The sequence below is a fragment of the Martes martes genome (assembly GCF_963455335.1).
Source record: "Martes martes genome assembly, chromosome: 2".
NCBI classification, from domain to species: Eukaryota; Metazoa; Chordata; class Mammalia; order Carnivora; family Mustelidae; genus Martes; species Martes martes.
In genome coordinates, this window is record NC_137889.1 from 194,229,637 (window position 1) to 194,373,815 (window position 144,179).

Sequence of the window (144,179 nt, forward strand, 5' to 3'; positions counted from 1 at the left end):
GCCGGCAGAATGTTGAAAAAGAATGTAAAAGTTGGTGGCATAACAGTTCCAGACTTCAAGCTCTATTACAAAGCTGTCATCATCAAGACAATATAGTACTGGCACAAAAACAGACACATAGATCAATGGAACAGAATAAAGAACCCAGAAATAGACCCTCGCCTCTATGGTCAACGAATCTTTAACAAAGCAGAAAAGAATGTCCAATGGAAAAAAGACAGTCTCTTCAACAAATGGTGTTGGGAAAATTGGACGGAAAATTGCAGAAGAATGAAAATGGGTCATTTCCCTACACCACACACAAAAATAGACTCCAAATGGATGAAAGACCTTAATGTGAGAAAGGAATCCATCAAAATCCTTGAGGAGAACACAGGCAGCAACCTCTTTGACCTCAGCCGCAGCAACTTCTTCCTAGAAACATCACCAGAGGCAAGGGAAACAAGGGGAAAATGAGCTATTGGGAATTTATCAAGATCAAAAGCTTTTGCAGAGAGTTGAATGGATAAAGAAGATGTGATATATATATATATATTATTATATTATAATATAATAATAATTATATATAATATATATAAATATATATATATTTATATATATAAAGAAGATATTATATATATATATATATATATATATATATATATATATATAATGGAATACTATCCAGCCATCAAAAGAAATGAAATCTTGCCATTTGCAATGGCTTGCATGGAACTAGAGGATAGTATACTAAGCAAAATAAGTCAATCAGAGAAAGACAATAATCATGTGACCTCTCTGATATGAGGAATTTGAGAGAAGAGGTGAGGGTTTGGGGGGGCTTAGTGATGGAAGAAATGAAACAAGATGGAATCAGGAGGGAGAAAAACCAGAAGAGACTCTTAATCTCATGAAACAAACTGAGGGATGCTGGTGGGTGGAGAGGTAGGGATAGGGTGGCTGGGTTATGGACATTGGGGAGGGTATATGCTATGTTGAGTGCTGTGAAGTGTGTAAGACTGACGATTCAGACCTGTACCCCTCTGGCAAATAATACATTATATGTTAAAAAATATTAAAACTTGGTAGAAAAATAAGAGTAAATAAATAAATAAGTTAAAAAACCCTACAACAAGCAACAGGTAGAGGAAATGAGAGTAATGTATTGTGAATATACTAGGGTATTTTCTGAAAGGAGTTTGGAATAATTTATTGAAAAATGTTTAAAAGTATTTGTAGTTTGATAATAGAACACATATATGATACAAATATGTATAATGATGCAAATATATATTTACAAACTTATATATGTTGTTCATATGTATATATGAAAGACAATGGTAAGTCTCATTTTTAACATCACAGTAGTATATTCACAATCATAAACAATTATTAAACCTAAGCCACTATCAAATTAAATGTACATTTATTTCCTTTGAAATGCTGCAAAAGTAACAGATGCAAATGTAAACAATTATTTGAGCTCCCCAATCAATTAAGCAATGGAAACTCCTTCCTTAGAGTACTCAGTCTCATTTCTATAATATAGCAAGTTATTCCCTTGATCCTAGATTTTCCAAGAAAACTGTGAAGTTTTGAAGTATGACTTGACTCCTTGTACTTATCATTGCCCTTAGTTCACATTAGGAGCATAATAATAGTATGATACATATATATATATTGTATTATTATATTATAATATATATTATAATATATATTATATATTATAATATATTATTATATTATTATTATTAAATAATATTTGCAAATAACATCAAATAACAGCTGGAATATTTTCATCAAGTATGGAAATAGATATGTGCACTATTAATTTTCACTCATTCTTTCTTTAGTGGAGTAACATAGTTTTCAAAAAAGTGAATTATTAATGTGTATGTGGAACCTTCAACAAGATTTTAGGCCTTTAAATCATGATTTATAAGCCCTGATGAAAGAATTTGTGATCCTTAGAAAATTCTTATTATAGGTTCCTGAGTCTGGGATAGAGCCAATATTTCTTCCAGTTGTGATGGAATCTTTCAGGTAATATGAAAAAACATTTTTATTTTTAAATTAAAAAAGGGAAACAAGTGGAAATAATATCCTCAATACTCTATTATAGTTGTACTAGAAATATGTGACTCCTCAATTAACATCTCTGCTTTCATCAAGATAGTGAAATTTCTAATGTCCTTTTTTAAAAAATGATTTTATTTTACAGAGAGAGAGAGCAGAAGCAGGGGAAGAGGCAGGCAGAGCAAGAGGGAGGCAGAGGCTCCCTGCTGAGAGAGAGCCCAGTTCAGGGCTCAATCCAAGGACCCTGGGATCATGACCTGAGCTGAAGGCAGACGCTTAAACAACTGAGCACCCAGGAACCCCTCTAATGCCTTTTTTTTTTTTTCAAATGGGAAAAGTAACGTAAAATGTATATGTAGGAAATAGGCACCACAGAGAGGATTTTTAAGGCAGTGTAACTACTCTGATATAATAGTGGTGTATACATATCATTATAAACTTGCTAAAACCTACAGAATATACACCACCAAAAGTGAACTCCACTATAAATTATAGACTTTGGATGGATAATAATGTGTCAATGTAGGTTCATCAGTTGTAACAAATGTACCACTCTGGTGGGGGATGCTGATAATGCGGGACCTTATGCATGTGTGGGGGCAAGGGTTATCTGGGAAATCTTGACTCCATATGCTGTCATTTAAAATTATTCTAAAAAGTAAAGCATATCAAAAGTAATATTGTCAACCTGTATTTAATAAATAACAAAGGAAATTTAAAACACTTTATCCAGAAAAAAGTAAAAAAAAAAATTAAGTATTACAAACATACAATGAATAGATATGTAATTGCTTCAAGAAATCCTTAGTGCTTTAATTTGTGGTTATTGAATTCCTGGCGTGTAATGTACTCACTAATGGATGACACAGTTGGAACTGGTCCTGTCATATAAGTCTTTCCATTATATTTATGAGATTGGAAGATCATTTTATATTATCCTTTCATCATTTCATTTATAAAAGACAAATTCCTCTGACTTAATACAAACTCACCTTCCTAGGCACTGGGAATTAAGACTTTGTGTCACCAACTAGAAATATGACTTACCTAGTACTTCACTGTAAAACTGATCCCAACTCTTCTCATTAAATGTTTGGAACCAAAAGTCGAAATAAAGCACATATATCATATTTTTTACTCTCTCCATGAATGTCATTTGATCACTTAATTCTGACAAAATAATAGGTACATAGGATGGAGGGAAAGAAAGTCCTCCACTTTTTTTTTCAAATTCATAGCCAGGAGAGAAGCGAAGACTGTACACTAAAGGTATTTTAAGTAGCTCGGCCAGCAGCTCACCACAGGGTCCAACAGTATCTGCAAGAATGACATCAAACCTCGATTCTTGTAGTTTTGTCATGAGCTTCCTGTTCAAAACCGCATCTTCACAGAGCTTTTGAATAGAGTCAGAAAATATCCAGAACATTTCTTGCATTTGTGAAAAATATGTCCAAAATGTATGTCTTGACAAGTTATATATCCATCTATCGAGGATTTTTCTGAATAAATTCTTAAAATCATCTTTAAGTATGGATGCAGGGAAAATCTCATATTTGATAGCAGATGATTTGCTCGGATCAACAAGAATGGAAGCTGAAGATGTCAGAACAGTCACTTCGTGACCTCTCTGGACAAGTTCATCGAGGATTGTCTTTATGTTGATCCAGTGGCTATATTCTGTGGGCCACACCAGCACCTTTCCACAACTCCCAGAGCTGAAGTAACAACTCAGCTGTAGCAGCAGAAGAACGGAAATCCACTTCGTAGACATCCTGGCGGAATGCAATGCTTCTTTGCAAATTCTTGTTTCCTTGTCCCATTGCTTGTATTTATAGTCAAGGAGAAATCACTCAGTAAGTTAAAGTATAACTCTCACATTTCAAAGTAAACAGATTATGTGAACAGTCAGATTATTTGGATGGCAAACGGAAAGGGGTACAGGCAGATGATTTCATCTGTACACAAATGTTTAATATTTGTTTGATGCTTATAAGTTCTATCATCTAGCTAAGAGCCAATGACCTAACATGTGCAATTCACCTGTCTTATGTAATATATTTTGGAAGAATGTCAGTGACAGTGGTGAGAGGTCACTGTCTGCAGTCCCAGTGACAGAAGAATTAAAGTTATTTTACAGGTGAATATTATTTCTTGGATATGATGGTTCAAGAGATTTTTGTTTTGTTTTGTTCATAAAAATTTGGTTGACATGTAATTCATATGCTATACAATTGTCAGATTTTAAGTGTACAATTCAGTGGTTCATAGTATTTTCACAGAATTGTGCAACCACCATGATGATCAATTTTAGAGCCCTTTTGTCACCCCAAATGGGAACTTTTACCCTCTAATGAAACTGCATTTTCTTCATCTCCCAGCCATAATCAACATTTTACTACTTTTTGTCATATTTACCATCTGTTCTGTGCATTTCATATAAATGAAATTATACAACATGTTGTCTTTTGTGACTGGCTCCCTTAATTAGCATAATGTTTTATGTTAGGAATTTGTTTTCTGGCTTTATTGAGATATCATTATTATTACATTGTGCATATTTAAGGTGTACAACATGCTGACTTGCTTCCCTTATATACTGTGAAATGTTTGTACCACAGGATTATTTAACACATCCATCACCTCATGAATTTGTGTGTGTGTGTGGGGGGGTGAGGGCTTTTTAAAAATCTTTTTTTATTACTTTTTTTTAAAAGCATAGTTAACACACAATGTTACATTAGTTTCAGGTTACAACATAGTGACTCAGCGAGTCTCTGCTATGTCATTCTCACAAGTGTAGATTCCATTTGTCAGTACACAACTATTACAATAACTTTGACTATATTCCTTATGTTGTACCTTTTATCCTCCTGACATTCATTTAATAACTGGAACCCTGTATCTCCCACTCTCCTTACCCATTTTGCTTTCCCTCTCTTGGTTTTTTGTTTTGTTTTGTTTTGGCTTGGTTTGTTTGTTTGTTTGTTTTTTAGCAACCGTCAGTTCTCTGTATTGATGAGTCTTTCTGCTTTTGTTCTTCTTTTTTTTGGGTTCCATATGTAAGTGGTATCATATGATCTTTGTCTTTCTCCCTCTGACTTACTTCTCTTAGCGTAATACTCTCTCAGTCTGTCCATGTTATCGCAAATGGTAAGTCAACATTATTTTTTTTTTTTACAGTGGAATAATATTGGAGTGTCTACATATACTCCATCTTCTTTATCCATTGATTCATTAATGGACACTTGGGTTGCTTCCATATGCTGGCTATGGCAAATAATGCTACAGTAAACATAGGGTGCATATATCTTTTTGAATTAGTGTTTTTGTTTTCTTTAAGTAAATGCCCAGTAGTGGAATTACTGGATCATATGATATTTTTTTTTCTTTTTCTCTAGCTTTATTGTAATAATACAGTATATAATACATAGCACATTCAAAGTATGTGGAGTTTTTTAATGTGCTCCCTTTATTTCTCCTCCTCCTTCTCTTCTGCTTCTTCTTCTTTCCTCCTCCTCCTCCTCCTTCTCTTCCTTCTTCTTCTCATTCCTCCTCTGAAGAAGGTTCCATGCCCAATGTGGGGCTTGAACTCATCACCCTGAGATCAAGAGCTGCATGCTTTACTGACTGAGCCAGCCAGGCATCCCTTCGTCTATTTGTCTTCTTTGGGAAATGTCCATTCTGCTCCTTTGCCCATGGTTTAATGGGTTTATTTCATTTCTTGGTGTTGCATTGTATAAGTTCTTTACATATTTTGGATATTAACCTCTTATTGGATATGTCATTTGTGGATATCGTCTCTCATTCTGTTGCTTGCTTTTTTGGTTTGCTGATGCTTTTCTACCCTGTGCAAAAACTTATTTTGGTATAGTCCCAATAGTTTATTTTTGCTTTTGTTTCCCTTGCTTGAGGAGACATTGTAGAAGAATGTCGATGCAAACAATGTCAGAGAAATTGCTGCCTTTATTTTCTTTTAGCAGCTTTATGATTTCATGTCACACATTTAAGTCTTCAATCCACTTTGAGCTTATTTTTGTGTATGGTATAAGAGAGTGGTTCAGTTTTATTCTTTTACATGTATCTGTACAGTTTTTTCAGCACCATTAATTGAAAGGACTGTCTTTCCCCCATCATATAGTCTTCATTCCTTTTAGATTAATTGACCATATAAGTGTGGGTTTCTATCTGAGCTTTCTATTCTGTTCCACTTATTTTTGTGTCTGTTTTTGTGCCAGTACCATGCTGTTTTGATTAGTATAATTTGTAGTATATCTTAAAATCTTAAAATGTGGGATTGTGATACATCCAGCTTTCTTCTTCCTTCTCAGAATTGCTTTGGTGATTTGGGGTCTTTTGTGGTTCCATACAAATTTTAGTATTCTTTTGTTTCTATAAAATATGCTATTGGTGGTATGGTAGAGATTGCTTTGACTCTGTAGATTGCTTTGAGTAGTATGGACACTTTAAAACTATTACCTCTTCTAGTCTGTGATATTGAATGTTTTTCCCTTTGGTTGTGCAATTTCTAATTTCTTTTATACATTTTTTATTAACATATAATATATTATTTCCGGCAGGGATATGGGTCTGTGAATCATGAGGCTTGCACATTTCACAGCATTCATGGTAGCACATACCCTCCCCAATGTCCATAACCCAACCACCCTATCCCTACCTCTCCACCCACCAACATCCCTCAGTTTGCTTCATGAGATTAACAGGCTCCTGTGGTTTTCCTCCCTCCTGATCCCATCTTGTTTCATTTTGTCCTTCACTGCCCGCCACAAACCATGCCCTTTTCTCTCAAATTCCTCTTATCAGAGATTTCACATGGTTATTGTCTTTCTCTGGTTGGCTTATTTTGCTTAGTATACTACCTCCTAGTTCTATACACATCATTGCAAATGGCAAGATTTCATTTCTTTTGGTGGCTGCGTAGTATTCCATTGTCTATATATACAACAACTTCTTTATCCATTCATCTGTTGATGGACATCTACGTTCTTTCCATAATTTGGCTATTGTGGACATTGCTGCTATAAACATTTGGGTGCATGTGCCCTTTTGGATCACTACATTTGTATCTTTAGGGTAAATATCCAGTAGTGCAATTGCTGGGTCATAAGGTAGCTCTCTTTTCAACTTTTTGAGGAACCTCCATGCTGTTTTCCAGAGTGGTTGCACCAGCTTGCATTCCCACCAACAGTGTAGGAGGGTTCCCCTTTCTCCGCATCCTCGCCAGCATCTGTCATTTCCTGATTTGTTAATTTTAGCCATTCTGACTGGTGTGCAGTGGTATCTCATTGTGGATTTCATTTGTATTTCCCTGATGCTGAGTGATGTGGACCATTTTCTCATGTGTCTGTTGGCCATCTGGATGTCTTCTTTGCAGAAGTATCTGCTCATATCCTCTGCCCATTTCTTGATTGGATTATTTGTTCTTTGACTGTTGAGATTGCTATGCTCTTTATAGATTTTGGATACTAGCCCTTTATCTGATATGTCATTTGCAAAGATCTTCTCCCACTCTGTCAGTTGTTTTTTGGTTTTGTTGACTGTTTATTTTGTGCAAAAGCTTATGATCTTGATGAAATCTCAACAGCTAATTTTTGCACTTGCTTCCCTTGCCTTTGGCGATGTTCCTAGTAAGAAGTTGCTGTGACTGAGGTCAAAGAGGTTGTTGCCCATGTTCTCCTCAAGGATTTTGATGGATTCCTTTCTCACATTGAGGTCCTTCATCCATTTTGAGTCTATTTTTGTGTGTGGTGTAAGGAAATGGTCCAGTTTCATTTTTCTGCATGTGGCTGTCCAATTTTCCCAACACCATTTGTTGAAGAGGCTGTCTTTTTTCCATTGGACATTCTTTCCTGCTTTGTTAAAGATTTTTTGACCATAGAGGTGAAGGTCTATTTCTGAGCTTTCTATTCCGTTCCATTGATCTATGTGTCTGTTTTTGTGCCAGTACCATACTGTCTTGATGATGACAGCTTTGTAATAGAGCTTGAAGTCCGGCATTGTCATGCCACAAACTTTGACTTTCTTTCTGATTATTCCTTTGGCTAATCAAGGTATTTTCTGGTTCCATACAAATTTTAGGATTATTTGTTACATTTCTTCGAAAAAAAATGGATGAGATTTTGATAGGGATAGCATTAATTGTGTAGATTGCTTTATGTAGTGTAAACAATTTCACAATATTTTTTCTTCCAATCCAGGAGCATGGAACATTTTTCTATTTCTTTGTGTCTTCCTCAATTTCTTTCATGAGTACTTTATAGTTTTCTGAGTATAGATTCTTTACCTCTTTGGTTAGGTTTCTTCCTAGGTATCTTATAGTTTTGGGTGCAATTGTAAATAGGATTGACTCCTTAATTTCTCTTTCTTCTGTCTTGTTGTTGGTGTAAAGAAATGCAACTGATTTCTGTGCATTGATTTTATATCCTGACACTTGACTGAATTCCTGTAGAAGTTCTAGCAGTTTTGGAGTGGAGTCTTTTGGGTTTTCTACATATAGCATCATATCATCTGCAAAGAGTGATAGTTGGCTTCTTCTTTGCCGATTTGGATGCCTTTAATTTCTTTTTGTTGTCTGATTGCTGAGGCTAGGACTTCTAGTACTATGTTGAATAGCAGTGGTGATAATGGATATCCCTGCCACGTTCCTGACCTTAGTAGAAAAGGGCTCAGTTTTTCTCCATTGAGAGTAATATTTGCAGTGGGTTTTTCATAGATAGCTTTGATAATATTTAAGTATGTGCCCTCTATCCCTACACATTGAAGAGTTTTGATCAAGAAAGGATGCTGTACTTTGTCAAATGCTTTTTCAGCATCTATTGAGAGTATCACATAGTTCTTGTTCTTTCTTTTATTAATGTATTATATCACATTGATTTGTGGATGTCAAACCAAACTTGCAGCCCTGGAATAAACCCCACTTGGTCGTGGTGAATTATCCTTTTAATGTACTGTTGAATCCTATTGGCTAGTATTTTGGTGAGAATTTTTGCATCTTTGTTCATCAAGGACATTGGTCTGTAATTCTCTTTTTTGATGGGATCCTTGTCTGGCTTGGGGATCAAGGTGATGCTGGCCTCATAAAATGAGTTTGGAAGTTTTCCTTCCATTTTTTTTTTTTTTTTTGGAACAGTTTCAGGAGAATAAGAATGAATTCTTTTTTAAATGTTTGGTAGAATTCCCCTGGGAAGCCGTCCAGCCCTGGGCTTTTGTTTGTTTGGAGATTTTTGATGACTGATTCAATGTCCTTACTGGTTATCGGTCTGTTGAGGTTTTCTATATCTTCTTGGTTCAGTTGTGGTAGTTTATATGTTTCTAGGAATGCATCCATTTCTTCCAGATAGTCAAATTTGTTGGCATAGAGTTGCTCATAGTATGTTGTGATAATTATTTGTATTTCTTTGGTCTTGGTTGTGATCTCTTCTCTTTCATTCATGATTTTATTTATTTGGGTCCTTTCTCTTTTCTTTTTATAAGTCTGTCCAGGGGTTTATCAATCTTATTAATTCATTCAAAGAACCAGCTCCTAGTTTCATTGATTTGTTCTATTGTTTTTATTGTTCATTGATTTGTTCTATTTTTTTTCATTGATTTCTTCTCTGATCTTTATTATTTCTCTTCTCCTGCTGGGTTTAGGCTTTCTTTCTTGTTCTTTCTCCAGCTCCTTTAGGTGTATTGTTCAGTTGTGTATTTGAGACCTTTCTTGTTTCTTGAGAAAGGCTTGTATCGCTATATATTTTCCTTTTAGGACTGTCTTTGCTGTGTCCCACAGATTTTGAACCGTTGTGTCTTCATTATCATTTGTTTCCATGATTTCTTTCAATTCTGCTTCAATTTCCTGGTTGACCCATTCATTCTTTAAAAGGATGCTGTTTTGTCTCCATGTACTTGGGTTCTTTCCAAATTTCCTCTTGTGATTGAGTTCTAGCTTCAGAGCATTGTGATCTGAAAATATGCAGGGAAGGATCCCAATCTTTTGATACTGCTTGAGACCTGATTTGTGACCCAGCATGTGATCTATACTGGAGAATGTTCCATGTGCACTAAGTAAGGATGTGTATTCTGTTGCTTTGGAATGGAATGTTCTGAATATATCTGTGATGTCCATCTAATCCAGAGTGTCATTTAAGACCTTTATTTCCTTGTTGATCTTTTGTTTGGATGATCTGTCCATTTCAGTGAGGGGAATGTTAACGCCCCCTACTATTATGGTATTATTGTTGATGTGTTTCATTCATTTTGTTATTAATTGATTTATATAGTTGGTTGCTCCCACCTTAGGGGCATGGATATTTAAAATTGTTAGATCTTCTTGTTGGACAGACCCTTTGAGTATGAGATAGTGTCCTTCGTCATCTCTCATTATAGTCTTTGGCTTAAAATCTAATTGATTTGATATAAGGATGGCCACCCCAGCTTTCTTTTGATGTCGGTTAGCATGGTAAATTGTCTTCCACCCCCTTACTTTAAATCTGGAGGTGTCCTTCGGTCTAAAATGAGTTTCTTGTAGGCAGCATATTGATGGGTTTTGTTTTTTTATCCATTCTGATACCCTGTGTCTTTTGATTGGGGCATTTAGCCCATTTACATTCAGGGTAACTATTGAGAGATATGAATTTAGTGCCATTGTATTGCCTTTAAGGGGACTGTTACTGTATATTGTCTCTGTTCCTTCTTGTCTACTACTTTTAGGGTGTCTCTTTGCTTAGAGGACTCCTTTCAATATTTCCTGTAGAGCTGGTTTGGTGTGTGCAAATTCTTTCAGTTTTTGTTTGTCCTGGAAGCTTTTTATCTCTCCTTCTATTTTCAATGATAGCCTAGCTGGATATAGTATTCTTGGCTGCATGTTTTTCTCATTTAGTGCTCTGAATATATCATGCCTGTTCTTTTTGGCCTGCCAGGTCTCTGTGTATAGGTCTGCTGCCAATCTAATATTTTTACCCTTGTATGTTACAGACTTCTTTTCCCGGGCTGCTTTCAGGATTTTCTTTGTCACTAAGACTTGTAAATTTTACTGTTAGATGACTGGGTGTGGACCTCTTTTTTTTGATTTTTGAGGAGTGTTCTCTGCATCTCCTGGATTTTGATGCTTGTTCCTTTTGCCATATCAGGGAAATTCTCTACAATAATCCTCACCAATATACCTTCTGCTCCCCTCTCTCTTTCTTCTTCTCCTGGAATCCCAATTATTCTAATATTGTTTCATCTTATGTCTTGAATTCTCCCCCCCGGCCCAGTAGTTTCCTTTTTTTTTTTTAACTTCTTTTCAGCACAACAGTATTTATTCTATTTGCACCACAACCAGTGCTCCATGCAATACGTGCCCACCTTAACACCCACCACCTTGTTCCCCCAACCTCCCACCCCCCGCCCCTTCAAAACCCTCAGGTTGTTTTTCAGAGTCCATAGTCTCTCATGGTTCACCTCCCCTTCCAATTTCCCTCAACTCCCTTCTCTCCATCTCCCCATGTCCTCCATGTTATTTGTTATTCTCCACAAATAAGTGAAACCATATGATAATTGACTCTCTCTGCTTGACTTATTTCACTCAGCATAATCTCTTCCAGTCCCATCCATGTTGCTACAAAAGTTGGGTATTCATCCTTTCTGATGGAGGCATCATACTCCATAGTGTAGATGGACCACATCTTCCTTAGCCATTCGTCCGCTGAAGGGCATCTTGGTTCTTTCCACAGTTTGGTGACCGTGGCCATTGCTGCTATAAACATTAGGGTACAGATGGCCCTTCTTTTCACTACATCCATATCGTTGGGGTAAATACCCAGTAGTGCAATTGCAGGGTCAAAGGGAAGCTCTATTTTTAATTTCTTGAGGAATCTCCACACTGTTCTCCAAAGTGGCTGCACCAACTTGTGTTCTCACCAACAGTGTAAGAGGGTTCCCCTTTCTCCACATCCTCTCCAACACACGTTATTTCCTGTCTTGCTAGTTTTGGCCATTCTAACTGGTGTAAGGTGGTATCTCACTGTGGTTTTAATTTGAATCTCCCTGATGGCTAGTGATGATGAGCATTTTTTCATGTGTCTGATAGCCATTTGTATGTCTTCATTGGAGAAGTGTCTGTTCATATCTTCTGCCTATTTTTTGGTATGATTATCAGTTTTGTGTGTGTTGAGTTTGAGAGGTTATTTATAGATCCTGGATATCAACCTTTTGTCTGTACTGCCATTTGCAAATATCTTCTCCCATTCCGTAGGTTGCCTCTTTGTTTTGTTGACTGTTTCCTTTGCTGTGAAGAAGCTTTTGATCTTGATGAAGTCCCAAAAGTTCATTTTTGCTTTTGTTTCCTTTGCCTTTGGAGACATATCTTTAAAGAAGTTGCTGTGCTGATATCAAAGAGGTTACTGCCTATGTTCTCCTCGAGGATTCTGATGGATTCCTGTCTCACGTTGAGGTCTTTTATCCATTTCAAGTTTATCTTTGAGTACGGTGTAAGAGAATGGTCGAGTTTCATTCTTCTACATATAGCTGTCCAATTTTCCCAGCACCGTTTATTGAAGAGACTGTCTTTTTTCCACTGGATATTTTTTCCTGCTTTGTCGAAGTTTATTTGACCATTGAGTTGAGGGTCCATATCTGGGCTCTCTACTCTGTTCCACTGGTCTATGTGTCTGTTTTTATGCCAGTACCATGCTGTCTTGGTGATCACAGCTTTGTAGTAAAGCTTGAAATCAGGTAACGTGATGCCGCCAGTTTAATTTTTGTTTTTCAACATTTCCTTAGCGATTCGGGGTCTCTTCTGATTCCATACAAATTTTAGGATTATTTGCTCCAGCTCTTTGAAAAATACTGGTGGAATTTTGATTGGAATGAAATTAAAAGTATAGATTGCTCTAGGCAGTATAGACATTTTCACAATGTTTATTCTTCTGATCCAAGAGCATGGAATGGTCTTTCATCTTTTTGTGTCTTCTTCAATTTCTTTCATGAGTATTCTGTAGTTTCTCAAGTACAGATCCTTTACCTCTTTGGTTAGGTTTATTCCCAGGTATCTTATGGTTCTTGGTGCTATAGTAAATGGAATCGATTCTCTAATTTCCCTTTCTGTGTTTTCATTTTTAGTGTATAAGAAAGCAACTGATTTCTGTACATTGATTTTGTATCCTGCCACGTTACTGAATTGCTGTATGAGTTCTAGTAGTTTGGGAGTGGAGTCTATTGGGTTTTCTATATAAAGAATCATTTCATCTGTGAAGAGAGAGAGTTTGACTTCTTCATTGCCAATTTGGATACCTTTTATTTCTCTTTGTTGTCTGATTGCTGTTGCGAGGACATCTAATACTATGTTGAACAAGAGTGGTGAGAGTGGACATCATTGTCGTATTTCTGATCTCAATGGGAAGGCTGTGAGCTTTTTCCCATTGAGGATGATATTTGCTGTGGGTCTTTCATAGATAGATTTTATGAAGTTCAGGAATGTTCCCTCTATCCCTATACTTTGTAGCGTTTTAATCAGGAATGGATGCTGGATTTTGTCAAATGCTTTTTCTGCATCAATTGAGAGGACCATGTGGTTCTTCTCTCTTTTCTTATTGATTTGTTCTATCACAGTGATTGATTTGCGAATGCTGAACCATCCTTGTAACCCAGGGATGAATCACACTTGGTCATGTTGGATAATCTTTTTAATGTGCTGTTGGATCCTGTTTGCTAGGATCTTGTTGAGAATCGTAGCATCCATATTCATCCATTATATTGGTCTGAAATTCTCCTTTTTGGTGTGGTCTTTGCCTGGTTTGGAAATGAGGGTAATGCTGGCTTCATAAAAAGAGTCTGGAAGTTTTCCTTCTGCTTCAATTTTTTGAAACAGCTTCAGGAGAATAGGTGTTATTTCTTCTTTGAAAGTTTGGTAGAATTCCCCAGGGAATCTGTCAGGTCCTGGGTTCTTGTTTTTTGGGAGGTTTTTGATCACTGCTTCAATCTCATTACTAGATATCGGTCTATTCCGGTTGCCAATTTCTTCCTGGTTCAATTTTGGGAGTTTATAGTTTTCCAGGAATGCATCCATTTCATCTAGGTTGCTTAACTTATTGGCATATAACTGTTGATAATAATTCCTCATGATTGTTTCTACTTCCTTGGTGTTAGTTGTGATATCTCCCTTTTCATTCATAATTTTATTAATTTGGGCTTTCTCTCTTTTCTTTTGTATTAGTATGGCAAATGGTTTATCGATCTTATTGATTCTTTCAAAAAAACAGCTTCTAGTTTCATTGATACATTCTACAATATCTCTGGATTCTTGATTATTTCCCTTCTTCAAGGTGTAGAGACAGCTAGTGTATTCTGGATTTTTCAATTTTTTTGAGGGAGGCTTTTATGGCTATGTATTTTCCCCTTAGGAATGCCTCTGCCCTAGCCCATAGGCTTTGGACTGAAGTGTCTTCATTCTCATTGGTTTCCATGAATTGTTTAAATTCTTCTTTGATCTCCTGGTGGATCCAAGCATTCTTAGGCAAGGTGGTCTTTAGATTCCAGGTGTTTGAGTTCCTTCTGAACTTTTCCTTGTGATTGAGCTCCAGTTTCAAAGCATTGTGATCTGAGAATATGCAGGGAATAATCTCAGTCTTTTGGTATCAGTTGAGTCCTGATTTGTGACCCAGTATGTGATCTATTCTGGAGAAGGTTCTATGTGCACTTGAGAAGAATGAGTATTCTGTTGTTTTAGGGTGGAATGTTCTGTATATATCTATGAATTCCATCTGGTCCAATGTGTCATTCAATGCTCTTGTTTCTTTATTGATTTTCTGCTTCGATGATCTGTCTATTACTGAGAGAGGAATGTTAAGATCTCCTACTATTAATGTATTCATATCAATATGACTCTTTATCTTGATTAATAGTTTTCTTATGTAATTGCCTACTCCCATATTGGGAGCGAAGATATTTACAATTGTTAGATCATCTTGGTGGATAGTCCCTTTAAGAATGATGTAGTGTCCTTCTGTATCTCTGACTCCAGTCTTTGGTTTAAAATATAACTTATCTGATATGAGAATCACTACCCCGCCCTTCTTTTGAGGCCCATTGGCATGAAAGATGCTTCTCCATCCCTTCATTTTCAGTCTGGGTGTATCCTTAGGTTCAAAATGGGTCTCTTGTAGACAACATATGGATGGATCCTGTCGTTTTATCCAATCTGCAACCCTGTGTCATTTTATGGGCACATTTAGGCCATTCACATTGAGAGTGATTACTGAAAGATAAGCTTTTATTGACATCGTGTTACCTTTGAAGTCTTTCTTTCTGTAGATTGTCTCTATATTTCTGTTCAATGATATTCTTAAGATTTTTCCTTTTTTATACAACCCCCCTTAATATATCCTGCAGTGTCGGCTTGGTGGTTGCATACTCTTTAAAGACTTGCCGGTCTTGGAAACTCTTCATCACTCCATCCATTTTGAATGTGAGTCTTGCTGGGTAAAGTATTCTTGGCTGCATGTTCTTCTCATTTAGCTCCCTGAATATACCTTGCCAGCCCTTTCTGGCTTGCCAGTTTTCTGTGGACAGGTCTGACATTATTCTGATGGCCTTTCCTCTGTACATAAGGAGCTTCTTTGCCTTGCTGCCTTCAAGAGGACCTGCCTACAATAATAATTCTTCATTCTTGCTATTAGGTGTCTCGAGGAATTTCGAGAATCTATAATCTTGGGGGGAGACCCTTCTGCCTCTAGTACATGAACGCTCGTTCCATTTGTGATATTGGGAAAATTTTCTTGGAGAACTTGTTCCACTATATCTTCTAGACTTCTTTCTTTCTCTTCTCCTTCAGGGATTCCAATAATTCTGACATTGGAACGTTTCATAGCATCATTTATTCTCCTGATTCTGTTTTCATGGCTTCTAAGCTGTTTGTTCCAGGCTTCCTCCTGATCCTTTCTCTCTGTTTGTCCTCTAGATCACTAATTCTATCTTCTGTCTCAGTTACCCTAGCTTTTAGAGAATTGAGAATAGATTGGAACTCATTGAGAACATAGTGAACATCATCCCTGGTGGCTTTCAGTTCTGCTCTAACATTGTGAACATCATCCCTGGTGGCTTTCAGTTCTGTCCTAATCAATTCCGTTTGGTCATCCATGGCTTTCTCCAACATAGCTATTGCCTGGATAATTGTTAGCCTGAATTCCCTTTCCAACATATTGTCTATGTCAATAGCCACTAGCTCTGTTGCAGAAGGCCCATCCTCTGAATTTTTCTTCTGTTGGGCATTCCTCATCCTAGTCATTTTGGTGAGAGATGGCTGAATGGATGTAGCTGGATGTATCGACCATGGTGTTGTCAAGGTGCATCCTGGAACGCTTCTCAGCAATCAGGAGTCCCCACCCAAATGAAAGAAAAAAGAAAGAGAGAAAAAAGAAGAAAAAGAAAAAGAAAAGGAGAGAGAGAGACAGGGAAAAAAAGAAAGATAAAAGAGAAGGCTCAGCCCAAATAGGTCCCAAGGTAAGATTTATGACGTATACAAACAAAAGCAGACAAACAAAAAGACTGATAAAAGTATATGACAAGAGAGAAAAAAAAAATATATATATATATGAAAAAAAAAAAACCTCGTCAAAAAGTACCCCAAGTCTAAGATTTATATACTATCAGGACAAACACAAATACACAGAAACACTGGCAGAAGAAAAAGATGGGAGAGTGGTTATAATTTCTCAGTGTGTGCAAGGAAGTTTATTTTGATTCTTCCTGGATGTATCTTGTTATCTTTGTTAAAGGACTCTACTTTCCTAAGATAAAGGCGGATTAAAAATTGGTTTACCTATAGGGGTAGCATTGATTGGGGAAAGGGGATTGATTACCTTGTAGTCTAACTCTATATGAATATTAAAAAATAAAAATAAAAAAAGAATAAACTAAACTAAAATTAAAAAAAAAACTTAAAAATAGAAAATCAAAAGAAAAACACGGGTATATGTATCAAAAAGTTCAGGTTAAAAGGATATTATTCAATTTGATGTACTGGACATCTCACTGTGATGGTAAATAGGTTAAAAAAATTATCTATAAAAACAAATGAACCAGAATAGAGGGAATGAATTAAAAATAAAAGTTGTATCTATGAAGTAGTGGTGGCTGTTCTCTTTTCGTCTTTTTTTTTCTTTTTTTTTCCTGGTTGGTTTTCTGGGGGAGGGGCCTGCCACGAGGGTTTTCAGGCATTTCAGGGTTTTCCCTGCGTTAAGTCCTCCTGCCCCCTCAAGGGGGTGGGCTCTGAGGAAACTGGTTTTCAGGCTTTTTTTCTCTGGAGGTTTTTATGTGTTTGTTCGTTTTTTTTTTTTTTTTTTTTTTTTTTTCTCTCGCCTTGACAACTTTTGATGGTTTTTGGAGGTTTGGAAGAAAGCTAAATGCACCCCGACCTCCCTCTCAGAGAGAAGCCTCAGTCTTCTCCCCTCTAGGTGCTGCGAAGCACATAAGTTCCCCCTTGGCCGCTGGAAGAGCGCGTTCTGAGTCATGGTCCCTGGGGACATAGGAACTCCCGCTTGTAACCAAAGCCACAACAGCGGCGGCTGTCTGGGCAGCTCCAGACCACCAGAGAGGTTCCAAGCAGTGATCGCACACTGAGATTTTCCTGCTGGTGCGAGGTGCATGTGCCCGGTCTTTCCGGGTCCGAGAGCACCGGGCTTGCGCGCATCTCTCTGACGGTAGGGTGTGGGGCGTGCATGTCTCAGGCTTTGATAGCATGGCTCGGTGCTCGCATGGGAACTGGAAAAAGATTGTGCTTCTGCCAGCTGGCGAGCCTCCCAGCCCCTCACGAGAGCTGGTCCCCATGCGTTCTCAGGTGAGCTGGCGGCTCAGGGACCAAGACCTGGTTTCTCCACCACACTCTCTCTTCCTCAGCAGCAGGGATGGCTGTCCTGGGACCGGGGACTTAAGCCCCTGACCCTATCTGCCCCGATTCCCACAATTTTCCCCCAAGACTCTTTGCTTTTTTTGAGTGCTTTCAACCAGACTCCAAGTTAATGCTGTTCCCCAGATGCAGGGCACTCTCGGATTGGGATTTTACTTTCCAATAAGTCACCTCTGGTGGCTCCCTCCCCTTTTTGTTTATCTTCGGATATCAGTCCGACGTTTCCACTCTGCTTTACCTGCCCACTGGCATCTTCTGCCCCTGTAGAGATCCAGACTTGTATCATTCAGATCTCAGGCTGATATCATGGGTGATTGGAGTTCTTTGGTGGGTAATCAGTTCACTTTAGGATACAGGTTGAAATGGCACCTCCTCCTACTTCCCCGCCATCTTGTCTGTCAAGTCGGTCCAGTAGTTTTTTGTCTCTCTTTTGTTCAGCTTCTTTATTCTCTGTCATTTGGTCTTCTATATCACTAATTCTTTCTTCTACCTCAATCCTAGCAGTAAGAGCCTCCATTTTTTATTGCACCTCATTAATAGCTTTTTTATTTCAACTTGGTTAGATTTTAGTTCTTTTATTTCTCCAGAAAGGATTTTTATCTCTCTGGAGAGGGTTTCTCTAATATCTTCCATGCCTTTTTCAAGCCCAGTTAGAACATTGAGTATCGTCATTCTGAACTCTAGATCTGACATATTACCCATGTCTGTATGGATTAAGTCCCTAGCCTTCAGTACTGCCTCTTGTTCTTTTTTTTGTGGTGAGTTTTTCCACCTTGTCATTTTGTCCAGATAAGAGTATATGAAGGAGCAAATAAAATAATAAAAGGGTGGCAAAAGCCCCAGGAAAATAAGCTTTAACCAAATCAGAAGAGACCCCAAATCATGCTGGAGAAAAAGGGGGTAAAAAGAAGTTAAAAAAAATTAAAAAAAAACAAATAAAGAAAAACTACAAAAAAGAAAAAAATATATATATTAGACTAGTCACTAGAACAGGGCCATCCCCTTAATTTTGGGAGTATTTTGGTCTCTTAGAAGAAACTACCTCCCAAAATGTTAAAGAATGAAAAACATATATAAGGATAAACACAATGTAGGGATGGAAGGAATATGACTATAAAGATGAAAACAAAATTTTTTTTTAATTTCTAAAAAAGTGTGTTGATAATGTAAGTTGGTAGGAGAATAAAGAAAAAGAAGGTGGAGAGAATTTGCTTGGGCTGGAGACTAGAAGAAGCCCAGTGCCAGATTTAGGGTATATTTTGTTCTATTAGAAGAAGTTGTACCCAAAATTTTTTAGAAGAAAAAACCCTATGTGTATACAAAAAATAAAGTTAGATATAATGAAGGATAAAATCTGACTAATGAAGGTTCAAAAAAGATGATTTTTTTTATGAAAGGTATTGTTAAGATAAAGTAGTTAAAAATCTTAAAAGAGGAAAGGGTAAAAGTTTAAAAAAAATAGCAGAAGAAAAATTAAAATTAAAAAAAAATTAATTAACTTTGCAAGACTAAAGATTCATGGGGAGAAAGCCTTGAATTCCATGCTTTGCGTCCCCTTCTCTGGAATTCCACTGTTCTCCTGGTAAGTGTACTTGGTCTTGGCTGGATTTCTTGTTGATCTTCTGGGGGAGGGGCCTGTTGTAGTGATTCTCAAGTGTCTTTGCCCAAGGTGGAATTGCACCACCCTCACCAGGGGCCGGGCTACATAATCCGCTCAGGTTTGCTTTTGAGAGCTTTTGTTCTCTGAACGCTTTCAGTAGAGTTCCAGAGGATGGGAAGGAAAATGGTGGTCTCCCAATCTCCAGCCTGGAGGAGCCGAGATCTCGGGGCCCCACTCCTCAGTGTGCCCTCAGAGAAAAGCATTCAATCACTCCTGTCTCCCGGGCCTCTTACCATGCTCCAAACTCACCCAGTCTGTGACCAAGCATCTCTATCTCTGGCACACAGCTCTGCCTGGAATCTCTGAACCCCACAGATCCCTGAGCTCTTCCAGGGAGTGTCACCCCAGATCTTGTGGGGACCCCACTCACAGAGCAGTGGCCTGTGCCACGGATTACATTTCAAGATGACCCCGAGTTGAGAGCTCACTCCTTGGCTCTGTCTCAGTAGCTGGCTTCCCCTCTCTAGTAACCGGCGAGCTCTGCACTCAGACACCCCCAATCCTTCTGTGACCCTGTGGAACCTGAGACCACGCTGTCCCTGTGTGGGCTTCACCCTGGTTTAGCCTCTGGAGTGATGTCCCTCAGTGGAGCAGACTTTTAAAAGTTCTGGTTTTGCGCTCCGTTGCTCTGCAACTTCCCGGGAGCCGACCTTCCCCCCGCCATCTCTCTTCCTGTTGCTCTGGATTCACTTCTCCGCTGGTCCTACCTTTCAGAACGTGGTCGATTTTCTGTTTCTAGAATTATTGCTCTTATTCTCTTTGATCTCCTATTGCATTTGTAGGTGTTCACAATGGTTTGATAAGCTATCTAGCTGATCCCCTGCTACCTGATGTCATCTCAGCCTACTACTCTCTGCCATCTTAACTCCTCCCCCATTTGCAAAAGCTTTTAATCTTAATAAATTCCCAATAGTTCATTTTCCAACTTGTTTCCCTTGCCTCTGGTGATGTTTCTAGGAAGAAGTTGCTGTGGCTGAGGTCAAAAAGGTTGCTGCCTGTGTTCTCCTCAAGGATTTTGATGGATTCCTTTCTTGAGGTCTTTCATCCATTTGGAGTCTATTTTTGTGTGTGGTGTAAGGAAATGACCCATTTTCATTCTTCTGCAAGTGGCCGTCCAATTTTCCCAACACCATTTGTTGAAGAGACTGTCTTTTTTCCATTGGACATTCTTTCCTGCTTTGTTAGAGATTCATTGATCATAGAGGTGAGGGTCAATTTCTGGGCTCTTTATTCTGTTCCAATGATCTATGTGTCTGTTTTCATGCCAGTACCATACTGTCTTGATGATGACAGCTTTGTAATAGAACTTGAAATCTGGAATTGTTATGCCACCAACTTTGACGATCTTTTTCAACTTTCTGCTGGCTATTTGGAAACTTTTCTGGTTCCATAAAAATTTTAGGATCATTTGTTCCATTTCTTTGGGAAAAAAATTGATGGGATTTTGATAGGGATTTCATTAAATATGTAGATTGCTTTAGGTACCATAGACATTTTCACAATATTTTTTTCTTCCAATCCATGAGCATGGGAAGTTTTTCCATTTCTTTGTGTCCTCCTCGATTTCTTTCATGAGTTCTTAATAATTTTCTGAGGACAGATGCTTTGCCTCTTTGGTTAGGTTTATTCCTAGGTATCTTATGGTTTTGGGTGCAATTATAAATGGAATTGACTCCTTAATTTCTCTTTCTTCTGTCTTGTTATTGGTGTATAAAAATGTAACTGATTTCTGTGTATTGATTTTATATCCTGACACTCTACTGAATTCCTGTATGAGTTCTAGCAGTTCTGGGTTGGAGTCTTTTGGGTTCTCCACATAAAGTATCATATCATCTGCAACTTCTTCTTTGCCGATTCGGCTGTCTTTAATTTCTTTTTGTTGTCTGATTACTGAGGCTAGGACTTCTAGTACTATTTTGAATAGCAGTGGTGATACTTGTCTTCCTGTCATGTTCCTTAGGGGAAAGTTCTCCGTTTTCCCTACTGAGAATGATATTCACTGTGGGTTTTTTATAGATGGCTTTGATGATATTGAGGTATGTACCTTGTAGCCCTACATTTTGAAGAGCTTTGATCATGAAAGGATGACCCACTTTGTCAAATACTTTTTTCAGCATCTATTAGAGGATCATATGGTTCTTGTTCTTTCTTTATTAATATATTCCATCATATTGATTAACTTGCAGATGTTGAATCAAGCTTCCAGCCCAGGAATAAATCCCATTTTTCATGGTGAATAATCCTTTTAATGTACTGTTGGATCTTACTGGCTAGTATTTTGGTGAGAATTTACACATCTGTGTTCCTCAAGGATATTGGTCTGTAATTCTCCATTTTGATGGGGTCTTTGTTGGGTTTTGGGATCAAGGTAATGCTGGCTAAATAGAATGAGTTTGCAAGTTTTCTTTCCATTTCTATTTTTTGGGAGAGTTTTGGGAGAATAGGTAGTGATTCTTCTTTAAATGTTTAGTAGAATTCCCCTGGGAAGCTGCCTGGCCCTGCACTCTTGTTTGCTGGGAGATTTTTGATGACTGCTTCAATCTCCTTACAGATTATGGGTCTGTTCAGGTTTTCTATTTCTTCCTGGTTCAGTTTTGGTAGTTTATGTGTCTCTAGGAATGCATCCATTTCTTTCAGATTGTCAAATTTGCTGGCATATAGATAGTTGCTCATAATATGCTCTTATAATTGCTTGTATTTCTTTGGTGTTGGTTGTGATCTCTCTTCTTTCAGTCATGATTTTATTTCGGTTTTTTCCCTTTTCTTTTGGATAAGTCTGGCCAGGGGTTTATCAATTTTAGTAATTCTTTCAAAGAACCAGCTCCTAGTTTCATTGATCTGTTCTGCGGTTCTTTTGATTTCTATTTCATTGATTCCTGCTCTGATCTTTACTATTTCTTTTCTCTAGCTGGGTTTAGGCTCTCTTTTCTGTACTTTCTCCAGCTCCTTTAGGTGTAGTGTTAAGTTGTGTACTTGAGACCTTCCTTGTTTCTTGAGAAAAGCTTGTGTCACTCTATACTTTCCTCTACGGGATGCTTTTGCAGTGTCCAAAGATTTTGAAGTTTTGTTTTCATTTTCATTTGTTTCTATGATTTTTTCAATTCTTCTTTAATTTCCTGGTTGACCCATTCATTCTTTAGTAGAATGCTCTTTAGATTCCATGCATTTGAGATTTTTCCAGCTTTTCCCTTGTGATTGCATTCTAGTTTCTGAGCATTATGGTCTGAAAACATGCAGGAATGATCCCAATCTTTTAGCACTGGTTGAGACCTGATTTGCGACCCAAGATGTAATCTGTTCTGGAGAATGTTCCATGTGCACTAAGGAAGAATGTGTATTCTCTTGCTTTGGGATGGAATGTCCTGAATATATCTGTGATGTCCATCTAATCCAGTGTGTCATTTAAGGCCTTTATTTCGTGGTTGATCTTTTGCTTGGATGATCTGTCCATTTCCCTGAGGGTAGTGATGAAGTCCCTTACTATTGTTATATTGTCGATGTGTTTCTTTGATTTTGTTATTAATTGGTTTATATAGTTGGCTGCTCCCATGTTAGCAGCATAGATATTTAAAATTGTTAGATCATGTTGGACAGACCCTTTGAGTATGATATAGTTTCCTTCCTCTTCTCTTATTATAGTCTTTGGTTTAGAATCTATTTTATTTGATATAAGGATTGCTGCCCCAGCTTTCTTTTGATGTCCATTAGCATGGTAAATTGTTTTCCACCCCTCTCCTTAAATCTGGAGATGTCTTTGTATCTAAAATTAATTTCTTGTAGACAGCATATTGATTGGTCTTGTTTTTTTATCCATTCTGATACCCTGTGTCTTCTGATTGGTACATGTAGTCCATTTACATTCAGGGTAACTATTGAAAGATATTAATTTAGTACCATTGTACTGTGTGTAACACGACTGTTACTGTATATTGTCTCTGTTCTTTTCCGGTCTGTTGCTTTTAGGCTCTCTCTTTGCTTAAGAACCTCTTTCAATATTTCCTGTGGGTCTGGTTTGGTGTTTGCAAATTCGTTTAGTTTTGGTTTGTCCTGGAAGCTTTTTATCTCTCCTATTTTCAATGACAGCCTAGCTGGATATAATATTCTTGGCTGCATATTTTTCTCATTTAGTGCTCTGAATGTATGATGCCAGTCCTTTCTGGCCTGCCAGATCTCTGTGGATAGGTCTGCTGCCAATCTAATATTTCTACCATTGTATGTTATAGACTTCTTTTCCCAAGCTGCTTTCAGGATTTTCTCTTTGTCACTGAGTCTTGTAAGTTTTCCTATTAGATGATGAGGTGTTGATCTATTTTTATTGTTTTTGGGGGCTTCTCTGTGCTACTGGATTTTGATTCTTGTTCCCTTCACCAAATACAAGTCAAAACCCCAGTGAGATACCATGTCTCTCCAGCCAGAATGGCTAAATTTAACAAGTGAGGAAATGACAGATGTTGGTGAAGATGAGGAGAAAGGGGAACCCTCCTACCCTTTTGGTGGGAATGTAAGCTTGTGCAGCCACTCTGAAAAACAGCATGGAGGTTTCTCAAAAATTTGAAATTAGAGCTACCCTATGATCCAGCAATCACACTACTGGGTATTTACCCTAAGGATATAAATGTAGTGAATCAAAGGGGGCATGTGTACCTGAATGTTTATAGCAGCAATGTCCACTATAGCCAAACTATGGAAAGAACCTAGATGTCCATCAACAGTTGAATGGATAAAGAAGATGTGGTATACATATACAATGGAATACTATGTCGCCATCAGAAGAAATGAAATCTTGCCATTTGCAATGACGTGGATGGAACTAGAGGGTATTATGCTAAGTGAAAGAAGCCAATCAGAGAAAGGTAATAATCCTGTGATCTCTCTGATATGAGAAATTTGAGAGGCAGTGCTGGGGGTTGTGTGGTAGTGAGGGAAAAAATGAAACAAGATGAGACCGGGGAGGGAGAAAAAACATGAGACTCTTCATCTCAGGAAACAAATTGAGGGTTGTTGGGGGGTGAAAGGAGATGAGGTTGCTGGATTATGGACATTGGGGAGGGTATACGCTATGGTGAGTGTTGCGAATTGTGTAAGTCTGATGATTCACAGATCTGTATTCCTGAATCTAATGATACATTATATTTTAATTAAAAATAAAAATAAAATATTCCTAAATAACTCTCAGTCTTTACAGAGAGTATTCCAAATACTTTGTGGTCTTACCTGAAAATTCAGTTTTCTCTATAATCCTTTAAGTATATTCTACTCATTCTACCATACCTATATTAATGAGGATCCGGGTATAGGCTTGATCTTTGTTCTCCTCTCTTTTGACCACATTTCCAAACAGTTTCTTTCATATGCTTTAAAAAAGTATCCTCAACATTACATTTTTAATCTGTAATACTAATGACCCATGCTCCCTAATGCCAACTGTCAAGCTTTTGGGAACATCTCCCATTCACGGAGGCAACTGGCTCCTAGTCTTGTGGTCCACATAAGTTCTGGTTTTACTCTGGATAGCTTAATTTTCATGATAAGGACCCAAAACAAAATCATGTCAACTTATTCAGTGACATTCTTAATTTAAAACAACTGTTATGGAAAATATAGAACTATGGAAGCAAAAACAAAACAAAACAAAACCAATCCCCAGAGATTTAGAGACAGGGAGGTATGAATAAGTGACACACAGGAGATTTTGGGGGCAGTGAAACTATTTTGTATGATACTATAAGAGTGAATACATGACATTATAAATTTATCAAAACCTAAAAAAATGTATAACACAAAGAGTTAACTTTAAGCTAAGGAAAGGGGTTGATACTCATGTGAAAAGGTTGATTCATTGATTACAAATATGCCACACTGGTGTGGGATATTTATGGTGGGGAAGCTGTGTGTGGGAGAGCGGCAGGTGAAGGGTGGGAACTCTGTACTTCCTGCCTAATTTTGCTGTGAATGTAACTTGGCTCTAAAAATAATCTATCAATTAAAAAAAAAAACAACTCTGCGTAGGCTGATTCCCTAAGATTAAGATACTGATTTAATACACTATGGAGTATTATGCCTCCATCAGAAAGGACGAATACCCAACTTTTGTAGCAACATGGACAGGACTGGACGAGATTATGCTGAGTGAAATAAGTCAAGCGGAGAGAATCAATTATCATATGGTTTCACTTATTGGTGGAGCATAACAAATAATATAGAGGACAAGGGTAGATGGAGAGGAGAAGGGAGTTGAGGGAAATTGGAAGGGGAGGTGAACCATGAGAGACTATGGACTCTGAAAAAACAACCTGAGGGTTTTGAAGGGGCGGGGTGGGAGGGTGGGGGAACCAGGTGGTGGGTATTAGGGAGGGCACAGATTGCATGGAGCACTGGGTGTGGTGAAAAAACAATGAATACTGTTACACTGAAAATAAATTAAAAAATTTAATTTAAAAAAAAAATAAAATAATACATGAAAAAAAAGACATTGGTTTAATTGTTGCTTATTTACATTGCATTAGTACCTCAAATTCAGCATGCTAAAATATAAACACACTATTTTCCCTCACAACTGCTCCCCTTTAGTTCTTCACCTTAGTAAATATCAGTATTTACTTCTAAATTGCCACTAAGAAACAAGGAAAGGCTTATAGAAATAAACAAAAAGCTAAGGATTCATTCTTGAATTCTCTCCTTTAATCTCCACCTCCAGGAAACCACCCAATCTTATTTACTTTCTTTGTAGGTACTTTTTGAATCTCTACTTCTAATAAAAAATTACTGTCATATTGTGGTTTGTATCTCTATAATCTCTTGCAAGAGCTATTGCAACTGTATCTCAGCTCATTTCCCTGTGTTAAATCTTGCTCCATACCACGCATTCAATAAACAATATTTATGAAAAGGTAAGCTGTACCATTTAACTGTTTAAAAATTATACAGGGATACTTCATTGATCTTAAATTTGAAATGAAGAATACTTAGTATTGTCCTTTTTTTTAATATAAATTATCTCCCAATTATCTTTTCAGTCTAATTTCTCTTCTTTGTTCAAATCAAGCAGTTCATCATTGCTGAACTTCTGCTAAGTTTTTTGGATGAGCCATCATATCTCTATCTGATATATTCTCAAAGTATTATAATTTCCCTACGATTTTCCATTTCTACGACTAGGTTAGGCTGAATAACACACAACTCCAAAATCTCAGTGGCTTAAAACAGTTTATTTCTTTCTCAAGCTATATGTTCATTTATTGAGCTGCAGCTGGTGTATATTCTTTAATCTAGAACTCAGGTTGATATATCAGCTATCATCTGGAATAAAGCCATTGACATGACAAAGGAAAGGAAAATTCTGGAGTATCTGGATCTGGCAATTAAATGTTGGGCCTGGAAGGGATACATTTCATTTTAGCTCAGACTCATTGTGAAGAGATACTCTGTGGTTCCACTAAACTCAGGGTCTAGGAATCTCATTCCTATATGTGTGGCAATGTCAGTAATGGTTGCCATGATAATGTCATAAGATATCTATCGTAGTGTAATTAACAGTTTAAGAAAGTAATGTCCATTAATTGCTGTGATGTGTTTTCACTTAAGGGATCAAATACTATAAATAAGAAGCTAGAAATAATTCCAGGAGATAAAAACATAAACAAGAAGAAATAAGCACGTTTAATTACCTTAGGCGGGGGCTTTGCAGGTTTGCAGTGCAGTCCTGCAAGAAATTCAAAATCAGGTATATAAGAGTAAGGAAATTCAAAATCCCAGTAAATCCAAATCAACCACATTTCAGCTTTCCCCATAATCTCACATAATGTGGTAGGTTTTCTTGAATAAAAATGAAGGATGATAGAGGGGAAATAAACTGATATGTTAAATGAGAAATATTTGACTATCTCATTTTCTAAGAAAAATCTTTAAGGAACAAACATTGGACCTATGTAAATCATACAAAATTGATCAACCTTTCATCGGATAGAGTACATAGTAGTGAGATTATGAATAACCAATCAAACAAGGATTTAGGTCTACAACAAAGCCAAAAGCCTGCTGCTTTCCTCTTTGCCAAGAGAGTCATCTGCTTGAGAGAAGCCTGACTTCTCCTTCATGCTCAGAATCACTAAATACTCCCAGCAAAGAACAAGAAACAAGCAGTAACTCTTAGCTCATTGTGGTAGTGTCTCTTGCTTTTCTGGAATTACAATTTATCCATTCTTGTTGCTCCAGAAGACTTTTGATGTCCATAAAAAGTATGACTTTTGTAATTTATCCATCTTTTTCTAGTGTTTTTGAGTGTGCTGCCACAACAAATCACACCCAACCGGGAATGGAAATCTTTCCATAAGTTTTTGAAAGTGATTACATCCCTTGCTATACAAAATCAAAGTTCCTGTTCACAAGACTTTGTCCTCTTTGGCAGGAAAATAGTAGCTGTTCTGACATATTTAGTTAACACACAGTACAAAAAGTGTACCCTTTGACTGATGGGGTAACCCATTGAACATTAACAGAATAAACACTCAGATTCGTGGCTCTGAATCAAATAATTTAGAGCTTTGTTTCTGAATTCCAATTATTGTGCAACAAGAAAACTTAACCGGAGGTTTGGTACCCTTTTGAAATACATATTCAGTATTGTTGGTATGAGGAAATTGTAACTATATAGTTTCCCACCATCTGGCTTTTTGAATGTTCTTGATATTTTAAGCATGTTAAAGTTCTGATCAGAAAAAATGAGGGATTTTTAACTGACCAGGACAATCTCTCTGGATAAGAGATTACAAACAAATCTCAGTAATTTACAGGTTTTATTCTGTGAATGCTAATGGTGTTAAAAATCCAGTTTCATACTCAGTACATATATCATTTTAGTGCCTTATTGGTGTCAGCCATTGCTGTAATCTTATTCTCTTTGTGTGAAGCTTCACTCCCCCACTTTTTTATATAATAGTTTTATTAAGATGTAATTTATATGTCATACAATTCTTCCTTTTAAAATACACAATTCCATTCTTTGTAGATCCATAAAGTTATGCAGCCATCACTACAATTTCATCTTAGGACATTTTCTTCTTTTTTTCTTAAAGATTTTGTTTATTTATTTATTTGACAGAGAGAGAGAGAAAAAAACCACAAAAGCACAAGCAGGGGGAACAGCAGGCAGAGGGAGAGGGTGAGGGAGACTCCCCAGTGAGCAGGGTGCCAGACATGGGCTCAAACTCAGGACCCTGGGATTGTGACCTGAGCTGAAGGCAGATGCCTAATCAACTGAGTGACCCAGGTGCCCCAAATTTTATAAGATTTTCATTACCCCTTCTAAAAAATGAAAATATCCATTAGCAGTTATTCTTTATTTCCCCCTCTTCTCAGCTTCTGACAACCACTAATCTACTTTCTGTCCCTATTTTCCTGTTTGAGAATAATCTAACTCCATTTCATATAAATAAATCATACACTCTCTGTTTTTTTTTGTGTGTGTTTCCTTTTTTGGCTTAGCATAATGTTTTCAAGGTTCATCCATGTTGTGGTATATATCAGTTCTTCATCATCTTTTATTGCTAAAAGAGATTTCTTTATATGAATATACTTCATTTTCTTTACCCATTCATCAGTTGATGGTCATTTGGGTTGTTTCATTTTTGGCTACTATGAATAATGTTGCTATGACCATTCATGTATAGGAAGGAGGAAGTTAGAGTCCTCATGCTTCTAAATCAGCAGGCAAAAGAAAGATAACTCTGCTGTCTGGGTGATTGATCCTGACCACCAAAGGGAAATTGGATTACTACTCCACGGTGGAGGTAAGGAAGAATATGCTGGAATACAGAGTTTGCTAACTTTATGTAACGATGGAAGTAAGTTGTGAAAAAGAATGGTATCCATAATTTGCTTTAGAATTTTTCATCATAGACAATGATGCATATGTGTGATTGTTCATTAGCTTTAATTCACATGCCTGAGGAAATAGCATTTGATCCAACTAAATTATGATTATATACTTCACAAGAGTTAATGAAGGCGCTTCAGATACATGCACACACACACACACACACACACACACGCACACAGGAGGCTGGAGGGGTGTGTGGGTGGCTCAGTTGGTTAAACATCCGACTTCTGACTTTGGCTCAGGTCATGATCTCAGGGTCCTGGGACTGAGCTCTGCACTCAGCAGGATGTCTGCTTGAGAGTCTCCTCCTCTCCCTCTATCCCTCTCCCAACTCACACTCACTCTCTCTCTCTCTAAAACAAATAAATCTTTAAAAAGAAAAGCTACAGTGGAGTATTAGTTGCTTTGCATAAGGAAGATTATTTACGATTAATTATTTCCTTTGGTCAGATTAAGAAAGAGTGCTATTTGTGGCTTAATGGAAAACATCATTCAGCATTTCTGCCCTTGCATAAACAGATAAATAAATTGTGTCCAGGGAATCCAGAGACATAACACACTTAGGGTTGGGACTCTCAGGCAGAGCTTTGATTCTGTTTTGTGTCTAAGGAGTAACAGAAGAGTCTGGTGCCAAGGTTCCTGCTAGAAAGCTAGCTGAAGGCTGTCTCTAGCAGCATTTAGTGAGCAAGTAAAGTGATCAAAGAATCCTTCACAATATGCATTAGAGTGATTGGGTGGACAAAAAGATAAGATTTTATTGATTTTACTACTCACCTACTTGCTATAAATATATGAAAATGTAGCAGAATTCTGTCTGTGATGTTTTTGTTGTAACATATTAACTGATCATGACATAATGGGGGAAAGAAACGATGGCCTTCATCTACCTCTATTCACTGGCAGATCAGATACTCAATCAAACATCACAGTTGTGAGCCACAGAAGTGTTTAGGGTCAGTTTTTAACAGGTGTGGGAACATTTTCCCCACTGGCTCTTCCATGGTTTCTTCAATATTTTTTAAGATTTTATTTATTTATTTAACAGACAGAGATCACAAGTAGGCAGGGAGGCAGGCAGAGAGAGAGGGGGAAGCAGGCTCTCTGCTGAGCAGAGAGCCCAATGCGGGGCTTGATCCCAGGACCCTGGGACCATGACCTGAGCTGAAGGCAGAGGCTTTAATCCACTGAGCCACCCAGGTGCCCCCAATTTTTTTGTTTTAGATTTAAGATCAGTAAGTCTTGTTTGAATGTATGGTTACTTAATGTCCCAGACTGTGACTATGGGAACATGTATATGCATATTTATAAATACTCATATATATGTGTGTATATATGTGTATGTATGTGTGTGTGTGTATACATGAATAAATGTAACATAAATGTATTTGCCTGTGGGAGGCTGCGCAGTAGCTTGAGAGAGAACAAAACCAGCCCCTGACTTGCGCCTCCTTGAAACCTAAGGGTTAAAGCAATCCTGTGGTTAATAAGTTGAGGTGCTTGAGAATGGGCCTGTGCCATGGGTCTCACACTCTCCTGTGCGACCACCCTCTGGGGCTTATCTGGAACAGGACATGCAGGCCTAAAGCCGTGAATCAGTAACTTGACTTGCTGTCCCTGCAGGGGCCATAAACTGCACCTGATGCCCTTTTGGCCCTTCTCTGTCTACTTATCTATAGGGGACTCATCTTTAAGCAGCCCTCTTGGCGCCATGATGTTTGCACATGAGCCTTAAGAAACCTTCTAAGGGGAACCTGTGGAAACTATTTTAATAATGTAATGGATCACTGCTTCCTTGTGATTGTCTCTGTATGATATATATACCAGAGCACTCTTCTGAATAAACTGGCATTGCTTGGACATCATCCACTTTGCCCCTCCTGTCCCCATCTCTGTGTCTCGCCTTCATTTCACCATCCTCTTACCCTCTCAACCCTGGTCGTGTTGTTGCGCCAGCTGCGACATTTGCCTAAACAGATAAGCATATTTATATATGTGTAGGTATGTATGTATGAAGGAAGAGAGAGAGAGAAAGGAAATTTCCCTCAGATCATTTTGTTATTCATATTTACATGCCCAGTGACTGGGACACTGCTTAGAATGTGGTAGATGTTTATAAAATGTGCTTTTAAAGAAAGATTATTTAAGATATAGCTGATTTTATTCAAGTCATTACTTGAATTCAGTACTTTCTTGCTTAAAAATACAGTTTAGCTTGATGTGAGTTAAAAGATAGTTATTTTTACAGAAATGAGATGGGATTCATTTTTTTCTCAAAGACCACATGGTATCATTTTAAGGAAACATTTACTTTTAATATTTACCAAATAATTTTAACTTGTACATCAACACTGAGTGGGAATTTCCCTTATTATTGAGAATCCATTTCTCCTGGTCTATGAAACCTACAACTACCATCTAAAAGCAAAGTGGAACTGTTTATGTATAATGTGAAAATATCTCTCCTCACAAAAAATGTAATTCAAGGGCAATACTGGGCCATTTTAAAATTTAAATGTAAGGTACTAATATTCTAAATCTTCAGGGTCATACAAACAAAAACAAAAACAAACCCAACTTCATAGGAAGGGTAGTGGTTATTTTGTTGTTGCTAAGATGCCAATATTAATGCCCAGGGACAAACTTGTTAATAAGAGTGATTTTGGTTTTAAAATATACTTTAAAGAGAAGACAATAATGTAAGAAATCTGAGACATACAGACTTCTAAGTCAGCAGATGAGGCAAGCATAAAATAATAATGAGGGTATTTTCTATTTTTATAGCTCTTTGCAATGTAAAACAAGACAAGCAATAACAATAAAAATTCCCAATCGTTGGGGAAAAGAATTATAATTGAAATTCCCATTGAACTAATTTATAGTATGGGAATGTAGAGATAACAGGGGCACTTGGGTGGCTCAGTGGGAAGCCTCTGCTCTTGGCTCAGGTCACAATTTCAGCGTCCTGGGATTGAGCCCAGCATCTGCTCTCTGCTCAGCAGAGAACCTGCTTCCCCTGTCCTCTCTGCCTGCCTCTCTGCCTACTTGTAATCTCTCTCTCCCTGTCAAATAAAAAAAATAAAAAATCTTTTAAAAAAGCGGGTTAAAAGAAATTTCTGAAATAAGAGAGAAACAGTGATCTCTAACCCAATTTTGAATACAACAACAAAAACAAAATAATGAGATATAAAAGCCTGGGAACCTGGTCCTTTAGGGAAAAATCTTTCATATCTTACCATTTGGGAGACAAGAACAGATGAAACCAACACAACCTACACTGGATCCCAACAGAAAGCCTGAGAAAAAGCAAATTAGTCAGAAAGAAAACAGGGTGTATGAAAGCAGAAGTAAACAGAGAGAAATAGTCCCAGATTATGGATATTAAGCACACTGCTCAGATTAAGCACTCATGGTTTTACAGATACTCCAAAAAAATTAGTACCAACAATCACGATTTACGTGTAAATAGAGAGACTATTCATTTTTTCCCAATAATTTGTAAGTACTCAATCATCAAAAACAAACCAAAAAGAATATTTTTTTCACTTAAAACTGTTTAACTGCAGAAGCTTGTGTCCTCACCTAAAAATACCTTTTTAAAGTTTTTATACAGTCAGATAAATACTTATATTTTACATGTGATGTAGGAATCCTAATTACATGCAAATTTCTTTCAGCTATAATTTTGTTCTAATATACATCCCATTCTGGAAATATAAAATATGAAAACATAATATCTCTCATTATGTAGAATAACCAATTCTCCAGCCTCTGTACAAAAGTCCTGCTGTCTCTCAGTCCTGATGTGCTGCCAGGAAAAATGAAGACGGGGTGGAAAGTTGAGCACACAGTCTCTCAATGACATTCCCATAAGAAAACCAAAAAGAATAGATAAATGGAATATTGTGAAGCTCAGCCAACAACTCCCCACAAAAGCTTAAGGAATAAGCAAAACAGATATCAAACTTAGTTGCCTTTAGACTGCTGAGTAACTTTTTATTTGTGATAACACTGTCACATTCCTGAAAAATCTCTTGCTCATTTGTCTCAGTTTTGCTTGTCTGTCCCACCATGAAAGTTTTGGCAGTTCAAAAGAAGCTCTGTAGAGAATGGTATCAAGCTCTTCTATGAGACTTTTTTTAGTTCTTGAGTGTTGAAGGATCTCCACATTAAAGGGGATCTTGGTATGTTGAAATAGATGATTTGGTAAAGGCACCAAGATAGTTATCTCAAGTCCATGAAGCTGGAGCTGATCCAGAATAACTTTTAGATTGATCCAGTGACTAGAATCTGAGGAACACACAAGTACTTCCCCAGTCTTTCCAGACCTGAAGAAACACAGATCCAGCATGGAAAGAACATAGAAACCTTTCATAGTCATCATGATCGGCTCTTGCTCTAACTAAATCTGGGCTGAAACCAAGTTCACAATCCCAGAAATCTCTTCCTTGATGCTCTCAATCAATTTATAGCAAGTTGAGCTGAACTTTAAAGTACATATTTTGTTTATTGGTTAAGATCAAATGCAGGTGATTTGTTAAAAAAAAATCAATAACAACAAAATGAGTTAGTTTTTCTAACTAGAAGATATGATTTTCTAACATATTTTCTAACATATGTTTTTCTAACATAGAAGATATGAAAATAAAAGGCTTAAACACACACACACACACACAAAAAACACAAATTTAGAATAATTTCTAAATGATGTTAAGAAAATCCATCACTGGGCGCCTGGGTGGCTCAGTGGATTAAAACCTGCCTTTTGGCTCGGGTCATGATCCTGGGGTCCTGGGATCTAGCCCCATGTCAGGCTCTCTGCTCAGAGGGGAGCCTGCTTCCTCCTCTCTGCCTGTCTCTCTGCCTACCTGTGATCTCTGTCTGTCAAATAAATAAATAAAATCTTAAAAAAAAAGAAAATCCATCACCATGTGATGCATATTCAATTAAGACTGGATTTTTTTAAATAAATTTTTCTTTGGTTTTATTCAATGTACATTTGAACAGAATAGTCTTTCTAGTATTTCTTTCACTGACAACACTGCAAGGAAATGCAGGAGGAGAAATCACCTCTTGCCAAAATCAGATTATGTGCATTAGGTAACGGAGGATATTTAAATCCAAATAGTCTTATGCTAAATTCAGTGCCCTTTCTGCTAAGTCATGTCTATCTTTAAGAGACAAAGAATAAACTTTTTCTTTCGCTTTTATTACAGATATGAATTCAAGTTCTGATTCTAGACCAGATTCATGTTATAGTGAAAAGAGATAGAATAGAAAAGACAAGTCATGTAAAAGATAACTTGATAATCTTATTCTTCCTTCTAGCACATCCAATTCTAATTTCATTGCTTTCTTGTACAGGATCTTTTTTTTTTTAAGATTTTATTTATTTATTTGACAGAGAAAGTGAGATCACAAGTAGGCAGAGAGGCAGGCAGAGAGAGGGGAGAAGCAGGCTCCCTGCTAAGCAGAGAGCCTGATGTGGGGCTCAATCCCAGGACCCTGGGATCATGACCTGAGCCGAAGGCAGAGGCTTAACCCACTGAGCCAACCAGCTGCCCCCAGGATCTTTTATAATGTAAAATTCCATTTTTTTTTTTTTTGCTTGGATTCCCGCACCTGGAAGCCACTACGTCATGTAGAAATGGATCCGAAGATATTTAGGACAATGACTTCATCTATAATTCTTTTGCTTAAAAAGTTGATTTTTTCCAAGTAATTAGTCTACAGGAAATATATCATAATAACATAATTATTTTCAATTTCATAAGAGTTTGACTAATAAAAATAAGAATGAGCAATTATTCAGTTGATCACCATATTTATAAATTCTACTCCCAAGTTGTATATCGATCTATTCTTTGTCAGTCTTTACTATGACTTTAATCCTAGCCATTTTCATACCCAAGTTGGATTTCCTGCAATAGCCTTCTAATATCCCTACCTGCATTTTCACACTGCTATAACCAAGTTTCTACAAATAAAAGTTCTGGATTTTCAGAAAGTCTATTTCGGAGGATGTCAGTATTTAGTAGAATACTTCAATAACTTTCTCTTTTATATATGTTAAAATCTATATTCTCTGAAATGGCCCCCCAAATATCCTGACTAGTATTTTAATCTTGTTACTCTACTTTCTTCCTCCACCCATATCAACTTTCTTTGACTTTTTTTTTAATCCAAATCTTCACTTAAATTCTAGTTAATTAGCATACTGTGTGGTATTGATTGCAGGAGTGGAATTCAGTGATTCATTACTAACATATAACACCTAGTGCTCATGCTAACAAGTGCCCTCCATACTAGTACCCTTCACCCATCTAGCTTATCCCCCACCTGTCTCCATCCATCAACCTTTAGTTTGTTCTCTATAGTTAAAGAATCTCTTATGGTTTATTTCCCTTTCTCCATTTCTCTCCCTCCCATATGTTCTGTTTTCTTAAATTCCACATATGAGTGAAATCATATGGTATTTTTCTTTCTCTAATCTATTTCACTTAGCATAATACACTCCAGCTCTATCCATGCCATTACAAATGGCAAAGTTTCATTCTTTTTCATGGCTGAGTAAGATAGATAGATAGATAGATAGATAGATAGATAGATAGATACCACTTCTTCTTTATCCATACATCAGATGGACATTTGGGCTTTTCCCATACTTTTGCTCTTGTTGCTCATCCTGCTATAACCACAGGATGCTGCATGTATCCCTTCAAATCTGTATGTTTTGTATCCTTTGGGTAAATACCTAACAGCGCAATTACTGAATTATAGGGTATTTCTATTTTCTAACTTTTTGAGGACACTCCATTCTCTTTTCCAGAGTGGCTGCACCAGTTTGCATTCCCACCAACAATGCAAGAGTTTTCCTCTTTCTCTGCATCCTCACCAACACCTGTTGTTTCTTGTATTGCTCATATTAGACATCCTGATAGTGTGACGTCTGCTTGTTCTATCCAAAGGCTTTATAAGCTGATTGTGGTGAATCCTTATTAATCTTGTGACGTTCTATTTGTAACTGGAAGGCAAATACAAAGAAAGAAATTAATAAAATGTTGTTAAAGTTAGTCTTGGGTATGCATTCTAAAAATTAAAAAATCCTAGGTCCATATTTATTGTTATATGAACTCTGGTCTTTGCATAGGATTTTAACAAGTAGAGTGGGGGAAATGAAAAAGAAATACGTTATTAACAGAATATGATTAAATGCAGACATAGAAAAAATTAAATATATTTCTTATTAATTTAAGCCTATTTTTTTCCCAAGAAGGAAGTTTGGTACTATATGAAATATCACTTCCAGGATATTTCCAAGATCAAGTTAGTGATGACCCAAGATTGTGGGAAAAGATCCATTGAAAGGTTTTAAGCATGAGTACACTTTCTTATACAGTGCACAACACAACCAATGATAATCCTCTAGAAAACATTAGTACTTATGAAGGATCATTAATGACTGTTCTCAAAGCACTGAAAAGCTCTGCACTTGTCATTGTACTGATGTTCCCCTCCATAGCGGCTCCTTTGATTTTCATATGGAGGATGTTATTATGCTGATCAGGAAACATGGGAACCCTCACAAAGGGACCTCATGATGAACAGGTGTTTGGATCCCATTTATTCCACCATGAGTGAGAAACCTTTTGGTTTGGGGATGACCTAGTTTGGGGTTAGAATTAACAGTGGGTGAAGATTTCATTGTAATAGGTTAACAGGATTTTAGAGGCAGAAGGGGAAGACTTATGGGATTAGTCACTGAAAGAGACAGTATTTTCTACAAAAGCTAGGCACATCGTTACTACAGAAAACTGTATCCCAGGAGAAGGAAGCCTTAATTCCTTCTGTGTTGTCTGAATTTTTTTTTTAATTATAGGAAGCATGAATCTGTAATAAGTATGAACACATCTTTAATTGTATCATTCAAAACTGAGGTAAAATGAGAAACACTTAACAATGGTTAAATATAAGTTGAATTTATTGTTAAACAATTATTCATCTTATCCATCCTCCAACTCTACAGCTTTAATTTCCCATAATCTTACCAAGATTATTCTAGGGTATCCAAACATGGAGTTGAGTATTTGTTCCTAATGTGGCCAGTTTCTTTTCTTTGTATCTCCATAAAACCTGTGGAAGGCACTGCATATATTTCACAATTCACAGGATAATGACATTTTAAGGTTGTAGAGTTATTTATAAATTATGCACCCACCCTGCTTTAGGTGGTGATTGAGATAAGAATATATAGATGTAAACACTGAAAGACAGAATGGGACTGTTTACAACCACTTTTAAAAAGTTCTTGCATCAGTCATCTATTAAGTGTATATTTTGTCTGTTATCACTTATTTATTAATTGAAGTATAGTTGACACACAATGTTACATTAATTTTAGATGTATAACATCATGATTTGACAAATTTATACCTTATGCTATGCTCACCATAAGTGTAGCTAACATCTTTCAGATTGGCTAATCTTTCCCCACTCCTTTTCTTCCTGCTTTTTTTTTACCTCTTTTTTCTTTTTTTTTTCTTTTAATTTTAGAATTAAATTTAGAATGGCATAGTGGGTTTGCTGATATTCCATTAATATTGATATTTCAACAAATTATCTTGTTTATAATTAGCATTTCAATTATATTTTCATTCTAGAAAGCGCTAATTAATTAGAAAGACTCTATGAATGTAGGCTTCTGTTTTTATGCTCAACTACAATGGATCAAATCCTAATACAACCAAAGATGTGGAAGATAATTTTGAGCATGATTTAGCTCTCTCTTTGTTATGTCAGTTCTACCTTTTCCTTGTCCTTGAAGTGAATGTACTTCAGGTCTATTTGGGGAGAAGTCAGCCCAGGCCTTAAGATTTCAAATACTAAAACATGAGCAGTGTGCTTAATGTTTTCCTCTCTATCTTAGTAAAAACAAATGATTTCAAAAAGATACATTTCCATACTAATGGCAAGGCTCAGTAGGCAGGGCTCAAGTGTGCCTACCTATGTTATTGTAATGTGTTACAAATTTTTACTAATACTTTCTCTTTTATGTTATGTGTAAAAGGAGATTTAACCTTTAAATGGAAAGGCACCATTAGTCACACTCTCCAATTGGTAAATAGCTGCCCAGCAGAATCAAAGGTTATTCTTACCTTCTGTGGAATCTGGGCATAGGTTGAGGCAATGAGGTTGGGCTTTTCTTTTGTGAGATTTTGAATCACTATACCCAGAGGAAAACACCAGAATATGATTGTCATCTGAGTTCTGCACAAATTCTTCTATTTCCTGCAGAGAAAAAAATTCTTTGTATTACAAAGATGTAGCATCATAGGGAATAAAATAAAGTTCACTTGCACTTATAAAATGAAAATTCAAGAGAATTGACAGAGACATAGTTAGATTGTTTTTACCCAACACCTAGAGCCAACCAGTCTCTCTCTCTCTTTCTCTCTTTTTGCCATCCAGGCTCTTTAGGAAGAAGCATATACATATCTAAAATTTATGGCTTAAGTATTTAATCATCGATTACTGAATAGCCATGGAACCAAGCCATTATACAAAAGGATTAGGTGATAAGAATACAGCACTTTTCATGACTGATGGACACTGTTACTCACCAGGTTTAATTTTATTAAAAACTAGTGATTTGCAAACTAGTAAAATATACACCTCAAAAGAAATCCTTGAAATGGGTCTGAATTGGGTTTCTGAAATTATTATCGTAACAGTTTATACTGAATAAATTATTACTGTGTTATCTGCTCTTTTAAAAAATATGGTTTCCATGGTAACTTTTTCATGCTTAAGTCTTCCCTTATTAATAGGGCTAGGAAAATATTTATTAGAATTGTGATATATAGTAACATATTATAAAAGGAGATAACATATTTAAACTGCCTCAATAATTATAAACTACTTTGAGGGGACAGTGATTGTCTCTCTTCCTGATGTATAAAAGCTCCCAATTCAGTGGACATGAGTTACATATCCTTAAATTGAGACTCAGTGCAGAACTGATATTAGTTGTCTCTGTAAAGTAAACCCCTGCCATTTGTAGCTATACAAGTTGGCCGCTGCAAACTCTGGCGTTGGGCCAGTCACATCATATTGTATAAGAATAATCTTCTCTAGACATGTGCCATGTATTCTCAATGAAAACTTTTGTGGCATTTCTGAAATCACCATGTTCCCAAATTAAAGGCTATTAAGTGATCAGAGAAGAGATGACATCAAAGTTGAAAGTAAACTTGCACTTTTAGCTTTATTAATATTAGCGAATATTTCAGAAGTCTCAGAAATTATTGTCTTAATATTTATATTGATTCATGTCCCCAAATATATGAAGTTTGAATGAAGTTTTATATATATATCATCTGTATATGTGTATGTGTTTATATATGTAGATATATACATATATATTTACATGTATACTAAATTCATTGAGTTCTTGGTCAGAGGACCCCTCATTGCTTTTCTCTAGTTTTTATTTTTAATTCTTGATAATTAACATATAATTATATGTTAGTTTCAGGTATACAATATAACAATTCAACAGTTCCTTACATCACCCAGTGCTCAACATGACAAGAATATTCTTCAATCCCCATCACCTATTTTACTCATCCCCCAACCCACCTCTCCTCTGGTCATCATCACTTGCTATAATTAAAAGTCTGTTTCTTGGTTTGTCTTGCTCCCTCTTTTTTTCCTTTATTCATTTGTTTTGTTTCTTAAACTTCACATATGAGTGAAATCATATGTTCTTTGTCTTTCTCTTGTTGGACTTAGCATCATATGTTATTTTTCTTTCTCTTATTGAACTTAGAATTATACTCTCTAGCACCACCCATGTCATTGCAAATGGCAAGATTTTATTCCTTTTATGGCTGAATAATATTCCATTGTATGTATGTACCACATCTTTATGCATTCATCTGTCAGAGGACACTTTGACTGCTTCCATATCTTGGCTATTGTAACTAATGCTGCTATTAATATAGAGGTGTGTGTATCCCTTTGAATTAGTGTTTTTGTCCCCTCATTGCTTTTCAATCTCTGTGTCCAGTGCTAATCTCACAAAACCACTATAAGCATGACTGCTATTCATGCTGCACAAACTTCTTATCAAGAGGTAAACTGAAATTGTAAGGGGATAATTTACCCCTTCTTCACTCTTCACTCTTTGTCATTCCTACAGGTGAAGTGATCCTACTGATCACTCTTAAAGTGATCACAAAAGCAACTGCAAGCAGTTGAGCCACCAGCTCTCCACAGGGCATCAGAGGATCCATAAATATTGCACTGTAGTTGGTTTCCTAAAGTGTGATTGTAGATTATACTCTCACATAGGACTTTTATTGTCTCAATCATTTCAACAAAGTAATCTGTCAGTTTTATTGTTGACTGCCAGGATGTTTACTTTGGCAAGACTTTAAGAGCTAGGTCTATAAATTTATTATTTGAATTCTCAAATAATGTTTTGATGTCTGGTGAATGGATTACCTTGAAGTTCAAGAGGAAAGGCTTCTTGTATTCGATGAAGTGAGTATATAAAGGAGTCAACACTCTTACCTCATGGCCTCTCTCTGTGTGTCTGTCCAGAATGATCTTTACATTAAGTCTCTCATGTCACAAGACCACCACCAGAAGCTTCCCACAGAATTCACAACCAGAGCAGAACTGCAGCAGCAGAATTGCCATGGTCCATTTCTCAGACATATCAGCAGCACCCTCACACGCTGCTCTGCACTGGTCACACTGTGTTGCTGCTGAATGCAGAGATTAATGGGCAGTTTAGAAAAAGAACAAGTTAAAAATTAATTTCAAAGGAAAAAGTTTATTCATTGCATGCAAGTTTTATGTTTACTGAGAGAATAAAACAGACAAAAATATCTGGGAATAATTATTCCAAACTTCTAGAACTTAAAATACATAAAATAGAGACACATTTACTCTCTGGATTGACAATGAGAGAAACAACAAATAAGGACACCCTAAAATTAATATTTCACACAGAATCACACACACTAACACCCATTCCATCCTATGTCCAAAGGTGCTAGGGGGTTTAGCCAAATATATGCTATATCTTTTACCCAATGTGGAATAGCAACTAGTTTGCTTAAATAGGTTTGGACACCTAGGGGAATATTTTGACGAGAGTGATATAAATAGTCCAGGGTGTTCAGAATTCCAGAGGAAGAACACAATTGTTCCTGTTTGGAACAATTAGGAACAACTTTAGTAAGGCAGATAACACATGGGGCGAGGTGAAAGCTCTGGTAGGATGTAGGCAGTGTGGCAAAAAGACAGATTTCACAATAAATAGAAGGATGGGAACAGGTCATGGATATCGGAAAGTATTCCAGTAGATGTGGAGCTCAGACAAAGTCATGGGAAGTACATTATAGAAGGAAGTTGGATTGAAATAGGAGACATTAAGTTAGTCTTGAATGATATACAATGACTTTAGATTTTAATTTTTAGGCAAAAATTATTTACTCAGGTTTTAAAGAAAGTCAGTCACAAGATCAAATATTTTCTTCAGCAAACAGTTCTGGCAGCTAAACATAAATTGGCATACAAATGTAAGAGTTTAAAAGAAGAGAAATGATTAAAAATGTGGATTAATAATTTAAACATGGGATCATAATAGCCTTCAACATGGACCGATAATAGTAAATGTTAGAAACACAGTTGAAATTTATATTTACTGATTAGATCTGTGGTTAAAAAAATGTATTAGAGCTTTAGAGGTTTTGTACAACGATATGAGTGGAATGTGATTTCTGCCTCAATAACCAAGAGGTTGATAATATCATTAGGTAAAGTGTAATACACAAAACTCAGAGCAGGTCTAGGACTCAATATGATCTATTTGAGATTTTTTTTTCCCTATGGTGATCAATTTGATAAGACAACACTATAGAAATGTTTTTTTAAGGGTGTATTTATTTATTTGACAGATTTATACCCCTACTAAATGAAAGTTTTTCCAGAAGTTATTATGGGTATTCAAACTGCACAAGCTTTTATAATAGCAGATGAATTTGGGAAGAGAGGAAGAGTATAATTTTCCCTATCTTGCATAATGGAAATGAGTGTGTGAAGAATTGTGAATCATTATGTAGTATGTATATGTGCATGTGAACTTGTGTGTTTATTTATGTGTGAAAAATGGAGGTAGAAGGAAAAATATATTTTAGAATGAGAGATTATTTAGAGAGACATGAAAAATGTTACATCTCATTTTTTTTATGTGTAAGAAGTATTGATTCATTATTCCTACAATAACAACTCTCAGTGGAGGTTGGATTGCAATTATAATTTGACTGGAGGTAAAAAGAAGATATTTAGAATCTTGAAATAAAATTTCAAACATCAGTACACATTTTGTCATTAAAAAAACCCGAAAGCCCTCTTAGGAACACTATTTACCTTACATCCTTCTCAAGGAGGTTTTACTCATATTCTACAACCCAAGAAAAGATGGCCTCTCCATGTTCTCTATTATTAGCTAAATACAGTATTGTTACCCTATTTGTCATTACTATCTTTTCTTTCTCAATACTGTTACTGTTTCCTTCCAAAATCCCTAACACCCTACATACCTCTTTTGAAGACTTTGAATGTATTGTACAATTTTCTTTTTTCCTTAAAAAAAAAAAAAAAACTACCATCACACTGATAACCAACCAATGTTTAGGTCTCTCATTTCTATAAAGTCTCCCTTATGCTGTTGACCCTCAACCTATTTCTTTTGCTATTTTCTGAGACTGATACTTTGTGTTATCCAAATGACTTCTAAAAATCTCCACCTAAACATCACTATGTCTCTTTAAGGTGAATAAATTCAAAAAATAACACAGCATATTAATCTCAAAGAAGTTGTTCCTCCCCGTTGTTATCTGTTTCTGTAAAAGCCAACTCTGCTCAAATACATTTACAAGGTAGAAATCCCAGAATCCACCTTAATTCCTTTTCTTCCCTGGATATATTCCTTTCACTGAACTTTTCTCTATGAAAACTTAAAATCTAATAGGAGCTCTTACAAGGCATATCTACTAATTTATGCTGTTGATAAGTGAATAAGAATAGCCATGTTTATGGTAGACAAATACAGAAAGACATAATGATCATAAACTTCTCAATATTATTTTCATATCCATCCTTGTAATTCCTTTGTCTGGATAATTAGTCATTTTTCATATAGAAAAGTAGGGTGTTTAACTTATTAACTATCATATCCTCTGTAATAACACAATGATTCTTCAAAATCCCACCATGTTTTTTATAAAAATATTTGAGTGAGTGAATGAAATAAACACTGAATTAAGTTTCATATTTCTAGTTATTCTAGTTATTGTTCACTAGCAAATATAATTTATAGAAATGTAATTACATTTATACAAATGTAATTACATGTGTCCAATTATATATAAACATTTGTTTTTTGCTTATGATATTATATGTCCCCACAAAATAACCTTCAGTGCATATGGCTTTCTTACTCATTCTAAGACGAACATGTCTGCATCACGGAGTTAAGTACTAGAGAAATGTATAAATCACCTAACAAAATACCTGGCAAAAGTTTATATTCAGTAAGTTCAAGCACTCATAGAATGTTCAGTATCTGCTTATTTTATTTAGCTGCTATTAATTCCTATAATTATTCAATTAAATAAGTTTAGATTTTCAGGTAAACAATTGTATCTGTACAGATGCAATCTCCTCAGTGATAACTCATGTGCATTTTAAAAGTTAGTGTGTTGTAGAAGGTTTCTTGGTTTTACATGACATATCATTAAGAATACTTCAATAATTTCATAATTATTCTTTCTCTTCTTCTTGAAACACCATCTTCTAGTTTCCCTAGCAATAAAATCCCCAGTTTTACTCCTTATACCTAGTCTCTCTTATTCTCACTTTATATCTTCTATTTCTCTGTCTCTGTTCTCAATGGTGGCCTTGAAATGGCGTGACTATTCTTCATTTATCTTCCAAGACCTATTATCCTCAACTTTCTTTTCTAGTTCTGGGTCTCAGGAGGCCAATCTCTGTGGACTATATCATGTGAATTCCTCTGCCGTGTGGCATCTGGTTGGATTCAGGTAGTGGTGGAAGAGATCAATTATAGTTTTTGCAGTTCCCTTCCTGGCTTGGGACCTTGTTTTAAGCAACTGCTTTGTCCTTCCATTACTACATCTCTTGCCATTGGTTTCTTACTCCACAGTTCCTATTTTCACCAGTCTCTGAGAACATTACTGTTTTCCTTTATATTGTAGCCTAATAGGCTAGTATGGCCTACACTGTTCTTAGTCTGGGGGTTTCACCATTCCATTTAATTCCCTTCATACTGTCCAGATATTTGCTAAGTATTCTTTTCATTAAAATGTCTTTGTTTGCAATGAAATACCACCTCTCACCAGTCAAAATGGCTAAAATTAACTATTCAGGAAACAACAGATATTGGTGAGGATGCAGAGAAAGAGGAACCCTCTTACACTGTTGGTAGGAAGGCAAGCTGGTGCAGTCACTCTGGAAAACAGTATGAAGGCTCCCCAAAAAGTTGAAAATAGAGCTACCCTATGACTCAGCAATTATACTACTGGGTATTTACCCCAAAGATACAAAGGTAGTGATCCAAAGGGGCACATGCACCCAAGTGTTTACAGCAGCAATGTCCACAATAGCCAAACTATGGAAAGAACCTAGACGTCCATCAACAGATGGATGGATAAAGAAGATGTGGTATACTCAGCTATCAAAAAATGAAACTTTGCCATTTACAATAATGTGGATGGAACTAGAGGATATTATGCTAAGTGAAATAAGTCAAACAGAGAAAGACAATTTTCATATGATCTCACTAATATGTGGAATTCAAGAAACAAGGCAGAATATCATAGGGGAAGAGAGGGTAAAAATGAAACAAGGTGAAGTCAGAGGGGGGAAACAAACCATAAGAGACTCTTAATCATAGGAAACAAACTGAGAGTTGCTGGAGGGAATGGGGTGGCGGGATGGGGCAACAGATAATGGATATTCAGGAGTGTATATGTTGTAATCAGCACTGGGTATTATATAAGACTGATGAATCACAGATGTGTACCAATGAAACAAGTTATACATTATATGTTAATTAATTGAATTTAAGTTTAAAAAAATAAAAATAAATAAAATGTCCCTGTTGAAACACTTTAGGTGACTTTTGTTATCCATATGGAAACTGAGTGATTGAATCTGATTTAAAAATGGGCAGCAGATCTGAATAAACATTTCTCCAAAGAAGATGGCCAACATGTATATGAAAAGATTCTCAGCATAATTAATCATAAGGGAAATGCAAATCAAAACCACAATGAGACATCACCTCACACTTGTTAGAATGGTCATTATTTAAAAAAAAAAAAAAAAAAGCAGCAGCAGCATTGGCAAAGATGTGGAGACATTGAAATCCTTGAGCACTGTTGTAATGTAAATGTACGTAATATAATACATAGGAAAAGGAAAATGGTGCACCCACTATTGAAAATAGTACGGACCTTCTTCAAAAAATTAAAAACTAATTTTTAAATATAATACAGCAATTCCTTTTCTGGATGTTTATCCAACACTATTGAAATCACTATCTCAAAGAGATATCTGCATTCCCATGTTCACTGTAGGATTAATCACAATAAACCAGATGTGGAAGAAACCTAAATGTCTATTGACAGATGAATGGATAAAGAAAATGTGTTATATGAATATTATTCAGCATTAAAAAAGACAGAAATCCTGTCATATAGTACAACATGGAAGAAACTTAAGGACATTATGCTAAGTGAAATAAGTCAGACATAGAAGGGAAAATACTGCATGATTCCACTTACAATGAGACATCTAAAGTAATCAAACTCATTGAAATAAAAGGCAGAGTGGTAGATGCCAGAGGCTGGAGGGATAGGTCAATGGGATTTGCTGTTCAAGAAGTATAACATTTTGCTTATGCAAGACGAGCAAATTCTAGAGATCTGTTGTACAACACTGTGCTTCTAGTTAATAAAACTGTACTGTATACTTAAAATTTTGTTAAGAAGGTAAATCTCATGTGTTGTTTTTAAATTACCACAAAAAAAAGAAAAGAAAATCCAAGGGTAGCTTCCATGCTATAGCAGATAGCAATGTTAAATATACTTTTGACAAACTCCAAAAAGAAAATCCTAAGATTTTGAAACAAAACTATGACCTATTTTCTTGGTATCTCTCATCCATAGAAAAAACAGCCCCTGACTTGTTATTGAGCCCTGGCTGAGACTGAATACCTAACCATAGGCACCAAATGACCATGCTACTTGTGATGGTCTATGCTATGGTAACAACAAAAATATGACAGAACATTAGCAGCAACATTCTACAATTAAACAGATATAATATAGTGAGAATAGGTCAGAGCAATTCCAGAAATACGCGTAAATTGTCTCTGCAGGTGACTTAGACTCCCACGTAACCTACCAGTATTTTTAAATAAACCTGTCAATCCCCACTTTCAGACTCACAGGAGGATTCCAAAATGAAAATAGGGAAGACATTCTCATACATCCCAATTTATGTGTGAGTACGCATGATACTCTCACAGCAGCAGAAAGTAGCCATTGTTACAGCTCTCCTCAAGGTGGTCTCTGAATGTTAGTGGTGGAGCAAAATCTTTACAATCGGTAGAATACCAATATGTCTCCATTTTTATGGAGAAAAAGGGTGATCTGCTTTACAGATCTATAGATTCATAGGCAAAGACTAATGGATTGACTGGTTTGTCAAAGATTTGAGAATAATTAGAGGGAAGTTTAAATGTAAGAAGGCTTGAGGTAGAAGTATGCGAATAAACCTTTGGAGGTTGCATAGATTATGAATATATTCATATTCTTTGGAAATTCCCTCCAGAATCCATGTGATACAGACAAACTGTCTCAATAATAATGTGATATGGGGGTGCTTGGGTGACTCAGTCAGTTAAGTATCTGCCTTTGGCTTGGTCATGGTGTCAGGGTCCTGTGAGAGAGCCCTGTTTCAGGCTTCCTGCTCAGTGGAGAGTCTGCTTCTCCCTCTCCTTCTCTCTCTACCATCCTTGTACACTCTCTCTCAAATAAATAAATACAATCTCTTTAAAAAAAATAATAAGGTGGTTTGGATAAGCAGTCCTGCATATGTTGGTCTTTTTCCAGACCCTTCAGAATTTGATCTTAAAGCTCATGCACAAAGGAGCAGTGGAGACTGGGGTGGAAACTATATATGTGTACACAGCATGGACTTCACCTCACCAAAGCTCATTTGGTTACTCCACCTTAATTTGTTAATAGCAGGGATTGCCCCCATTTCCTTCCAAATATAGTAAACTCCCAAGGGTTCTAGCTAGTCAAAAAGCAGAAAAATTATATTGGTCACTTTCCATCCTAGATGATGCACCATTTTTTTTCTCATAGAAGTAGTTAGAATTTCCAAATAACAAATCTTCCCCTCACCTTCTCTGTGGTATTTCCACCAGATCACAAACTGTGCTCATGAAACCTTAGTAAAAATATTGGTGTTGATATTAACATTGTACATGACCAGGGAACATATTTACAATGAAGGAAATGCAACAGTCTAATATTCATAGAATTTGCTGATTTTTACCAAATTCCTTGTTAGCTAATGAGAGCTTTTCAGGGTTTTAGCTGGGAGACAAATATATATATATATATATATATATATATATATATATATATATATATATTTTAGGTCTTGTCTTAAAGGATGCAGTGTATGCTTCAAATCTTTAACCTAATATATATGCCTTTTGTATTTTACTTTGAGTACATGGGTTCAGATCTCAAGGGGTTGAGAGTGGGAAAGAGTCCCTTAACAAGTATGCCTTACTATTTCCCTTAGACAAGTTTGTTTTTCATTATTACAACCTGGAGACAGGTGGTTTGGAAGTTGCATTTCTCAAGGGAGGAATGATTGCCCCCAGGGATAGATCCATGATTTACTTAGATTACTAACTGTGAATTATTTTGAGCTTGATTATTTTGAGTTCCTCTGCTTCAGAATTCAGTCAAAGAAGGATTTACTCTCTTGTCTGTGGTCATGGGTTCAAAATACCAAAGATAAATTTGGCTGTTGACATTTATTTGGAGTGCTTGAAGTTTTGGATCATTCTATCAGATAAAGAATCCTAACCAGAGAAGATGCTGCCAGAAGATAAGGGAAACAAGGAATGTCTATGAACAAAATAAGTAAAAGTATTAAGTGCAGCCTCCTGAATAGCTCCAAGGTCTGAGAATGTAAGAGCTATATAACAGTCCTCTGGTTAATGAGACTCGGTTTCTGCTTATTAAGGACGAGAGTTTCTTCATCTGAACAGTTTTGCAAATGACTGCTAACGAAAGTCCATTCTCACTGTGTATATAAGTATGTGTGTATTATTTTTATTTATTTCTTTGTTTGTTTATTATCCAAATATATGCTGCAGTTAGATTGACTAATGCAGTTGGTATCACCCAGGAATATTTGCCAGCTGCCTTCTAGTGTTATTCAGGCAAAGGAAGAAAACTGTAGATAATCAGCAGGAGGGAAGAAAGCAGGTGAGCCGGGACTATATCTGTGCAGAAACAAATCTCTGTGTTGTGGGTAGCCAGTCTCAGAAACCAAATGGGTGGTGCTCAACACCATGAATGGCTAGTCCACCTCTCACTGGATCTTAAGCCATTTGCTGTATTCCAATAGAAAATATACTATGGATAAAGCAAAGATAAACAACTCTCCTAAGGACGCAATCAAATTGTAAAAGTCAAAACACATCAACATGAATCACCTTTTAAAAATGTTAACATTTAAAAAATACATTTTAACCTTCACAAAAAAATTTAAGAATTTATTTGCATTTTTGGTAATGTACATATTTAAAAACAAATACATATTCCTATATGTCCTCCAGTTATTTTTAAATTGAAAGTAATTTTCAATATGCCATAGTAACATGAATATGAATTTCAAATTTTTCAGTAAGCCAATGGATGTCATTTATCACCTCAATTATACAAGAAATACTGAAATTAAAACTTTCATTAGAATATGTCATTAAGTTTATAAGGGGTAAAGAAAACACAGCCTTCATTTGTTAAATTAATGCAGAGCTGATTCAAATATGAATTTTAATTAGTGTTTTCATGATAAATATTTACTAAAGCATGCCATTAGTCAAGCAAATCTGCTAATATCTTACATCCTTGCATAATAATTGATAAATTTAAATTTGTAAATGATACAGACTGAAAAATAATACAATGATCTTACATTCCAAGTAAATATTTGTTTTTGTTAGAAAACTAAATCTTTTATTATAAAGAGTGATTATAGATTATGGACATTAGTGATTTTTCAATATAATAAATTGACACTTAACTTTAATGTTATCAATGTACTGTTAATTAAAATTTTCATATAATTTTTTCTATATTTCTTAATTATTTCCTCTATAAATGATCTGGTCACCTTTAACATATTGCTGACATTCTCTGTCCCTGAGAAAAAATAATAACTCAATCAATCTCTTTTGTTTGAGGGCAGTCCCCAGACCCATGCATTAAAAGGCACACAAGAGTGTTAGTTGATTGCAGGCAGGTACACAGGCCATAATTATCTATGTACTGAATGGAATTTATAGACTTTCCCTACTTTGATGCATTATAACAGTTATTATCAATTTAGGTTCTAACCCCAATAACTTTGGACAAGCAGAAGGACTTGTTTTTTATGGAAAAAGAAATAATCACTCTTCTTATAGCATACTAATCTTCTATGGTGGTTCCTTGATTTGTATATTCTTGGGGAAGTTGTGAATTTTATTCTTCTATATTCCCTACATCCATCACATTCAACTAACATTTTGTGCACTCCTCAGGATTCAGCTTATTGTTAGTCAGCATATTCTTAAGGTTAAGCATAATGAAATAGAAGAGTCATACAATCATTAGTGTCCCTGTGTCAGAAAAATTAGAGGGTATAGACAACTGGGGAAAGACAAAGGAAGACTGGGACATGTTCACTAGTTGATGATCATGTTGAATTCCAGGCTTTATCTCTAGGCTAAGGTAGAAGAATGGGAATTTTGAAAATGGGATGGAGATAATCTGTTTTCATTAAGGTCACTGTGGCTAGAATGAACAGGATTGCCCATCAAGGCCTTTGCCACACTTAGAAAGATCTATTCCCTCTTTTTCTTCTTTCCCGTTTTACCAAATTTTCGATAAGAAAACAAACAACATTTTGTGACCAAGAAGATAGCAGTTGCCACACAGGACAGTAGGAACCCAATCACATCCAAAGAGTGGTACTGGAACCAGGTGAGGTTGTGAGCCGCTGGCCGCAGGTGCTTGGCTCCTTTGTGGCGCATGACAAACTCAATCCAGAAGACTGCTCGATCCAGGGGCTTTACAGGTTGATCATGGTGAATTCTTGATAACCTTGTAGCATTCTCTTTATAACTGGTAGGCAAAAATAGAGAAATTAGAGAGTTTTTGTTTTCATTATGGGTAATACCTGATACATGTTTTATGTTATGTAAGCCAAAGAACATAGATAATAATTGAGAAAAAATTCACTCTTGCTGAGACCTGAAATTTGTTGGTTGCATAGCATCTTAAGAATTGTGAAAGGAGGACGTAGAAGAAATACATTCTTAACCGAATGTGGTGAAATGCAGACATAAAAAATGAAATGAGTGTGTTGCACATGTATGGCGCAATTTTTCCAAGGAGGACTTTTGATATTGTGTGTAGTTTCCAGGATCATTCCAAAATCAAGACTGAATAACCCAATATTGTGCAGAAATATTCATAGGAAGTTCCATAAACATGGTTTTTAAGCTCTGGCTACTTCATGATTACAGACAAGAAGCTGAGAATTGACATTAGTAAACCATTTCTGCAGGGTCTAATATCTTGGCACTGTGATAATTCCCCCATTGTACACATTGTGTCTTTGTAATGCAAAGGACGGTGTCTATATTAGTAATATCAAGATTGGTAAAGATACTAGGGTAATTTTGGAAATGGCGAGGATATGGAACTTTGAATTTTTATGAATAGAAATATCTTACTAGAATTAGAGTCCCCAATCAATGAGGCATCAAAGTAGCAATGGTTATATGGAGTTTAATCTCTCAAACAATAATGGTTATGGTATGTGTTTGAAAGGCAGGTTTTATCTTCACTTGACATTTCCTAGTTGATGAGCCAGAATTAGTGTATTTCCTTTTGGTTTTGTTATAAATAAGGCTTCCAGCTTGGGGACATGAAGATGATGGAATGTAAGTGATTTGTGAAGAGATGTCCTGGTGTGAGTTAGCCATTTTTGGAACTGGAGAAGAAGTGTGATCATCATTCACCAGTGAACATGATATGCTAGATCCAGTAGGAGGGAATAATTTACTTGTGTTCTTTTATGCGTGCAGTGAGAAAGAATAGTCATACTCTTTTAATTGGATTGAAATACAGATAGGGTTAAAGCAGTAATTTCACCTGATTCACCCTAAAACATTCCAGACAAACTACAGTGGCAATAAAAGCCTGTCTTTCCAAATCATATTTTTGTTCAGGTTTTTCTCCCTTTATAGTTAGAGATTTAAAATCTGAAATACATATATATTAGCTAGATAAACTTTTACTTGTGAATCTAAATAAAAATAAAGTATGCTTTCCTATAAGTAAGACAAGAAAGGTCTATGCTCATATTTAAAATAATTATTTAAAATTTTATTTTACACTAATGTTATATGTCTGTTATCTTAAAATATTATAAATAATTAAAATTACTATGGTTTATGTTTTTAAGTGTAATCTTTTATGTTCCTGAATTCCACTAAGGAGTAATAAATGGAACACAAATACATGCATATATACACTCTATACTAAACTCTATTGTTCTCAGATGATTTCTGAGTAAGAATTAGTTTTACAGTTAATGTTAAGATATTTTAAAATAAATAATTTTAGGTATTGGAAAATCCTGAGTATTTATGGTTCTGTATTTTGCATCAATAGTTTTCAAATCAATAATAAAATTTAATGGCATTCCATGAAATAAGGTACAGTTCTGAAAAATTACAGAACTTACTCTTATTTAGTAAAATGAACCAAATTATCAGCAGTAACAACCCAGTAATAGTCTAATGCATTAGATATCAAGATCATCATTTACGAGAAACAGAAAATCATAGTCAGCCTAATTGAAGTTCTTAACACTAGTTCCAGCTCCTGAAATAATGGTATCTATAATATTTTAAAAATTATGACTTAAACATTCTTTTTTTTTTAAAGATTTAATTTATTTATTTGACAGAGAGAGATCACAAGTAGGCAGAGAGGCAGGCAGAGAGAGAGGAAGGGAAGCAGGCTCTCTGCTGAGCAGAGAGCCCAATGCGGGGCTTGATCCCAGAACCCTGGGATCATGACCTGAGCTGAAGGCAGAGGCTTTAACCACTGAGCCACACAAGCGCTGCTTAAACATTCATCTTAATAAAAATCACTTGATTGGAATGTGTGTGAGAGGGAGCAACAGACCACTAGCACTGAATTTTTAGTTTGAAATCAAGGCAAAATTTCCCTTTTGGGGAGCAATACATAGACCCTTTTGTCTAAAACACTCTGCAATTAGGGCTTAGAATAGATGGTTTTACATAGATTAGTTCCACCAAAAAAAAACTACACAAAATTGCATTTGAGTTGGCCTTCTCACCTACCTCCTGAATTCCAGCATTCGGTCATACAAATGGAATGTTTGAACTATCCTTTGAGTTTTGCCTCTCAATGAAAATAATTGAGTCTGAGATAATGTGGAAACAAATTTAAATATAAGGCACTTACTTATACACATTCAGAGTAAATACTGGGAAATCTAGATGAAAAATATGCCTTGATAACATATGATATTAGGAAAGAACCATAAAAAAATGAATGGCTTAGAATGTAATTAGGCATAATACATAGTTCAAAAAAGAGGAGAGTTGAAGTAAAATAACAATGCAGGGGTTTGAAGTGCCTGGGTGGCTCAGTGGGTTAAAGCCTCTGCCTTCAGCTCAGGTCATGATCCCAGGGTCCTGGGATCCAGTCCCACATCCTAGGATCCAGCCCCCCATCGGGCTCTCTGCTCAGCAGGGAGTCTGCTTCCTCCTCTCTCTCTGCCAGCCTCTCTGCCTACTTGTGATCTCTGTCTAATAAATAAATAAAATCTTCTAAAAAAAGAATGCAGGGGTTATGAATAAAAGATTTAAAAATTAGGTTATAAAACAAAAACTGATGATAAAGGGTATAGGTGAGCTGTTGAAATAAATTGGCAAAAATACCTCTTAAGGATTAATAATGAAATTAGAAACTGTAATTTTCTAATGTCAAAAAAGTAAATTTACTAATTAATGGACTGAGGAAATCCCAGTGGATTAAGAAAAGTAGAAAATGATTAGGACACTTAGAAAATGATAGAGAACAAGAACCAAAATATTTTAACATATAGAATGCTGAAATTTGGTGTCTCTGAAATAGACATAAAAAGTGGAACCAATAAACATTTTGATAAATAACAAAAAAAAATTTCTGAGAAGAAAAATAATTTTTATTCCAAATTAACAGTATTAAAAAAATACTATAACCCAGGGAAAATATAGAAAATAACTTATCAAGATACATCATTAATTAGGTTTCTGCACTTTAAAAAAAATTATTTTTTCCAGACTGAAAAAGAAACAAACATAAATGATCAGGCAGGCTTCAAATTCCTATAGAAGGATTTAAAGCCAGAAGACCATGAGTCATATTTACACAATTCTGAAGAAAAGAGAGAGCTAGAGATCTTATATTCAGAGAAGTGAGATATCTTCCTTTTCATTTTTTTTAAGATTTTATTTATTGATTTGACAGAGAGCGAACAAAAGCAGGAAGAGCAGCAGGCAGAGGGAGAAGGGGAGAAGCAGGCTCATGGAGCAGGGAGCCCGACGCAGGGCTTGGTCCTGAGCTGAAGGCAGATGCTTAATGACTGAGCCCTGAGATATCATTCTTATATCAAGGCAATCAGAAAATATTGCTAAACTTGATCTCAGGAAATTTAATATCCGTGAGTCTTTATTGAAAGGAAATTCCATATAATATATTCAGTTAAGAATGAATCTAAAATATTTTAGAATAAAGAATCTCAGAATTAATGGCAAATATTGATTCCTTTTAGATAAAGCAAAAAAGCTAAATTTGAGGAAAATGAGTGGTTAAATAATGACAAATTAAAATCTTAAGTAATACATATTAGAGATGAGATTATTTCTATTTTTTAGAAATGATATTATTTCTATGGCAGTTCAACTGTTGCTAAAATCAAAAATACATAAAAATGAAAACTTAAAACTGGATTCAAGTATTAATTATTAATCTTGATGAGATTTTTCAGAGAAAAAAATAAGATATAATGATATGTACGTAAAGTTAAATATAGTTTATAGATCCATTTCAATTAATCTTTAAGACAAAATTCAAAATTTTGTTTAAGAATTCATACATAGTAATAACCAGTATTTATAAAGTTATTACCTACTCAGTATCTCTCCTCCCTGTGTATATGCATATACTGATGAATGATATATAGTCAATGTTAATGATGGCTATTTTTGAATGATAAATGAATTATCATTATCAAAGTGAATTATCACTTCCAGTTTTGTACTTGCTGAATGGTTATAATATTTAAATAGGTATATATATATGTGTGTCTATATGAACAAGCAGATTGTTCAAAAAATGTCTAAGAATTTGTGTGATCATTAAAATGATTGATTTTGAAAAAAAAGCGTTGATAAAATATTTGAATAGTATTTTTTCCCCAATTTCAGCAAATTACTTCAATGTTTGGAAAATGAAATAATATAGTGGTTTTCATATTGGTCATGTTATAGTTGTTACTTGAAATTAAATCTGTTAACAAAGTCATGAGACATTGAACACTTCCAAGTATGATGGGTAGCATAATCAATGGTAAGCCTTTAAGAACAGTAGTACTTACGAAGGTTCATTAATGACTGTTCTCAAGGCATTGAGCAGATCTTCACTGGTCATTGTGTTTATGTCCACCTCCACAGCCGCTCCTTTGGCCTTCATGTGAGCGATGTTATCAGGTTGATCAGCAAACATAGGAACTCCCACCATAGGAATCCCATGGTAAATAGCTTCATAGATCCCATTGGTTCCACCGTGAGTGATAAAAGCTTTTGTTTTGGGATGACCTAGTTTAGGAATTGCATGAGGATTTCATTATAATAAAATAACAGAACTTTAGAGAGAGAGAGGGGAAAATTACGGATTAACTCAACAAAGAAACCATTTTCTTCTGAGAGCACATGGGCTCTTGCTATCTCAGAAAACTATGACCCCAGGAAAGTAGGGAGGAATTAGCTTTCTCTGCATTGTCTGGAAGGACTTTACTGAGGAAGAAATATCTGAACTGAGACTGAAACTTGAAGAGTAATGAGAGTCTTAACTGAAATGCTCTTTTGTGAATCAAAGAAAGCATTGAATCTATAAAATTAACTGTCAATTTTCAAATTATTTCTGCTTTAAAACTAAACTGCAAGTAAAATGTGATATTTTATTTTTTTCTAGCTTTATTTATTTTTTTAAATTTTATTTTAAATTCCAGTACAGTTAACATAGAGTGTTATGTCAGTTTCAGGCGTACACTATAGTGATTCAACACTTCCATACATCTCCCAGTGCTCATCACAAGTGCACTTCTTAATCCCCATTGCCTATTTTATCCATCCCCCCATGCACATCCCCTCTGATGACCATCATTTTGTTCTCTATAGTTAAGAGTCTGTTTCTTGATTTATCTTTCTCTCTCTTTTATTTTTCCTTTGCTCTTTTCTTGTGTTGTTGTAATTCCTTAAATTCTTCATATTAGTGAAATCATGTAGTATTTATCTTTCTGACTTATTTCTCTTACCATTATACTCTAGCTTCATACATTTCCTTGCATATGCAAACTTTTTGATGGCTGAATAATATTATTTACATATATAGATCAATCAATAGATTTATATATCTATTATCTATCTATCTAATCTGTCATCTTTCTATCTATATCACTTCTTTATCCATTCATCAGTCAATGGACATGAGCTGTTTCCATATCTTGGCTATTGCAAATAATGCTGCTATTATATAGGGGTGCCTATATACCTTTAAATTAATGTTTTTGTATTCTTTGAATAAATACCCAGTAGTGTGATTACTGGATCGTGGGGTAGTTCTATTTTTTTTTTTACTTTTTGAGGCACCTCCATACTGTTTTCCACAGTGGTTGCACCAGTTTTCATTCCCACCAACAATGCAAGAGAGTTCTTTTTTCTCATATCAAACATTTGTTGTTTTTTGTGTTTTTTTATTTTAACCTAAAATGTGACATTTTTAACTCTTAAATATTTATTGAATTATTTGCTGTTGAACAGTTGCTTTACTTGTCCATTATCCAAAAGTACAGTTTTTCTTTCCCTCAGTCTTACCAAGAAGATCATTTTGGGGTATCCAATCATAGAGACGAGTGTTGTCTCCTAATGTGGCTGGTTTCTTTCCTTTATATCTCCATAAAACCTGTCAAAGACAGTGCTTTAATTTTGCAAGTAAAAACACACAGTAAGGTCATCTTAATGCTGTAGAGTTTATAAATCATGTGGCCCGCTACTACTTTATGTGATAGTGAGAGAAATGGACATAAGGGTTAGTTTGCAAACACGGAGATATAATAGGTCTGTTTATATCAACCCTGTCAAAAAGGGCTTGAACTAATAGTCTATTATGTATAGTTTTATCATTTTTATATTTATCACTTAAAAGTTTTGAGGTATGAGATTATAAGTGAAGGTATATAAAATAGAAAGACTAGTTTCATCAATCAGAGCATGGGGGGTTAAGAAGCATTAAAATAAACATGAATATTATGTGAATTTACTAATGTCATAAGGCTATCCTAACTTTCATCTTTCAATTGTAATGCTTTCCAAAAATATAATTAGCTTTAAATTTTTATTGTCTGATTGTTGAATGATTGTCTTTCCTTCTTTCCTCTCTCCTTCCCTCTACCCTCCTCTCCTTCCTCCCTTCCTCCCTTCCTTCGTTCCTCTTTCTTTTTCTAGCCCTTTCTATAGTTTTCGAGGGAGGAAATAAATTTGCTTTATTTCATTTTTTAATGAAGTATCTTGTTAGGATGTTAGCCTTTTGTTATATACTTTTTGCAGGTGGGGGGAGCTCTGTAAGACTAAGTTCAGATTAAATATTAATAGATAGTAAACTTATTTTTAAGTGTTTATTTTATTCAACAATTCCATACTTCACCCACTGATCATCATGACAATGCACTCCTTAATCCCCATCACCTGTTTAACCCATCCCCCCACCCACCTCGCCTCTAATCACCATAATTTTGTTCTCTATAATTGAGTCTGTTTCTTCTTTTTGTTTCTCTCCCCCCCACCCCGTGCTCATTTGTTTTGTTTCTTAAATTCTACATATGAGTGAAATCATATGGACTCTGTCTTTCTTTGACTTATTTTGCTTAGCATTATACTCTTTAGCTCCACTCATGTCTTGGCAAATGGCAAGATTTCATTCTTTTTTATGGTTGAAAAAATATTCTATTGTGCATGTATACAACATCTTTTTTTTTCCAAAATTTTATTTACATTTTAGCTAGTTAACATATAGTGTAGTGTAATATTGGTTTCAGTAGAATTTAGTGGTTCAGCACTTACATAATGCCATGTCTTCTTTATCCATTCATCTGTCCATGGATAAATATAATGCTTCCATAATTTGGCTATTGCAAAGGTGCTATAAACATTGGGGTGCATGTTTCCCTTTGCATTAGTATTTTTGCATTCTTTGGGTAAATACCCAGTAGCACAATTACTGAATCATAGAGTAGTTCTGTTTTTAACTTTTTAAGGAAGCTCTGTACTCTTTTCCACAGGAGCTGCACCAGTTTGCATTCCCAACGGTGCAAGAGAGTTCCTTTTCCTCCATATTCTCAGGTGGCAAACTTTTTTAAAAAAAAGTTTAGAAATAAAAATTCAAAGGTTTAACAGACCTAATTAGTATGCTCATCTTTATGGAGTTTTATATATTTGAACTAATATACCAACATGAAAAGTTCTAGGGTATTCCATAAGTAGGTGTGTATAAAGAGTAGAAATCTGGAACTATAATGACAGCAAAATTAAAGTAAATTGAATATCATAAATCAGAAAATATATATTGTTTGATAAAAATAATATTGGGATTTTTAACTGTTTTTAACTGTAGAAATTTCAATGTAGAAAGATTAGGCTTCTACTTCTAAATCAACTAGATCTTGATATGTTGTCAATAAAACTTAAAAATATAAAATATACCCTTGACCATAATTCCTATCTGCTCTGTGTGTAACATCTCTCTTTTCCTGGGCCTTGGAGCTAACACACTTGAGAATTTGGGGGAGTACTCAATGCAGGTCATAAGATTTCAAATAGTAAAAAGTTATCGGGATCTTAACATTTTCATCTCTAATTCACTGAAAATAAATGGTCGTATAAGAAGATGTATTTCCATAGTAATGCAAAGGCTTACTAACCAAATGATTAAATGTACCTCAATACACCATTTTAATGTTTTAAGGAATTTTCCCTTGAGGGTGGTATCAGTTATGCTCAGTGCTTCAGCTCTGATCTAGAAAAAGTACTGTTAGTCACATTTTCACTCCAACTGACAAAGCAGCTATTCACCAGGACCCAAAGTTGTACTGACCTTCTGTGGAATCTGGGCAAGGGCTGAGGCAATGAGATTGGCTTTTTCATCTGTGAGGTTTTTGACCATTGATCCCAGAGAAAACACCACAACACCATCTTCACCTGAACTTTGGACAAATTCTTCCATTTCCTACAAGGATAAAATTCTCTTTATCACAGGATCACGGTGGAGGGGGGGTGCGGCAGAGCAGAGAAGTTCACCTATTCTTCTAAATAGGCAGAATCAAAGAAGTGTCAGAGATGTTAGACTGGGTCTTTTTTTTTTTTTTAAGATTTTTTATGTATTTATTTGACAGACAGAGATCACAAGTAGGCAGAGAGGCAGGCAGAGAGAGAGAGATCAGGAAGCAGGCTCCCTGCTGAGCAGAGAGCCCAGATGCAGGGCTCGATCCCAGGACTCTGGGATCATGACCTGAGCCGAAGGCAGAGGCTTTAACCCACTGAGCCACCCAGGCGCCCCTGTTAGACTGGTTCTGTCTTCTGCCATAGAGAACCATCTAGTATCTTTAAGAGGAAATATGTTTCTGTAAAACTGTGGCTTAAATATATAATAAGTGATCACAAATAAAGGCATAGAGCCAAACCATTATACAAAGTGAATAGGCAATAAGAGACAGCTCTTCTCATGGTTCATGGAAATCTTACCCTCAAGGCTTAATTTTATGAACCAGCAGAGATGTTTGCAAACTCAAAAATATTTCTTTTAAGGAAGCCCAAAAAAGGGTCCTATCTAGACTTTTAAAATGTGTATCATGTCAGTTTATATCCAATAAATTATGAATAAATCAGTCTAACTCCCTGTTAGGCATTCAGGATATTTTTCTCATGTTTATTCTTTTTCTGATTAATGGGGCTAAAAATGATTTTTTTAAAGAATTGGGATATATAGTAATACATCTTAAAAGTAAACTTCTATTTTTTAAATCATGATAACATTTATGAAACAGTGCTTCTCTACCTTCCCACAAGTAGCTGACGTACCTTAATTTGACACTTTTCTACAAATAAAATCCCCTGGGTCTCCATTTAAAGTTGTGCAAGTTGGGCATTGCAAAGTCTGGTCTGAGGACTTCTGCATTCTGATTTATGTGAATGTCAACTTCTAGAGATGTGTCATGCATTTCCTGTGCAATTATTTGTGGCTTCCCTGCAATATTTCTCAATATATTTATTACATTTCTCAATTATATTATTTATTTATCAATGTGTTTCTCAATTTAAGGCTAATAAAATTACTAAGGGAAGGATGATGTCATAAATGAAATGAAAGCTCTTTTAGTTTAGATAATGTTAGGAGAATATCTTTGAAGTCCCAGGAACTGGTATTTTGCCATTTTGATTCCTCTCCCTAAGAGAGAGTGATTGAATAAACACACACACACACACACACACACACACACACAAACACACGTCCACACACGCATGCACATGCACGTATATGAAGACTTACACATCTAGAAGTTGGATTCTTGTTTTGGTTGTCTCTCATTGCTTTTTTTTCTGTGTGTGCAGTGACTGGCATAATTTTTTTCATCAGAGGTATAAGCTGTGATTGATGTTCATATTGCCCAAATGTTTGTATTAGTAACTGGGTTTGGAATGGAATATTTTCCCCCTCTTATAAAACAGGTCTGAATTGTTTTGTGAAATTGTGTAGATGAAAAGTGAAGATGGGAGGATGAATATAATAGTGTGGCATGGGGTATCATCCACTGAACCAAAAAATATGCCCTCTTTCTATACCTTTGTTTAGATATTGGTTTATTTTTTGCTGTAATAACACTCAATAGAGCTGACCTGCAGCTATAACTTCACTGGTAAGAAAAGCATATTCAGAATCATAAAATAAAATTTAAACTTAAATATACATCTTACCCTAAATAGAAATCAAAAACTCTCCTGAGAACACTATTTAACCTACAGTCTTCTACAGAGGTTATGTTGGTTATGTTCACTTATCTACGACCCAAGCAAATGAGTGTCTGCCTCCTCAATCCCTTGATAACAGTAGTTATTGATAAGGATAGTTAAATACAATATTTTTTTACCATGTTCATCTATTTTCTTTTACTTCTCAATATGGCCTCTTCCAACATTTTTGGCTGTCCATATTTATTTGTTGGTGACTTTGGGTTGTGGCACCATTTTCATTTCAGAAAAACCAGACATCATGATCTTAAAGAAAGAATTCAGGGGCGCCTGGGTGGCTCAGTGGATTAAAGCCTCTGCCTTCGGCTCAGGTCATGATCTCAGGGTCCTGGGATCGAGACCCGCATGCGGGCTCTCTGCTGGGCGGGGAGCCTGCTTCCCTTCCTCTCTCTCTGCCTGCCTCTCTGTCTATTTGTGATCTCTGTCTGTCAAATAAATAAATAAAATCTTAAAAAAAAAAAAAAGAAAGAAAGAATTCAGTGTTCAGGTCTCTTAGTCCTATGCCTTCTTTATTTTTATGACTCCTAATCTGTTTCTAATGCTCTTTGCTAAAACTTAGACCTTGTGTTACCCAAATGATTACTAGAAATATTCACCTGAAAATTTCTTTGGCTCCTTAAAGTGAATAGGTCCAAAACTGAATTCATCATTTTCATCTCAAAAAAGTTTTTCCATAAGTTAATTTTTATCATCATAACAATTGCTATTATCCAAGAAGTGCTACCTGATTTCATGTCTTCTGTCAACACTTACTTCTTACTGATGAAACTCTGGAATCTATGTGAGAGTTCTCACGAAAGCCTCTTTATCACTTAAGCAATCATAGTAACTGTCCCAATTCATAACTCCATCATGCTTGTTAGGAAAACTATAGGAATCTCCTAAGTAATTTCCAGGACTTTGGCTTCCTGTTGCTTCAGTCCAGTACCCAAACTGTAGACACTCTGATATTTTAACTTGCCACTTGAATCACTTCTTCCTTTAGCCAAAATATCAAAGTGAAGTCCAAAAAACGTAATATCAGTCATAAGAGATCCCAATGATTTGTAAGGTAGAGCTGGAGTAATAAATAACATTTCTCTGTTGCTGAGGCAGTACACTTTAAAGAAAAATCAACATTATATCATAACGTACAAAAGAAATCCTCCACGTAATAGACCTACCTTAGGTAATGGTTTGGCAGGTTTACAATGCAGCCCTCCTACAAACTCAAAATTAGGTAAGTATGGACGAGGAAATTCAAAATCCCAGTATGTCCTGATTAGCCAAATTTCTGCTTTTCCCATAATCTCACATAACGTAGTGGGTCTTCCTGGAGAAAATGAAAAAAATTATGTGAAGGTTATTAGTATATATGCTTTTTGGGATGTAATTTACACTAATTTACTGACAAGCTATTAAGAAAAAAAATCTAAGTCTTCTAGATTATTTATCACATCTAGCTGTTAAAAGGAAGGGAAAATTAACATGTTAAGGAGGGAAAAGGAAAGAGAATGAAGGAAGAAAGAAAGAGAGGAGGAGAGGGAGGGAGATGGAGGGAGGAAGGAAGGAAAGGAAAGAGAGAGGGAAGAATAGAGGGAGGGAGGGAAGAAAAAGGAAGTAAGAGAAGAAGGATGAGAGGTGACAAAGAGGAAGTTTGAGAGGATTTTGGGGTAGGGAAAGTAATGTGCAAGTGTAGTTTTACAAGAACAAATTCAATAAAATTTTAACCAGAACTCCATTTACTGATGAACTTAATACTCACTGTTTCTCTCCAATTATGGTAGATAATAGATTAGCCCCACTGTATCAACATCAAATTCCTTCTCAATGGTTTCTACTTTCTAATTAGGAATGTATCTCCACCTTCTGGCTTGTTATAGTCTCTGGTTCACTCACAAAGTTAAAGAACCCTACCAGCAATTGTTTGCTTCATCTTCCTGAATCAAGTCCCATCACTTTCCACCACAATTGATTTGCCACTAGTTTCTTAGTTGAAATTCCCTGAATAATTCATACCCAATACAACCCCCTTTGGAATGTGAAATATATATACACATATACATATACATATCATCAATATCATAGTTATTTCAGTGTTACCTTTAAGTGATGTTTTTTGAAAGGGAGATTCAAAGTATTAATTTTAGAGGATTTACAGAGGGGAAGAATGAATATTTGCAAGTGACCAAGTCAACCATATTTGGACACAGAAAACATGTTTTGCATCTAAGTGAATAAAAACTCATATAAGAATTCTCCTTCCTGGGGCGCATGGGTGGCTCAATGGGTTAAAGCCTCTGCCTTCAGCTCAGGTCATGATCCCAGGTTCTGGGATGGAGCCCCTCATCGGGTTCTCTGCTCAGCAGGGAGCCTGCTTCCCCTCCTTCTCTCTGCCTGCCTCTCTGCCTACTTGTGATCTCTGTCTGGCAAATAAATAAATAAATAAATAAATAAATAAATAATAGAAGAATTCTCCTTCCTTAAAGATTACAACCAAAATTGGTGATCATATACAACACGGACTGGATAGCCTCTTTTTAGATTCATTGTTTTGTAGTGTTTGAATTTACATCTGAGGTTATAAATTTAAATGTCTTAATTTGATAATGAAGAAGACTTTCTCAAGGATACTCAAGATGAAATTGCCAGAGACTGGATAAAAACACCACTTCACAGCTTCTACATCAATATATTTAAGTACTTTAGAGGTTTGTTCCATGTGTGTGATGTCCTTTCTTGATTACCAACGCCTTAGATAAAATTATTGTGTATAATTATAGACCACATTTTGAGAAATACTTAGAGTATTTACTAAAATTCTATATCTGAAGCAGTGATGCATGGTTACAAATATAAGGTCAATGGAAAGTAAAGAGAATAAAATGAACAAAAGTATGCAAATATTGGCAAATAATTTCATAAGATAATTTAAATGTTATGTTGAGGGATTACAAAACAAAATATAGAATTAAAATTTACCACCAAGCTTTTCCTATAATTAAATGATTCACATAAGCCATATTATGAACACAGTGGAGAATTATATAAATGAGCTATTAAATTGAGTTACCATGTAAATATTATTAATGTTTTAATATAGTGTTATAAACCTACATGTTTATATGTAGTCTACTAAGGTGATTTTTAATTTCAAAGAGTTCTTAGAGGTAACCTGAATTTATAGCAAAATGCCTTACAGTAAGCCAGATAGATAGGAGTGAATTTCAGTGGAGGACATTTACCAGTTTCTCAGAGATAAGTCATGTTAGCTGGGTAAACATCTAGAGAAAACCTTTCAAGGCTAAAGTTATTAATTTCTTTTTGAAGATGTGTGAGGAAACTAACATGTATAATTTCTGGATCACTGTTTAAAAATTAATACTTTACTTTTTCAGAACAGTTTTTGGATCAGAGTAAAATTAAAGGAAAGGTGGAGATGTTTCATAGCCCCTTGTCTTCACACATGCATAGACTCTCCATTATTAAAATCCCCAAATATAGTGATACATTTGTTATAATTAATGAACTTACACTGGCACATTGTATCATCTGAAGTCCATAGTTTACATTATAGTTAACTCCTGGTGTTGTTAATTTTATGAGTTTGTACAAATGTATAATGTATAGTGATATTTTCACTGCCCTAGAAGTCCTCTCTGTTCTGCCTATTCATTTTTCTTCCCACCCTACTCCTGAAAAACATTATTTTTTGTTGTTGTCTTCATAGATTTGCCTTTTCCAGAATGTCATATAGTTGGATTTATATAGTAGTAGTCTTTTCAGATGGCATTCTTTCACTTAGTAATATGCATTTAAGGTTTTCAATGTCTTTTTATGGTGTGATAGCTCATTTATTCTCAGCATCGAGTGATGTTTCATTGTGTAGGTCTACCAGTTTATCCCTTCACCTACCAAAAGACATCTTGATTGCTTCCAAGTTTGGGAAAATATGAGTAAAACTGCTATAAATATCCATGGGCTCATTTTTCTGTGGACATAAGTTTTCAGCTCATTTGGGTAAATACCAATGACTATGATAGTATGGTAAGAGTATGCTTAGTTTTGTAAGAAACCATCAAAATGTCTTCCAAAATGGCTGTACCATTTTGCATTCTCATTAGCAGTAAATGAGTTCTTTTTCCACAACTTGCTAGCATTTAGTATTTGTCACTATTCTGCATTTTGGCCATTCTAACAGATGTGTAGTGTTACTCATTATTTTAATTTACATTTCCCTCATGACACATGATATAGAGCATCTTTTTGTATGCTTGCTTGCCAACTATATATATTCCTTGATGAGATGCCTGGCTTTGCCCCATTTTTGATGGTGATATATGTTTTCTTACAGAGTTTTAAGATCACACACACACACACACACACATATCAGAGGGAGAGAGAAAGAGAGAGAGAGAGAATCTTAAGCAGGTTCTATGCCCAGTGTGGGGCCTGACACGGGACTCAGTCTCACAACCTTGAGATCATGACTTGAGCTGAAATCAAGAGTTAGTTGCTTAACTGACTGAGCCACTCAGGCACCCTTAAAAATATTTTAGATAACAGTCTTTTATCAGATGCACCTTTTGCAAATATGTTCTGTCTATCAATGTCTTATCTTTAAATTTTCTTAACATTGTCCTTTATACAGTGGAAGTTTTTAATTTTAGTGAAGTCCAGCATATTCATTATTTCTATTGTGTGTCTTTGGTGTTGTGTATAAAAAGTCATTATTATACCCAAGATCATCTAGAGTTTTCCCTTGGTTATCTTCTAGGAATTTTATAGTTTTGCATTTTACCTTTAGATCTATGATTCATTTTTAGTTAAATTTTGTGAAAGGTGCAAAGTCTGTACCTTCATTCTTTTTTTGCATGTGACTGTCCAGTTGTTCCACCATCATTTCTTGAAAAGACTATCTATTATCAATTGACTATCTTGTTTGAGTCTATTTTGACCTCTGTATTATTTCCTTTTCTTGTCTTATTCCCTTAGCTAGAACTTTCAGTATTATGCTGACAAGGTGTAGAGAGAGATGAAAGCTTGCCTTTATCTAATCTTGGAAGAAAAGCTTTCTGTGCCCCATTATTAAAGACGATTTTAGCTGTAGGTTTTTTGTTTTATTCCGTTGTGTATTTCTAGCTATAGGTTTTTGTTTTGTTTTGTTTTTCTAGCTGTGGATATAATTTATCAAGTTGAAGAAGGTCCTTTCTATGCCTAAGTTACTGAAAGTTTTAAACATGAGTGGTTTTTGGATTTTGTCAAATAATGACAAATTTATTCATCAGCAACATTCTGAAACATTAGTTAAAGCTCAGGATAGCTATGACCTCTCAATTCTGTGTTTAGCACTTACTGCTGGCAGAGGCAAACAGAGGTTTTCTTGCAGTTTTAGGTTGGTTAATGGACCATCGGTCTCCTTCCACTGATATCAAGGTATTTACATAAAAATGACCCATCTGAGGGGGAATCTAAGCAGTAAAATCAAGTAAAAATCAAGATTACTGAATGTTGAACCATTCTTGCATACCCAAGATAAGTCCTACTTGATGGTGGTATATAATTTTTTATACACATTGTTGGATTCAATTTGTTAACATTTTGTTAAGGATTTTTGGATTTATGTTTATGAGATATATTGGTCTATACTTTTCATTTATTGTAATGTATTCATCTGGTTTTGATATTTGAGTAATGTTGGTCCCATAGAATGAGTTAAGAAGTATTCTTTCTGCTTCTATCTCCTAAAAATGATTGTAGAAAATTAGTATAATTTCATTATTAAATATTTGGTAGAGTTCACCAACAAACATATCTGAGCCCAATGCTTTCTGTCTTGAAAGGGTAATTATTAATTCAGTTTAGTAGATATAAGTCTTTATAGATTGTCTACTTATTGTATGAGATTTGTCAGATGATGTCTTTTAAGGAATTGAATTTTTCAAGGTATTTGTATTTGCATATATTTGTAATACATATTCAAGTGTTAGTTACAGGTCAGTAAGATAAACAGACCTAAAGAAAATGGAATTGCTATTCACCTCAGGAACAGTCTGAGGATAAAGGCTAAATGATTCATCAGTTTTAGAGAACATTATGGCAAGGATATAAGTGCAAAAAATGTAGGACAACATGTTTTGTAATACCAGAGTTGGAACAACCCAAGTAGCTCTAATGACTAGACTAGTTCAAAGATTTGTTACATCCATTAAAATGAATACTATTATGTGAATGTAAAGAACAATGTAAATTTCAAAGTATTTTTTAGAAATTTGTAAAATCTAGATTTGGTGAAAAGAATGGCAAAAATGAATATTTAGGGGAAAGAGGCAAGATGACAGAGAAGTAGCAGACAAATGACATCAGGTCACAGGAGTTCAGCTAGATAGTTATCAAACCATTCTGAACACCTACAAACTTAACAGGATATCAAGGAGAAGAAGAGCAGCAATTCTAGGAACAGAAAATTGACCTCTTTCTGAAAGATTGGACTTGCAGAGAAGTGAATCTGAAGCAATGGGAAGATAGACCATGGGGGGATGGGCCGGCTCCCAGCAAGCAGTGGAGAAGTGGAGCACAAAATCAGAACTTTTAGAAGTCTGTTTCACTCAAGAGGGACATTACTCAAGAGGATAAGCAGAGGTGGAGCCTTCACGGGGACAGGGTGGTCTCAGGTCCCGCAGGTGACAGAAAGATCGAGGGTGTCTGAGTGTGACAGAGCTCCCAGGTATCAGAGCAGGGAAGCCCACTACACAGATAGAGCCAAGGAGTGAGCTCTCAGCTCAGGGTTACCTTAAACTGTGATCCTCTGCATACTCGGACCACGGCTCTTTGAGCAGGGACTCCACAAGTGGCGGATCTGGAAGACTGACCTTCCTCCTCTGGAGGAGCAGCATAGCAGGAATCTGCTGGGTTTGGAGACTCCAAACAGGGTGCACCAGAGATAGAAACACTCAGTCACAGGCCAGGTGAGCTCAGAGCGCAGCCGGAGAACAGGGAGACAGGAGTGATTGACCGCTTTTCTCTGAGGGGTGGGGCCCTGAGCTTTTGGCTCCTCTGGGCCAGAGGTTGGGAGGCCACCATTTTCATTCCTGTCCTCCAGAGCTCCACAGAAAACATTCAGGGAACAAAAGCTCCCGAGAGTGAATCCGAGCAGATTTCTTAGCCTGGACCCTGGCAAGGGTGATGCAATTCCACCTCAGGCAAAGACACTTGAGAATCACTGCAACAGGACCCTCCCCCAGAAGATCAGCAAGAACATCCAGCCAAGACCAAGCTCACTGATCAAGGAGAACAGCACAACTCCAGAGCTAGAGGAAAGCAATTCATGGAATTCATGGCTTTCTCCCCAAGATCCTTTAGCCTTGCAAAGTTAAATTAAATTTTTTCCACTTTATTTTTTTCTTATTCTAACTTTTTTTTAACTTTTCTTCTTTCCTCCTTTAATGTTTTTTAACTAGTTCATCTTAACAACACCTTAATTTTAAAAAAAACTTTTTAAACCTTTATTATTATAGTCATACTTTATCCTTCATTGTATTTAACCTTATTTTCTTGTATACATATAGTTTTTTTTTTTTGTCTAAAAAATTTTGGAATACAATTTCTACTAATAGATCAAAATATACCCTAAATCGAGCACAGGGCTTTTTTCTAGTCTCCAGCCTGAGCACATTATCTCCTCTTTTTTTTTTCTCTCTCTTCTTTTTCCAAGCAACTTAACATATCAATTAGGTTTTTTTTTTAATTTTTTTTTTTTTAGTTTTCATCTTTACAGTCATATTCCATCCCTTCATCATATTTATCTTTATTTTTGTATATACATAAGTTTTTCTTTTTTTAAAATTTTGGGAGGTAGTTTCCTCTAAGATACCAGAATACACCCAAAATCAAGTGGGTGACTCTCTTTCCTTCACCAGTCTAACACATATATTTTTAAATTTTTTTAAATTTCTTTTTAAAATTTCTTCTCCCCCCACTTGAGGTCTCTTCTCTTTGGTTAGCATACATTTTTCAGGGGTCTTTTCCACCCTTTAAGTATTTTATTCTCTCATTTATACATTCTTATCTGGACAAAATGACAAGGTGGAAAAACTCATTACCAAAAAAAAAAAGAACAAGAGACAGTACCAACAGCTAAGTACCTAATCAAATCAATATAGACACTGGTAACATGTCAGATCTAGAATTTAGAATGATGATTCTCAAGGTGCTAGCTGGGCTCAAAAAAGGCATGGAATATATTAGTGAAACCCTGTCTGGAGAAATAAAATCCCCTGCTTGAGAAATAAAAGACCTGAAATCAAACCAAGTTGAAATTTTAAAAAAGCTATTAATGAGGTGCAATAAAAAATGGAGGCTCTTACTGCTAGGATAAATGAGGCAGAAGAGAGAATTAGTGATATAGAAGACAAATGACAGAGAATAAAGAAGCTGAGCAAAAGAAAGACAAACAACTACTAGACCATGAGGAGAGAATTTGAGAGATAAATGATATCATAAGATGAAACAATACTAGAATAATTGGGATTCCAGAAGAAGAAGAAAGAGAGAGGGGGGCAGAAGGTATATTGGAGAAAATTATAGTAGAGAATTTCCCTAATATGGCAAAGGGAACAAGCATCAAAAACCAGAAGACACAGAGAACCCACCCTCAAAATCAACAAAAATGGTCCATACTCCATCATTTAATACTGAAATTTACAAGTATTAGTGATAAAGAGAAAATCCTGAAGGCAGTTTGGGACAAGAAGTATGTAACTTACAATGGCAGAAATATGAGATTGGCAGCAGACCTATCCACAGAGACCTTGCAGGCAGGAAAAGACTGGCATGATATATTCAGAGCACTAAATGAGAAAAACATGCAGGCAAGAATACTATATCCAGCTAGGCTATCATTGAAAATAGAAGGAGAGATAAAAAGCTTCCAGGACAAACAAAAATTTTAAAAAATTGCAAACACCAAACCAGCCCTACAGGAAATATTGAAAGGGATCCTGAAGCAAAGAAAGGGCCTAAAAGTAGTAGACCAGAAAGGAACAGAGACAGTATACAATAATAGTCACCTTATAGACAATACAATGGCACTAAATTCATGTCTTTCAATAGTTAACCTGAATGTGAATGGGCTAAATGCAGGGTATCAGAATGGATAAAAAAGCAAGACCCATCGACATGCTGTTTACAAGAAACTCATCGACATGCTGTTTACAAGAAACTCATTTAGACCTAAAGACACCTCCAGATTTAAAGTGATTTAAAGTGAGAGGGGTGGAAAACCATTTACTATGCTAATGGACATCAAAAGAAAGCTGGGACAGCAATCCTTATATCAGATAAATTAAATTTTAAGCCAAAGACTATATTAAGAGATGAGGAAGGACAATATATCATACTGAAAGTGTCTGTGCAACAAGAAGATCTAATAATTTTAAATATCTATGCCCCTAACATGGGAGCAGCCAATATATACACCAATTAATAACAAAATCAAAGAAACACATCAACAATAATACAATAATAGTAGGGGACTTTAGCACCCCTCTCACTGATATGGACAGATCATCCAAGCAAAAGATCAACAAGGAAATAAAGGCCTGCAATGACACACTAGACCAGATGGACATTACAGATATATTCAGAACACTGCATCCCAAAGCAAGAGAATACACATTGTTCCTTAGTGCATGGAACATCCTCCAGAACAGATCACATCCTGGGTCGCGAATAAGGTCTCAACCAGTACTAAAAGATTGGGATCATTCCCTGCATATTTTCATCCCATGATGCTCAGAAACTAGAACTCAATAACAAGGGGAAAGCTGGAATAAACTAAAATACATGAGCTAAAGATCATTCTACTAAAGAATGAATGGGCCAACCAGGAAATTAAAGAAGAATTGAAAAAATTCATGGAAACAAATGAAAATGACAACAAAACTGTTCAAAATCTTAGGGACATAGCAAAGTTGTCCCTTAGAAAAGTATATAGCGATACAAAACTTTCTCAAGAAACAAGGAAGGTCTCAAGTACACAACCTAACCCTACACCTAAAGGAGCAGGCAAAAAAACAATAAAGAAAGCCTAAACCCAGGTGGGGAAAAGAAATAGTAAAGACCAGAGCAGAAATCAATGAAATAGAAACCAAAAGAACAGCAGAACAAATCAATGACTTTAGGAGCTGGTTCTTTGGAAGAATTAATAAGATTGATAACCCTGGCCACACTTATTGAAAAGAAAAGGGAAAGGATGCAAATAAATAAAATCATGAATGAAAGAGGAGAGACCAAAATCAACACCAAAGAAATACAAGCAATTGTAAGAGCATATTATGAGCAACTAACTATATGCCAGCAAATTTGACAGTCTGGAAGAAATGGATGCCTTCCTAGAGACATATAAACTACCAAAACTGAACCAGGAAGAAATAGAAAACCCTAACAGACACATAACCTGTAAGGAGATTGAAGTAGTCATCAAAAATCTCCCAGCAAACAAGAGCCCAGGGCCAGAGGGTTTCCCAGGGGAATTCTACTAAACATTTAAAGAAGAATCAATACCTATTCTCCCAAAACTCTTCCAAAAAATAGAATGGAAAGAAAACTTGCAAACTCATTCTATTTGGCCAGCATTACCTTGATCCCCAAAACCAAAGACCCCATCAAAAAGGAGAATTACAGACCAATATGCTTGAGGAACACAGATGTGTAAATTCTCATCAAAATACTAGCCAATAGGATCCAACAGTACATTAAAAGGATTATTCACCACGACAAGTGGGATTTATTCCTGGGCTGCAAGCTTGGTTCAATATCTGCAAATCAGTCAATAGGATACAATACATTAATAAAAGAAAAAACAAAAACTGTATGATCCTCCCAATAGATGCTGAAAAAACATTTGACAGTGGGGCATCCTTTCTTGATCAAAACTCTTCAACATGTAGGGATACAGGGTACATACATCAATATCATCAAAGCCATCTATGAAAAACTCATAGCGAATATCATTCTCAATGGGGAAAAACTGAGAATTTTTCTGCTAAGGTCAGGAACATAGCAGAGAGGTCCAGTATCACCACTGCTATTCAACATAGTACTAGAAGTCCTAGCATCAGCAATCAGATAAGAAAAAGAAATTAAAGACAGCCAAATCAGCAAAAAAGAAGTCAAACTCTCTCTCTTTGAAGATGATATGATACTTTATGTGGAAAACCCAAAGGACTCCACTCCAGAACTGTTAGAACTCATACAGGAATTCAGTCAAGTGCCAGGATATAAAATCAATGCACAGAAATCAGTTGCATTTCTATATACCAACAGCAAGACAGAAGAAAGAGAAATTAAGGAGTCAATCCCATTTACAATTGCACCCAAAACAATAAGATACTTAGAAATAAACCTAACCAAAGAGGCAAAGAATCTGTACTCAGAAAAGTATTAAGTACTCATGAAAGAAACTGAGGAAGACACAAAGAAATGGAAAAATGTCCTACGCTCATGGATTGTAAGACGAAGTATTGTGAAAATGTCTATGCTACCTAAAGTAATCTACACATTTAATGCAATCCCTATCAAAATGCCATCATTTTTTTTTCAAAGAAGTGGAACAAATAACCCTAAAATTTACATGGAATCATAAAAGACCCCAAATAGCCAGAGGAATGTTGAAAAAGAACGCCAAAGTTGGTGGCATCACAATTCCGGACTTCAAGCTCTATTACAAAGCTGTCATCATCAAGACAGTATGGTTCTGGCACAAAAACAGACACATAGACCAATTGAACAGAATAAGGAGCCCAGAAATGGACCGTCACCTCTATGCTCAACTAATCTTTGACAAAGCAGGAAAGAATGTCCAATGGAAAAAAGAGGGTCTTTTCAACAAATGGTGTTGGGAAAATTGGACAGCCACATGCAGAAGAATGAAACTGGACCATTTCCTTACACCACACACAAAAATAGACTTCAAATGGATGAAAGACCTCAATGTGAGAAAGGAATCCATCAAAATCCTTGAGGAGAACACAGGCAGCAACTTCTTTGACCTCAGCCACAGCAACATTTTCCTAGAAACATCGCCAAAGGCAAGGGAAGCAAGGGCAAAAATGAACTATTGGGACTTCATCAAGGTCAAAAGCTTTTTCACAGCACAGGAAGCAGTCAACAAAACCGAAAGACAACTGACAGAATGGGAAAACATATTTGCAAATGACATATCAGATAAAGGGTTAGTATCTAAAATCTATAAAGAACTTATCAAACTCAGCACCCAAAGAACAAATAATCCAATCAAGAAAAGGGCAGAGGACATGAACAGACATTTCTGCAAAGAAGATATCTAGATGACCAACAGACACATGAAAAAGTGCTCCACATCCTTGGCATCAGGGAAATACAAATCAAAATCACAAGAAGATACCACCTCACACCAGTCAGAATGTCTAAAATTAACAAGTCAGGAAATGACAGATGTTGGCAAGGATGCAGTGAAAGGGAAACCCTCCTACACTGCTGGTGGGAATGCAAGCTGGTGCAACCACTCTGGAAAACAGTATGAAGGTTCCTCAAAAAGTAGAAAATAGAGCTACCCTATGACCCAGCAATTGCACTACTGGGTATTTACCCTACAGATGCAAATGTAGTGATCTGAAGGGGGCACTTGCACCTGAATGTTTATAGCAGCAATGTCCACAATAGCGAAACTATGGAAAGAACCTAGATGTCCATCAACAGATGGATGGATAAAGAAGAAGTGGTATATATATATATATATATATATATACATATATATGTGTGTGTGTGTGTGTGTGTGTGTGTGTGTGTGTGTATAGTGGAATACTATGCAGCCATCAAAAGAAATGAAATCTTGGCACTTGCAACAACATGGGTGGAACTAAAGGATATTATGCTGAACGCAATAAGTCAACCAGAGAAAGACAGTTTTCATGTGATCTCCCTGATTTGAGGAGTTAGCGAGACAGAGTGGGGCTTTAGAGGGATAGGGAATATAAAATGAAACAAGATGGGATCAGGAGGGAGACAAACCATAAGAGACTCCTAATATCACAAAACAAACTGAGTGTTGCTGGGAGGTAGGGGGATAGGGATAGGGTGGTTGGGTTATGGACATTGGGGAGAGTGTGTGATATGGTGAGTGCTGTGAAGTGTGTCAGCCTGACTATTCACAGACCTGTACCCCTGGGGCAAATAATACATTATACATTAATAAAAATAATTAATAAAAATGAATATTTAGTAATCCCTCTTATTGACAAAGAAAAAAGTTCTTTATAAATACTTCCGTTTAGTGATGCATAGACAATGTCTTGATGTAAATACAAGCATAGTTAACATTACTTATGTAGGAGAAATATGAAGCCCATTATCATTCATTATATATAGTTTTGTTCTGTTTACATTTTTTAGCCATTTGTATTAGTTATTTTTATTATGAAATTGAGAATGAAGTTATACTCATGATGATTCAGAATTCCCTGATAAAGAACAGGTGGGAATGCAGGATTGAAAATCAAGAAAAGTACATACAGCAAACAAACAAACAAACAAACCTGTTAATGATGATAGAATTAAAAATTTGCCATAGATCCTAAGGACTATATTTATTTCATAATATTTTTAAATACAGAATCTTATAACTTTCCCCTATTTATGCATACCATTTCAAATGGCCTGAAAATTTATTGATTAGAACTGGGAAACATCTCAAATTATTAGGATATATTTATCTTTCTATGTCTTGCATTTATTTCTGAGAATAGAATTGAGGCCAAAACCCTGTCTTCTTTACTTTAAATCCATACAGCACTACACACTGCCTACACTCAGATAGTGCTTCCTGGTTCTTTATTTATTTATGGTGAAATCAGAATAGTATAAATTTAAATCATGTATAAAGCTAAGGATTTTAAAAATGGATTCCTTTGAATATTAGCTTGTGAAACAAAGCATGTATTGGAAAGTCAGTGTTATGGATTGACTTGTGTTCCTCTAACATTCATATGTTGAAATCTGGTTATATTTTGAGATAGGTCCTTTAAAGTCAGCATAAACTCTTAAATTCAAATGAGGTCCTAAGAGTAGGCCGTAATCCAATATCACTGGTCTCCTCATAAGAAAAGGAAGAGACACTGGATTTATGCATCCACAGAGGGAAGACCATGAAAAGATATATCAAAAAAAAAAAAAAAAAAAGAGAGAGAGAGAGAGAGAGAGAAAGAAAGGGAGACCACGTACAAGCTAGAAGCATGGGCCTCCAGAGAAACAGCCATCTCTGGCAACACATTCCTTGGTCTTAGACTTCTAGCATCCAGAACTATGAGAAAACAAATTTTTGTTGTTCATGACACTTAGTCTGTGGTATTTAGTTGTGGCAGACAGAAAACTAATATAATCATGGAGTTAAGTTAGTCAATATTTCTAATACCCAACTTTTGCTTGTCAGTTCATGTTTCTTCATGATTCTCAAAAACAGTTGGAGTAGAAGCCAGCCTCAGTTGATGGAATCAAATGAGAGTTATATATATAAAACTTGCAAAGCAAAACCATTCTTTATTAGAAAAAGCAAGCAATTAAAAATAGAATATGTATTGTATAATTAGTGAAATAAAAAAAATGCTGTCTTTCAACAGCTCAAGCTATAAACTTTTTTAGTTTTCTATTTAATTTTTCAGGTGTCTGTGTAGTACTCCCTTAGGAAGTATAAAACATCTAGAAAACTTTTCAGTATGACCAGCTATGATGAAACAGTTCACATAAGACTTAGTGAAGTTTCATCCCACATTTGTGAAAGAGATAAGAATGGCAGGGACCCTGGTCCAACAGAAGAATAATATACATTTTGAATAATAATCCATGAATCTCAAAATTCATGGGTCAAAATTCCAAGTAAACCATACGCCAAAGTTAATCCCATCACTAATGTAGTTCAGGTTTCAGCTTATTACTGGAATCAGGTAAGGATATTATCTTACTCTTACAACAAACATCACACTTTTCTTGATTAATAAAAAGTCAAATTTCCTCTGCTATGAAAACTCAGTATACAAGACTTATTTGTGATATCCTATATCTGATTTTAAAAAATAATCTTCCATTGGACTGGCATTTATTAATGTGTTTTATATTTTGTTTTGCTTTGATAAGTCTATTATGTATTGAGGTATCTTACAAAATGGTTAGATGACTGTAAAAAAAGGGTGAACATGACAATATCTTTCTTGCCTCTCCCTCCCAATTAGTTATTGATAACAATAGTTCATTGCCATCATCTATAAAGTTTTATGTGGGCCTGAAATTTTTAAGACTTTACATTTTCCTAGACTTTTCTTAAACTGCCTAAGTTTCTTTACAAAACTACTTTACAATGAAAAGCTGTCTCTTACCTAATGCTTCACTGTAAAACTGGTCCCAAACCTGAGTGTCCAGTTGGTGGATCCAGAAGTTAATGAAGATGGAAAACATTACATTTTTTACCCTTTGCAGAAAGGTCATTCTGTCTGTTAGTCCAGCCATGGAAACAGGCACATAGGAAAGTGGAGCTGGAAGTTTCCCACAGTATTTCTCCACAGTGTCAGCTATAGAAAACCTTAGTGTGTACACAAAAGGGATTTTCAGTAACTCAGCAATCAGCTCTCCACAGGGTAATGCAGGATCTATGACCATTACGTCGTAGTCGATTTCCTGGAGTTTCTTCATGAATGACTTGTTGTAGACTACACTCTCACACTGAAGTTTTAATATTCCAGTTATGTTAACAAAGAATTCCTGCAGTTTTATGGCTGACTGCCATCGTGACAATGCTGGCATAACATTAGCAGCCATGTCTAAAAAAGCATTCAATGTTTCTTCAGCCTCCTCTTTGTTATGTGATATAGGGATTACCTCAAATTTCAATGTGGAAGACTTGCTGTAGTCAATGATGAAACTCTCTGGAGAAACCAACACAGTCACCTCATGGCCCCTTTCCGTGAGCTTCTCCAGAGTAATCCTCATATTGAGCCAATGGCTCATGTCACAGGGCCACACCAGGACCTTCCCACAAAATCCACGGCTAGCACAGCAGAGCTGCAGCAGTACAATTGCTGAAATCCATTTCTTAGACACCATGACAGCAGTTCCCTCACACATTGCTCTACAGAGGTTAAATGTTTGCTGGGCATGGAAGGGAAGACGCAATTTAGATACAGATCAAGTTAAAAATTAATTTCTAGAGTTAGGAAATGACTATGCATAGAGGACTTTGTCAATGTTGTTGACAGGGCACAGTACTATAGAATATTTGTTCAGGAGGAGATGTGAAATATTTAAATATTTTGGAGGAAATGACTGCAGTATTTTAGGAGTTAGTTTTAAATATATTAAAATATACATATATATATATATATATATATATATATTAAAGATTTTTTAGTTAATTTGAGAGGCAGGCAGAGAGAGAGGAAGGGAAGCAGGCTCGCAGCTGAGCAGAGAGCCCGATGTGGGACTGGATCCCAGGACCCTGGGATCATGACCTGAGCTGAAGCCAGAGGCTTTAACCCACTGAGCCACCCAGGCTCCCCTAAAATATATATTTTTTAATTGACAATTTTTAAATATAAAAGAAGAGCCCATTTAATTAAGTCTAGTAGATAATATGGTATATCTTGTGGAACATGATGACTGATAATTTGGGGAAACAAAAATGCAGGTCTTGACATAAAGTTGGTCACATGCTAGTACATAGATAAGATGCACGCATCACATAATGACAGGAAGAATATGCTAAATATGTTAAGGTACAGCATTTCAGGGCTCCAGAAGATGCTGTCACTCCAACGTGAAAAAAAAAAAATCACACAAAGCTTCAGGATGTAGGATGCATTTCACCTGAGACCAGAAACAAAGGTGACAGAAGGAGCATTTTGAAAGAGAATGGAAGAAAAGGAGAAAATGAATGCTGATATAGAAATAATGGCCATTTACATATACAGTTATCAGTTCAGTATGTTTAGAGTGAAGGCTTACACAGAACAATACAGACAAGGAATATACTAGTTAAAACAGAACAGTTTGGAGAGTCTTGAATGCTATATTTTGGGTTCAACTTTAATTTCCACAAAGAGGTATAATAAGATTTACAAATCAGGTTTGAAAAATGATCATATGTGTCCTATAATGAAACTATTCTAGCTTCTAAATGGGATTTGAGTGGTAGAGAAAAAACAATGTGTAAGGGGCTAAAAGTAAATATTAAGAAAGGCAAGTTCTGATGAGAGGATCAGGGAGACTATAATATTGGTTTGTGAATGGAAACCAGAGAATGATGGCCTTATGATTGATGAGAAGTGAGAGGTGACTTGTAATTAAACAATGAGGAAGTGCTCAGTTTATAGTTTGAGCAACCCGAGTGTGATAATGACTAAGCAAAACCACGGTGTTCTAAAAGAACAGTAGCTACAGGATGATTTTTGACCTGCAGTGTATGAGTTAATAATTGGACATGTCTGTGGAAATACTGATTTTTTTCTGTGAACACTAAAATCTGAAGGGAAGGATAAAATTTAGAAATACAAATTTTGCGTGCAGTCATCCATCTATATTTAACCCAGTTTCAATTCCTCTACAAATCGTTTAATACTTCATACTTTCAAAAAGCAATTTTTATGAAATGATCTCACTGATATGTGGAATTTAAGAAACAAGGCAGAGAGGATCATAGGGGAAGAGAGGAAAAAATGAAACAAGATGAAACCAGAGAGGGAGACAAACCATAAGAGACTCTTAATCTCAGAAAACAAACTGAGAGTTATTGGAGGGGAGGAGAGGTGGTGGGTGATGGACATTGAGGGTGGTATGTGTTGTGGTGAGCACTATGTGTTGTGTGAGACTGTTGAATCACAGACCTGTAATGCTGAAACAGTAATTAAATTAAATTAAATTAAATTTAAATTAAATTAAAACAGTAATTAAATTAAATTAGCATTTAATACATTAAATGTTAATTAAAAACAACAAACAAAAAGAAACAAAAAAATAATAATTTTTAACACACAGTTTATGCCAGTTTCTGTACTGTGCACAGGGCATAAACAAGAAAGATCACTTCCAGCTCAAAATGACTTCACAGATTACTGCAGAAAACGTCAGTTAAACCAGTACATATTCTACAAACATGAGGGAGATGGATCTTAGATGGTCAGGATGAATCGAGGAGGGCAAGCACAGGAAGGAGGTTGCTTGGTGGAGGAAGAAAATGATGAATTGATGCTTTAGCTAAGTCTTTAAGAGCGGTATTTAGCAAGTTGAAAATATCACTTGGAAGTAAAAAAGAACACTAATGTATCTGTGTTCTAAAAAGTATGACAGAGTTATATCAATGTTATGTTCAATTACATAATTATATCAAAATACTTGACAGGGACATATTGAAATTTTAAATCCCTTGAAAGTTTTTCTGTGTGCTAAAGAGAAGATCCAAAGTAGAATTGTTTAGAAGATGCAAAGATAAATCCAGGGCCAAATCTCCAATCAGCCCTGAACAATTAGAATTTGTTTAGAAGGAAACAAGTCTTTATGACTGTGAACCAACAAAACGAACAGAAACCACAGATATTAACACAGTGATTTGAAATATTACTATTATTTGAAATAAAATATAAAATTATTTTGTTCAATATGTTTGAGTATGAAAGCAAAACCTGAAAACATAAGCAAGGAACAAGAGTTTAAAAAGAATAATTGTGAAAGTTTGCTAAAGAGCCAAAGAGAATTTCTAGAAGTTACAAATTCAACAAATGAAATTTAAAGAGTAAATTAGACACAACTGTAGAAATAAACAGTATCCCTGAAGATAAATCTAAAGATATTATTCAGAATTAAGTTCTGAATAAAAAACATGGAATAGGAAATATGATAGAACAGTTAAGAGACATGGAGAATAGACTAATATCCAAATCCAGTTGTTGGTTTGACCTACCTGGTGTCTCCTTTCTCAACTCCCTTTCTACTCTATATAGTAGTAAAGCTGGTCCATTTTCAGGCAACCAGCCTACACAACTAAGTCTATATTTAAGTTCTTTCAACAAAATCTCCCAGTTTCTTTTATTTTCTTATAATCATTTTAGGCACAAAAAAAGTTATAAATGAAGTATAGAGACTTCCATATATCCCGCAGTAATTATTACTATGGTGTTTGCCAAATGATGACTTACTATTTTCGTTATTCCTTCTGTAGTTGTTAATTGGAATTTTACCATAAAGGTTTGCAAAAATATGTGTAAATATATGATTAGTATGATTTGCATAGTCTCATGGTAACTCCCTACAAGATATTTGTTAATCACATAGGAAAATTTATAAGAAACACCATCTTAGCTAAGTGATCATAATTATTGTCACTAGGACTAATCTATCTATAGTATGTGCCTCCTGATATACCACACTGTAAAGGACACAAGATTGCTTCTGTGGTATTCTTACCAAAAATGTATAACCTCACTCTAATCATGAGAAAATATCAGAAAAACCCAAATTAAAGGATATTCTAGAAAAAATAACTAGCCACTATTCTTCATAAGCAAGAGACAAAGAAACACTGTAGCAACTGTCACAAGTTTGAAAAAGTAAGGACACTGAACAAATAAAATCAAGAGGGAGTCTGGATTGTATATCAGAAAGAAAAAAGAACATAGTAGGATAATTGACAATGTTTTAATAAGAATTCCTAGCTTTGATCATTTTATTATGATAATGTAAAAGGTTAATATTAAAAATATAGTAAAAAATCATTCATTCTATCTTTATTAATTGGAATTTAAGAAGTTACTTGTTTATTATAATTATTTATTTACTTATATCAGCATAACTCATATAAATTTATTTTATTTTATATATTTTATTCAGTTATCATTATTTATTTTATTATTTAAATAAATTTTGGGAAATTTTTTATATTTTTTATATATTTATATATATTTTTATATATTTTATATATTGACTCCTATGTCCTTTTGATATGACCCCATTCTTTTATTTTTATTTTTTTAAAGATTTTATTTGTTTATTTCAGAGAGAGAAAGAACATGAGTAGTGGGAGGGGCTGAGGGACAAGCATACTCCCTGCTGAGAGGGGAGCCTGACTTGGGCCTCAATCCCAGGACGCTGAGATCATGACTTAAGCAGAAATCAGATGTTTAACAGACTGAGCCATTTAGGCACCCCAGACTCCATACTTTTAAAGCATTTTTTTAAACTTTCTGTTACCACAAGATACTTCAAGTTCTACTATTTTCATTGCCTCAGCCTTAAAACCAACCATATCTCCAAAGAGAACTATTTCATTTTGTTAGAGAATGGCATTTATGATTTTGCTCATATGTGGAATTTAAGAACAAAACAGATGAACATAGGGGGAAGAAAATAAAAGAGAGAGGGGAATAAATCCCTTCTCATTTTTTGTTTTTGTTTTCTTAAGATTTATTTATTTATTTTAGAGAGACAGCATTTGCTAGCTGGGATAGGAGCAAAGAGAGAGAGGGAGAAAATCCTCAAGTAGACTCCCTACTGAGCATGGAGCCCAACTCAGGGCTCCATCTCACAACCGTAGATCACAATCTGAGCCAAAACCAAGAGTTGGATGCCTAACTGACTTCACCACCCAGGCACTCAAAGAGACTCTTAACTATAGAGCACAAACTGAGGGTTGATGGCAGGAGGTAGGTGGGGGATGGGCTAAATGGGTGATGGGTTGAAGGAGGGCACTTGTTGTGATGAGCATGGGGTGTTATAGGTTAAGTGATGACTCACTAAGTTCTACACCCAAAACCAATTTTATCATATATGTTAACTAACTAGAATTTAAATAAAATCTTAAAAAGAAAAATAAAGAAAAGAAAAATTTGTTTAAAAGATCAGGATGAGTCTGCTAAGTGTGTTCATTGCTACTGATATGTTAGCTTCATTCACCAGATGAAACTAGTAAATATAATTGCACTAGTAAATACTGTCATAGTTACTTCTATATCTACCCTTCTCTGTTTATTCCCAAGTCCTTTCAACAGTGAGAAACCTGTCTCCCAGCATCACTGTGTACTCACTTGTTTGTTCAGTTTTAGTAAACACATAAAATAGTTTCAGAATTTCTAGCTCATAAACCTATAAAAAAATTTTTGTAACCAGACAATAGTATTTACCTTATAAATTTATATTTTCTTAGAATTTATTTATTTATTTATTTATTTATGAGAGGGAGAGAGTGTGGGGAGGAGCAAAGAGAAAGAGACAAGCAGACTCCACACTGAGCTTGGAGCCTGATGCAGGGCTCAATCCCATGACCCCAAGATCATGACCTGAGCTGAAATCAAGAGTGGGCTGCTTAACTGACTGAGTCCCTCAGGCACCCCTACATTTATCTCTTAATAGAATTAAGACAACAGTCAAATTCCTTTGCACAAAGTAAATACTGCACTCATATGCTTTTACAGGTATACCCTAGCAAAATTACAAGTAATAAATCTTATTCTATAGGCTGGGGGGGGGGTGGCTAGAAATACTCACTTCTTTGATTCCATAAAGGCAACACAGTCTTATCAGAAAAGGAATGAAGGAGAAACATATACAGGATCTGTGAGAATTCTCAGTGCCTGGTTAGAGGATTTAATAAACACACGCCTTCCTGGACAAGGGGGAGTGGAGTATCTGGAAAACTAGGCCCCTTGAGGTTTCTGGGCTGAAAACAGCCAGATTCTCTTTGGGGCTCAATGCACTCATCTAGACAGTAAAAATTTGACTTAGGAGAAACATTTATCTTTGGAGGTCAAGCTCTCTACACACTCCTTGTCTGCATGCCTATCAAGAGCACAGCTTGTTCTATTCACACAATACTCCCTATTGCCACTGTCCTGATTATTACAGCTTCATATTCCTTCTTGTTTTTCTTACTCCCTTGTTGTATTGATAACATTCACAATAGAGGTGGAGGCAGAGTCTGGCTTAGGACTTTTTGCCACGAAAGCATCTGGTCCGGAGGCCCTCTCCTGTCTCCTACTAAGATGTCTGGAGTAATCTTTTTATTCTGTTTCAGGGTTTGCTAGTCAAACCCGACAAGGACCTATAATCACTCATGAAAACAAAGGTGAGTATTTCTATAGCTTTCAAAACATGAGCAAATTGGATTCAATGATGAGGAAGAAATATAAAATACCAGTATTGCATTGGGATTAATTCAATGAAGAAAACTCTTCAGTGTTATGCAAAATATTTGCAGATTAAAAGAAAAAGAAAAAGACATTAACATTTCATTAATAAAAAAAGCATTTGGTAAAACCTTAAATTTTCAATGAAAAACTTTTCTTATAAATTAGTTCTTTGAGGGGCAGTGGGTGGCTCAGTGGGTTAAAGCCGCTGCCTTCGGCTCAGGTCATGATCCCAGTGTCCTAGGATCGAGCCCCGCATCGGGCTCTCTGCTCAGCAGGGAGCCTGCTTCCTCCCTTCTCTCTCTGCCTGCCTCTCTGCCTACTTGTGGTCTGTCTGTCAAATAAATAAATAAAATCTTAAAAAAAAAAAATTAGTTCTTTGAACTAATATGAATGGTTATATATTTATCTTTGCTTTAAATGAAAGGAAAAAATGAAAAGCATTCCCTTTAAAGTCAAATATGAGATTGCCCTAGAATGCCCACTTCTATTTAATATTAAGTGGAAAGTCTCAGTCATCACAAGAGTAATATACTAAATACCTAAGAACTAAAAACAATATGACTGTCATAACTTTCAAATGCTCTAATAGCCTATATTGAAATTCAAAGAAACATACAGCCACTGCCAGTTTACAACTCTGCACAGAGAGAGACAAGCTTTCAATTTATATATACAAAGTATTATGAATTATAAATATTATATATAATATATATAGAAATGTTAAACGTGTAATGCTATAAATTTATAATACCATGTTTGATATAAATAATGTTACATGTATTATGATTTAAGATGTTATACCTATGTACTGTTTTTTAAGTTGAACATGTGTATATTTAACTTTATATATTATATAATATATAATACCGCTTTATATAGATAGGTATGTTCCAGTTCAAAAAAAAAAAAACACCATTGGGGCACCTGAATGACTCAGTCAGTTAAATGTCCTACTCCTTTTTTTTTTTTAGTTTTTTTTTTAGTATTTTATTTAGTATTTTTATTTAGTATTTTATCTATTCATTTGACAGACAGAGAGAGAGAGAGAGAGAGAACACACACACAAGCAGGAATGGCAGGCAGAAAGAGAACTCCGACATGGAGCTCAATCCCAGGACCCTGGGATCACGACTTGAGCCAAAAGCAGGCACTTAACTGCTTAACTGATTGAGCCACCCAGGTGTTCCTTAAATGTTCTACTTGTGATTTCTGCTCAGGTCATGATCTCAGGGTCATGAGATGGAGCTCCATGTCAAGTTCTGTTTTGAGTGCGGGGCTTGCTTAGGATTCTTGCTCTCTCTCTCTCTCCTTCTGCCCTCCCCCCCTCTCTAAAAATTAAAATAAAATAAAAATTAAAAAAAAACTATCAACAACATCATTATGAATATAGATATACACACATATATAATACTGATGATTTGGGAATCAGAAGGTCATAAGAATAACAAGTAAGCCATTAGGAATAATTTAGTAAAACAATGCAATTCGTGATTGCAATGTCAATTTCTTTGTAAAATGTTTCCTCCATACTCCATAATCTTAAATATGCAAGTAGAGCAAATATTCCAAATATAGATGGAACTACTGTATTTTAATTTCTTTCCCAGATTTAAATGTGATTTTGAGTAGATGTTGAGGATTATATAGAAAAAAATTAGCTCAAATAGTACCTAATGAGTTGGAACTTTTATGAGACTTTATTCTAGTAGAGGCTAAACTTTCTCTTTGTTTTAAAGAGGATTTACCAATAATAACAGCTTGATCTACACATGGACATTCCTCTTGCATTTTTTTCTCCTATACTTCTGAGGCAGCTGGAATGAAACCACATGCATCCAGATCCTTACAAAGTTTCCTTTTCCCCAGGGGTGTTTTGGGTCGTCTTTACTCCCCATGATTTTCCACTCCCACTTCCATTACAGTCATGCTAACAATGTTAAAGCTATCTTTGTCATTTCTCCAGGACCATAAGCTATCCTTTTCTTGCACCACTACTATGCCATCTCCTACTTTTTACAAACTTCATGAGAGTTCTGCAGATTTTATGATATTTGCATTTTCCATTTGGAGTTCCTACAAATCAATTAAGGTATTGATCTCCCTCACTCTAAGTAGAAAAATTTATAAACAGTTAATTATGGAATAGCATCTAAAAAAACTCCAAGAGAAATGCAAATAAAATGATAGATTTTCAATAGTTAATCTGATTAAAAAATTAAAACCAGTGGTTATAGCTGAGTTGTCAAGGACATATTGAAAATCTACACCTCAAATATTTTATTTGGTTAGTAGCATGGTATTACTTAGGACAAAACCATGAATGCAATCCTATAGCTGGGAGAAATCACTCAAGAACCAGTACTGCAATGCACCTACACCAACACACACAATTACAATACACACGTGCATTTAGGCATATAACTATGTGCAAAATTACTACATTGTGGTGTTTACCAAAGAATCCATGACTGAGTAACAGAATACTACCTAAACACTATTAATAAGTGGCATGGGCTTTCTGTTTGGGATCCCTCACTCCACAGTTAGAGAAAAACAATATAACTTTCTCTACTGTTTGCTTTTGAAGGAATTTATTATCATTTTGCACTCAGGAAAAGAAAATCAGTGTTACCTGATTCAATATCAAATGATTTTTTTTTTTTGTCTTCCCATTGACTTCCTTTTTTAAAAACAGGGAACTAAGGCTTGAGTTAATCCTAGAATCACAAGGATTTCTATAAGATATTTAGTGAAATTAGTTGTGTGGACTTTGGGAATAAATAGACCTATGTTTATGTATTGTGCAAAATGATGTTTATGAATAAGACACTTAATTTTTCAGCTTGTATTTCATTATACATAAAATGGAGTTAATGATAATATTTTGTTAGAGTACTGTGAAAATCATAATAATAACAAAATGTTTAGAAAGGTGCTTCAGTGAAGGGTTAAATAAATCATCATAGATTTAAATACTAAACTGAAGGTTGTGCCACAAGAAACCCATCCACAGATTAACCACTTGGACATTGATTTTGAGAAATAGATTAATGACATTTACACATTCCAAAGTATAACAGAATTCATAATATTATTTCAAACAACAGCATTATTAACATAATCATAAAATCAATAAAAATTGACAGATAAGAAAATATGCTTAGTATGGAAAATAGAAATTAAAACTGAAAGTTAGATGTTGATTTTTATTTAGCTGGCTGAGTATGAAAAGATGTGGAGAAAATATCTAGAAAAATGCAAAAATTAGAGTTTAAAAGGAACAGTATATATAAGATGATTTTTAATTTTTTTTTAAAAATTAAGTTTTTATTCTAGTTAGTTAACATACAGTGTAATATTAATTTCGCCTGTACAATATAGTGACTCAACACTTCCATACGACACACAGCGTTCATCACAAGTGCCCTCCTGAATCCCCAGCACCATTTTCACCTGTTCCCCCAGTCACCTCCCCTTTAGTAACAGTCAGTTTGTTCTCTATAGTCAAGAGTCTGTTTCTTGGTTTGTCTCTTTTTTTTTTCCTCCTTGCTCATTTGTTTTGTTTCTTAAATTCAACATATGAGTGAAATCATATAACATTTGTCTTTCTCCAACTTATTTCACTTAGCATAGTACTCTCTAGCTCCATCCATGTCTTTGCAAATGGCAAAATTTCATTCCTTTTTATGACTGAGTAATATCCTACTGTATAGATATACCATATTTTCTTTATCTATTCATCAGTTGATAGACATTTGATTTGGCTATTATAAACAATGCTGCTATGAACATCAGGGTGCATGTATCCCTTTGAACTAGGATTTTGTTGTTGTTGTTGTTTGGGTAAATACCTAGAAGTGTAATTGCTCAATTGTAGGGTAGTTCCATTTTTAACTTTTTGAGGAACATTCATACTGTTTTCCAGAGTGGCTGCACCAGTTTGGATTCCCACCAAAAGTGCAAGAGTGTTCCCTTCTCCCTATCCTTGCCATCTCCTGTTGTTTGTTGTGTTGTTGATGTTAGCCCTTCTGACAGGTGTGAGGTGGTATCTCATTGAGTTTTGATTTGTATTTCCCTGATCATCAGTGATGTTGAGCATCTTTTCATTATGTCTGTTGGCCATCTAGATGTCTTTGGGAAAATACCTATTCATGTCTTCTGCCCATTTTTTAACTGGATTAGTCATTTTTGGGGTATTGAGTTTTAAAGTTCTTCATGTATTTTGAATACTAACCTTTCATCAGATACATCCTTTGCAAATATCTTTTCCCATTCCATAGGTTGTCTTTTAGTTTTATGCATCATTTCCTTCACTTTGAAGAAGCTTTTTATTTTGATGAATGCTAATAGTTTATTTTTGCTTTTGTCTCCCTTGCCTCAAGAGATATATCTAATAAGAAGTTGGTATGGCCAATGTCAAAGAGGTTACTGCCTATGTTCTCTAGGATTTTTATGGTTTTCTGTCTCATATTTAGGTCTTTAATCCACTCTGAACTCATTCTTGTGTTTGATGTAAGAAAGTGGCCCAGTTTCATTCTTTTGCAGGTTGCTGTCCTGTTTTCCTTACGCCTCTTGTTGAAGAGACCTTCTTTTTCCCATTGGATATTCTTTCCTGCTTTGTCACAGATTAATTGACTATATAGTTGTGGGTTCATTTATGGGTTTTCTATTCTGTTCCATTGATCTACGTGTCTATTTTTGTGTCAGTGCCATGCTGTATTGATCTACCATTGTATCATACAGAATCATTTCCTTGCTTTAAAAATCCCCTGTGCTCTATCTATTCATCCTTTCCTTCCCCCAATCATTGACAGCCACTAAAACTTTACTGTCTCTATTCTTTACCTTTTCCTTGATATCATATAGTTGGAATCATACCATATGTAGTCTTTCCAGGTTGGCTTCTTTCACTTACTCATACACCTTTATAGTTCCTCCATGTATTTTCACAGCTTGGTATCTCATTTCTTTTTGGTATTGAATAATATTTCATTTTTCCTGGACCTACCACAGTGTATCTATGCACTCACCTACTGAAGGACATGGTGGTTGCTTCCAGTTTGGGCAATTATGCATAAATCTGTTAACACATCAGTATGTAGGATTTCCTGTGAACATTAGCTTTAAACCCTCCTGGGGGAAATGCCAAGGATCATAATTCCTAGATCATATAGTAAGATTGTTTAGTTTTGTAAGAAAATGCCAAACATCCTCCAAAGTGACTGTACCATATTGCACTCCTACTAACAATGAATGAGAGTTCCTGTTATTCCACATGCTCACCAGCATTTGCTGTGTTCCTGATTTTGGCCATTCTAATCAGTGTGTAGTTGTAGCTTATTATTGTTTTAATTTACACTTCTCTAATGACAAACAATGTGAAGCATCATTTTATTCATTTATTTGCCATCTGTCTGTCTTCTTTGATAAGGTGTCTGTTAAAGTCTTTGGCCCATATTTTAATTGGGCTATATGTTTTCTTATGTGGACTTTTAATAGTTCTTTTTACACTTATAACTGTTCTTTATCACACATGTCCTTTGCAAATATTTTCTTCTAGTCTACAGATTGCTTTCTTATTCTCTTGACATTGTCCATCACAATGGGGATTTTTAATTTTAATGAAGTCCAGCTTAAAAATTATTTCTTTCATGGATTTTGTCACAAGGGAAGACAGCATATTACAAAGTTAAAAAGAACTACGTTTGTCAGGTTAATGAGGCACATGTATTTAAAGTGTAGAATTTTCTTCCTCATAACTACAGGAATTCCTTCCTAATCTATAAGTAGCATCATTCTAACATTGCACCATTAAACTGACAAGTAGATCAAAATTTTTTTTCAAATTTCTGTTTGAAATATTATTTTCATGAAACATATAGCATGGGCAGGTATCTAATTTCTATTATCTTTACTAAGGGCTAGAAAAGTGTGATACACCAGGGATCCAGTATTTCTTTGGATGCCCCATTGTCAAAAGTTAATAAAAAGCATGCCAATGGGGCACCTGGGTGGCCCAGTTGGTTAATTGTCATGATTATGTCCCTCTCCCTCTGCCTTTATTTCCCCATCTTTCTCCCTCAAAACAAAAACAGAAGGCCTTTGTGTTTTCCATTTTTAATAGTGTCCAAATGGTCTGAAATTTCATATTTAGTGCACATTTATTTTATCAGTGAAATATATAATCAGCAAAAGGCCTGAGCCATATGGAATAGTTGGCCTGATCTAAAAATACTAAATTCTAAAAGCAATTACTAATGTTTGAAGAAATTCATGAATACTATATGAGATATTCAATTATTACTCTTCATTTTCTTTTTTTCTCTTTTATATAGGTATCCAGTGCAGAATAGGCATTTTATTGAAATTTCAAGCATCTTGTTGCAGTATGTAAGATTATTCGATGGAATATTATTTTCTTAGAGAATGATCTTTCCTAGAATGTAAAGTTTTTAGTAGTATCTTGGACGATGTTGGGAAAGGAGAGCTAGTCTATCCATTTGAATTTTCAGAAATATTTAAAAGGTAACAATTTTCCTGAAGAGTAAAAAATCATGTATGTTGGAAATGCATATATAGATAATATATATAAGTGGAGACAGGAGTGTTGTAGCTATAAAAATGAACTACAGAGGAGGGCATGAATTTATTGCTCAAGATTTCTCTTGGGCAATAGATTTCTCCAAGAGAGAGAAGTTTCTGCTTTACTAAGCAAAGAATTTGTATATGTTTATATTTGTATCTGGGTATAATATTTATAGGCCCAGATACTACTCTGCAGCATGTGTTGGAGTGTATAATATTTTCTGCATGATAAAACTTGTGTCCATGAACTTTGGACATATTAATTAATCAAAGCTGTTGTCATAAGCGGATCTGCCAGAGGACCTAACTATTACAGGCTCATGAAAGTTAATTGTTAATTTATATGTATCTTTCCAAGCTGGTTATTATATTACCAATAGCTTGAAATTAGTCAAGGTGGAAGGAATTACATCACAGATATTAATAAATGCTATACAAAAGTGTTTTTTTTTTCTTTTTATACCACAGAAAGCCAATTGTTAAACATTTATAGCCCATCACTGGATACAAATGTGCAAAAATAAAGTGCATATGTAGAGGTAGAAGCAAAGTAGAGATCCAAGATTTAACAAATGGATTACCTCAAAACTGGAAGTCTTTTTATTAGTTATTCATTATCAAATGACCAACTATCCAAAGTCTTATCATCTTAAAACAACTTTCTATTTACCTCTGACTCTGCTCACAATTCTAGTCTAAGTAGAGTTCTTATGGGCTGACCTTTTTCATGCACATGGGAATCTGAGTCATCAAAGGGCTAGCTGATACTTGAGGTCATCACATGAGTGTTTTGCAGTTGTTTTTCTCATATCTTTGTGGGTAAATATCCTGATTTGTGAATCCCTCACCATTCAGCATGCTAGAAGGTTAAATCACAGGACAAAAAGTTCACAGCAAAATGCGTGGACTTTGAGGACATCGTGCTAAGTACAACAGGTTAGAGAAAGGTAAATACCGTATGATCTCTCTTATATGTAGAATCTAACAACAACAAGAAAGAAAAAAAAAAAAACAAGCTTATGTATACAGAGAACAGTTGCTGGTTGCTGGAGGTACAGGTGGGTGATATGGGTAAAGGGAGTCAAAAGCTCCAAACTTCTGGTTATGTAATATGCAATATAGTATAATTAATTATAGTCACCACGCTGCGTGCCCCATGCATGCTGTAATGTACAGCATGGTAACTATAAGTAATAATACTGTATTGCATATTTGAAGCTTGCTAGGAAAGTAAATCTTAAAAGTTTTCATCACACGAAGAAATTCTGTAACTATGTATAGTGATAGATGTTAACTAGACTTACTGTGGTGATTATTTTGTAATATATGCAAATACTAGATCATTATGTTGTAACCTGAAACTAACATAATGTTGTATGTTAATTATACCTCAATTTAAAAAAATAAAAATTTTTAAAAATTTAAAAATTATACAGGGCCAGAATTTGGTCTATGGAATGTTCTTTCAAACCTTATAACTCTTTTAAAGGAAACTTGACAGAGATTTTCTCAAATTTGGCAATAATCTTGAAAGTTTACCTGACATGACCCAAAAGCAAGTTATAAAGCAGAATTTTTTTTCTTTAATTATCAACAGTAAAAAATAAATTTTGATCAACCATGCTAGAGAGCAGGTTGAATTATCCTTATTCTCTATAGAAAATAGAATTATATAAAATGTCATGTGAATAAGGCAATCAAAAAATATTCAGCCAAAGAAGTTATGAGAAAAGGTCATAAAGAAATGCCAGGAAGTAAATTTAAAATATGATTGTTTTGAATTTTGTGATGCTTATGGTATTTGTCAGTTTTTATAAAATCAATATCTTGTAATGGTTTCTTATTCTAAATAAGTATTTCCATTAATATCCAGATTTTTAAAATGTCACAGAGCAGTGAGAGTAAGCTGCTTGGAAGAGGCCACTTGTATGACATTCACTAAGTCACATTGGCCAAAGCAAGACAGATAGCCAAGACCAGAGTCAGCATGAGAGATGACTTCATAAGGGAATGCATTACATGGAAAGCAGAAAAATCATAATAAGAAGGAGCTTTAAAAATGAAAAAGAGTAGCTATAAAGAAGATACTTAAGGGACATCTTGTGGTTCAGCCAGTTGAGCAACCGTCTCTTGATTTCACCTCAGGCATGGTCTCATGGTCATGAGATGGAGACTTGCATAGGTCTCTGAAGGGAGTCTGCTTGAGATTCCTTCCCTCTCCCGCATCCTCTCCCTCTACCCCTCCCCTGGCTTGTGTGATCTCTCTTTCTCTCTCTCTCTCTCAAATAAATAAATAAATCTAAAAAAAAAAAAAAGACACTTAAAAAGTCATTTACCAGAACTCTAAGTAAATACATTTGACAACTTAAGGGTGGATAAAATTATATTATCTATCTATCTATCTATCTATCTATCACCTATCATCTATCTACTTCTATTTATCTATCTATCTATCATCTATTTAACATTAGCCAAAATTGACAGAAGTCAAAAAAGAAAGCGTCTAAATTTTAAGAAGTATATATATTGCCAAACACTCTCCTGAAATAAATCCCTCAACTCAAGATATTTTACAGAAAATCGTAACAAGCCCATATCTAACATCATCCACAATGGTGAAAGATTGAAAGTTTTTCCTCTAAGACTAGAAAGCACAAGGATGCCAACTCTCATCCTTATTAGCCTTCCTGTTCAACATAGCATTGGAAGACCTAGTAAAAGCAGTCAGAGAAGAAAAAGAAATAAAAGACCCCTGAATTAGAAAAGAAGGAGTAAAATTTTCTCTGCTTGAAGATAACATTTTATACATAGAAAATTTTAAAGACTCCACCGAAAATCTGTTAGAACTAATAAATGAATTTAGTAAAGATGCAGGATACAAAATCAACATACAAAAATAAGTTGTTTTCATACACTAACAACAAAATAGTAGTAAAATTAATTTTAAAAATTATTTTTATCCTCTTTACAAAACAGCACCAAAAAAATAAAATACTTAGGAATAAATTTAACTAATAAAATGAAAGATCTGTACATGGAAAACTTTATTATTTTTTTAATTTTAATTCCAGTATAGCTAACATACAATGTTATATTAGTTTCAGGTGTACAATATAGTTATTGAACAATTCTATATATTACTTAATGCTCATCATGATAAATGTACTTTTAATTCCCTTCACCTATTACATCCATTCCCTCATAACTCCCCTCTAGTAACCATCAGTTTGTTCTCTATAGTTAAAAATCTCTTTTTTCTTTTGTCTCCTTTTTCATTCTTACTTTTTGTTTTTTTTTTTTAATTCTACATGCAAGTGAAATCATATGGTATTTGTCCTCTGATTAACTTATTTCACTTAGCAAAAACAAAAAAAAAAACTTATTTCACTTAGAATTATACCTCCTAGATCCATCCAGATTTTTGCAAATGGCAAGATTTCATTCTTTTTCATGGCTGCATAACATTTTAGTGTGTGTGTGTGCGCGTGCATAATTGCACATGCATGTGCACACGCCCACACATGTGTGCCACATCTTTTTTATCCATTCATTTATTAACGGACACCTGGGTTGCTTACATAATTTACTATTATAAATAATGCTTCAACAAACATAAGGGTGCATATTTTTTTTTGAATTACTGTTTTCATATTTTTTTTAGTAAATACCCAGTAGTGGAATTATGGGATCATATGGTAATTCTACTTTTAATTTTTTTTGGAGACTTCCATTCTGTTTTCCACAGTGCTTATGCCAGTTTGCTTTCTTATTAACAATGCATGAGAGTTCCTTTTTGTCTACATCCTTGTCAACAATTTTTTCTTGTGGTTTTGATTTTAGCCATTCTGACACCTATGAAATGATATGTCTCCTCACCTGGTTTTGATTTTCATTTCTTTGATGATGAGTGATGTTGAACATTTTTTTATAAGTCTGTTGACCATCTGTATGTCTTCTTTGGAGAAATGTCTACTCATGTCTTCTGCCCATTTTTTAATTGGATGATTTGTTTTAGGGGTGTTAAGTTGTATAAGGGCTTCTTATATTTTGGATACTAACCCTTTACTGGATATATCACTTGAAAATACCTTCTCCCGTTCAATAAGTTCTTTTAGTTTTGTTGATTGCTTCCTTCACTGTTCAGAAGCTTTTTATTTTGATGTAGTCCCAATAGTTTATTTTTGCTTTTGTTTCCATTGCCTTAGGAGACATATCTAGAAAAATGTTGCTATGACCAATGTCAGAGAAATTACTACCTGTGCTCTCTTCTAGGATTGTTATGGTTTCAGATCTCACATTTGGACCTTTAATTGTACATGGAAAACTAATACACTGATGAAAGAAATTGAAGTAGACACAAATAAAGGGAAAGATATCTTGTGTCCAGGATCATACAAATTAACATTGTTAAAATGTCCATAGTACCCAAAACAATCTATAGATTCAGTGTAATCCTTATTAAGGTTCCAATGGCATTTTGTACAGAAATAGAAAAAAAATACCCTAAAATTTTTATGGAACCACAAAAGATCCTGAATAGTCAAAATAATCCCAAGAAAAAAGATCAAAGCTGGAGGCCACACACTTCCTGATTTTAAACTATATTTAAAAGGTACAGTAATTAAAATAATATGATATTGACATAAAACAGACACATAGGTTAGTAGATCAGAATTGAGAACTCAGAAATAAACCCATGCATATATGGTTAACGAATATTTGGCAAGGAAATGAAGAATACTCAATAGAGAAAAGATAGTCTCTTCAATAAATGAAGTTAGGAAAACTGGATATTCTTATGCCAAAGAATGAAATTGGATCCCTATCTTACACCACTCACAAAATGGTAAAGACAAATATAAGACCTGAAACCATAAAACTCCTAGAAGAAAACATAGAATCAAAGTGTCTTAATAACCCATTGGTTTGACAATGATTTTATGAATGTGACACCCCAACCACAAAACACAAGGGCAAAAATAAACAAGTATTACCATATCAAACTCAAAATCTCCTGCACAGAAAAAGAAACAAAGTGAAAATTTAACCTACAGAATGGGAGAAGATATTTGCAAACCACATATCTGATAAGGTTAATGTTCAAAATAAGTACGAGACTCACAGCAGAAGACCCCAAATAATCTAATTAAAAAAGGAAGAGGACCCAAAGAGATGCTTTTCTAAAGGAAACATAAAAATGGCCAACAAGTACATGAAAAGGTGCTCAACATCACTAATCACCAGGAAATGCAAATCAAAACCACAATGAGTTATCATCTCACACTTGTTAAAATGGTTCTTATAAAAAAGACAAGTGATAAGTGTTGGCAAAACTGTGGAGGAAAGTGTTGGTAAAGCTATGCACTGTTGATGGGAATGTAAACTGGTGCAGCCATTGTGGGAAACAGTGTAGAGGTTCCTCAGAAAATCAAATGTATGATACTGTATGATCCAGCAATTACACTTCTGGGTATATATCCAAAGGAAATGATACTGTCTTGGAAAGACATTTACACTCACATGGTTATTACAGCATTCTTACAACAGAATGAAACAACTGAAGTGTCCATTGACAGATGAATGAAAAAGTTGTGATGTATGTATCACACAATGGGACAGAAATTAGCTATGAGAAATAAGGGAAACTTCCCATTTTCAACAACATGGATGAACCTTGGGAGTGTTATGCTAAGTGAAGCAAGTCAAACAGAGAAAGACAAATTCTGTCTGATCTCACCTGTATACGGAAACTAAAAAATGCCAAACTTACCAGAGAGTAAAATGGTGGTTGTCAGGGGTGGAAGTTGAGAGGTGGAGGAAATGGGTGAAGGTGATCAAAGTGTAAAAACTTCCAGTTACAAGATAAATAAGTTCTGGAGATACACTGTACAACATCATGGCTATAGTTAACAAAACTCTATATCTGAAAGTTGCTAAAACAGTAAATTCTACCACACACACAACACACACACACACATACACAAAACTGTAGCTATATGAGGTGATAGAAGTGTTAACTAACTTTATTGTTGTAGTCATTTCACAATATATTCATCTATGAAATGATTACTTTGTACACAAATTTGCACAGTATTATATGTCAATTATATCTCAGTAAATCTGGAGAAAAAAGAACAGAAAATTGTACTAAACCTTAAAATATCAAAAATAAAAAAGTTTTAGAAGTGTTACAAGCACAAAAAAGAAGGGAAACAAAGGTTTTTTCATGAACTGTCTATAATATGGGTCTAAAATCTTAAAGAGATTGCACAGTAGTGTAATAATTTTTATTCTACTTCTATCCAGCCTTTCATCTATCAATAAAAATGTATCCAGCAAAATATTAATGATTTATACAAAAATGATTGTAAAATCATTCCAGAAATAATTCAGTAATAGGAAATCTATTCATATAATTCATCTATTAACTTGCCTAAAAAATCAAATAATTCTTGCCATAGGTGGAAAAAGAAGTTGACAAAACTTGACACAGTTCTGATTTACAAAAGAAAATGCTAAGTGTAATAGTAATTAAGTAATTGATATTTTCTTCACATGGCTCATAAACAAGCAAGTTAATTAATGAATAAAATTTAGTCATTTCAACTAAATTTGAAAATAAAAGAGGAAGGCAACTAACTTCATTATTATTAAATAAGTTGATTTTATCAGAAGTAAAATTAGACAAGGGAGGGTGACCACTGACATAAGAATTATAAAGGGAGATGTAACTTATTTCTAGTATCAGTTTAATGAACATGTGTCTGGATAACTACTGTAAAGCATAGGATAATATGGACAAATACCAGGATATGAAATTGAAATTGAATGGTAACTAGAATTTATGTATACAAACTATGACTAATGGAAAAGAAAAGGAAGAGGGAACCCATTTATAAGGCCAACAACAAAACAAATCAGTTGGCTGAAATTTAACAACAAATATGTAAAACCTATATAAGAAACATTGGTAAACACTCCAAAGACACACAGATGATTTTTTAAAATAATAATATATCCTTGGAATGGTGACAATTAAAATTTAAAATTTAAATTTAAAATTGGTCAGTTTAAACCAAATTTTAACTTTAAATTAAAATTTAAATTTGGTCAGTTTAAACCAAATAGTTGCACTTGACTGTATGCCTATGCAAATAACACTAGTCTTTTCCTCCTCAAGAGCTAGTTAAGATTATTTCTATAATACCATAAGCAAGTAGGAGAGGCCAAGGGTACTCAGGACTTGTATGTCATTCCCTAAAGACAAAACTCAGGACCACACAATTCTCTGTGACAAAAGAGATATTTAAAGGTTTTTAACTTGAAACGCACACACAAAAAAGTCTATAAAGTTGAAATAATGTCACAGCAGGGCCCTCAAGAAAGTTGGGTGAGAGAATGCTCACAGGAAACACCAGCTTACCAAGCAAACAATGGGAGATGAGCAGACTTGTTTTTTTTCTTTTCCTTATGTGTGACTTCTCAAATTAAAATCCTGGAAATTATGGACTGGTCATTATTGCTGGGAATGTGAATTTCTTTATGTAGTGGATTCAATATACATAGGGTCTTCTCTGGTTCAGTTACATATTTGGTGATTTTAGCAAAGTCGCTTAATCTTTCTGAATTTTGACAGCTCCAAGGTAAGAGATAAGGATCCTTCTTGGTTTGTGTGTTGGATTAGTAATAATGTATGCATTGTACCAATGAAAGCTCTTGATAGGTGTAGAGTTACGAGTAGCTATTTATTAAGTTAATAACAAAAATGGTACAATTAGCAAGGGCATTAGCTGCAGAATCACTGAATAGAGCTGGATCAGAGCTGCCTGATGGAGCACAAACTGAACACGAGTGACAATGTAATCATGTTACTTTTAGAGTTAAATTTATTAGAGAATGAATTTTAAAAGCCCACAAAAGGAAAATGGAAACGAATCAGAATGAAGAACAAAAACTAAGTGGTAGGAATTACTGACTTTGAAAAGGTCTGGAGAGCTGCTTTTTTAGAAAAGGGATCCCAGAAATTGTTTGATGTGCTGCTTAAAGAAATATATACATTTGACAAAACAAATCACACTGTATACTTAATGCACTTCCTTTTACCATGTATAAATTAGCTCCTAATCTTTTTCTAAAAATGAGATGACCCTACACATCAATCGCATGGTTATAATTTTTTCAAAACGCAAAAAGATAATAAATACTAAGTGTTAGTGAGAATGAAGAACAATTGGAATCCTAGCAAATGGCTGATGGGATTATTGATCGGCACAAGCAACTTGAGAAACTGGTTTAGCATTATGTACTAAAACTAAACAAATATATACTCTATCACCTAGTATGACACAAGCATATTTACCAAAAGACCATGTACAAGAATGTTCATAACAATGTTTATCATAAATAGCCAAAACCAGGATAGTCTACACGTTTATCACCAGCAAAATGGATAAATAAAATGTAGTATGTTAATTCAATAGGATCTACATAACTCTGAGAATGAACAAACTATACTTCTATGCAACAACTTGGGTGAATATAAAAAACATTAGCAAAAGAAACAAAATACAAAAGAGTACACAGTGTGTGGTTCATTTACACAAAGTTTAAAATCAGGCAAAATTAATCTGTCGTGTTAGAAGTCAAGTGATTATTTTTAGGAGTTGTAGGGACTGGTGTGAGGAGAAAGAGGCACTATGGGAATAATTTTTTGTTTCTTGATTTGGGTGCTGGTTGCATGGGTAGGTTTATGCTGTGAAACTTCAGTAAGCTGTAAAATTAGGATTTAGGTCTTACTTCAAAAGATAGGTTACACAGAATTTTAAAAACCTTACAGCACTGACCCCAGGAAAACTGCATGTGAGAAGGAATTAGAAGCCTTATGTGAAAGCATGTCCTATAGCTGTAGTGAAGGCAAGTCCCAAATCCTATCCACATTAGAGCTAGCTATGTGCCAGTCAGCAGATCGCTCAGAGGCTGGAGAGATCGAGCTCGGTGCAATTTGAAGGCACCCTGCAGAACACTGGGCTTGAACAAGATTAATTAGAGATTCACTCCCTTATATGAATAGCAATGATTGTCATATTTCCAGATAGCCCTGCTCCATTAGGTGTTAGAAGCACATTTAAAATTGAATTGATGAATTTTATTTGCTTCATCCATAAAGTTTAAGATCTCACTGGCAAGTAAAACAGGATTTTTAACCAGTACAGTCAGATTATTTCCTTCTACCTTATTTCTTTCCTTCAATATAGATATTTGGGATTTTTCTTAACCACACTTAAACATGCTATTTTTCTAGTTGATTTTTCCCAGAGAAATAAAGAATAAATATGGAAATGGAAACTCTCCTGAAATCTGATGTTATTAAATTTCCTCTGTTCTCCTCTGTTTAATAATAATATCAAATGGAAGGTACCTGACCTACTTCACTATCAGTTTACAGCTACCAGGTGTCCCTAATACTTTAAGAATGTAATTGCAATCAAAGACAAATCGGATTATTCTATTCCCAAAACTTCAATTTGAAATAAAATATGCAAGACAATTATTTGTTGTTCAAATATGTTTAGTAACATGAGGAGTATAAAGGATTGAAGTAAATATGATATCTAATTTCTCAGGACGTGAGATTTCTGAAACTAGGTCATGATCCTGTGAAAATGAGAAGACAAGAACATTCTGTTTTACAAAGGCTTTCCATATTATATAATCTGGAGTTAGTACATTCCAGAGGCCCTTTATTCTTTGCTTATCTGTACTGACTACTTAGTAAGCTTCAAACCCTGGGCTTTTGTCATTTCAGAGTTCTTATGTAGTTTGCTGTAAACAACATTTAACATAAGTACAATTCCTTATAACTGACATAGCATACCCATATACCATATGATCATCCCAAAGAGTACAGTGAAATAATTACCCCCTTTTAAAAAATGTAGAAATGTTGTGACTCAGAGTTTAAATCACTTGCCTGAAATTACACAGCAAATGGAACTTGAACCCAGAACCTCATGTGCTTTCCAAGAACCTTCACTAATCTTACTTTTTGTAATCCTCTTACTTAAGGAATAGCAACTGTTATCTCACTCAATACCTGCAGTAGTTGGTATGTGATGCATCTATGGGCAGACACAACTATTATAGGACACATTTCAAATGTCTTGGGGAAAAAAATCTAAATTTAAATCAAAATATGTCATTGAGGCTTATGAAATTTGGAGTCCGAAGAAAAATAAAACATAGTTAAGTGACATTATAATGAGTATAAAAACACAATTTGCTTTCAAAATTCTAATTACCATATCTTTAAATGTATATACAAGTTTTAATTATCTTGCATATGTTTTATTTACATATGTGTGGTATGTTTAACATCTTCCCTCTAGACAACTCCATGAAGAAATTTAAAAGTTTAAGTGATAAAAAATTGGATGAAGAATATTCCAAAATCCAGGAAAGAAAAAATATATACACAAATTCTGCTTGTGAAATGTAAGATGAAGGTCACGAGACAGTGAGGCTATCCCTGCTTCTATGGCTTGCCACAGATCCTTCTAGTTGTTCTTATGGATGTCTATAATGCTTTTCCTCCAGGGATCCCAATGGCTCTCACACTCACTGCCCTCAGGTCTTCATTTGAATGTCACCATTTGAGACCTTCCCTAGCCACTGTATTTAAAAGTATAACCCTCCTCCTCTTATTTTACTACATAGCAAATATACATAGCATATACACTACTGTGATATACGCTATGTAGTAAAAAAATCAAAGAGATTTTGATCTGTTTTGTCAACTGTACCTAGAAAAGTGGCAGGTAACGAGTTGGTGTTCAATAAGCTCTCTTATTTTTATACAGAGAAAGCATGGTAGAAGAAAGGGAAGAAGGGAGAGAGGAAGGGAAGGAGGGAGAGAAGAGAGGAAGGAGAAAAAAAGGAAAATAAAGAGTGGGAGGGAGGCGGGCTGAAAGGTATGTAAAGGACAATATTTTGTATATTATCTTTGTGAGAAAGTACCATTGGTAGTATCAACGGTTAATTTCTGCTATTAATTAATATACCCGGTGCTTACTACTAATAAATCTAGAGAAAAAAAAAAAACAACTTCAGGAGAGAAGAAAATAGAAAAATGAAGGAAGGTTCATGAGAATCAGAAAGATAAACAACCATCCGGAGCTGTTTGCATTATTTACTTGATCCTCATAGGAATGTGTGAGTCAAGGAAACTTGAGGATTACCCAAGGATACCGAGAAATTTAGCTGGAGATGAGAAGCTAGTCTAACACCCGAGGAGCCTCAGGACAGAGAGAGTGAGAAATGGGGGAGGTTATAAACTCAGGTTTCTAATGCCTAATCCTAGGCTCTTTGAAGTTTTCTGCAGACAAAGAAAAGAATGAGGAATGAAGGAGGGAAAGGAAATCATGCATCACTTCAAAATGTTTGCCAGGTATTTTTTAGCAGTACCGTAATTCATCCAAGTAAAGGTACTTTCATTTATATTTGAAGATCGATTTACTCATTGAAAAGCCATTGTCTAAATAGGGACAAGTTTATTTGCAGTGAAGCACTAGCATTCATATTAATACCACCATTACATTTTAAGAAATTTATCCAAAAAGAATCATCTTGTATGAGAGTATTATATATAATAAGTATATTTACCTCAGCCTGGCATGTGCAGTGGGACAGAAACCATTTACTGTTTTACTAACAAGAATAAATGGAGTATCTGGAGACATTAATAAGAGAATATTTTAGAGACTTACCTAGAACTTCGCTGTAGTATGAATTCCATTCTCCCCAGTAGGACTGAAATATGTAGTCTTGCAGAGGATAAGAGATAGTATTTTTAACCCTCTCACCAAAGGTCATCTGGTCAGTGAGCTCTGACAAAGCTGCAGGTACGTAGGAGGCAGGTGCTGGGATTTTCCCACAATGTCTCTCAACTGTGGAGGCTGGAGAGAACCTCAATGTGTATACAAATGGAATTCCTAATTTCAGAGCAACCAGGTCCCCACAGATAGTTACTGGATCTGCTACTAACACATCAAAACTACCTTTCTGAAGTCTTGCCATTAACTTGGGATTGTTTAATACTCCATCACAGAGTTGTATATTGATTCGAAAAAAAGTATCTAGAAGACTTCCTAGTTCCTTATAGAAAGTCCAGAGTGTGAGAGGAGTTGGTCTGTGGTCCATCCACAGCATTATCATATGTTCAATTAAGGAATCTATATTGCTGTTCGTATAGGAGACAGGTATCACCTCAAAATTCACGGGAGAATCAGGATTAGAGTTGATTAATAGAGTTGTTGATGAAGCCAGTACAGTCACATTGTGATTTCTTTGAATCAGCTCTTCTAGAATGATCTCAATATTTAACCAATGACTACCATCCGTTGGCCAAATTAGCACATTTCCACTTAGAACAATTTGAGTCAAAGTCAAATTGAAAACCAGCAGCTGGACAAACTTCTTAGGCATGATGATATCCATTATGAAAACCATCCTACTGTAGATCTTTTAAGATAAAAAGAAATTTTCAAAGTTTATTTAGGTAGATTATTTTTTCAAATAAATGATGCTTAATGTGATGGGTATACTCATTCATAAGTCACTTGATCTATAGATTAAAAGGAAACTAATATAATTCAAACCATTATATACAATAATATTATTATTCTAACAACAGAAGTAAATCAAATCCTATTTGAAAGCAAAAGAAGAAGTCAAGTTATAAGCCTGGTATCTATGTACTCTGTGATAATAATTATAAATTATATATAATTCATATATATAATATATATAAATTATAAATAATTATAAAATGTGCCTTTAATTTTTCTTTCCTAAAATTAGGTTAAACAAAAAATAATAGCAGTTGTTACTGCTAAAACCACTGTCTCAAAACTTACAGTAACTTTGTTAGATATCTTATTACAAGGCATTTTTTAAAAAGATTTTATTTATTTATTTGACACAGAGATAGACAGATCACAAGTAGGCAGAGAGACAGGCAGAGAGAGAGGGGGAAACAGGCTCCCTGCTGAGCAGAGAGCCCAACGTGGGGCTGGATCCCAGGACCCTGAGATCATGACCTGAGCCGAAGGCAGAGGCTTAACCCACTGAGCCACCCAGGTGCCCCTCAAGGCATTTTTATATACAATGTCTAATTCAGTCCTTTCCAGAGTCTTGTGCATCATGCATTACTTGCTATATTTCATAGATAATGAAATTAATATTGAGTTGTATATCCAAAAACATATTACAAAGTAGGGCAACTGAGACTATTATTATAACATCATTTGAGAATTGCTAGATTTCCACAGTCTTATGCCTCATCTTTGTAAGTTTTAGAAGCTTTGACAATGCACAATGACAAGCATTATTATTACTTCTCCATGGCTCAAATTTAGGAAGAAAAACTAAAAACAACCTTCACTTAGAAGAGATTTTCTCAAAGATTACAAGATATTTTCAATTAATTGGATTATAGAACAAATTTTACGCATTTGTCAGAGGAGAGTTTTCTTTTCTGATAAAGCATATTGATAATCATCTCCTCTTTGCAGGGAATTTTTCATTTTCTTTCACATGATATTTTCATATACAAATCAAGAAGATAGGGTCTAGCACCACAAGAAGTCACACGCTTTTTCATTCAGAGCTGTGTAGTAGCTTAAATTGGGTGGACACTAGAGTTCAATTGCCCCAGATTCAAAAACTATTCTTTTACAAGCCTTGTGACCCTGGAATATTACCTGGACCCTCTCAGCCTTGGTTTTCTCATGCAAAAATGAGAGATAGTGATGTTCTATTACTTTGTGGATTAGCAATAATATCTGCAAAGTTGCTTTGTAAACAGCTTAGTTCAAAGCAAAAGTTTAGTAATGTAGTTTAATAAATTTGCCTGAAGATTGATCAGTAAACCAACAGGTTAGCTACAGAATGACCAGCTAGACACAGATATAATGATATCTGTCTGTTGAGATTTTTAGTAAATGCCAAACTCTATAAGGGCAACCATATACTGATGCTATTTTAAAAGTTAAGGAAATCAAAGAAGCTAAGAGTTGCCATTAAAAAGAGAAAATAAGAACAAATAATGTGATTAAAAGGATAGAAATCAGGAGTTGAGAATGGAAATTAAGTGATTTGTTTTCTTTTCACGCTCTGTTGCCTTTAAACTAATTACAGGCCTTTGAGTAACAAAAAGACCAGAAAGACAGAAAAAGGAGAAGAGATAGAGAAATGATGGTTTTAGAATTGTTGTATTTGTGTCCTTTCAAAAGTCACCTTCAATTTGAATAAAATGTCTTTGCTTTTGAAATTAATTAGATTTTGAAGCACAACAGCAAGAGTATGAGTAATCCCCATGACCATTAAAATAAGCCTAGTGAAAAGAATTTCATGTATTTTCATAATTCTGCTGCTGCCATGACCTTCCAATAAAAAGGGGACAAAACACAACATCATACAAAGCATAATCAAAAGTTTATCTATATAATTCTTAGATTCATCCAATTATTGAGGTCCATATAAGTAGAATATAATAATTAATTAGGGATTTTTCATTAGCAATAATTATATTAGCACTTAAAAGCTTATCAAAGTACATCCCCAAATCAAATATATGTAATCAGCCCTAACGTACCCTCTTAATAAAAGAAGAAAGAAGAGTTCAAGGAGTCCATTTGCCACCTTTTAAGTGGCCTTTTCAGAACAGTAACATAATTATCTAATTTACTGAAGAAAACTTGCAGATAATAGAATTTATTAATAGCTAACATATATGTTTTTTGTTTTCAAAGTATATTTAAGTGTTACAGTGTTTAATTTCACCAGTGTTAATGTAGATGTCTGTTATATTTATTCCCCACTTCCCTGTATGCCTGAACTATATTATTGCAAATTCAAACATTTTAAGAAGATAAAAAATAAATTATGTTTAGAGACATATGTAGGTATAATCTTAGATTTATTTTTGTTATTTACTTTTTTTTTAGATTTTATTTATTTATTTGACAGAGAGAGAGAAATCACAAGTAGGCAGAGAGGCAGGCAGAGAGAGGAAAGCAGGCTCCCTGCTGAGCAGAGAGCCTGATGTGGGGCTTGATCCCAGGACCCTGAGATCATGACCTGAGCCAAAGGCAGAGGCTTAACCCACTGAGCCACCCAGGTGCCCCATAATCTTAGATTTCAACTTCCATCAGTGGGAAAAATAATAAGTCCTGCCAAATATGCCCGATTTTTTGACGAAAATGAACTTCAGTGATTTAAAACAGTCATATGTTTGTTTGCTTTATGAGTTCCCTAATAGCTTTCTGAGTAAGAAGTGAGTAAGAATATAGTGGGATTGGCATTCTGGAAAGAGCACGAGTTCAGTTTGTCCAACTCCATCATTTTATATATAAGAACACAGATCAAGAAAGTTTTAAATAATCTCAAAGTTATACTGCTAGTAAGTGGCAGTAGCTAGGAATGCCTAAGTATTCCAGTTCCCAGCCCAATATTCTTTCTTCTATCTTCTACTTTTTAAAATGTAAAATAAAGTTTATAATAACAAAAATTAGAAAAATATTACATTCTATAATTGTGATAATATGACATCTTAAACATAGAGAGTCTAGAAAATCATATTTAAATACATCTATGAAACATCAATATGTAAGTAGCATGAACGAAAAATAAGTCCAGAGAAAGTCTGCACCAACTAGAATATTGTCCTTATACTTTGAGTCAAGTTCTCATTCTTACTCTGCTTGCTCTGAAAGGAAGTACTCCAAATGGAATAAAACAGATATAAAGTTCTCAGAATCATATTTAGTAAGATTTTTGTTGCTGAAAAAAGAGGCGCATGCTCAAAACAAAGTTACGTTAATGTCCCACATCAGTAAACCAAGATTTAATACCTAATCTACCTGTAGGTTCAACCCCCCACCTTTCCCCAGGCATATAACCTTTAGCCTGCCAACTGGAATTTCCTGGGGAACATTAAGAGGTAATCAGCTGACTTATCTCTTCCCCTTAGGAAAGAAACTTTGCCTAAAACATTGTTTTGTTTGCTAGTGATGCCCTCCAATCCACTCTGTTTAAACTTTCCTTTTCTACAGCTCTACAGAGTTCCCCTCTACTTGCTAGATGCGATGCGTCTTATCTCTGAATCCTTTAATAAAGCCGATTAGATATTCAAATTTACTCAGTTGAATTTGTGTTGTTTAACAGTGTATATAACACTTGCTTGAAAATGTGTAGTTCATCTGTATAACACTAAGATTAAAGTTCTTTAAAATATACATAATGCTATCAGTTTGAATTGGGAATCCTTAAAACATTTTTGTATGTAAGTTCTTAAAATATTTCCCCCAATGACATACCCAATTAAGTGGTTTGTTAAACAGGAAGAGGAGACATTTACTTAAAGTTGAGTTAAGTAAATTAAATGCTATTTTAAAAGTTAAGGAAATCGGGGCACCTGGGTGGCTCAGTGGGTTAAAGCCTCTGCCTTCAGCTCAGGTCATGATCTCACGGTCCTGGGATCGAGCCCGGCATCGGGCTCGCTGCTCAGCAGGGAGCCTGCTTCCCCCCTCCCCCCCACCTCTCTCTGTCTGCCTCTCTGCCTACTTGTGATCTCTGTCTGTCAAATAAATAAATAAAATCTTTAAAAATAAATAAATTAAAAAATAAAAGTTAAGGAAATCAAAGAAGTTAAGAGTTGCCATTAAAAAGAGAAAATAAGAACAAATAATGTAATTAAAAGGATAGAAACCAGGAGTTAAATGTCTCCTCTTCCTGTAAGCATTTCAATGAATGGCTAGACTTTAACTATGCTAATTCATTTCTCATTGTCTCTTGGACTGGGAGGTTGTCCCAAAGGCCATAAAGATGTCCCAAAGATGGCTTGGAAACCATCTTTCATACTATTTTTGAAAACTTATAATTAACTCCTTAGTAAGCTTAGAGTTTTAGCTTCACATTAGAGCTTCAACTTTTTTTTTAGTTCCTTGAATGCATTTAGTTAATGCATTCTTGAAAGCTTAAAAGTCAATGTACTTTTTCTTCCCCTTTGTTTCATTGTATATTAGCCAAGTATCTTTTTAGAATTTTCTTTTAGCTCAGGGTCTCGCATCAAATGCTTCATCACTTTCTTCATTGTAATCTCAGGCAAGTTTCTCAGCCTCCTCATTACAAAATGGTAAAGAATGCTGGTGCCTGTTTCTTGTAGATATGAAGGCTGAATGAAAAAAAAATTTGCATACATTATTCGGAACATCATCCGTGCTCAATAAACATTAGCTATATATGATAATGTAAGGAGAGACTCTTACTTTAAAAACTACCAGTTTAAATAGATCTTATCACTTAGATGCACTTCCTTTCTTCTGCTTCTCAGATAATGGTCCTCTGCAGTGCCTGAGTTTTGGTGCAGGTATTCCTAAACACCACAAGTTCCTCTACAGGTGTCAGTCATGCTCAATCTTGAGGCACATCAAAAATGGTATGTTATGGGATGTCTGGGTGGCTCAGTTGGTGCCTTCAGCTCAGGTCATGATCCTAGGGTCCAAGGATCGAGTCCCACATCCGGCTCCTCGCTCTGCAGGGAGCCTGCTTCTCTCTCTCTCTGCTTTTCCCCCTGCTTGTGCGCTTTCTCTCTCTCTCTCTCTCTCTCTCTCTTAAATAAATAAATAAGTAAAATCTTTTAAAAAAATGATATGTTACTAACAATGTATTCAGTACCAAGGTTCACAAGTGACTTATTTTAAGAAATACACACATAGAAAATTCAAAATTATTTCCATAAAAATGATCACCTCCATTCCCTTTCACTGAGTGACAGCAAAGAGTGACATTGCCCTTGAAATTGTGCATGTCCCATAGTAAATTCCATCTTGGAAGGCAGGCTTATGGCTGTCATCCCACTCATGGGTCATTATGAAAAAGGGGATGCTACCCGAGGTCATTTGAAAGATTCTAACCAAACAAAATTAATTTACATCAAAAAATAGAGGAAGAAAGGAAGGAAAAGACGATAGAGGGAGCAAGAAAAAGACTGGGAAGAAAGAGGGGAAAAAAAGTCCTAAACTAACATGTAGTACTCTTCAGGTAAAGAACCCCAATACGTTTTTCTCTCCTTTAAAATGACTACTGGAAATCAAGCACTTTGGGAATATACACATTCACATTTGTTTCATTTCATTTCTAGCACTTTATTTTATGTTAATTACCTTTGATCAGTGTTTAGTTCATGTAAAGATCTGAATGTTATAGTCATAATTTTTGAGGATGTATTGTTTTTTCTATTTAATGTATTTATAGGAAAGTCTGTTGTTATTATAGACAGTGTTAATTCTTAGAGAGTAATCATCTGATTATTCATGTATAATAATACATTATGTATTCATATAAATCTAGCATATAAAGATTATTCACACAAAAAAAGCTATTTGTTTCTATACTGGCCGAAGGATAAAACTGTTGATAGCAATAGGTAATGTTTATGGATTATAAATATTTTTACTGACATTAAAATGCTACATTATTTTTTTTTCTTAAATGTTTCCCCAATTTTGGTGGGTTTTTTTTGTTGTTAATATGTATGTGAAAACAAAATTTACCTGGTTCAACTTTAAATAAATATATTTGAAATCTACAGAGGCCTTTTCTTACTTTCAGTTAAACACAGCGTTTTAAGTTCTGTTAGGACCAGATACCTATCCTCAGGCAACTCGCCCCAGGCAACAGTCAAATGGAAACTTTTGCCTAAAGAAACAGCAAGTTACCTAGTGATAACACAAACCAATTAAACTCCAGTTAGCAAATTTAATGTAAATAAGAAATAAAACAGCAGACTTCAAAAGCTAAATCTAGGAAGAGGAAAAGTAACTGAGAATGTTTAAACCTAAAATATTCTGAATAATGGATTTACACCCGTAATTTTCAAAAAGAGAGAAAATTTTCCTAGCAGTTTTGTTATCTGGATTTCATCTGAAAATATTTTCTCCTACTAGTCACTATATAATTTTATTTTAGCAATTGATATTTCACAACCTCAATAATCTCATTTGTGATAGTTTTCTTTTCACAAATTCATTGCAAAAATTAAGAGATATAACATGTGATGGACTTATTACAGTGTCTAGTGCACAGGAAGAAATCAACAAATACTGTTATTGCTATCATGATTTTGAACCATGAGTTTGAACCAAATACCCAAATGCTGAAATAAAAGAAATAATTTAGACATTATAATATCTGATTCCTAGCAATTAGCAGAGATTAAAGACTCATTCTCAGATTATTGCATTCCACTGCAGAAAAGTAATCTTACAGAAAGTTGTCCTACTTATTTACTCAGGTGTGACAACTTGAGACCTGAGTGGATATGGGTTCATTGCAATGACATTGTTTAGAGCATTAAAAAAAAAAAAAAATCAAGTTATACATTGGAAAGAAGTGATTTTTAAAAGTCGGTTCCATTTATCATTCTCATTTATCATTCTACATGTACAAAGGCTTGCACGAAAATGAATCACTCTGTCACTTCAGTACTTTTGTTTCTTACCTGGTCTTTTGAATATGAGTGTTCATTGAGTGTTCATGTCCCTGACATCAATAAGAATATCGTTCATAAAACAAACTTAAATAGTCATTTTAAGTCAAAAGAGTGTAATTTGATTAGAAATATGATATTATCAAAATAAGAGGATAAGAAGATTTTTAGAAACTTCATTACATTCCCATGAACAAATTGTTAAGAAAGATTAGTCTTATGTCTTATGACTGGGAAAAATTGTGTGGTTTCATTACCAGTATTCACTTACAAGCACAATACAATGGAACATGTGATTCTGAGACTGCCAGCGTGAGAAAGGTTTATCTGGGGAATAATGTCACTAATATGAAAAAGAAGCATTATGATCATGATAATTATTATTCCAAGATTGAGAGCAAGTCGTTGATAAAAACATAAGTAATGAGATAAAAACGTAAACCTTTATCGTGATTAAGGTGTTACGTACACACTCCTCTATTTCACTAACAGAGATGCTGCACATATTCAGATAACTCTGTTTAGATATCTAATCTCAGATTAGAGAGTTTTTGCAGATCCTGACAGCTTGATTACCTCATAAAATTGCCATTTCTTCATCCCTTGTCTTCATTTTTAAAGATCCAGGTTTAGCCCTACAATATTGACCATTCACTTCTATCTTTGTAGGCTAGTTTATAATCAATGTAGTAGCTATGCTTATTTTCTCTGAATAACAGAACAGCTCAGTTTTCATTTATATCCCAGGCGATAAACATGTATTTTTGAACTTGGGGACAATATTTAGCATACCCAGAGAAGATGATGAGCCAATTATAATTAATGCTTCTTTTTAAAAAATATTTTATTTATTTATTTGACAGAGAGATCACAGGCAGGCAGAGAGGCAGGCAAAGAGAGCAGGGGAAGCAAGCTCCCTGCTGAGCAGAGAGCCCGAGGTGGGGCTGGATGCCAGGACCCTGAGATCATGACCTGAGCTGAAGGCAGAGGCTTTAACCCACTGAGCCACCCAGGTGCCCCACAATTAATGCCTCTTTTAATAATCCTTGCCAAAGAAACCACACTTATATGGTCAATTAAGTCATTATAAAAAAGCCAAGAACACACAATGAGGAAAGGACAGCCTCTTTAATAAGTGGAAAACTGGACAGCTACATGCGGAAGAATAAAACTGAATCACTTCCTTATACCACACACAAAGACAAACTGAAAATGATTCAAAGACTTGATCAATAAGACCTGAAACTATAAGACTCCTAGAATAAAATATAGGTGGTCAGCTCCTTGACATCAGTCTTGGTGATGGTTTTTTGAATTTGAACCAAAGATAACAAAAGAAAAATAAGCAAGGGCAACTACATCAAACTGAAAAGCTTCTACATAGCAAAGAAAACCATCAACAAATGGAAAGGCAACCTGCCAAATGGGAGAAAATATTTAAAAATCATACATTTTATAAGAGATTAATATCCAAAGTATATAAAAACTCATATAACTCAATAGCAGAAAAAAAAAAAAAGGCTAGAGGACATGAATAGAGATTTTTCCAAAGAACAAACAAATGGCCCACAGGTACATGAATAGGGATCAATATCACTCATCATTGGGGAAATGCAAATCAAAACCACAACAAGATATCATCTCACACCTGTTATTTATTAATTGATTTTTTAAGTTTTTATTTAAATTCTAGTTATTTAACATATAATATAATATTGGTTTCAGGAATTGAATTCAGTGACTCATCACTTACATATAACACCCAGTGCTCATCACAAGTGCCCTCCTTAATACCCATCACCCATTTAGCCCATCCCCTGCCCATTTCCTCTCCAGCAACCCTCAGTTTTTACTCTGTAGTTAAGAGTCTCTTATGGGTTGTTTCCTTCTCTTTTTTTCCTCTCCCCTATGTTCATCTATTTTGTTTCTTAAATTCCACATATGAGTGAAATCATATGGCACTTGTTTCTCTGACTGACTCAACTTCATTTACCATAATACACTCTAACTCCATCCATGTTGCTGCAAATGGCAGTATTTTATTCCTTTTGATGGCTCAGAGATATATATATCAGGTAATTTATATAATATAATTTATATAATATAATTTAATAATATAATATTTTATAATATAATGTTTATATTATATATATCTGATAATTTATATAATATAATTTAATAATATAATATTTTATTCCTTTTGATGGCTCAGAGATATATATATCAGATATATATATATGCCATATATATATCTGATATATATATCTCTGAGCCATCAAAAGGAATAAAATATTATAAAAAATTATATATATAATATATATATATAAATATATATAAATATATATATTTATAAATATATATTATATATAAATATATATAAAATATTATAAAAAAGGAATATAAAATATTATATTATTAAATTATATTATATAAATTATATAAATTATATAATTATATATATATTTATAAATATATATAAATATATATGAAATATTATAAAAAGGAATATAAAATATTATATTATTAAATTATATTATATAAATTATATAATTATATAATTATATAAATTATATATAAAAATTATATAAATTATATAATTAATATAAATTGTATAATTAATAATATAATTAATAATATGATTAATAATAATATAATTAATTAAATTATATTATATTAAATATATTATATATATGTGTGTGTATATATATATATGTGGACATTTGGGCTCTATCCATAAATTGGCTATTGGCTATTGTTGATAATGCTGCTAAAAACATCAGGGTGCATGTAACCCTTTGAATCAGTATTTTTGTACCCTTTGGATAAATACTTAGTAGTGCATTCGCTGGGTCATAGGGTAGCTCTATTTTTAACATTTTGAGAAACCTCCATACTGTTTTCCAGAGTGGCTGTACCATTTTCCATTCCCACCAACAGTGTAAGAAAGTTCCCCTTTCCCTTCATCCCCACCAACATCTGTTGTTTCCTGTGTTGTCAATGACCTCACACCTATTAGAATGGTTATTATCAAAAAGACAAGGTACAACAAGTATTGGCAAGGATATGGAAACAGGGGAACCGTTGTGCACTATTGATAGGAGTATAAACTAGCACAGTCACTATGGAAAACAGTATAGAGATTCCTAAAAAAATTAAATAGAACCAACATATGATCCAGTAATTCTACTTCTAGATTATACCCAAAGGAAACAAAACCACTATTTCTAAGAGATAGCTACATCCCCATGTTCATTACAGCATTATTTTTATCTATAATAGAGATTAAAATTATAAATTATAATAATTATTTATTCAAACATAAAAAAGAAGAGAATCCTGCCATTTATGGTAATGTGGGTGGACCCTGAGGGCATTATGCTAAGTGAAATAAGTCAGAGAAAGACACTGTATAATTTCATTTATATGCGGAAGATGCAAAAAAAAAAAAAAAAAGCACCCCAACTCTGATACAGAGAACAGATTGGTGGTTGCTAGAGGTGGAGGGTAGGGGTGGGGGAAATGGATGAAGAGGGTTAAAAGGCACAAACTTCCAGTTACAAAATAAATAAATCCTGGGGATGTAATATATAGCTTGGTGACTATAGTTAATACTGTATTGTATATTCAAAAGTTGCTTAAAGAGTACCTCATAAAAGTTCTCACCACAAGAAAAGATAATGTAATTATGTATGTATGGTCACAAGTGTTAACTAGACTTACTGTGGTGATCATTTGTTTATATATACATACATAGAATCATTATGTTTTACACCAGAAAATAATATATTATATACCAATTATAACCCCCCAAAAGAAACCATCTTAATCTCCTCTTCATGCCTTTTAACATGTCCTAACCAATTAGCCATTAGCTTTTATTAATTTTTCATGATAAATAGCTAAAGCAAATTGAATGGTTTCTAGCTCCTAGACAATATTGTAAGATCCTTTTATATGTTAACTAATTTAGTCCTTACAGTAGCTCTGTTACAGATGGGGTGAATAAGTGCAGGTGTAAAGAGAATTAATTGCTTCTCCATGGTCATACACTTGTAAGTGGAAATTGTTTATCAAGAGCCTGCGCTCCTGATTGCCTTACTATGGGAGTCTCATCTGCATAATTTTTCTCCACGTATAAGCTAGTTCACTAGTACATGCTCTTACCACATCTTTCCTGGAGTTATGCAGAAGCTTATAAGCTAACATCTTTTCACACCAGGTCCACATCTATCCAGATATTTTATGTAAGATTCAATCTAGTCATAATACATCCCTTTAAACTGTTCTCAGTTTTTTAGTAGACAAAAACCAAAATGCTTAGCATGACATACAAGAGACTTTGAAAATACTTATTTGAATTAACTAATTTTTGCAAGCCTGACATCTTCATTGTTCTTTCTCATGCCTCCCCACCTTGCACTTTGACCTTCATAAATAAAGAATCATCAGTAATACCCAGCACACATAATGCTACTTTCAGATTCCACGTTGGACAGTTTCTTTCTCCACCCTGGTTTTGCAGAAAGATTCATATTAACTATTTAAAATTTTTTCTTGTGTATTACCTCAACTCGTTTCTCAGAATGTCACTCTCCCCTATTACATTCTGCCCAACTCTTTCATACTCTCTGTTCTTTATACATATTTTCATTACCCACATTGTTTATACTGTAAATAGTCCCTCTCTTGTATGACTTCTCTGCTTGACTGAAATTCTTGAAGTCAGGATCTTCATCTTAGTCCTTTTTGTAACTTCCCTACCTAGGGGGCACCTAGTAAACAGTAGGAAATATATGAACAATGAAACAATGATCAGAGATTATCCATACTCATGTAAGTTTTTAAACACACACACACACACACACACACACACACACACACATCTATATTAGTAATGGACTTATAGGAAGTCTAATCTCTTCCAGTTTTCTCTACTCACCACTGAAATTTCTAAGCAATTTCTATTGTCAATGCAATATCTGAATGAGAATTCAGTCCTGTTTTAAAACTTGCTATATGTCATCCATAAAAGAACTTAGCTGGTATCTTTGAGTCCATAAAATTGGAAAACAACACACTATAGTTACAAAGCATATTGTTTTTTATCTTCCTTCCTGTTCTCAAATGATACTAATAGATAGTCATCAATATGTAGGATTGAAAAAAAAAAACTACAGGGAAATTAAGAGATGATACAAAATTCAAATTTGGATATTAATTTTAAAAAGTTCAAATTTGGATATTAATTTAAAAAATTACATACCCAAAGCTTCACTATAGTAGGAATCCCATGATTTCCAAAGAGTGTCAAACATGTAGTCCTGCAGATGGTAGGAGATGAAATTTCTTACTCTGTCAGTGAAAGACATCTGGTCGGTGAGTTCTGATAATATAGCAGGTACATAGGAAGGAGGGAACGGTACCTTCCCACAATGCTTTTCCACTGTTGAAGCTGGAGAAAATCTCAAGGAGAACATAAATGGAATTCCCAGTTTTAAAGCTACTATATCACCACAAGGAAATACTGGATCTGATATTAGGACCTCAAATTTGCTTTTCTTCAGCTTGTCCATCAGGTTTTGGTTTTTGAGAACACCATCACAGATTTCTCTAGACAGTATGTGGAAGTCCTTGAGGACTCTAGCTATCTCCTGATAGAATCTCCAAATGGTTGAAGGAGATGGCCTATTTTCCATCCACGTCAAGACAAAGTCCTTGATGATTCCTTCTATTCTTTCTTTGCCAAAGGGCACCTTATATATTTCAAACATCAGAGATGGTTTAGAGGCCGGCGAGATGAAAAGTGCACCAGAGGCAACTAAGACAGTCACGTTATGCTCTTTTTTAATCAATTCATCTATAATTATCTTAATGTTCAGCCAATGACTCCCCTCCATTGGCCAAATCAGAACATTGCCACCAAGAGTGATTCCTAAGAGACTAATCTTAAGAGAAAACAGCAGAATGTTCTTGTTTAACATGATGTATCTTGATGTAGAAGACTTGATGAAATGTGACATAAACGAATTTCTCTGCTTTTCAAGCAAAAAGAAAAGGCAAATTATTTTTCAGTTTTGATTCAGAACAATTGATACCCTTAAGAGCCTTTTCTTGACCAAATAATATTACTCACGGTAACACTTATTTTATGATAATTACAGGCTTGGAGTAACATGTGTCTTATTTCTCTACCTGTTGCTTTAGCTTGGGTTATGATTCTCACTCTCCGATCATTTTCTTAAACATGATCCTTCAAACCTTTCATTGCATCTCATAATTGTGAAATTCTTACTATTAAATTGAAGTCACTCTATATCTTAACTCTACACTCAGGCCTGGGTACTGAAATATCAGATTAGGTCAGAACTTGCTCAGAAATATAGACATACCAAGGCTATAGATTTTCCAATATTTAATACATTTAATACAATGCCATTAGCAACAATTGAATATTATTAGAGTAGTAATTGGTTCTTTTTTAAAAAGATTTTATTTATTTATTTATTTATTTGAAAGAAAGAGAGACAGAGGTAGTGAGAGCAGGTACAGGGAGGAGAGGGAATGGAGAGGAGAGGGAGAAGCATGTTCCTTACTGATCAGGGACCCTGATGCAGGGTTTGATCCCAGGACCCCGGGATCAGGACCCGAGCTGAAGGGAGATGCTTAACAAACTGAGCCACCAGGTATCACTGTAGTAACTGGTTCTTAATAGATAAGATTAATGCAAAGAAAATACTTATAAAAATGTGAAGTATAAGCAAATAGAGAAAGTATAATTTTTATTACTACTTTAATAATATGTTTAGGAAATTTTTTTTTAATTTTTATTTTTTTAACATTTTATTTATTTATTTATCTGACAGAGAGATATAGCAAGAGACGAAACATAAGCAGAGGGAGTGGGAGAGGGAGAAGTAGGCTTCCTGTGAAGCAGGGATCCCAATGTGGGGGCTCAATCCCAGGACCCCGAGATCATGAACTGAGCAGAAGGCAAACACTTAACTTACTGAGTCACCCAGGTACCCCATGTTTAGGAAAATATTTTGTGTTAATAATCACTGAGAAAAAATTATAAGTAAATGACTGAACTGTGTGTAAGTATATATGCAAGAGATGATAAGTAATGTTACTAATCAATAGGAGGTCTTTGAGGAGAATTGCTAATTCAATCTTTCTTCTGTGGAAAGTGCCGTTCAAAAGCCAGCTGGTCTGTGTGAGGAGCAACTACTACATATTTAGACCAAACCTTTCATAATTTCTAGTATTAATTAAGCCCTGTGTGTCAGACATTGTGCAAAGTGTGTTACATGTTAAGCTCATTTATTTCTCACTAAAAAAAAAAAAGATTCAATGAAGTAGATCCTATATTCTCACATCAAAGAAGAAACCATTGCTCAAAGAAGTTTAGTAATTTGCCAAAGTCATATAGTAGGATAAGAAAAAAAGTGGTAGTAGTAGCCTTTAGGCTCTTTGGCTTCCAGAGTCTACTGTATTAACCACTAGGATACATTGTCCTATCAGAGTCTATCATGTCCCCTTACCAGTTGTAAGGAGTCTACCCATATAAACCATAAAGTACTCCAAACATGCTGACACAATATAAAATGCACACTATAAGTTTGTGTAACTCACACTGGGTAATGTAGGACAAATCAGGAATAAAATAATCTCTGAAAATTGTGCATTTGTATGCATATGTCCATGTATACATGGAGTTTTTTGTTTTAGTAGACCTGTTGAAATTAGAAATCTTATATTTTTTAGTGATTTTTTTCTGAGCTCCCCTATCACCAAAGGTAATCTATCATGAAACCCTGATTGCTCCTTTAAAATAGTTACTAACTTTTACAAAGTACTATTCAGAGCTCGGCCGTTCATGGTATGGATTTCAATTCAAGGCTCCATATACTAAAATTTTATAGTATGCACAAAATTTCTGGCTGCTCGTGTCAGCCTGATCCAGAGTTACTTGCCAGGATACTTTAAAACAGTTGTTGTGACTCAGTAGAATGAACCACTGGTAACAATTCACTACTATTATACTCATTTTATTCACTACAAGAGAATAGATTCAGTTTTAAACAGTTAAAATATAGTCTTTGTTCAGTTTATTTGGGTTTATTGGGTGCCTACTAGACAGAGAACTCACAGCTAAGTGAAAGATGAATCAAAGAGATAATTCCTACATCTATTTTATGCTCTCAGTGGAGATAATTGCATATGTAACTACAGTAAAAATCAGCATAGTATTAAGTCAGCATGATAATATAAGAAATTAGATATTAGAATCAAAAACAAAGAATTTTAATTTAGCATTAAGCTGCTTAATATTGATGAGACCCACTTTTCTCATCTATAAAATAGAAATTAGAAACAATCCAAAAGGCTTTTATGAGTATTAAATAATACAAGATAAATAATAAAACATTCATTAATATATAAAATGCATAACTACTCAATAACTACTACAAATTATATGATAATATAAGCCATATATAAGATAAAAGTTATATTTAAATAAATAAAATAATATTGATTAATCTACAAGCATAGTGCCTGGAATAAAAGACATATTTAAAATCTATTGTCTTCCTCATTTAATTCTTTCTCCTAACTAGAGAAAATGACAGGTGCCTTCAGATGAAATGACACAGGTAAAACCCATCACAGCTCTTATAGAGATTGCTTTCTGTTGTTTGGAAGTTGAAGGTGGTGGGTAAAGATAGGGAAGTTCTCATTAGAGATGTGGTATTTGATGTTCATCTTAGAGTTTGAAGTGACTGGACATGAGTGATGAGCAATGTGCATAAAGGAAACCAGTGTTATATCATAAATAAACTTTGATTTTTGAAAAAGAATCTCAATAATGAAACAGTATTAAGAAACTTCTCAAACTATTGAAGTTTAATTTTCGATTTGTGTTCTTAAATTTAATAGAAAACTAAATGAAGAAACTATATGGTCCATAAAGACTGAAACGGGTTGTTTTCTGAAACTAAAAACGTGATTTTAATTATTCAGACCCCAGGATCACTGAAATGGTAATGAACTCTCTCCAAAAAATTTTTGGAGATTATAGCTAACAATATGACTAATATATTAATGAAATCTGTTGAGTTCAAAGGAAAGGCTAATGTAATTAAAAAGAAGTTACTATATACAAACATTTTTATCCTAGGTCATGATAATAAAAGATGCTTCAATTAACTGAACAAAAAGGGGGCACTCATAGTATTTACATTATCAAAACTGGTTATTGCTTTTACATCAGGATTTTCTTTACAGAAACTTTAAATATCCCTTTTTAAATAAATAAATTTGACTTTGCATAAAACTTATTTGATATATATAAATTTAGAATATATAAATATAAAATATATAGACATAAAAAATCTATTACACATTAAGAAAATAAAATACCCACCAAAGAATGACATATTGATTCTTATTATGCTCTCTTAAAGACTGTAGTAGTCACTTGTGAGAATCATTTTTGTATTTTTTTGAATACTTTCTGTATTCACTTTCTGTGTTACCTAGTGTAGGACCAAATGAACTTTCCACTGTAGGAACTAAAGGTAATAGATAAACCTTTAAAGAGGACAATGAGCCAGCACCTGTGTGTCTCAGTTGGTTAAGTGTTTGCCTTCTGCTTGAGTCGTGATCCCAGGGTCCTGAGGTTGAGCCTGGCATTGGGCTCCTTGCTCATCAGGGGGTCTGCTTCTCCCTCTGCCTCTCCCCCTGCCTATGCTCTTTCTTTCAAATAAATAAGTAAAATCTTTAAAACATAAAAAATGAAGCCAATGAGCTCACACTGGGATAAAGCATTCACCTTACTGCTCAATAAAACAGTTCCCTCAATATCAAATTATTCTGAAGTATAACACCTTGGGGGGGAACCCAAATTATTTAAAAATAGAAATGGATACTTTTTTAAAGTAATGAAACAAGCTAAAAGTTAACCCACAACCTTGTAATGATTGATATTTCTTTTAGAAGAAAATATAAATCCAAATATACATCATACTTGTCATAAGGTTTTTAAATTTCTTACCTGAAGTTTTCAGCCAGAACCTTAATAACACTCATTTGCTATTTGAAAACTGGATTTAAATAGATTTTAGTTGGGTAAACATAATATGGTGAGAAATATGATCTTAAAGAACAAATTGAACAGATTTGTTTACTCCTAAGGCATTCCACTTCCATTACCTTATTAAGTAGATTAACCTTGTGTTAAAGGTGTTCCTTTCTATTGGTTTTCTGGCAACTATTTGCATTAAATATTGCCTTTGCTATTGTGGTTTCTGCAGCCCTTCACCCTCCCCCTCCCAACCAAGAATGTCTGGATATATATGAAATAATGACTGGTAATAATTAATAATCATTGATTATTAATAAGAAATATGGTAAATATCTCCCATACCCATGCAACATAAAATTATTATTGTCACTAATAATTATGAAAATAATTTTTTTAATTGAGTTCTTTTTTTCTTGAGTTGTGTAATGATCAGAGGCGATTATGTTAATTCACACAGTAGGAGCTTCACCAGAACTGAATTTCTCTGTATAAGGAAGAAACATCTCAGAAAAATTCTGGTGTTCTTATTGATCTTTGCATCTATTTTTTAAAAAAGGTACTACTTTATGTTGGTTCATAACCCTCTCAAGAGCTTCCCTGGCATAATCTGAAATTGGCCCCTGTATTCAGAGGGCAAGGAGAGACCAAAGAAAGAGGCAGTTCGTGCCAGGTTAGCAGGTGGCAATTTTAATAAGCAAAAGGAATTTACACATGAAGCTTCTCTTGGGTGGCAGCAAGAGGAACGGATCCTTGCACCCACCTGCAAAATCTTAAAAGTTTATAAAGAGGTCTTAACTGAGTTCAGTCACGTATATCCTGTAGGATCTGCCAAGACTACATAATTATCTCAAGGCAACATCTTTAGAACAGTAAGTGGAACCCACATTCCAAGGATAGGAGACAAGGTGAGGAACCTCTGAGTTTTGGGGTCCAGCTTATAGATCATCTGAGGGTCATGTCTTTTCTATGATCTTCCCCAAACATTCCACCTCTCATGACCGGATCTTACAATATCACAGGCCCCTCTTCTGCAACGGGCCCTGAACAGGCCCGTTCAAGGATTTCACTAGCATGGGGGTGACTGGTTTGGCAGCTGTTTGGCTGCAGAGGAAGCAAACACCATAGCAACAAATATAGGCATATCTAAGAGAAAACACAGATTCGAACAATAATTTCCAAAGTCAGTGACAACTTTTTCTACAAAAGTTGGTCTGAACTATTGATTTGTCAGTTCCCCTAAGCTGCAGGTCAGATCACTCAGGACATTCACTTGTGTCCTCCTGTGATAGATTAGTAGGTTTATTCATCAAGTATGACCAGACAACAGTCTGTTTGGATACTGGCACAGGTGTCTCCTTGTGAGACAGTGATAATGTCTAAAATCATTTTATTTTGGAAGACAGATTTTCTCATCAGAGACATTTCAGTGTTCAGTAAGGACAGGATTTGTTGGCTGTCATTTAAAGTTTACTGCGTGAATTTTGTAAGGGCTTCTATATGTGTTAAAATGCCCTAGTGATGCCTGGGTGGCTCAGTCGGTTAAGTGTCTGCCTTCAGTTCAGGTCATGATCCTATCAGACTCCTTGCTCAATGGGGAGACTGCTTCTCACTCTGCTTGCCCCTCCCCTGCTTGTGCATGCTCTCTCCCTCTCTCTCTGACAAATAAATAAATAAAATATTTTTTTTAAAATGTCCTCCAGGCCAATGGAGAGAGGAAAGCCGTGAAACTATCGTAACAGTGAAAACACAGAATGTTTCCTACTGGTCCTGAGGACAGGGAAGTTGGCAGCTTTAGAAAGTTGAACTGGTTGTACATATAATACATGTTGACCAGGGGACACAGCACTGTCAGACATGAGAAAATGGGTTCTGGGTGGGTATGTCAGATCAGGGTCCACATCTTCTCCTTTTAATGGCGCATGTTCCATTCCAGGCATCCTGCATTTTAGCAGGTGCAGCTTGAAGCAGGACAATAAGATCTCCGAGGAGATTGAGTATTTCCCCCTCTCCCAGGAGTGGGAAGTAACACCCAACGTGGTGGGATGTTCCACTGTAAATTCCAGTAGGTGACAGCTTTTCCAAGTAGCATACCACATTGATCCACAGTGAGAGCTGGGGCAGTGTTTGTTTCCCATGATTTCCATAACTTTACGGTATTGGGCACTTTGGCAGGGGTTCCTGATCTGGCAAATAGAGCAACAGGCCCTACTAGTTGATCATTCAAATGTGTTAAAGCCTGGAGCAATATTTAAATCCACCCAGCTGAGGTGGCTTTACCTGTTAACAATTTAATTTGCTGTTTTAATATTTCATTTTCCTTTACTATCAACCCTGCTGAGTATGAGCTATAGGGGAGATGGACCCTCCACTTAATGTCATGTGCTATTGCCCATTCTTGCAAATCATGACCTTTGAAATGTAACCTCAGATTACTATCCATACACGGTAGTCAGTTTCTCCTATAACCAGTGGTGGCAGCCTGGTTTGCATGGTGGTAAGGGAAACCTTGGGTTAGACCAGATGCAAACCAAGGCAAATTTAGAACCTGCACTCTGAAGGAGAGGGCCAATATGATGAATTTGCCAAACCCTCACCAGCTGGGAACTAAAACGGATGGCCTAGATTCTTTTGGCAGTTGCCTTGGCTGCCCAGAATACACAGGACATGCTCTACTGCATTAACTAAGTCATCGTACCGCAAGAACAATCTGACCTCCCTGGCAATACACCATCCTATTCAGGCACTCTGATGACCTCAATCTGTTGTATCTACTGAAGCGTCGGCAGCTAAGACTTGTACCTGAGCTGAGGCATCAGCTTCTTGATTGTCAGTGCCTTAGGAGCTGGGATGGGAAAAACTATGAGGGCTGCCTCAGGCTCTTGCAGACAGACCCGAATGTCTTTCCACACATTTTTTTTCCCCCAAAACGGCTGGCTTATGATCATCCACACTTTAATTTTCCATTGTCCAAGCTATAGGGCTAATCTCTTTAGAAAAGCCCAACTGTCAGCGCAAAGAGTTAACAACAAATCACCTGCCAGACTGCTCTGAGCTCAGCCCACTGGCTGCTGCATCTGCTGCTGTGTGAGAGACTCTAGGTGGAGGAGCACTGCTAGGAGCTATGGTTCTATGGGGGTATATCAGGTTTCTGCCCCCTGCCAGAGCTGGGGCCAAAGTCACAGTTGTATGCTCCCTTTCTGTTGTCTCTGCCACAATGTCCAACCCATACCTTAAAAAGTTACATTCATATCTACCTCAAATGGTAACCCTGCTTAGGAGATGGCTATGTGTGTCACCAGTATTTTGCTTTCTCAAAGGCAGCTTGCTGTTTTGATTCCCAGTCCTACATGTATCTTTTATTTGCCAGGCAGTATAAGGGACAGAGGTGCATTGTGCCAGGTGAGGAATAAAAATCTTCCAAAACCCAGATCTCTACAAAGGCTTGGACCTCGTTAACATTTTAAGTGTTGGGATAAACTTGCATATGATCAATCATAATTTTTGGAATAACATGTGTCTTACTAGACCAGACAACACCCAAACCTTACTGTGGTGTCTGGGCCCCCAGTTTTCTGTGGATTCATTTCTCATCCTTTCCCTCACAGACGTTCCAGCAAAGTCTGCAGTGTGTCTTGCAGCAGAGACGTATCTTTACGTGTTGATATTATAACATCAATAAAATGGGCACTTTTTACTAATGTGGGAAGAAGAACAGAGACAAGTCCCCAACTACCATCCCATGACACATGGTGGGGCTATATAGGTAATTTTGGGGGAACATTGAAAACTTCAAATAAAAACAAACCTATGGGGGAGGAGGTAAGACAGCAGAGTAGATGGGACGCCCTGGGCTTGCCTCATTTTTGAACAAAGCTGCTCAACATCAGAACATTTTGAACAACTAGGAAATTGATCTGAAGAGTCCAGCCAGATAAGAAGCAGTGCTCCTGGGGAGAGGGAAGACAGAAGCCGGAGAGTCTAAGGTGAATAGCATAGTGCATGGTGCCCCGCTGCGTCACACTGGGAGAGAACATTCCCTTTCTTGGAGCACATTTGGAAGAGGGTATATTGTTTCTCTAGGACGAGGCACCTGGGGGATTTGGGGGCACCATTGAGCAGCCATTCAATAACAAGGGACAGAGACATGTGCAAAGGACAGATAATCTGGTCACAGCTTTTCACTGTGCTTTACCATAGACGCCAGGCATCCTTGTGGCCATGTGACTGCTTTTCTGAGATAGAAAAGTGCTGGGTGCTGCACTGTGCAGCTCTCCTGCAGGGGAGGGGAGCAGGTCCATGTCTTGCTGGGTCCTTTAAGATTTGGAGTTTTTAATCCCAGCCACCAGCCAGAGATAAAACACAGGACTATGACTCCCAGCATGCAGTCAGCCTGGGCATGGACAGGTTGAGGGCAGGGATCTTACTGAGGTCTGGGACACAGCAGGGGAGATTTTTTGTTTTTCTGTGAGTGCTTCCTGAACAGTGGCAGCCTTTAGGTCCTATCCCTGTGGATGAGAGGGTGGAATCGTGCCATTTTCCAATGCCACCCCTCCCCTAACATGGTTGGGCTTCAGAGAGAAACACAGTGCCTTCAGTGGAGGCTGGAACGGTTTACACCAGACATCACCTCCCTGCACCTTGCAGGGGCATCTTTACTAGGGCAGGTCTGACTATGATCCTGCACAGTGGATCTCTTTCCCGGAGAACCAACACAGGTCCCCCATGTGTACCAAGTCTACTGATCATTGATTGCTCAACTTTAAAGTGTCAACTTTAGTTCTGATGGAAATAGGACCAGCCCCCTTCCTCTTAATTTTCTTTTGGAATCAGGCTTATAGTTTTTTGTTTATCTGTTTGTTTGCTTTTTTTGTTGTTCCTTGTCCTTTTCTCTTTTTTTGGACCAGTTTTTTTCTGATTTTGCTTATTTGTTTGTTTTAATCAGGCTTATCTTAACAAACATATCAAAATACACCTAGGTAAAGGCTCAAACACTCCTCACTGCAAGCAAGGAGGAACTCTATAGGGTACTAACCTGTGGAAAAGAGCAGCCAAAACACAGCAGTGGAGTGTATACAGCATACAGCAGAAACACTTCCTGAAGCACCAGTCCCTGGATAGTGTATGACCCCTTTTTGATATCGCATTACTCTCAGAAGCAAGAAATATAACAAGATTTCATAACATTCAAAAGGCAGAAACTTAGCCAAAATGACACGATGGAGGAATTCTCCCCAAAAGAAGACTAAGAAGAAATCACAGACTTAATTAAAACAGATATAAGCGGGGCGCCTGGGTGGCTCAGTGGGTTAGGCCTCTGCCTTCGGCTCGGGTCATGATCTCAGGGTCCTGGGATCGAGCCCCACATCGGGCTCTCTGCTCAGCAGGGAGCCTGCTTCTCCCCTCTCTCTCTGCCTGCTTCTCTGCCTACTTGTGATCTCTGTCTGTCAAATAAATAAATAAGATCTTTAAAAAAAAAAAAAAATAAAAAAAATAAAAAAAATAAAACAGATATAAGCAATACATCTGAACAAGAGTTTAGAACAGTCATAAGAATACTAGCTGGGTTTGAAAAAAGTGTAAGACACCATAGTAACCCTTGCTATAAATAAAAAGACCTAAAAACTAGTCAGGCTGCAATAAAAAACGCTATAAGTGAGATGTGAAACTGACTGGATGTAATCACAACAAAGATGGAAGATGCAAAGGAAGGAAGTGGTGATAGAAGATAAAATTATGGAAAATAATGAAGCTGAAAAACAAAGGGAAAGAAAACCATTAGATCACGAATATAGACTTAGGGAACTTAGTAATTCCATAAAGTGCAATAAACCCATATCATAAGAGTCCCAGAAGAAGAAGAGCAGGAAAGGGGGGCAGAACAAATTATAGCCGAGAACTTCCTTAATCTGGGGGAACAGGCATTCAAGTCCAAAAGCCATAGAGAATTCTCCATAAAAATCAACAAAAACAGGTCAACATCAAGACATATCATAGTGAAACTTGCAAAATACAAAGATGAAGAGAGAATTCTGACAGCAGCTAGGGACAAAAGATCTTTAACCCACAAGGGTAGACACGTAAGGCTAGCAGCAGACTTATCCATAGAATTGGCAGGCCAGAGAGAGTGGCATGATACATTCAACATGCTAAATAGGAAAAATATGCAGCCAAGAATACTTTATCCAGCAAAGCTGTCATTCAGAATATAAGAACAGATAAAAGAGTTTCCAAGACAAGTAAAAACTGAAGGAGTTTGTGAACAATAAACCAGCTCTGCAAGAAATATTAAAGGGAAGTCTTTGAGTGGGAGACCAAAAGCAACAAAGACTAGAAAGGAACAGAAACAATCTACAAGAACAGTGACTTTACAGTTAATACAGTGGCACTAAATTCATATCTATCAGTAATTATTCTGAATGTAAATGGACTAAATGCTCCAATCAAAAGACATAGCACATCAAAATAGATTTTAAAAAAAAGACCTACTGATATGCTGCTTATTAGAGACTCATTTTAGATCCAAAGACACATCCAGACTGAAAGTGAAGTGGAGGGCAATTTTTCTTGCTAATGGACATTAAAAGAAAGCTGGTGTATGTGTACTTGCATCAGACAAGTGAGATTTTTCAACCAAAGACTGTAGTAAGATATGAAGAAGGACACTATATCATAATAAAGAGGTCTAACCACAAGAAAATCTAACAATTGTAAATATGTATGCCCCCAACTTTGGAGCAACCATGTATATAAATCAATTAATAACAAACTTAAAGGAACTCATTGATAATAATATAATAATAGTAAGGAACTTTAACACCCCACTCCCAGCAATGGATGGACAGATCATCTAAGCAGAAGATCAACAAGCCAACAATAACACTCTGGAGCAGATGGACTTAATAGACATATTCAGAGCATTTCATCCTAAGATAGCAGAATAAACATTCTTTTTGAGAGCACATGGAACATTCTCCAGAATAGTCCACACACTGGGTCACAATCAGGCTTCAAATGGTACAAAAAGATTGAGATTGGAGTACCTGTGTAGCTCAGATGGTTAAGGTCTGTCTTTGGCTCAGATCATGGTCTCTGGGTCCTAGAATTGAGCCCCATGTCAGGCTCCCTACCGCTTCTCCCTCTGCCTCTCTCCCCTGCTCATGCTCTCTCTCTCTGTCTCTGTCTCTGTCTCTCTCTAAAATGAATAAGGAAAATCTGAAGGAAAAAAAAAAAGACTGAGGTCATACCATGCATATTTTCAGGCCACAAAGCTATGAAATTTGAAGTCAACAACAAGAAAAATTTGGAAAGACCACAAATACATGGAGATTAAAGAACATCCTACTGAAGAATGAATTGGTCAATCAGGAAATTAATAAATTAAAAAAAATACATAGAAGCAAAAGAAAATGAAAACATGACAATCCAAAATCTTTGGGATGCAGCAAAAGCAGTTCTAAGAGGGAAGTAGATAGCAATACAGGCCTTCCTTAAGAAGCAAGAAAAGTCTCAAATATACAACCTAGCCTTTCACTTAAAGAAGCTGGAAAAAAAGCAGGAAATAAAGCCTAAAACCAGCAGAAGAATGGAAATGATTAATATTAGAACAGAAATGACTGATACAGAAATTAAAAAACAACAACAACAACAATGGTAGAACAGATCAATGAAACTAGGAGCTGATACTCTGAAAGGTTCAACAAAATTGATAACCCTCTAGCCAGACTTATAAAAAAGAAAAGAGAAAGTATCTGAATAAATAAAATCATGAATGAAAGAGGAGACATCACAACCAACACTGCAGAAATACAAATAATTATAAGAGAATATTATGAGCAATTATATGCCAAAAAATTAGGCAATCTAGAAGAAATAAATAAATTCCTAAAAGCGTATAAGCATCAAAACTGAAACAGGAAGAAATAGAAAATCTGGGCAGATCCATAACAAACAAAGAAATTGAATCAGTTATCAAAAATCTCCCAACAGGGGCACCTGGGTGGCTCAGTGGGTTTAGCCTCTGCCTTCAGCTCAGGTCATGATCTCAGGCTCCTGGGATCGAGCCCCACATCTGGCTCTCTGCTCAGCAGGGAGCCTGCTGCCCCCTCTCTCTCTGCCTGTCTCTCTGCCTACTTCTGTTCTCTCTCTCTCTGTCAAATAAATAAATAATATCTTTTAAAAAAATCTTCCAACAAATGAGAATCCAGGGTCAGATGACTTCCCAAGGGAATTCTACCAAACATTCAAAGAATTAATATATATTCTTCTGAAACTGTTCCAAAAAATATAAAGGGAAGGAAAACTTCCAGACTCATTCTGTAAGGCCAACATTACCTTGATTCCATAATCAGACAAAGACCCCACTAAAAAGGAGAATTAGAGGCCAAGATCCTGGATGAACAAGGACACAAACCTAACTAAATCCAACAGTACATTAAAAGGATTAGTCACCCTGATGAGTGGGATTTATTCCTATATATTCCACAAATAGAGCATCTTAATAAAGATAAATAAAGAGCATCTCAATAAAGTAGGAATAGAAGGAACATATCTCAATATCTTAAAGGCCATATACAAGACACCCAGTGAATATCATCCTCAACAGGGAAACACTGAGAGCTGTTCCCATAAGATCAGAAAAATGACAAGGATGCCCACTCTCACCAATTTTGTTCAACATAGTACTGGAAGTCCTAGCCTTAGCAATTGGTCAACAAAAAGAAAAGGCATCTAAAAAAGCAAGAAATATGTCAAACTATCACTATTCACAGATGACATGATACTGTATGTTAAAAACCCAAATGACTCCACCAAAAATTGTTAGAACTGATGCATGAATTCAGCAAAATTTCAAGATATAAAATCAACATACAGAAATCTCTTGCTTCTATACACCAAAAATGAAGCAGAAGAATTAGAAATCAAGGAATTGATTCCATTTACAACTATGCCAAAACCCATAAAAGACCTAAGAATAACATAACCAAAGAGGTAAAGATCTATACTCTGAAAACTATAGAAACTTATGAAAAAATTGAAGATGACAAGAAATGGAAAAAATTCCATGCTTATGATTGGAAGAACAAATACTATTAAAATGTCTATGCCACCTAAAGCAATCTACACATTCACTGTAAACAAAATAACACAAAATAAAATAACACCAATGTTTTTCATCAGTGTTTTTCACAAAGCTAGAAAAAAAATTGTAAAATAACACCAGTGTTTTTCACAGAGCTCGATCAAACAATTCTAAAATTTGTATGGAACCAGAAAAGACACTGAATAGCCAAAAGAATGTTGAAAAAGAAAACCAAGCCTGGAGCCATCACAATTCTGGACTTCAAGCTACATTACAAATCTATAATTATCAAGACACTATGATTCCTGCACAAAAACAGACACATAAATCCATAAAATAGAATAACGAACCCAGAAATTGACCCACAACTATATAGTCAACTGATAGTCAACAAAGCAAGAAAGAATGTCCAATGGAAAAAAGACAGTCTCTTTAATAAATGATGCTGAGAAAATTAGACAGAAACATGCAGATGAATGAAACTGACCACTTTCTTCCATCATACACAAAAATAAATTAAAAATGGATGAAAGAACTAAAAGTGAAACAGGAAACCATAAAAATCCTAGAAGAGAATACAGAGAGCAACCCCTTTGTTCTCTTCTGTAGCAACTTCCTACTAGACATGTCTCCAGGGACAAGGGAAACAAAAGCAAAAATGAACAACTGGGACTTTATCAAGATAAAAAGCTGCAGAATGAAGGAAACAATCAACAATACTAAAAGGCAACCTACAGAATGGAAGGTATTTGCAAATGACACATTGGATAAAGGGTTAGTATCCAAAATCTATAAATAAGTTTACAAAATCAACACCCCCCCAAAAATAATCCAGTCAAGAAATGGGCAGAAGACATGAACAGACATTTCTCCAAAGCAGACATACAAATAGCCTCCTGACACATGAAAAATACTCAACATCACTCATTATCAGGGAAATACAAATCAAAACCACAATGAGATACTTCCTCACACCTGTCAGAATGACTAAAATTAATGACTCAGGAAACAAAAGATATTGGCAAAGATGTGGAGAAAGTGGAACCCTCTTACACTGTTAGTGAGAATGCAAACTGGGGAAGCCATTCTTGAAAACAGTATGGAGGTTCCTCATAAGTTAAAAATAGAGCTACCCCATAACCCAGCAATTACACTACTAGGTATTTATACAAGGATACAAAAATACTGATTTAAAAAGGCTCATGCACCCCAATGTATATAGCAGTCCTTTCAACAATAGTCAAATTATGGGAAAAGCCCAAATGCCCATCAAATGATGAATGGATAAAGAAGAGGTGGTATATATACAGCTATAATGGAATATTACTCAGCCATCAAAAAGAATAAAATCATGCCATTTGCAATGATGTGGATGGAGCTAGAGTGTATTATGCTAAGTGAAATAAGTGAGTCAGAGAAAGACAAACACCATATGATTTCACCCATAGGTGGAATTTAAGACACAAAACAGCTGAACATAGGGGAAAGGACAGAAAAATAAAATATGATAGAAACAGAGAGGGAAGCAAACCGTAAGAGACTCTTAAGTATAGAGAACAAACTGAGGGTTGTTGGAGGGGAGGTTGAGGACAGCTAAATGGGCAATGGGCATTAAGGAGAACACTTATTGGGGTGAGCTCTGTTTTATATAAGTGATGAATCACCAAATGCTACTCTTGAAACTAATACTGTTTGTCAACTAATTTGAATTTAAACAAAATCTTTGAAGTTAAAAAATCTATCTTAAGAGTTTCAGCAAGGAAGAACAATGTAATTTTATAGGGCAATGCAATTTATTTGGCATTACATTCTGATAAGGTATAATAATGTTCTAAAGTATAATAGCAATTAGTTATAATAGCTCAATTTCTCTCTATAATTGAAAGATTTTTTCATAAAAACTGATTTTATTTGAATTGTTAAAAATTTAAGCAAAAGATACTTGAGAGTCATGATAAAATATGACAGAAGTTTCAATGACATAGTGCAGCATGATATTAAGACAAAATGAAGGACAAGAAACAGAATTACTGGAGCAAATTAAACATTCAATGAAATTATTTTTATGATAAATATGAGACACAGTGCCTCTGAAGAGCCTCTTAAAATTACAAATAATAATAAAAATTAGAGTCCTCTCATGTCTTTGGCTGAATACCAATCTTCACATGCATGTGACAAGCCTCCTGAGACTGGGGAAGAACTGGAGAAACAGTAGGTGGTATGGCAGTGGTCCCTAATTCCTCCACCAGACTAGAAAGACCTGCAAACACTTCAAGCAGAGTCCTTAAAAGTGTGTTACCTCAGTGGTGGGGTAAATTTTACTCTAAAATAAATATGTTCCGAAGATGAATTAATTAACTTCATAACAAGCTTCTAATGGCTCAAATTCCCAATGTCTCTCTTCTCTTCTAGAACAAAAACCCTGTATATCTAAAAACAAAACAAACAAACAAACAAAAAACCCAAATAATGAAAATAAAATTCCATTGCCTAACAAGGTAAATTCACAATAAAAAGTTATGACATTTAACCAAGTTTAAATATATGACTTACAGCATATACTGTATAGTCTCCCATTCAGTAAATAAAGTCATAGTGCTGACAGATGATAGAATTAGTTGACAAGGACTTTAAAACAACTACTAAAACTAGCACATGGCCAAAAATATAAAGATAAACATAAGCGAGTGAAGAGAGAGTAAAAAAGCTGAAGAGACCCATATTAAATTTCTAGAGATGAAAAATACAACATCTAAAATGAAAAACACATTGGATGGGGGGCACCTGGGTGGCTCAATCAGTTGAGCAGTGGACTCTTGACTTTGGTTCAGGTCATGATCTCAGTGTTGTGCAATCCAGCTTCCTGTCAGGCCTCATGGCTTGGTGTGGAGTCATCTTGAGATTCTCTCTCTCCCTCTACCCTTCTTCCCACTTGTGCTCTCCCTCTTATCTCTCTTTAAAATAAATAAATAAAATATTTAAGAAAAATAAAAATACATTGGATGGATTAATAGAAGATTAGACACAGTATAGAAAAAAAATGAATGTGAAGACATAGTAATAGAAATTACACAAAATGAAGTGCAAATAAAATTAACTATTCTCCATTAAAAAAAAAAAAAGAAGAAGAAGAAAACACAGCAGCCTGCCATACAGATAATTATGGAATTATGGTCCTGAAGGAAGGAGTGGATATAGAAATAAATACTGCCAAACTTTTTTCAAGTTTGAAAAATCACATACACACATAGATCCAAGAGGTCAATTAATCAAATTTTATTTTTTTAAAGATTTTATTTATTTATTTGACACAGAGAGAGAGATCACAAGTAGACAGAGAGACAGGCAGAGAGAGAGGGGGAAGCAGGCTCCCCACTGAGCAGAGAGCCCGATGCGGGGCTCGATCCCAGGACCCTGAGATCATGACCCAAGCCGAAGGCAGAAGCTTAACCCACTGAGCCACCTAGGCGCCCCAATCAAATTTTTAAAAAAAGAAAAAAAATCACCTCTAATGCCTCATGATTAATATATTGACCATTAGTGACTAAAAAAAAATCTCAAAATCAGGAAAGATTAAAAAAATTATCTAACAAAGGAACAAAGAAAAGAATTAAAATACATTTCTTATTATAAGCAATACAAGTTAAAAAACAGTAGAATGACATCTATAAAGAAGTAAAAGAAATTAAAACTTTTGTATTTTAAAAGTTTTATATATTACTATACATTAATAATCAATCATATAATAATTTTATATAATATATTGATGTATAATTAATGCTCTTTCAATATTTTAATGATTTATTTTATCATAAAATTGATTATTTTATTATTAATTAATTAGGAATTAATTATATTGTTATAATAAAATATTAATTTTTATTAATATACTATAATCATATCGATTCTATATTATGCATTATTAATTATATATTATATAATATATGTGATATATGATAAATATATTGATTGTATAATAATTATATGAATATATTAATTATATGATATAATTATATATTAATTATAGATATATTATCTATCAATTATATAATATAAAATAAATGAAATAAAAATAACAATTAGAAAAATATATTTTACAGCAAATACATTTTTTTCACTTTTTAAAATAAGGACTAATTAAAGGCTTTTTTCATAGCTACAAGAATTAAGAAATGTTCAAGAGGGAAAATTACCCCCACTGGAAATTTGTTTCTATACAAATGAATGAAGAATACCGGAAATGGTAAATATGTGAGTGAATACGAAAGACTTTTTTTCTTATTTTATTTAATATCTCTAAAAGTTAAATGACTATTTAAAAAGAAAATAATAACAAAGTATGGTGAAATTTATAACATGTAGAAATAAATTGTATTACAAAATAGTACAAACTCTGCTTAAAGTTATTATACTAAAGATGATACTTATTATATACTCCAGAGTAGCCACTCAAAACAAAATTGAAATAGCTAATAAGCCAATAAAAATGGTAACACAGAATCATAAAGAATACTCTATTAGTCCAAATGAAATAAGAAGGAAAAAGAAAGAAGACATAAAATAAATAGAATATAAATAGCAAGAGGGCGAATTTGAACTCAATATATAGATAATCACATTTAATGTGACTAATTATCTGTAATCTAATATATAATTAATTATCTGTAATGACATTAAACATGAATCATTTACCCCTCCTAATTATAAGTTAGATATTGTCAGATTGGATTTTTTAAAAAGGAAGATTAAACTGTATGCTATCAACACACACCCACTTCACAAAGAAAAATGTTGAATACGTGCACCATGATTATTATCATTTTTGTTCTTATTATTAAATAACATATAGTATTATTTTATATTTTTAAAATCTTTATATAAATATTGTTACTTTTGTTACATGTGTGCATGTATGCATACATGTGTTTTATATGTAGAGCAAAGAAAATTGTTAACATATGGTTAGATCTGACCACTAATTGAATAAAATATTAGAAAAACCTTCATGAAGTTGAAAAACATTAAAGAGAAAGAAATAAAATATTTAATGACTAATGGCATGTGAGTCATGAAGGGCAAATGGAGTTCAAGTGCCACAGGATAATTTATTGTTCCAGAGAAAAATGGAAATACTGATTAATTTTATGCATTGATAAATTTAATAAGAAAGTTAAAAAGTGAAGAAATAAATTAAAACTGATATAATAAAGAAGAGTAAATGAATTTGTCCCGAGAACCATATAAGAAATTCAATCAGTAATTAAATAAATTCCAAAAACATTCCAGTTCCAGACCAGATTTCTGAGCAAGTGTTACTAAATACTCAAAGAACGGGTCATTTTAAATTTCCCCTCTGAGTAGGTAATCATGATACCAAAACGTTATGTATAGTACAAAAAAGAGAAATGACAGGAAAATCACACTGATAAGGCAATTAAGAACACAAATATTAGCAAAACTTTTTCAATTATGTGTAATAATCTTCAAGTACAAGTCAGGATTATTCCAAGAACTCAAATTTAACACTTAAAAATCAATTAATAAAATCCACAACATTAACAGATTAAAGGAGGAAAAATAATAGGAGAAGTTTTATAGATGTAAAAAAAGTCATTAGTAAAATTCATCATCTATTCATGATTTGAAAAAAATGTAGACTACTAAGATTCAAGGGAATTTCTTTAACCTGATAAAGGGTATCTACAAAAAGCAGACTCTTCTAAATAGTTCTTAAAGATGTTAAAACAAGCAAAATTAAGCCATATAGGTGTAGTGATGAATTTTTATCTGATAAAATTATGAAAACAAAAAGATTTATTATCAAAAAGTGAGGCTAATAGTAACCTCTGAAAGAAAAAGAGGAGGAAGTGATTGGTGATGAAAGGTTTTTCTACATTACCAGAAGTGTTCTAGTTCTAAAATGAAGGATGGTTACATTGGTGTACACTTTAGAATTATCACTTAGAATGTTGGAGGAATTATCGACCTTTATCAGTCTATTCTCCTGTGACAATGTACTTTGCTTCCCTTTCCAGTGGAATCTCCCACCAGATTGATTAATCTGACTTCCTGAATTTCTGCTCTCCTTATTTTCCTGCCCCAAAATATTTTCAAGAGAACTATGACCACTCCAGTCAAATTCAATGCATATTCCCTTTCCCTCAAACACCCATACAAACACACTACCCCGCAGACCCATTTTTCTATCTACGTAGCTGTCCAGTATGAATAGAGAATCTTGCATTTAATTCCGGCCATACCACAATGTAATAGAAAGAACAATATATGTAGTCAGTTCACAAATATTCAAATTTTAGCTTTACTGCTACTACTACTATTCCTACACACACACACATACACACATTCTTGGACAAGGTTTTAACATGAGAGCTGTAGTTCCCTTACATGTGAAATAGTATTTTGTCATAGAATTGTGAAGATTATGTAAGATGTATATTAAATTTATTTATGAGAATATCCAAACCAGTTTTTCTGCAATTTGAATCTATTTAGACTCCTAATTGAACAGTTTTGAAATAACAGATTTCTAAGTCCTGGAAAATGTTCTCTTTTATTAAAATTGCAAATGTGAATGATTTCCAAAAACCATATTGAAACAGAATAATGTTAGGACAATGACACCTTCTTTATCATTGCTTTGCTTTCAATACTGTTGTTGGACTTTTAGATATCTCATGGAACTAGGGAGTGAAATTCTATTGGTGAAACGAAACTATTTTCTAACTGTATTTTGAAACTCAATTTTATTTCAAAAGTCTCAAAAATTACATTAGACAATCTTAGGTATTTATTAAATTGTAATGAAGGTATCTTTAGAAATGTTAATAGCTAATAATAAGTAATAATTTATATCATTTTACTGCTTTAAATTATTTTATCTAACATGTCAGTTAGTCCTATATGTTGCTAATGAAATCTGCTTAAGCTTTTAATATGCTTGTTATTTTAACTTATAAATTGCTGTGGCCTTAATCTAAAAAGACCTTTCTTGCTAGATAGCAAGGAAACTAGTGATGAGAGGATAGCCATGAAGTTTTCTATTAAATATGTTGTGTATGTTCATATTGGTTTTATGTATCTATGTACATATACAGGCATACACACGTTTTTTGATATCATGTATTTGTGTTATATACAAGAATATTTGTGTTATATTTTTAAATAAACACATAAAATCTATTATATACGCAAATACATCTCAATGAACTTTATTTTTAATCCCATTAACAAATTTGGGAAAATACTAATAAATTGGACTGGTCGCCTGGTCAACATTACCCACTACCGCCCACGTGGTGGCAGCAGATCCTAAAGCTAGATAGACAAGTCACAGGAAAAGAAGTCCCGAGTGGGATCCAGGTTTAACCCAAGGCCTAATAGTCGCAATTGCCAAGTGATACACAATTGTAGATTAGAGTTTCGAAGGTGCTTTACGGTTTTTTGCTGAATTGTCACAAATTTCTGTGATCTTTATTTTATAGATGAGGAAATCAAGGTCAGAGAAATTAAGAATTTCCTGGCAACTGAAAGCTTTGGAATTACAGCTCATTACCACCAATTACGTATTTCTCATTCTCTAGGCCTCTGAATTGTTCTCTCTCTTTGTCTTCAAATTTTATTAGTTTTCCAGTTTAGATTTACAACTATCACATAGACATGATCATGGCCATCAGTGAAGGATTTCAAAGTTATTTAATGAAAAATTTGATAATTTTTTCTTCTTCTCAGGCTTTCTGTACTCCTGCATCCCCATGGCTAATGTTAATCATTTGTCGTGTATTTTTCCTGACTATTTACACACTCCTACAGTTACGTACCCACACAACTCTAATATGTATGTGTGTGGGGACATGTATATGCACAGATGCTGTCTCTCTCTCTATATATATATATGATTTGTTTATGTTTTGTTATGACGTGTTTTTATTAAAAATATATCACATTATGCTCATTAATCTTGAGAAAGTAGCTTTGACAACTGCTGGCTGGTCTGTCCTATCACTATCACCTTGGCAATGTTTCCTATTGAACACACAAGATTTCACAGAATACCAAAATCAGATGGGGTCTATCTGTGACTGGATAAGTGAGACAAAACTGTGATCACTCTGTAATCTAAACCCAGACAAAAACAAGAATACTGTGGAGAAAAAAATTAAATATCCTTCTCTCTCGCTAACATGAGTGACTGGTAGTTCTCTATCAATGACAGCTTTAGTCTCACTCCATCCCTCCCACCACCTAAATTAAATGTCAAAATATTCATCACAGAATCACTTCCATTTTCTAACTGGCTCACTGCAGGACAAACCCCTGCTTCCTGACCTCTTTCCCGATTCACTTAAAACAAACCCAACCAGTTTCTCGATGCAGTAAATAACAAATCTCACTTTTTAGGAAAGTAATGCCTACACCCAATGTAGGGCTCAAATTCACAGCCCCAAGATCAAGAGTTCAATGCTCTACCAACTGAGAAAGCCAGGCGCCCCAACAGATCTCACCTTTTTGAAAGGTGCTCTTAGTGCTCTACAATTTGCTTTTTTCATTTGCTATACATCATGAGCTTCCTCAAAGTCAATATAATTGACCTATTGTATAGTTTAGGCTTACTACAGTTTTGTACCATATCCATACTGGTGGACAAAAATGCAATTTTTGTTACCAGTGCAAACAATGCAAATGTTACTCTTTCTTCAATTTCTTTAAAAAGAGATTTCCCTATAATGACGTTGGTGAGTTAAAAATATGGCATATTTTTAATTTTTAATCATAATAAGCTTTTTTGAAAAAAGCCTGTTATAGTTGTATTCTATCTTCAGAAGTAGATGCCACAATAATTTCTTTGTCATTATAAAGATATTAGGTGAAACGATCTTGTACTCTCTTACGAAGCAGTCTTCTATTAGTGTGCTCGAGCATCTTTTTCTGTGTCCATTTGTTTATTTAGTTAATATTATTTAGTACCTGCTACTTATTTTTCTACATGCTGAGCACGTAGTAGTATATAAGCAGAAAAAATTCCTACCCTCTTGGAGTTTGTATTGTTTGCAGGAAAGACAGACTCTAAACAAATAATGAAATTAACATACATTAGATGATGATAGGTGGTGTGGAAAAAATTAAGCTTGGTCAAGGAAAAAGGCCTGGAGAGTGAGCTCTTAGATTTATAGGGTGTTCAGAGAGGTCCTCTAATGAAATAACATTTGAAACAACTGAGGGAGTGAGTCATCTGGACGTCTGAGGCAAGCAGGTTACAACTACAGAGAAGAGCTCTAACCTGAGGCAGGATAAAGCTTAAAATGCTCTAAGAATCTTAAGAGATCAGGCAAGACTGGAGAGGAGAGTCAAGGAGTTCAGAGAGATCAAACGAAAGATACATGGGTCGCTAAAGGCCATTACAACATTAGTTTCTACTCTGAGTGATGCATGCAGTGTTACAGGAAGATTTTAAGCTGGAGGGTGGCAATACTGGATTCATGACTTTCTGGGAGCTTTCAGCTTTTGGGTGGAGGGCTGAGGGTTGAGTGTAGAGTGCAGGGCTGAAGCATAGAGACCACTTAGGAAATTGTTGCTATAATGGAAGCCATTAGTACCAGAAGTTTGGAGAAAAGTATTAGTGGGAGATGTGGGGAGAAGAGATCAGATTTGGGATATATTTTGAAGGCAGTGCTGCAAATCTTGGGGAAAAGCTGGGAATGATTCTAAGGTAATTTTACTTGAACAACTCTCATGACAGAGTTGACATTTACTGAAATGAGGCAGGATGAGGTGGATGCAGGTTTGGAGGTTGGACTCAAAAGTTGAGTTTGGGACACATTATATGTGACATGCTTATTAAACACTCAGGTAGACATACTAGATATACTTTTGGAGAAAGAAGTTTTAAGTTCGAAGAAAAAGTCCAGAATGAAATGTAAACTCAGAAGTCATCAGTTTGCAGATGATTTTTAAAGCAATGAAATCAGATGAGCTCATCGACAGGGTTAAGAGTTGATAGAGAAGCAATCCCAGAACTGAGTTCTGGAAGACTCCGGTATTTAGAGGTTGTCGAGATGAGGGGAAATCAGCAAAGGAGATGGAGAGGGAGCAACGAGTGAGGTAAAAGAACCACCTGGGAAAACGGGCATACCTCCTTGTATTGTATTTTGCTTTATTGTGCTTTGCAGATATAGCTTTTTTTTTCTTTTTACAAATTAAAGGACTTTGTTGGGTACCATTTTATAGCTGCTATCATCAAGTCTATTAACACCACTTTTCCAGTAGCATCTGTTTTGTGCCATATTTTTTTAAATTTATTTATTTGTTAGAGAGAGAGCGAGCGAGCACAGGCAGACAGAGTGGTAGGCAGAGGCAGAGGGAGAAGCAGGCTCCCCACCCAGCAAGGAGCCCGATGTGGGACTCGATCCCAGGACGCTGGGATCATGACCTGAGCCAAAGGCAGCCGCTTAACCAACTGAGCCACCCAAGCGTCCCTGTTTTGTGCCATACTTTGATCATTCTTGCAATATTTCAAACTTTTTCATGATTGTTTTATTTACTATTGCGATCCGTGATCAGTGATCTATGATGTTACTATTCCAACTGTGTTGGGGTGCCAAAAACCACGCTCATACAAGACAGTGAACTTAACTGATAAATTTCATATGAGTTCTGACGACTCCATCAACCAGCTATTCCACCATGACTCTCCATCTCCTCAAGGCCCCCTGTTCCCTAAGACACAACAATATTGAAAGTAGGCCAATTAAAAATCCTACAATGGCCTCTACGTGTTCAAGTGAAAGCAAGGGTCAATCACTGAGGAAAACGTGACTGTCATCTTATTTTAATAAATTCCCACTGCCACCTCAGTCTTCAGCAGCCACCACACTGATCAGTCAGCAGTCAACATTGAGGCAAGACCTTCCACCAGCGAAAAGATGACCACTCACTGAATGCTCAGATGATAGTTAGCATTTTTTTGGCAATAAAGTATTTTTAAATTAAGATACATACATTGTTTTTTAGACATAATTCTACTGAAAACTTAATAGACAACAATATAATGTATGTAGAGTGTACATGTAATATGCACCGAAAAACCAAAAAATTCGTTTGACTGGTTTTATTGGGATATTTGCTTTATCGCAGTGGTCTGCAATCAAACCCGCAATATCTCTGAGGTGTAACTGTTGTGTTCCAAAAGTGAAATGGCAGCTTTCAAAAAGAAAATAATGATTAACTGTGTTCAATGCCGATAATTAGCCAATTAAGATTTGCCACATAATTTAGCAATATGACGGCTTTTGGTGAACTTGGCAGGAACAATCTAATGAAGTGGTGGAGCTGAAAGCCTCACTGAGTATATTCAAAGAGATAGTGATGGTGGTCAACACCTTCTAAGAGCTGTTCTACAGGGAGCAGAGAAATGAAGTGATTACTGCAGACTAATATAGGGGAAAGAGATTTTTGTATTTTTTTTTTTTTTTAACATGGAAGAAATAACATTCATGGAATGAGGGAATGGCTGTGAAAGAAAGAGGGAAATACTGGTGCAGTGACACTTTTGAAGAGGCAAGAGAGTAAGTGAGCGTGGGAACTAGGGAAATTCTGGAAGGGATGGCATCGTATGACCACATGGACAATATATCCACAGGGAAAAGTAGGAAGAACATGAAGAGTTGTGCTTACACTTGTTGACTGGAGTTTGTGGACATTCTCTTCTGATTGTCATGAAATGAGAGGTGGTTTTGGAGGTCTGAGAACACCACAGGAAGTAGGAAATAGTTTTTTAGAAGAGTGGAGAAGTGATTGAAACCAGAATGCTGTAGAAGTGTCAACTCTATAATCATGATTATGAATATAAAATGTATTATACACCATAATTGTGAGGATTTTTCCAGCCCCCTTCTGCTGCCAAGATTGGGGTTTTGTCAGAGCAATATGAGGGGAGGTTAGATGAGCTAATGAGGATATGATCAGTACAACAGAGTGATGAATATAATGGTCCATGAAATCTCTGCTAGGTAAATAATAAGGATGTGAGAGGACCTGATCGACAGTGATGAGAGGCGAAATCAATGGATTGTTTATCCCAGTGTGTTCAAAGATCGCTGAAATTATACTAGAGTGAGTTTAATGAACATTTGGATATCTCCTTCCCCAAAATTTCCTGGTCATATTTTTCACACTTTTTAAGATTTGTTTTGTCAATTTTTATATTTTGAGTAATAGTCTTTTAACATTCATTTGTGTTACAGATATTTTGATTAATATATTACATTTATCTTTTCTATTTTAAGAATCCTTTCCAAGCACATTAACATGTATGCTTTATCAAACATTTATTAGTTTCTGCTCAGCACTGCTCATTCATCCTCTTATTTTGAGATCTTTATACTGTTTGGGTTATTTTTTAGTATACCTACTTCTAATAATTTTCTCAAAATGTAAATGAATGGAACACTATTTGAACCATTAACTGTTCCCCAAATATTTTACTTTGATCTTACTACATGAATAGTATTTTGGCAAGGGCTAAGATTCTTAGGGTACAAATACTTATTTTTTTTTAAACTGTAAACATTATAGTTTCCAGTGTTACAGATGAAAAATGCCCAAGTGGTTTCATTTTCCTCCCTTTGGAATCAAAGCAACCAATTTATTCTGACAGGACATAAACTTTTTTCTTCAAATTTTGAAATCTTTCCAGTGTGAGCCTTTTGTTTCCTAAATCGGCCTTAAATTCACCATAATATTTCATCTGAAATTTCAATTCCTTTTCGACACAGTAAAATATCTTTAAAATAATTTTTTGATTATTGATTTTGTTTTTCACGTTTCTTTATGCCTCTGTGACTCCCTTATTTTTCCTTAAAGAGTGCTCTTTATCTCTTCTCCATCTCTCCAATACCTTATCTTGTCACTTATATTTTCCTTTGGTGTTTTTATTTATAGGAGAGTTCTTTCATTTAACTTTTAAGATAATTTGATTTTCATGGATGTCTATTTCTGTTCTGCTGTTGAATTTTTAAATTAGGAAACTATGATTTCTTTAATTGTTCTTTGTCACATTTCTAAGAATTTTTTGTTATATTTTAAAATCTCCTATTTTGTTTTGTTTTGTTTTGTTTTGTTTTGTTTTCCCCATCAAGTCTGTTTAAGTAGGATCTTCTTGTTCTGTGGGTTCTTTCAGTATTACTTAAGGAAGAGAAGACCCTCTTGTTGGTGTATTTTCATGTGGCTTTCCTGCTTACAGAGACTAAATCCCTAAAAGTGTTCTTTTTTTTTTTTTTTTTAAAGATTTTATTTATTTATTTGACAGACAGATCACAAGTAGGCAGAGAGGCAGGCAGAGAGAGAAGGGAGGAAGCAGGCTCCCTGCTGAGCAGAGAGCCCGATGCGGGGCTCGATCCCAGGACGCTGGGATCATGACCTGAGCCGAAGGCAGCGGCTTTAACCCACTGAGCCACCCAGGCGCCCCCCTAAAAGTGTTCTTTAATGACAACTTACTTATGCTAGTCAAGCTGCCCATTTTCCTGTATCACTCTCAATAATCACTGGCTAACTGGTTCCAAGAATCTTTTGCTCTATTTTAGTTTTGAACTCTAAGAACTCCTACATGTATTTCTTATTTTCTGTATTTCTTACAGATTTGTTTTTCCAATCCCAAAAATATTATTAGTTTATTTGTTTGCTTGTTTTAAAATTTTACAGTTTTGATTTTATCTTAGTTCAATTCCTTATATGTTTTTATGACTATGTTATACTTAATAGCTAAGTGAATGAGCTATCTGATTTAGTATTTAATTGCTTATCTCTCCATTTGTAAAATGGACCTAATAATGGACCTATTTAAAAAGGTTTTTTTTTTAAGATTAAATGAAATGATACAAGGTCTGTCCAGTGCTTGGCATATAGAAAGTAATCCAAACTAGTTATAAGTGTTACACTTAAGATTTTAATAAGCATATCCTAAAGACTTCAGTTAGTAAACACTCCATGAGAGCTCATTCTCATCTCCCCCTTGTTTGTTTTGTTTTGCTTTTTTAAGATTTTATTTATTTATTTGAGAAAGTGAGAGGGACCACAGAGGAAGAGGGAGAAGCAGATTTGTCACTGAGCTGAGAGCCCAAGGCGGGGCTCCATCTCAGGACCCTGGGATCCTGACCTGAGCCGAAAGCAGATGAAGGCAGACGCTTAGCCAACTGAGCCACCCAGGTGCCCCAACCCCTCTCCTTGTTTATTCATTCATCTCTGTTGCTTCTCTCACCTTTCATCTTACTTGTTTTGCAAAATTCCAACCCTGATTAAATTTGACATTCCACCTACTTTGTGCCCAAAAAGACTAAAGAAAAAACACACTACCATGGTAACTGGTCTTATTTTGTTAAGGCCGTGGCCATGCCCACAGCTGTTTTCCTCTATTTCCCTACCTGCCACTCTTGTGGCAGGTAAAATGTTCTGGAAAACCATTTCATGTCTCTTTTGCTGTTTTCTTATGCTCTACTCTCCACTTCATTTTTTAAGCCCCCACTCCTCATATTCTTTTTTGTTAAAATGTTTTAATTCATGTTATTCAGAGTATGGTGGGAAAGGTACATTAAGCAATATATTTAATCAACTTGGACATATGGCAACTATATTTGCGTGACTTTTATAGCAAGTATACCAAGGTTCAATTTTGTGAGGGCCTCATGGTGATGTAAAATGACTGTACGTATTGGGGCTGTTTGTCAATACTTTGAGTAAGACTTCTCATCCTTTAGGGACACGCCAGTTTACTGAGGATCCTCAGGGGACTGTTGAGGAGAACTTATTTTTGCAGTCCTTAGTTAGATACCTAGCCCCATGCCCTTGAATAAGCTTCAGATTCCTGAAGAGAATAGTAAAAAATAAAATCATTATATGGGACGCCTGGGTGGCTCAGTTGGTTAAACAGCTGCTTTCGGCTCAGGTCATGATCCCAGTGTCCTGGGATCGAGTCCCACATCGGGCTCCTTGCTCAGCGGGGAGCCTGCTTCTCCCTCAGCCTCTGCCTGCCTCTCTGTCTGCCTGTGCTCCGCGCTCTCTCTCTCTCTGACAAATAAATAAAATCTTTAAAAAAAAATTAAAAAAATAATAAAATCATTATAAAAGTGAAAATTTACATCATACCCCCTGTAACAACAATGGACATGCATACTTCTCCTCATTGCTTTCAGTGTAGGTAAAGAGAAAGCCCTTTTCTTTTTTCAAGTGAACATTGTTCTGAAAAGTAACTAAGTGTCCAACAGATCAGCAAACTTCCAGGTATGAAGATACCATTCTTCTTTCTTCACGTTTAATCAAGGGGTCACTGGATTTTATCACTAAGCTTTTAAATCTCAAATTTAGCTTTAGCATTTTGCAAGAAGTATATGATTTAGGGTGACACAGATATAAGTCAACAATTTCATAAAAACAAGTAATGATTGACA

The 144,179-nt window shown here is 35.1% G+C and overlaps 2 protein-coding genes across 6 annotated transcripts in view; both read right to left on the reverse strand.

The window, feature by feature from the left end:
* Positions 1 to 3,854, reverse strand: part of LOC308339094 (UDP-glucuronosyltransferase 2B31-like) — a 22,528-nt gene extending 18,674 nt beyond the window's left edge. The window contains exon 1 of the mRNA XM_080797480.1: positions 3,103 to 3,854. Coding sequence (XP_080653606.1) covers positions 3,103 to 3,826 — 724 coding nt within the window. The 5' untranslated portion in view covers positions 3,827 to 3,854. The remainder of the gene's footprint in view (positions 1 to 3,102) is intronic.
* A 45,497-nt stretch (positions 3,855 to 49,351) lies between these two features.
* Positions 49,352 to 115,536, reverse strand: LOC308339286 (UDP-glucuronosyltransferase 2A1; the record flags this gene model as incomplete). Of its 5 annotated transcripts, XM_080797787.1 has the most annotated exons (7): positions 49,352 to 50,984; positions 55,543 to 55,762; positions 57,041 to 57,128; positions 59,316 to 59,447; positions 62,410 to 62,558; positions 101,772 to 102,394; positions 114,815 to 115,536. In XM_080797787.1, the coding sequence occupies 7 exons, from the start codon at positions 115,534 to 115,536 to the stop codon at positions 50,705 to 50,707; spliced, it is 2,214 nt and encodes a 737-aa protein (XP_080653913.1). In that variant the 3' UTR covers positions 49,352 to 50,704. The 5 variants fall into 5 exon arrangements, with proteins under 5 accessions (XP_080653913.1, XP_080653916.1, XP_080653914.1 ...); XM_080797790.1 differs by lacking the exon at positions 101,772 to 102,394 and having other exon boundaries at positions 114,819 to 115,536; XM_080797788.1 differs by lacking the exon at positions 59,316 to 59,447.
* Positions 115,537 to 144,179: the final 28,643 nt, after the last annotated feature.